A 121896-nucleotide genomic window follows, 5' to 3' on the forward strand; every position below is an offset into this window, starting at 1 on the left:
TTCCTTCTAAGCACGCTAGCAGCTGCTTTTTCAATCTAGTACCCAGTAATTTATGTTTTCTGATATGGGGTGAAGGGGAAGAGTCCTGGTTAAACTTATTATGTTGTCTAAGTGAGAATTAATCAATCTAATAACTAGTCATTTTACTCTGCTGGACAGCTGCTACAGAATTGACTGTCTTCAAAGGAAGGATGTGGTATACCATTTGCCTTTATGAAGGATTTAACACATAGGCCATGAGCAGAGGGAGAGGCACATATATTTTATATATATATATATATATATATATAGACACACACATATGCTGTTGTATATACAGTAAGACCTGCTCATGTAAAGGTCACATAAAAACTATCAGCTATACAAAATAACAAGTTGGCTATCAACTGTCCCTAGGGTCGACATTCTCCAAGACCCAATGAAATCAAGTTGGCAGGATGTGAAAGGTATGTTGTTGCTCCCACACGTCTCATGCAAAACTTCAGGAAATTGCATTCATGTTTCTTACACCAACACTTGCAAATGAGATTCACTTTTTCAGTGCAAGGACACTCAGAAAGACATATTAAAGAACTGCTATCCTCATCCACTCTGAAATTTCACTATAATAAGTACTGTCTGGAACAGCGAAAACAAGTATATTGGAAAAACACCAGGAAGATGAAGAAGAGGACAGAGCAATTTGTTTGCTGATGTTGAAAAAAATAGGAGAGAGGCAGCAGGTCAGCCTGTGCAGACAGGCTCAGCAGAAAAGCCCTGATGTTGCCCTGTGTCAGAAGACAGGGCTTCTCCAGGAAAAAGAAGGCAGAAGGAGAGCCAACAGGAGCATGGTCTGTGACCATTCTGTGTGTAAAAGCTGAGGGGAAGAAATATGAGATGTTAACATTCTAAACAGGCATCTACATTTCCTAGCATTGTTAGAGTGCTTAAATGTACTGTTGGCTTTGCTTTCTTTTTTTTTTTTCCTTTACAAAACCTCTTATCTAGCTCTACTAAGATTTAAAGGAAGAGCAAGTTGAACATTTCCCCTTCCCAGACTCCACAGATACCTCAGAGGAAGAGCACCCTGTGCAGAGGAGATTATGTAGAGTAGAAGAAAACTCAGGCAATCTGTTGTATGTCCCTCCATTCCTCAGGTCAGGAAATTGTTGATTTCATTAATTCCACAATCACAATTTAACAAATCCCCCTAATTCTGATGCTGCCTTTCTTATGTTTTTATTTTATTCTTTTAATCTAACCTCTTCAGGTAACTTTGATGATCCAGAGGGTAAGTTATGTCACTGAAAAGCACTGTCTGGAAATCATTAGTGGTATGATCCTGTTCAGCCTTGGTGGTTTTCTCTTTTGCACTGAAGCAGACACAGTTCTCATATTGCCAGTGATGTCAGACACAGAGTAGTAACAAACCAGTGAAGCTGAGAGATCAAGTTAATCTTCACTGATGATGCACATCCCGTTCCACTGCATGAAGGAGGGGTCTTTGCCATGTGAAGTTCCCTTACTACATGGTTAGCATATAACCCACTGAAATCGCTCCCTCAGTCCAAGGGCTACTTATACATGGGAGAAGTTTAAGTCTGGAACTATAATGTTTAAGGTTGTGACGGCACAGAGGCAGCAGCTGAGTGCTCCTTCCTCCTCTGCAGATGCCCATAAAGTGCTACAAAGTCCCAGCTACTTGAACACTCAAGTTCAGCTTCAGTGACAAGGTCCAACACAGAGTATAGGTGAAAACTGTGGCTTAGATGCCACATGAGATGATGATACTTGTTCCACTTACCTTCCAAAAATTTATTAACTGTAAAATGTTTGTGACCCTAGAAATGTTTTAGGAGATTGACTTGCCATGGAGACTCTGCCTTATGTACATGAGGTAACCTGTGTCTCTTGTTGCTGCCATATGTTGATAGCTCAGCTCAGCCTCTGTCCTAATGGAGCATGTGAGCTGGGACAGCCAGGCTCAGAAACTTTGTGTTCTGTGGCTGAGGTTTTGGGGTTTGGGGTTTTTAGGGATGCTAATTTGGAAAAAAAAAATCTTACTGATTGAAATACTAGGTTTCCAGTCTTGGGCAAGCACCTGAAGAGCAAGCTGAAAAAGCTGGTTTATAATTGTCATTTACTGATGCAAAGCTATGAAACAAAGTGACGGTGCTGGGTGTTCAGCCAACTGCTAACTACAGCCATGCTGAAAATAGGCTGAACCACAAGAGCCATGCTTAATTTGCACAGCGAAGGAGGCCACTGAGAATGGACTGGGGGAAAATTGAGAAAACAAAACACTATTATTTCCTTTCACAGCTTCATTGTAAAGAAACCGAAAAAGTCACTGCTAAAAGTCAGCTTTGCCTGGTGATTTTTCTCCTGTTGAACTGAGGATGATGTAGTATAGGGGCTAAGTGACAGGAAGAGGAAGATTTGTAAGGTGATTCACTAGTTTTCACAAGCAGAGGCGAGCACTTGGTAATTACGAGGAATATGAAATTAATACCTAGACAGCCTCATAGCTGCCTTTTAATAAAAGTAAGAGTACTTCCTCTGGTGGCATAACACTTTATGAATGAGTTGTCCTACAAGGAGACTCTGCATTTTCCTCAGCACTGGGAAAGACGCTGAATAGTCATCACATAGCAATATATACTCTGAGCTTCTGTGCTTCCTGCTCCTAACAGACATGAAAAGCAGCAATCAGCTAATTACAAGTTAGTAAAGAAGGGATTCCTGCCTTAAGGCCTCTGAGTGTTTAGCTCAAATATAATTAAAAACAAGAATTTAAAGGAAGAAAACCAGCCTTGCCCAGTAAGCAGAGCAATCATAAAATTATCCTGTTCATCTAGGTAGATAGAACCTTTCCAGAGTATCTGAATATGCTTAAAGTAAGCACCTAGCAGCCCTATACACACTTAAATATGCTTGGCCACTATCTCCAAGCAGTTCGTATTTCAGGAGAAAGGAGTCTGGGCTTCTTGTACATGTATGTGGAAAATTTTCACATGTATGTTGAAACAGTTAAAAATCACTGGAAGTCAGCACTCATCTTTTCAGGGTGACACCATGCCAGTGTTGACTCTTCTTTCAACTCATCTGATCTTAGTCACCACAGTAACAGGGAGGTCAACAGGCAACACCACAGATTTGCCTGATAACTTTTTCAGTTCTGCATGCTACAATGGTTCTGTATTTGCTGCCAGCCCTATCAGAGGCCAGTGGTGAGCACAGCTTTCTAAGCAGTGTGGCACCACTGATTCACAGCCAGAGTGCTACATGCTGTCCTCCTGCCATGCTAGGCACAACCCACACTCTGCATGGCAGCCCCATACAGCAGCCTACTGGTTGCCTGGGGAAGTTGTGGATGCCCCATCCCTGGAAGTGTTCAAGGCCAGGTTGGATAGGGCCCTGAGAAACCTGATCTAGTGGGTGGCATCCCTGATTATGGCAGGGGGTTGGAACTAAATGATGTTTAAGGACCCTTCCAACCCACAGCATTTCACTATTCCATGATTCTATGATTTACAGTAATGCTAGATGTGAAGGCCACATCTTCCAAAATTTTCAATTTGAAAGAAGTAGTTTCTGATCATGCATTAAATTTGTTCCCATATTCAATTAGCTGATAGGGGAAGGAAGACAGAGGCAACTCCTTAGATACCTGGAAACCCCCTTGCCTCAAACCAGTTGCAACAGGATGGATGCCATTATACAGGTGACAGCCTTTAGAAATGTTTTACCTATTCCTCAGATGCTTCTCATTGACTTCAACTGCTTGATGCCCACTGCTGGGTGCCAAGGAAGTGGCAGAACACTACAGAGAGGAACTGATCCTGCCCAGCCTGGTTGATTGATGCAGTCAGGTCATCAATATCTTATAAGCATCAAAAGCTATGTAATAGATGTGGCAGTACCTCTATTGAAAGTTGGGTCTCAAAGTTACTCTAGTCATCAGTTTTTCTCTGTTAGACTGTGATCTGGTAACAAAGAAGCCCACAAGACTCACTCTCTTTTGTTCACACACGTATGGGAATTCATAGAATCATGGAATGGTTTAGGCTTGAAAAGACTTTTAAGGGCTCTAAGTCCAAATAATAACTCAGCACTGCCAGATACCCCACTAAACCATGTCCCTAAGCATCACATCCACACATTTTTTGAACAGTTACATGGACAGCAATTCCACCACTTGCCTGGGAAGCCTGTTCCTATGCTTGACAACCTTTTCTGTGAAGAAATTTTTCCTCATATCCAATCTAAACCTGCTCTGGCACAATTTTAGGCCATTTCCTTTTGTCTTACTGCCTGTTATTTGGAGAAGAGACCAACCCCCACGTGGCTGCAGCCTCCTTTCAGGCAGCTGTAGAGGGCAATAAGGTCCCCCCTAAGCCTCCTTTTCTCCAGGCTAAACAATCCCAGCTCCTCAGCCACTCCTTATCAGACATGTGCTCCAGACCCTTCCCTATCTCCATTATTCTTCCCTGGACATGCTCCAATACCATATATGCCTTCTGCTTCCTGATTGAAAAAGTAATCCAGAGTTACCACCAATGAACCTGGTCATGATTTGTATAGTAAAAAGTGGCATAGTTTAGATAATCTGACCTCCTCTCTTATCTGGAGGAAACATGGCTTGACAGAGTTCACCCACCCATTGAAAGATGTTTTTCAATTTACAAAATGAACACTAGAGATTTTGTGTAAAGATTTTGTATGTAAAGATGCATCATTGTGATCTTGAATGAGTGTGTGTGCTCTGTCAGAGCCTTTGTCTACTATCACCAACATCTTGAGGTCCTTCCCAATATCATGGAGGGTTTGGTACAATACTGTGAATGCATTTGGTAGGGAAAAATCCTTTTCTTGTTCTTCCAAATTTCTTTCCAAGGGTCTGCCAAAAATTCTTGAGAATAATACATGGTGATATAGAAAGATTGTCAAATAGTGTTATCTGTGTTGTACCTACCTGTACTGGGCACGGACTAAATTTAAGTCTTTGGAGCTGTCAGCTTTAATCACTAGAAGATTATTTATAGAAATTGATGTACAAGGAGAAAACATTTGGAAGAAAGGAAGGAGAAAACATTTGAAAGAAAGGCCTGTTTCTTGAAGCTAATCAATCATTTGCTGGTGTCATTGTATGTGTGTATGTTCATTTCCTGTGATAACTGTGCACATTAAACAATTCGAAGTTACACACCTAAATGGTCATCTGCATGGCTGATCTCGCCTAATCAATACACTTTCAGACCTAATTTTTCTGCACATAAAAATGTTTCCTTCAGAATGTACCTTCCCAAATCACTTTAGATACCTCCATAGACAACCCATGGCATAGAAGTAATTTTTGTTATTTTTCATAATACTTAAACAGTAGTCGTGATGATAAGGGGTTTTAATGGCTGGTGTGCTTATTATATCTTCCCTTTTTAAATTAAAAAATCTTAATAAAAATGGTGTTTAAAAACCACCAGGGACTTTCCTTGTATGAGTATTGTAGCTTTTCTTACAAAGATGTTTCAGCAACCACATAAAAAACTATTTAGGGAAAAAAAGGAAACAGCATGTTTAAAGCAAGATTAAAATAAGAGTGTGATTGATCTGAACTTCTCTCTTTTTTTTTTTTTTTTTTTAATTCAAAGTTTGTTCTTCCCATATTGTTCAGGAAAATGTGCCCATGTGCAAAAGTATATGATGCCTAATTGGTTCTGAAAGTAGAGTTCATATGTAAATATGTGGTGTGAGAAGACAATGACAAATCTCCCCCATTACTCATCAGGACAGAGCTCTTGCTGATTGTCAGGGCAGTTTCCTGAGCTATCACAATTCTGTTGCTCGAAGCCATATTTCCAGAGTACCATGTATCTGTTTCAGTACTTAATTTAGTACAGAATATTTAGAGCTAGCAGCTGAGTTAAGTCTGAGAATGCATTTTCTCCTCTTGGCATTTAGGCTAGACCAGAAGAAGTGGGGGGAGGAAAGCATAAAAAAGAAACCTTAACCTTTTAATATTTAATTCTGTATTTTAAAAGCAAAACGAGGGAAACACAGCTAACAGAAATAACCAAGGGAATGTAACATTTAAAATGAACTAAATAAAGTGGATTTAGTAATATCTTTCAAAGACACTGTAAAGTCAACAGAGTTGAGTATGTATCTCAGTATTGCATTTTTTTAAAAATATTTTTAATAGGTTTTCTTATGGCTGAGTCTCTCTCATTTTTACCCAAATTTCCCAGGGAAGAGTCAGGGCAGTAGGGTGCTGACAGATAAAGATTAAACTCAAAAAGTATTAAGTTCTACTCAATCAAAAAATTGTGTTTGATCCAAACTCTTGTCTGTCTAAAGATACTTCTTGCATCCAAACACTTTCTCTCAAATCTCTCCTTAGTGGGATAACTTGGGGATGATATAGCTACCAACAGGTTGGTTTCTTTCCCTCTATACTTTTTTGAAATGTTCCATTTCATGTAAATTATGAACTATCACCAGTCTAGAAATTGAAGTAGAGGGAAGATAGCAGGGAGAGAGAAGACACTTTGCCTTTCTAGCCCACTAGTCAGGAAACACGGCAAAGTTCAGGGTTCAAAGACCTTCTCAAATAAGTATTTAAATATTGATATTAAGTGGAGCACCCCTCAGAAGAGAGGATGACAGATTCTTCCCATATTAGCCAGTAGACTGGTCACTCAGGCAGTCACCTAGAATACAAGAGACTAAGTATAAGTCCTAAGTTATGGCTAAATTAGAAAAACCTAGGTTAGAAGGTACCCTTGAGAAGTTCATCTGTTGGCTTATGTTAAGATGGATCTTGGTGTTTTCCTAAACTCTTGTTAACTAGGGAAATGTTACTTCGACAAATTGTTCAGTTCTAGAAACCCACATTTTAAGACACATATCTCATGAAATATATGCAACATTAAAAATCTTTAAAAGAATAAAAATCTTCTACTCTGAAAAAAATAAAGGTTCAATGGGTCAGACAATTTTCCTGCAACTGACAACTATTAATGCTGTTCTGGGTATTCCCCTGGCATGAGGAAGTAACTGTCATCTTGCCACTAAGGATGTATTCGTCATACTCACTGACCACAAGGAATGAGTGCAAGATACCACTTGGGTACCTATATGAGGAATCTTTATCTGGAAACAACCTGAGATAGATATATGCATATATATAGATATATCTATATAGATATATACATCCACTAAGAATTAGAAACTCACCAAAGTACTTCCATGCCATCATACTTAGCATATGCAGTAGGTGTAGATATTAATTCAGCCCACTACATGGAGATTTGAACCTGGGAATATTTATCAGGAAGGTCTGCTCACTGGTTGTGTCCTGCCAAATGCTGTTAAAACATTTTCTATACTGTATGTAAAGCAAAAAATTGGGGGATGTAATAAAGTTATGTTTAGATTCCAATACTGAAACAAATGACAGGTACAGAAGACTCCCACCTTTCCCCTCAATGTGTTTGAAATTTAAGGTTAATGTAAAGAATCAAATTGCTATTGGAAGAAGACAAGAAATATACATGTTTCAGCTGATCTACACTTCCACATAAGAAGAAAGATGAGCCAATGATAGGGAAGGGAATGAAGCTATTAGTGGATTGTCAAAGAAAACAAAGTGCAGGAGAAGAGGTTTTGGAATTAGGAGACTGATAAACATAAGTTCTGGTCAGAAAATCTAGAGGATAGATTTCCTGCTGGAAAACTGACATCTTTCAACAGAGGAGTAATAACTTCAAAACTGTGATCTATAAATGTGACTTCTGTATCTCATTTTGGGCCAGAAGTCACATCTGCCTGAGGAAGTCTCCCCATCATCCCCCACCTCCTATGGCACAGTACAGCTGTCCCCAGCATGAACATGGCTCCCCTGGCACTATGGGAGCTGAAGACAGGATGAGAAACTTGCTCATAGAACAGGGAAACCAAGTCACTGCACTACATTTTCCAAGAGGTACCACTGTGCCACATTCAAATGATTTTGTCTGGAATACACTGGCTGAAATATTGAATTCCCTTATGTTTTCAGGTATATTTCCTTATTTTTACAGGCATTCTCTACAGCCAGCACTTTCCATGGTAATAAACAAATATTGTTCTAAGGTCTACACTGCACATGCACAAAACCAAAACCTTAGTCTTCCACTGCAAATAGATTTTTTTAAAAATCAAGCAACAATCAGATTTAAAAACTACACTCAATAGTAAATATTTAAGCTCTTCAACTTTTGAAATAATTTCTAAAATTTTGGTTAAGGAGGTAGCAGTCTTCATGGGCAGTTGAATCAAGGACATTTCTTGTCTTTCTAAAAAGCTGCAATCTCCATGCTGGATCCTTAAGGTTAATCAGTGAAACCAACTTTCTCCCTGATTATCTATCTACCTGCCTGGCACTGACAGAGAGAAGACAAGCCAGAATGTGGCCTCTGAACATCTTCAGTAAATCATGTGCTTAACCCTTAGGCATCACTCTAGCTACTTTGGAAAAATCTTGAAAAAACAGTACAGAAAAGGCAAATCTACTTTTGTTCCATTGACTCAAGCACTTGTACATATGCTACCTCAGCACTGAATATTGTGAATTTGTCATTAAATCACTTCATCTGATACTTGTTTTTCATTGGTTGGAGCTGAAAGCCTCAGTAAGACAAAGCTTTCTAGCAGAGGTGAGCCCTGCCATTGGACCATCACATGCTGCACAGTGTGTTTTGCAAACATGTGGCTAATGCACAGGCGACAGGAAGCAGAAGAAAAGCTGATATTTGTTTCTTTAATTTCTTACCCAGTTCCATCAGAGAAGCCATCTTGCTCAAAGGTTTCTTCTGGTGTTAATCTCCTAACAGCGTGGTCTTCCCTCACCCACTGATTCATTGGTCCGATTTTCTTCAAATTTAAACAAAGAGAAAAAAGAAAAAAAATAGTGCTTCCCCATTTCCAATAGAATTCCCTATGCTAGTTCTCTGCCTTTTCCTGTCAGAGGCCTATGGGTTAATACTTGATAAAAGGAAAAAGGTAGGTATTTGTCTCCTGCCTGGACAGAAATTCTTTGCCTCTTTGCCAGGGAAAACATCTGATCCTGTTGCAATGATTTTTCTTTTAATTGGAATGCAAAGATCTTATCTTTTTATTACTCTTTTATTGTTGATAACCACTCCACTTGCTCACTCTCCACAAATGTCCAGCTTATATATACAACCAGGGAAGCAGTTCATTTTTCCTCCTTTTTAGCTTTAATCATTTGCCTAACAACTGAATTGTGCCAGAGTGGTTCATATATCCCTTCCTGCACCACCGTCTCTTTCTCAGATGCCTGGTCTGTGTCTGTCTCTCTCTAATTTTCAGGCACAGATTGGCCCAGTGACTGCCTCCTGCTCTATCAACTGCCTGAGGTGTGGGAGACCACTTTATGGGAATCCAGTCACACGGGCCAATGCAAAAATAGCAGTAAACGAGAAATTTGCAGTGAAAGGGAAACATTGCATGCAAGTCATACGCCTACTACTCTCCTAATTTAGTTTCTTTGTGGCTTTGCATCGCCATACGTTCTGTAATGTCAGATTAGTGCGTGGGGAAGCAGCGGCCTCATGGATGGAGCTGAGGCGCAGGAAATCTGGGGTTTATTCTCAGCTCTGCCCAGCTCCTGCAGAAGCACGGCTTGACCCGTCTGCTTGCCAGCACACAGAGGGGGAGCCCTGCTGCCAGCTGCCCACCTGCCCGGCTGAAGGCTGCTCTCAGACACATGCCCTAGGAGAGCAGCTGTGGGCACCTCCACAGCCTCAGGGTGTTCACAGCAGCTCCCACTGCATGCAGAGCTGGAGGCATTTGGGGACTTCTTGTAATCAGGACAGCCACAGATGTCGTAACCCTGCTTTTTCTGTGTAAGACAGTCCCTCTCCTCCTAATACCAATTTTCTGTCAATTCTGACATATGTGTGAACATGTGTTTGCGTACAAGCAATACTACTTCATCTGTTGCTCTCTGATGACTTGTTTTTTTAAGAACCTCTCCCACCATTGTAGGTTCTCAGCTGCTGCCTTAAGTGTCTTAATGCCCTCTGTGTTTCCTGCCCTCTTCCCTCTTTCTTCCTCCTTCTCATACTCCTCTTCCCTAAGCACATTTTCAGTTCTGGTTTTTACCATCTCCTCCCCTCTCCTGCCCCAAACTGCCCCTGCCCAAGGAATGTGTTCAGAGTGTGGCACTGCGAAGAGCACACGGATGAACACACCATTACAGGATCAGTGCTCCTGATAACTGTGCTGCTGCCATGCTACTGATCTGGTCTCGAAATATTGCAAACCCTCCTGAAGAAAAAATGTCTACTCTTACATGGTCTCATAGGACAATAAGCCTACTGGGACTCCCATCCCAGCAGCGATTACAGGGATGCTGTCCCTTCCTCTTCTGCCCCTAATCCCCCTAACACACAGCACGTCACACCAGCCCACAGCTCATACCAAAGCTGCAGCTGGACCTGCCCACTGCCTGCCATGGAAATAGACATCATCGCCATCCCTGTGCCACAGGGATTTGGCAAAGTTTCATTCCTTAATTAAGGAATGGGTGGGTGTGGGTGTGGGTGTGTGGGGGGGGGTGGGGTGTGTGTGTGTGTGTGACATGCTCAGGGTCTGTGCAGTTCTGAATTTGCAGTATCTCTGGTTTGGGATACTACATCTGGAAACATAGGAGAATATTAACCGAATATTAGCTGCAACGTTTGTTCTTGAAGAGTTACTGCAGTTGGACACACACATTTACTATGTATTACTGTTTTTATCTGTGCAAGAACAAAACCCAGATTATACGCCTGGAAAAGATGACAGAACTTTTGTATAGTTCTGAGTGAACAGGTAGATGTTTTTTCTCAGTTCAGTTTAGGGAATGTAGCTATATCTCATACTAAATAGGTGTTTCTGTCCATGTTTCAGTTAGCACTATATCACTAGAGCAGACAGAGAAAAAGATATGTTCTGAAAAAATTAAAAAAGAAGAATAATCTTCTCTTCAGATAAAATGGATATTTTCCTGAAGTTATACTGTAAAGAAAAATACTGGGTTTCAGAAATGTTATGGGTATAGGATGAAGTCTAACTCTCAGTGTCAGAGTAGCACTTCTCTCAGATATGGCTAAGAGTGCTGGGTGCTAACTATAGAAAATGCATTTTTTTCTCCATAAAATCTTCCAGTGCAGGCTGGTTCTGTATCAGAACATATTAGTCATCCCAGAAACCTTCTGAAACATAAAACTGCTCTTTATTGGGAAGGGGAGAAAACAGAACTGCTGTTCTGCTGCATTTATGTGGAGCCTTTATCACACCTCCAGCACCATTGCTGAACTCTACTTTTTGTTTATCTCTCAGTGGACAACTGGGACTACTAAACACAGGCACATAAGCTTTAAAAAAGTGGCATCCCTAACTGATAGATACCACCTGAAGAACCCTTTAGCTTTTGTTTATCAAACTCTCTCCAGCAAGAGCGACACTCTTTGTACAGATTTAGCCATGCAGACAGTGCAATGCACTAGCACAGAAATTACAAGTATCAGTAAGATGTTGAGAATAAGCGTGTGTGCGTGTATCAGCAGCAGTTCAAAGCAGGATGTGTTGTTTAAAACTTGAATTGCCTGCACCAGTGATATAGATCTGGTAAGACTTTACTGTATTGCATCCTGACAAAAATATCATGGAACAAGAAACATCATCAGCATCTCACTGTGAAGACCAAACCAGAAAATAGCACCAGTGATGGCAATCCAGTTGGAATCAACAGTCAGCAGAGCCCAGGCCTGAGAGTTTCTTCAACAATGTAAAACAGCTTGGGCATGAGGTGCCGCCAGAATGATGATCCTAGGCTCCTTGCTGCCTCCTCTTGCCCGTGCTGGCACCCAAGCTGCAAGCCAGACAGGGAACCTAATTAACAACTGTTTGGTTTTGTCAGGTACATTTTGAGATGAAACGATTCCTGATTTGACATGCAAAAAGAAAATGGGAAGGTGAAACTGGAGAGAGAGAAGGAAGGCTGAACTGACCTTCTGACAATTGCTTCTAGCTCAGTTGGCAGGACATGCTCTGGGACCACACCGGTAGGGTGTGCCTTAGCACACAGGCCAAAAGATGCAATATCAGGGCAAGAGCTCCCTAAAGTCAAAAGCCACTTAGAATACATCATGTAAACAATCTTTGCAATACAGATTTTATACTGAGGGAGGAGGTGTAAATTAATTAAATGCATAGTCAGCATACAAAGAAAGCTGAGGTCCATTTCTGAAATATGGCAGCATCTCACGTGCAGCAGCAGCATTGTTTTCTTATTGTTTCTGTGTTTTTACAATCCACTCTATTTCAAAGGAAACTAGTATATCTTTGTTTTCAAAATGGAAAAAAGCAGTGCTGGTTTTAATTTTCTGTCTAACTATGCTGTCACACGCACAAGGCACATACACATAAAATTGAAACAGCCTGACAATTAAAATCTTGCACTGCCATCCTGTGGTGAATGTCAGTAAAACATGAGGTTGTTCTGCTCATAGATACAGGGGTGATCCTCTCGGAGAGGCGGAGGCTATACAGCAGAGCCAGCAACAGCTCAAGCACCAAGAGTTAGCTCCGTGCTAACCTGGAAAGCAGAGTAGAATCTCCAATGACATTATTTCTCATCATTCCTCCAGCAATGCAGTATCTTCTAGAGACCTTTCAGAAGACACACAGTCCATCTCCAAGAACACAGTTTTTTTTTAAGGGAAAGTATTCTGGATTAGCAGTGAATAGCACCTACGACAGGCCAGGTGAGGTAAGCACAGATGGGCTGGAAGGGAAACATCAGAAGTCACTAAGAACTTGACAGGGCTTTAACAGGCAGCCTGGGGAGTACTTTGGGCTTGACTTTGACCTATGAAAAGTATAGTGAAGTTCACTTGTAAATAGGGCAGAAATTCCTGCTCACTGGCTAGATGAATTTTTTTCCAGTGAATCACTTCTAGGCTTAAGGAGAAAAAAAAAGGGGGGGACAAGCCAAAAGGGCACAAAGTCAGCCAACAAGGGAAAGAGAGAAAAGGAGATGTCATGCAAATAGTGTGCAAAGTATGCAGTTGAAAAGTAAAATGTTTACCAGATCTTGACCACAATTGAATTCTGTGTGAGGATAGTTCTGACTTGTGCTATTGCACCTGATGCTAGTTTTTCTACTAGACTATGATTTAGCTCCTATAAAAATGTGCATTTAGTATGCTGAAAGCTGCCCCAGATACATAACTTGTTTGCTTACTTTTCTAAGTCTAACACATATTTCTCCAAGAACCAGTGATGAAGTGGTTCATCAGTACAATATGGCTTCTTAGCTAACTATATCTCCATCAGAGGACTAACCTTGTAAACATTTCCATAGTCTAGGATTGTGCACAACAAGAGCTGTCCTCTCCGCCTGTGTGATGTAACAAAAGCCATAGAAAGATGGCACCTGGAGCAGAGAGGATCCTGACTGAGGATCGCTCCTAACAGTTTCCTCTGTTTTAAAAGTGCCCATCAGCAAGATCAAGGGGAGTCTAAACTTTGCCTTCCTGAGAATAGATTATAAAAACGTCTCCTGCAAAATATCCCTGAATGAGAAAAAAAAAACAACTCAGTACCATCAATACAGCAAGTTTTCAGATGAAGAAAAGGGGAAAAAAGGTTTAGCTCTCAGTTTGTGCAGACACCTACATTGCTTCTACATGTTTCAACATATGATTATGGGTTTATTAGTAATATGTATGGAACCCCACTTTTCCCACTTCAGAGGCTCACAATTAATGCTACTGCCATAATTTATGGCTTTTAAGATCAGCTTATGAAGCTGTCATGATTGTCTCTTACATGGTATATGCTATTTCTTCTTTGATCATTTATTGTCCTGTCTTCCCCTTTCTTCTTCAGATGTTCTTCTTTTCATCCCTGCTTTGAATTAAAAAAATGGTGCTTGCTTCATTCTCCTCACCTGGCAATGACTTCTGTCTCCAGAATGTCTTTCCTCAGTAAGCCACCAGACCAAATTACTTTTTTGTTGGCCTTTCTATCAGCAGCTCCAAGATGGATCATTCTGTTTATCTTCTTTGCAGTACTATGACTTTTTTCTTTGCCTAAAAATCACAATTGACAGTTTCTTTCTTCCCCCTCCCCCTACATAATGGGTTAGTTTTCTGAATTTTTCTTGACCCACAATAAGCAGGGAAGTATTACCTTCAATCTTCTTCTGAACTTTAAATTTATCTGTCCAATTTTGCCTGTGTGGAAGAAACAATATGATTTTTTCCCCAGTTTAGTAAGTTATTTTCCCCCATTGCTCTAAATAAACATTTTTTTCTTGATTAAGAGTTATCTTACTCAGTATTTTCAATATTTGTTTCTTCTTAAGAAACACCCTAGGGCACTCTGCTAGAACAAGACAGTGGAGAAAGCAAGTCCTGCTGGGCTGGGGGAGCACTTCAGCCCCACCACCTGCCAGAATAAGTGCAAAAATTCAGATCTGATAAAAACTTAACTCTTTTTCTTCTTCTTTTCTTTTCCTTTTCCTTTTCCTTTTCCTTTTCCTTTTCCTTTTCCTTTTCCTTTTCCTTTTCCTTTTCCTTTTCCTTTTCCTTTTCCTTTTCCTTTTCCTTTTCCTTTTCCTTTTCCTTTTCCTTTTCCTTTTCCTTTTTCTTTTTTTTTCTTTTTCTTTTTCTTTCTCTTTTTCTTTCTCTTTTTCTTTCTCTTTTTCTTTCTCTTTTTTTCTCTTTCTCTTTTTTTTTTCTCCCCCAGTTTTGGCCTTCCATAAAGGGAGGGGCAGGTGAAAGTTGAAAAATTTGGACTCAATAAACCTTTCATACAAGTCTGATAAGAAGAGCAGATGTTTCATTATGGCAGGGCTTTTTGGCTGGTTTTCATCTCTATACATTTTCCAGTGGATGTGAGGGGAAAAAAATTTCCCAGCTGTAGACTACTAGACAGCAAAGTGTCTTTCTTAATCACCATCCATGGAGTCAGCAGTCCCAAAAGCCTGCAGAGCACAGGCTGTAAATCACTGCTCTAACATTTTGCAGTCACAAACAGCCTAGGTTATAAAAATTCCCCATCCTGTCTGGTCGATGGCCCAGTCTAGCACTTGAATGAACTTCTGTTGTGATGGCACAGGAAACTCTGTCATCAGCTTCTCTTCTGAAATGAAAATGTTTAGACATGTCCCTCTTCTGCAGAGGAGGAAGGGATGTTAAGTTGTATGCATCCCTGCTAAAGAAAGAAAGAAGTGCTCATTCACGCTTCCGAGTCATGCACTTGAAAATTATGTGGGCTTCAAGCTGTGAAGCGTGACTGTGAAGGCATCGTGGGAGTAGCCCTAACCTAGTAAATAATGGTTTACTTTATGACTAAGGCAACAACCTGTAGGGTTTCCAAGGGCAGGACCAAAAGGATGTGTCTGTGCTGGGGTGTGTATGGGTAGACAGCCACATACCTGAAGATGTATATGCAGTAATTTCCTGTGCAGCTGATTTGGCATGAGCCACTCTTGATGCTGCTATACAGAAAAATGTCCATGCACAAGTATTTGCACTGCTGAAATGCACCTGTGCAGATCTATAAGTGCAATACTAACCCCACCCACAGAAAAGAAACTGCAGGGAAAATGTAACACTAACATTCACAAATGGTTATTTTTTTATATCTTTTTCTTTCAGGTTGCCCAAGAAAAAGAAAAACTGAGAAACTAAATTAGTCTCTGCTATATTTCCACTGAGGAGCACAGAGCTTTGCTGAAGATATTATCTGGGAAAAAAAGAGATCCTCTGTTAACTGAGTATGAAGATCACATTTTCAGACACTAAGAGACAGCTGACACGAAAGCTGGTGACAGTGCAATTTAAACTGCCTGCTAATTTATTATTGCAATGCTAAGAATTTGCATTCTTTTTTTGAAGGCAATTGACAACATTTCTGATAGTTCAGCGGGAGTGGGATCAAGCTGCAGATACACATTTTATTGTACTCTGTGTATTAAAGTCATTCCCTGGGTTGCTTCTGTAAAAGCCAGGAGAAACCCTGGCAGAAGGTCTTTGGCTAAGAAGTCAAGAATCTAGAGTCAGGAAAGGATTGCCACAATGGAAACTACCCAAACCTCTTTTACATGGGGTGCTCACATACAGCACAAGCTGCCTTAGTTTCTGATAGCAAGCCCTGCCAGCTTTTGAGGAGGGTAAAGCTTCCCTTCCTACTGGAATTGCTCAAAATACAGGATGAGGTTATTTAGCTTCCTCAACTGGAATCTGTCACTGGTTATCCCAGTGGATACAATGAGGTGTCTGGGCACAGAAGAGATGTGAGACCTTTTGAATGTCTCCATAATTTTTCATAATATTTAAATGTGATACCACCTTGCAGACTTCTTGTACTGAGGTACTATATATAAACAGCTATAAACTCCCTGCCGTAGGGACTGGCCAATCTGTGACTCCTGAACAACTTCTGCATCACTTCTGAGTAGTTCAGCAACAGCTCTCATAATAACATTACATCACATAATTGGCAATGGGGCTGTCTAGCACCAGGGTGGCTGGCCCATTCAAATCCCCAGCCACAGGGGAAGCCGTGAGTGACTTTGCCCAGACATCGTGCGCTACAGCTGCATGCCTGGGCTTCAGGCTGGAGCAGGGTCTGTGGGTCGCTGGTGAGCTGCTGTCACGCCCTGTCTGCAAACCACCCCACAGCTCTCCCGGGAGAAATGAGGTATGGAGTGAGAGCCTTGTGGCTCTCCCCCATTTGCAGATCTCTGTAAGCCACTCAGAGATTTTGGGAGGTTGACCACCTTGTGCTCTACACACTCCCAAGAATTACTATGGAACAGGTATTAGTGAGGATTAAGTATGCTGCGACAGGCTTACAGAATCAGTCATTAGTCTGAACAGGAAAATATTCAGCCAAGTCATCTTTAAGAGGCATTATATAACACATTTTGAATTTTCATTAAAGCTACAACACATAAAGCAGGATAACACATCTTTTATTTTAAAAGAAGTCTTAGCTAAGCATGTTTCAACCTTAAGTAACTGCGCCTCAGATTATCTTATTTATCTTCTTGGAAGGCAGCCATATTTTTTCAATGCATGTATTTTTTTTAAATCTATCATTTTCAAGAAGTGCTTTGCCACAAGGCTGTATCTACCACCCCAGTGCTTTCACCTAACAGTTCTATGAAGCTGATTTCTACACCATATGCTTTTGTTCATGCTATGTATTCAAATACAAAGGCGTGGTTAAATTCTGATGTCCTTTTTGAGGGAAAGACTGGGGAAAACATCTGCCTCTTGATGGAAGCCATCTGGTATAACCAGACATGAAGTCAAGCATCCTAATACGGTGTGTTCCTTAGGATTCTACTGCTTAATAGAATTATAGATTCTTCCCCTAATGCTCTCATCATATGCATCTCAGGGATTTTCCCTCGCACCTACCTAGGATTGATTGGTGCAATTATTTTGTAAACTTTTGTCTCAGTGCAATCAAAGTAACCAGAAACAATAATAATTATTATGTAGATTTCTGTTGTTATTCTCCCATCTGAGCTGTTCATCTGCACAATTACAGGTGCAGAGAAAATCACAAAATAGTTATTGTGGAAGGAGGGGCTGCAGGCTCAGGCTTCCTGAGGTCAGTAGTACTGCAGCATACCTTTAGTTTGTTCCAGAGATAAGAGTTAATGTATCAGAATTGGTAAGGGCAAGTGAGCTCTTCTCACTTCATCCCTCACTTAAAGTGTCAGACTTCTGTCACTCCATCATACCCACCGGTGAGGGATCAAATATTGTCTATCCTTACCCCTCCAAGGAGGTCTGGTATGACAGATACAACACTGAAACATAAAAGCTGTGTGATAGGCCAGCTTTCAAGAAAATGGCAGGTGTTAGTAAAGCTGCATGACCTTAAATGTGGGTTTTTGACTGAGGGGCATTAGCAGACAAAAGGAAAACAAAGCAACCATCAGCTTGAGATATGTGTAGGGCAAACAAAACCAGATTATTCTTGTGCCATGTTTCTGCTCTGCTGCCAAGATTATCTTCTCCACATACAATAATGGGACATTCAGCACCAACAGAGTTTGTTTACCTGAGCTAATCTTCAAACACACAAGGCAAGATTACACTCAGGGAATTTGGATAAAATTGACAGTCTTTCCTGGTTTTCTTAAAGAGGTCAGTACCCTGCCATGTGGCTGCCATGGGTAAGAAGCATGTCCATGGCAAATTTTGATGGAGACACACACATACCCTTAGGGACATCTCTGACCTCAGCTCCAGTCAGTTTTCCTCCTCCTTGCCCTGCCAGTGTACTGTGGTGTGGGGCCAGAGCCCAGGGAAGGTGGCTGCTCTGCCAGGCAAGGGTGCTCTCCTTTTCCACCTGCCCTCTGACCCAAGGGAGACCTGGAGAGTGCTGCAGAGCTTCCACAGGCTCCTCAGGGCCCAGGCCTTGGGCAGCACCAGCACAGAGCAAAGTGAGGTGACTGTCCAAATGTGCTCTGCAAAGGTACAGCCTCACCTTGTGTGCTGTGCACAGTTTTGGGCACCATAATATAAAATAAAGATATAAAGTTATTAGAGAGTGTCCAAAGGAGGGCCATGAGGATGGTAAAGGGTCTTGAGGGGAAGCTGTATGAGGAGCAGCTGAGGTCACTTGGGCTGTTCAGCTTGGATGAGACTAAGAGGAGACCTCATTGCAGTCCACAGCTTTCTCCCAACAGGAAGAGGAGGAGAAGCTACTGATCTCTTCTCTGTGGTGACCAGAGACAGGACCAAGGAAATGGCCAGAAACTTTGTCAGGGGAGATTTAGATTGGTATTCTGTTTTTTGCTACGGTAGAGTTAACTTTATTTACAGTTGCTGGTATGGGACTGTGTTTTAGATTTGTGCTGAGCACAGGCTTGATAATTTAGAGATATTTTTGTTATTGCTGAGCAGGACTTGCACAGAGCCAAGGCCCTTTCTGCTTTCCATATTGCCACGCTGGCAAGGAATGTGGGGAGTGCTTGGGAGGAGACCCAGCCTGGACAAGTGACCCCAAATGACCAAGGGATATTCCAGACTACAAGACATCATGTCAAATAAAGTGGGGAGAGGAAGGAGGAACATTTGGAGTGATGGTGTTTGTCTTCCCAACTTGTTACGTGTGATGGGGCCCTTTGTCCTGGGGATGGCTGAACACCTGCCTGCCCATGGGAAGCAGTGAATCAATACCTCGTTTTGCTTAAACTGTCTTCATTTCAACCCACGAGTTTTCCAGCTTATACCCTTCCAAATCTCTCCCAGTTCTGCTGGAGGAGGAGTGAGAAAGTGGCTGCATAGGGCGTGGTTGCTGGCTGTGGCTAAACCAACACAGCCGGTGAAACAGAGAAGGGCTCTTCACCCAGAGGATGGCTGAGCAATGGAATAGACTCCCGAGCGACGTGGTCACAGCACCAAGCCTGACGGAGTTCAAGAGAGTCTCGGACAACGCTCTTAGTCACATGATATGATTCTGGGGGCGTTCTGTGCAGGGCCAGAAGGCGGACTCGATGATCCCCGCGTGTCCCAACTCGGACTATTCTCCAAGTCCGGTTCTGTGACGCCACTGGGGCCGGAGGGCGGGGCCGCGGGGGTTGCCGGGAGCTGTAGTTCCTCCCCGCGCCGCCCCGCGGGCCGGGCCGCCTGTGCCTGTGCCTTTAAGCGCGGCAGGACGCGCAGCGCGGCGCCTGCGCGGAGCCGCCGTGACCCCGCTGCTGTCGGCGCCACCGGTGACTATCAGGGCGCCCCAAAACCCCCCCGGCGGCGGCAGCGGCAGGTTCGGCCCCACTGCCGGGCACCTCTGACCTACCCTCCGCCCCCGGCCGGGGCGATGGAGGAGCGGCCGGAGCGGGGCGGCGGGCCCGGCGTGGAGGCCCCGGCGTCGGAGATCCGCGCTCCCGGCCCGCGGCCGCTGCGTCTGCTGGAGTGGAAGGTGTCGGTGGGGGCGGCCGTGCAGATGGGGTCGGTGCTGGCGCCCTGCGCCCCGCTGCCGCCGCCGTCCGCTCCGCGCCCCGCCGGCCCCGCCGCCGCCCCGCTGCCGCCCGCGGCCAGCGGCGCCTCCGCCCGCCCGCAGCGCGGCGGCCCCGAGCGCAGGCTGCGCGCGGAGCGGCCCGGCGTGGTGCGCGAGCTCTGCGCGCGGCCCGGCCAGGTGATCGCGCCCGGGTGAGTGCGGGCCGGGGGCGGCGCGGGCGGCCTTGGCGGGACGCGGCTTTCGCGCCTCTTCCGAGGGGGCCGGGCCGGGCCCTGCTCACAAAGGCCCTTCCTCCGGAGCTCTGCGCTGGGAGGTTGCCGTGCGAGGGGAAGGAGGAGGAAGCGGCTGGGGAGGTGCCGAGGGATCGTGCTCCACTCCCGTGTTTCAGAGCTGAGCCCTTCGCTGTGAGCTCTGCCTCAGAGAGCTGAGCATCCCTCCTGCTGTGTCGGGGTTCTCCAAACGCTGCTCTTACTGGAAACACTACTTGGAAATCACAGAATGAGTTATGGTGAAAGGGATCACCATGGGTTATCTGGTCTAGCCTCGCTGCTCGTGTGAGGTGGCCCTACTGCGTGTTGAACGGGATTGCATCCAGACGGTGCTGGGGTATCTGCAGTGAGGGAGGCTCCACAGTGTGGGGAACCTCTTCCACTGCACAGTCGCCTGCACAATAAAGAAGTTTTTCCCCGTGTTCAGGTGGAACTACTGTGCATCAGTTTCTGCTACTGCCCCTTCTCCCAATGTACTCTTTCTAGTTAGGCGGTTAGGTTGGTGCCAAACTCAGGGAGCAAACCTAGAGAGAGCATTTTGTGCTCAATAGAAGGAATTTTAATGGGAAACAACAGTGCAGCAAGGCATTTTAAAATTACTGAGTACCTTACACGTAATATTGGCAGCCTAAATGTTTTCAATACTGTAGATCTTTTAATGTAGAAGGCTGCTGCACAAATATAACCAAGATGTTGTCATTTTAACTTTCAGGAGAGCAAGGGGCTAAAAGCTTTTTTTTTCTGTAGTTTAGCAATGGGATTGTCTTGATGTTCATCTTGGATGTTCATTGACTTTTAAATTCTTAAATGCCTGATGGATAGTGGGCCACTCAGATTTCTAGGTTAAATTGGGCGAATAACCTGCTACCCTGTACTTGAGGGAGATTTATTCTTTTTCAACAGGAAACTAGTTAAACAATCTACTTCCTCTGTTTCATGAGAGCAAGCTATTTTCTTTGATTGCAGTTCTCTTGATTTTTAGGTGGGAGCAGCCAGGCCTAAATTTTCTTGACTGAAATTCATTAGTATATGCAAAACATCTCTGTATGAGGGTGCTCTCAAAGATTCAAGAGAAAAAAACAGTCTGCAGTCTTGTGTATTAGTCAGTCATATAATGTCCTGTCGAGGAGGTGCAAGCTGTGTGTTCCTTGCTGTAGAAGTACCTCTTTCTGAGATAAGACGGTGGTTTTCCTTTTGTGCCCAATCAGCTTCTGCTGTTGCATCTGGTGCAGCATGGACAATTTTTAATACCTGATGTAGAACAAAGGTACTGTAAATGCTAGGTCAGACTAAAAAAGATCTTAAAAGTACAGACTGAAATTTTAAAACGCCGTATGCATGATGAAATTCATGTTGCTAGCACTGCATAGAAGGGGAAATAACTTTATCTGGTCTTATCATTGTGTTAGCTAAGCACTTGGAAGGAAAACTAAAAATATTGTAAGTGAAAAATGTAATCAATTTAAAGTAGTCTGGGTCTCCTGCTGATGTAGCAGCATTTTTGTTTTAGCTTTGCTCAGTGTTAATGGACTGGAGTGCACTGATTGCTTTGAATTAGTAAGTCCTTGCTTCGAGACAATTAGAAAATAAATGGTGTTCTTTATTACCATTGTTCTTGGCTTCTGGAATATTTGTATCTCACACAGCTGAAAGATTGTATTTGATATTGACCATTGCTAGGTGTTACACTACAGGAATTCTGACTTTTCAGTCAGGTTCCTCTGTTGCATGTTGCAGTGTATTTACTGGATGAGTGCAAGGGAGAAGTTCAAGTGAAGAGGTAGAATAAGCATGACCTAAGGGTAGTAGAATTGATCAGTAATTGAAGACAAAACTGCATTTTACTGGTCACTTAAAGGCTTTTTTTGGCAAGCATTTAATATCTTGCCTGTGGCTTCCCATTTTGTGGAATTGAAATAATAACATTTCACTAACTATCAACAATATCTCAATGTGTTAAGATTTTGCAATATTAAAACACAGTTGTGATTAAAGTGTGTAATATAGCTGAAGTTTATTCATCATCTGCAGAAGATGCCCTTTTTATAATCCAAAGTATCCAGAATGGTAGGTGCCATGCTGGCTTCAGAAAAATTAACTTGGCTGATTTAGCACAGAATTCTCTATGAACCAAAGATATTTACAAGTATTTTTCAGACCCTGAAACGCTGTAGAAGTACTGTTTCTATTCAAAATATTTTTACTTCTCGTTAGAACATGAGAAGATAAGCTGATCAAACCTTTTTATTTGAGGATAAACAATACGAGTGGCTAAATTTTCTTCTATGTCAGTTAGGTCATGATAATTGTGGAAATAAAGCCATTGTTTAGCAAAAGTCTATCCCAATTAAGAAGGCACATTTTTAACTTCTGATTATTTTTATTTCATATCAAGCATGAAATTCTTTTGCTGCATGATAGTAATCTTGCACATTTATAGCACTTAATTTTTTTGTAGTGTTATTACACGCTTTTTAGCATTGACAGGGATGCAAACTTTCCCCAGGAGACAGCTCAAGGCAGGCAGGCATTAGGTAGCTTTTGCTTATTCTTGTAGAGGTAGGCTTGCATCACATGTCAGTCTGGAACTTGAGAGAGAAAGGTGTCTTAACCTTTTAGGTCTGTAAATAACAGGGATTGCAGGAAGCAGTTAATGAAAGCCTTTGATGTTAATGAAGCGTCATTTTGATGGGTAGCAGGAGCAACAAATGAAATGCCAAAAATCCTGCATGGTCTGTGTATCATTAGTGCCAATTATCCATCAAAGTTAATCATTCTGAAGGTGCTCCAGGTATGGCAGGATTCTGGGTTGGGTCAGTATTAATGCTTTATGCAAATATTTACATAAGTGTTTCTGATATAAAATTATTTCCCTACTGATGGGACAGACTATTGCAAGGGTATTGTTTGGTTCACTTTAGAAGAGTCTTCTGAGATATTTATTACCTGCATATTTAACCTGGGTATCTTTGTGTCTTACCATATACCTTTAATACCAAAAATTCACATTCTTCTATAGAGTATATTTGTGTTGTAATAAAAGTCTTGTTTAAACTATCTGCATCCTAGTGAAGCAAAACTTCTCATTTTTGGAGAAGATATCAGGAAAGAGGTAGGGATGTGTTCTCTGAAACTGTAGATTTTTGTGTCATGGCTTGATATTTTTTTTTGTGCCAGAAACTTGATTATATATTTTTAAAAGAATATCTTCTTTTGGTTATCTAATGTCACATAGGCTCAGGGCCTAGTTTACTGTCCACTTAACCTCAGGCCCCAGTACCATGCATTTTACAGTCTTCCAAGGGGAATAAAATGCTAATAAATTGCAGTTTATTTTAAAGTGGTGACGCTTTTAACAAACTACAGGAAAAACACCTTGCTGTTTGTTAGACACAAATGTTTTCATAATAGCCTGGCAAATATTTAATGAAGTTATGAGTCTAAAAAAACCCCTCAATGCCAAACACTGAGGATTGTTGAATAATACTTAACAATCCCAACTTATTTTATCTCTTGTCTAATTCCTTTTTATGGAATTCATCCCATTATTTTTTAATAAGTTTTGGTTTGCATGTTTTTGACTTGTGTCTCTTTTTTAAAAAAATCTATCCCTCTCCTTTCTGCCATATACTGTGATACCAAGAAACATTAAAAGAAGACTCTCTCTTGTGTTTTGTTGAATTGAATAGTGAAAAAGATGCAAGTTCTATATGAGGGGTTTTGTCTTTCATTGCCTTTTCTTTCTCCTATTCCTAGGCACCTAACAAGTTGGAAGCTCGTAAGATATAGCTCATAGTACTGAATGGTAGAGGACAAAGTTCCTTTTCTTTACCTGGCCATGTTTTCACAAAACTTGTAGGAGCTTCTTTATCTAAGAGCTTAATGGGTTTGGTTGGAAATGGGCATCAGCCTTAGAGTTTAGCAGTAGTATGGTTGTGGCAGCCTCGTGTATGCAGGTTTTGTCAGTGTGGTTTTCTTAGACTGAGGTTTCCTGATTGCTTCATGCTACTGTGAGAGTTGGCTGGAAGGGTTGCTCAAACTTGAGTGCCTTCAGCTTGCATTGAGTAGGGTGTTGGAAATCATGTGGTTAAAGATGGCTTGGTTTCTCATCCTTTTTTCTTTCTCTCCTTCCCACCCAATCTCCTGGAAAATGGTCTGTAGTAATCTGTTCCCTCATTTTGTTCAGTTCCTTCAATAGGAGTGTGGTGTAGGGAAAGGGGGAGTAATTTATCCTTTCAGCAGTAGCCCATAGATGGGTCAGAGCAAGTGATTGTGTAGATGTCAGTAGAGTCATCAAGGGAATAAATGGCATGTCAACACAGGAGAATAACATTTTTGAGGTTGTGTATGTTCCATTTGGCATTTCATATGATAGTCTTTAGTAACATCCTTATCTTTACAAGATTTCTCCCAAACCAGGGCATTTTTGTCTCTCTTAATTTGTACTGTGAGTTGCTCATCTTACTTGAGCTCTAGGACTTTTTGCTGTGTGAGTGTATGGGCCAGCAGACAGAATGAGATAGCTTGCAGTACTGTTGTGTGCATCCCATTGTAGAACTACAAGCAGGTTGTAGCAGGTTTTAAAAAATGTTGGTTTGTAGATGTCTGTGGTGGAAATAGATTGTATTTTTACCCAAATGGTAATGGATTTTCTTTTTTCGTTATTGCTGTTTATTTTCTTTAGGGTATTTTTGAGCTTTACTTTAATACTTGAGTTGTTTAGAAAACCAGACTTTTTCAAAGGCAAATGTGCATGTTGTTTCTTCTCAGCAACTGCCACATGGTTTTCTGTAATTGTTTTCTTCTGAAGACAAAACGTACGGACAAAAGTTCTCATGGGGGGACTGCAATGAGACTTTTAATTTTTATGTTGCACAATACATAGGCATTTGTCCTGGGAGGGATTGGAAAAGTTTGAGGAGGGAAGAGAGCAACAAAACTTCAGGTTTGAATTGTTCTGAAAGTTTGTCTTGACCCAAAGAGGTTTTTTTCTCTTGAGCAATCTCAGTACCACAACTTGCATGCCTACTTGGACCTTTCTGACTTGATGACTGTGTTTGGTGTTAACTTAAGGGTTTGCCCTAGCAGGGATTGCAGCTGTTTGGATTTTCAAGGTCAGATTTACCTAATGGAAAACTCCCCTTAGGTGAATGGCTAATGAAACATTCATACTTGCTAAATAAAAGTGAATATGGGGTGATGGTACTGAAAATTATTAAAAATCATTAAGAATATAGAAAAATATTTGCAAATGGGACATACTATCCTCAAGGTTCAGTAAAGAGCTGCCAACCTTTAATTTTTGGGACTTCTTTTGGAAAATGATAATAGACAATTCACTGTAAATTGTCAGTTTAAAAATATTCTTATGGATATCTCTTCTGTGTAGTTAAAAAATTAAAGGTTAATTTAAGGTCTTCTACCATATACAAATCATATACAAATAGCTGAATTGGCAGTAGTTGCCTTTTATAAAGCATTTAGGGTAGCATGAAATTACTTCCTGGAGAGCAGGTAATGCATTACAGGTTACAATTTAAAGATCTTGATTATACATCTTGTCTAGGTTTGGCTATGCTGAAGTTAGACCTACAGAATTGGATGGAAATAGGGGAAGGATAGAACTGTCACCAACAGGAGAAACTACTCGTCTTAAAGGGGCTTTGGAGGATGGAAAGGTTCCCCCAGTTTTCTTTAACAATGCGTTGCTGTGTTAAAGGAAATGCTTCTTTTTTTTAAGGCAAGAGTTGGGATATTGCCAGGTCACTATTGCACTAATATCTTAAAAAAATAAACAAAATGGCTTTTCTACAACTGTTCTAAGAAAAAGTGTGGCATAAGGTAGTGATGTTGACACAGTAGAATTGAATAATGCCTATTTGTTTGCTTTCTAGTGCTTCCTAGTTTAAAAATTACATCTAAGACTTTGCAGTATTTGAAAAGGTGTGAAAGGCAAATGGTCTTGGTCTGAGCTTAGTGGAGTGAATGCTGTGGATTCTCATTCACAGAAGGGCCGGGGGTTGGAGCGGGGGTGGAGGGGAAGTGGCCCTAGCAAAGGAAAGCATTCCTTAAGAGAAACTTCATTAACTTTACCCCTATTTATTGTTGCTAGAGGACACAAAATGATTCACATGAACACCTCTCCGTGTCAGAACAGATAAAACAGTGCCTTTATTCTCTGACTCCAGTATTTATAGATTCTTGACAACGACCAGGGGTTGGATAATTACCACCTTCCCAAGCACACTGGTCATGAGAAACATCTGTCAAGACATTTCTTAGAAGGAATGTGATAAACAACTTGTGTTTATGGAACTTTCATGGGAAAGTAACTAAAACTATGAAAACATTATCAGAAAGCTTCAATTTCCAGGGCAATAATTTATCACCCTTTTCTCTTAATAGCTGAGCAGCTTTCTAAGCTGTTGTCCTCTGCTCTCAGAGTGTGTTGGGTTTCTGGGCTCACGTGATGCTTTTGCTGTCATATGGTTGTTGTCAAATGTGGAGCTGCTGCACCTCGTTTGAACACTGTGGTGTAACTTAGGACAGTTTGGCTCATAATTGCTATTGAGGGTGTTAAGAGTCGTTAATTTTTCCTATGTAAGCGTGTTCATTTGGTTTAACAGCAAGTCCCAGAGGAGAGCAGGCAGGATGTAATGTCCAGAGAAGTTTGCCACAGTATCCATAAAGGGAAAGGATGAGAGGAAGCTGTTAGACTTGAGGATTGTGCATCCTGCAGTAAGCCTCTTCCGGTTCTATTTGTTTTTTGGAAGTAACAGACAAAGGCACTGTGATTGCCTAAGTGGTTTCAGTGAGAAAGGTGATTAAATGTTTATAGAAGATACAATATTCTGTTAATAGATGCAGCTTTCCAAGGCAAAGGGGGAGATCTGGGATCCTCCCAGATTTCTTTGCACAGGAAGAAAAAAAGTCCATGTTTATAGCTTTGATGTCAGTTCTGCGTGTGTGTGTGTGTGTGTTTGAAATTGTGTCTTTTTCAGTCACCTTTCTCTGACCTGGTGTCCAGGCTGTTTTGGTGTTCATTTGTTGCTGTTTCTCTAGATGAGCACCTGCAGTTGCAGGAGGCAAACCAGATTTGTTCCAGTAATTACAGGTGATCTTGACTGTGCTGTAGGAGGAATACAGTGGCAAATTGGTCTGACATAAGAGGAAATTAGGTGCCTTTATCTGAAGGAGAGGTGTATGCCTGAAAAAAACAAAAATTAGCTGTTGGCTGCATTTGCAGCAGTTCATCTGTGAGTACCATTCTTTAGTACCTGATGTGAAAGTTCAAGTGTCGTTTGAGAAAACTGGAGGTTTAGGTTAATTCTTGTTCTGTCAATTGGAAGGCTATATAGTCACTCGTCAGTCACTTCAAAATTTTGAGTAAGTGCTACTTAGATTGCCAGGGTTCATTGTATAGTTTTGAATTGCTATGATCCTGCTGTCAGATGGATGTTCCTCAACTCCCAGGGAGAGTTTTGCAGCAGGTATTTGAGAACTGCCTCATGACTGCTAGCACTGCATTCAGAGAGAAGTGGCAATAGAAGAGCAAATGCATAAAAGTAATGTTAGCAGTTGACAACAATAATGGGGGGAGTGGGCTGCAGAACTGTTTATTGCTTAAATGAATTACTGGGATATGACAGCCTGTTTTCTTCTGTGATTATTAGAAGTATTTACTGCTAAAGAATAGCAATAAGTTATATAAATAAGTTATATAAATAAGAGTTACAGGCTTGATCTTTCCACTTCTAAATTTATTCAGCTTCATTGTTTTGAAGGGGTTCCATGTAAAAGCAGTGAGAACTATTTTTTTACCTTTTCCCTTTAAAAAAAATCAGTCTTAAATTCTCCTAAATAATAATACTTCTGGTTTAAAATGTTCTAAATAAAAAATGCATTGTAAGTAATATTTTAAAGATTTACTAAAACTTACGCAAAAGGAACTGCAAGCCCATTTTGGGGTGTTTTTTGTACCTTTTTATTATATGTTGTTAACTCTTAGCAGTGGCTTTTTGAAACATGTAAGAATCTGATCACAGATGTCTGCATATAAGGTGAAAGAGGGTTACCTCCTTGCTTGTAATGCAAACTCTTCACTAGAAGTAAATGGAAATACTTAAAGCCTTGCAAATCGTGGAAATAGACTTACTTCAAGCTTAAAATGTTTTTTTTGGATTATAAATAAAATACTGAAACTCTGTGTTTCTCTTAGTGTTTATGACCTTAGTCTAAACCCGAATAGGTATTTTGCCTAAAAGTAGAAGAAGGAAGTTCACAACACTTCAACTCGTAGTTGTGAATACTGTGTATTTAACAGAGTAAAATTAGTAAAATAAAGACCGGTAATTTCCCCATTAGCTTTGGAGAACTGAGATGATGCCTTGCAGTGGGAACTGTGCTTTCTGTGAGCTACTGCTCGCAGCAGTTATTACCTAGTTGGCTAGGTTAGGTATGGGGGTTTTGTTTGAGTTTGGGGGGGATTTTATCAAAAGGCCTGACTTGTTTGGGTGAAGCCTTTGGGGTTCATGCATATTTGAAATGCAGCTGTCTGTGCTTGCTGTCCTTGAGTGTAAGTCAAGTAGCTGTAGTGGACATTTCCTCCAACAGCTTAAAGAGGCTCAACACATGTAGTCCATGTGTTGCCTGTAGCAACAAGGGCCATGTGATACTGTGAATCCTTGGTGTTTTTAATCAGTTTTTCAGGGACTCTCTCTGCTTCCTCAAAGATATTAATGAAGGTTAAATAAATAAATCCAGTGGTTAAATACTCTTACACGGTGAGACTAAGGTGATTCAGGCTTTGAAAATACCTTGCTACAAAACTGGAGTCCTGTGTAACAAAGGCTGTGGTTTGATGTAAGTTGGTCGTAAGGACTCTTAGTAGGGGATTTAAATGCTGCAGATACACCGCAAAATACTGTTCCCATATAAGCAAACAAAAATGTCAGAAATCTGACTAACGAAACTGTAGAAGCAGGCTTTAGGTTGATTCTGACTTTATCTAACAACTAAAGGATTTTGTGCTCATATTTGTTCTAGATCGGTTGGTTGATTCAGTAGTAGCTGGTATTAATAATAATTGATCTGAAGATGTGTTCATTTGGTATTTTTACCCCTTGACAGTTCGCCAGTAACATCCCCTTGAGCATTCTGCTGAACCAGGGCAGCGACTTCTGTTCAACTTCTGTTCACTTACACACCAGTATCTCCTTTTTCTGCATTAGTATACTTAGACATCTTCTAATGCAAATCAGAAGGGCATATGGCATCAGATTAAGGACAGCAGCTTTAAGCTGTCACAGTGACAACTCAGTCTGTGTGTTTCTTGTGGTATTTGAGGTCTCTCTTTGTACCAAATAGATCTGAGGAAACCCAGCAATGGCTTGGCTGCCAGCACTCGCATGAGATACAAGTCAGTGCAGGGCAGTAGCTTCATGTAAATTTGCACTATATTGCACTGTATTTTCAATGCCAGTGCAGGGTACCTTGGAGCAGATTTTAAGGTAATAAATAAAACTATTGTTTCCATGACTTGGACTTGTCCAAACTAGTCCTTACAGATAGGAAAGATAAATACTAGTGAAGTGGCCTGGTTACTGTGGAGAGAAAATGTGAGTTTCTCGACCTGTGTCTGTCTTAGCCCTGTTTGTGAAACATTTGCAGCTTTGATCAGTCACCCTTGCTGGACTGCTCTTACTAGCTGCTTGACTCTAAAACCAGCAGAAAACTTGGTTAAGACTGGAGAGTTCAGCCTTGCAGGGTTCTGGAAGGTTCATCTGGAAGTGCCTGAGGAGGGGCCAGGCTTTCAGAGGAACACGAGAGTGGGGAGTAATTGCCTTTCTCTGACAGCGTGACTATGGAGCTGTTGCCTCTGGAAGTGAAGCCAAGCTGTAATAGAAGGCCATGTAATAGGCTGTAATAGAAGGCCATAATGTAGAGTCAGGTTAGACTTGTTCTGAGTAACAGAGGGAACCTCTCTATTTCTGTGTCATGCTGAGTATCCTTCAGATACAGAGGTTTACGAAGACAACTACAAAGAGATCTCATGGCCATTGTACTCATGTGCTGCAGCTGGCCAGCCCCTCCTGTAGTTGACTTATTATGGAAAAAAACATCTCAAGAAGTTCTTGCTACTGTTCTCCTGTAACTGCTGCACTTGCTGCTGGAAGTATTAGATGATGCTTTAAAAAACAACTGAACAACAAAACAAAATTTAAGCAATAAAAAACATTTAGGGGAGTGCTTTTTGTTTGCAATGGGTTCTCTTCAGTGAGAACAACTACAACTGAGGTGTAGCACGGATACGAGAACTCTGTTGTGGCTTTCCAACTTAATTCAGTTACCAGGAACCAGTGCCATGGTATATGCTTGATACAAAGTTCTTCCATTTGAAGTCAACAATAGTGACCAGGCTTTAGGATTAGCACAGGCATTGACTTCCTCTGTTAAAAAATGTTCGTGTTGGATTTCATGAAAGCTTTCCCCCTTTTTTTTTTTTTCTTTACTATGCTGCTGAATTAAAGCAGACATTATTAAAATACTTGGTTTAGAAACAGGATGTAAGTGTGGAAGTACTGGGAGAGCAGTGATGAGCTTATGGTCACCTACATCCTCAGGCTGTTGGTAGATATCTGTTCCTATTCATGACTGTGACCACAAAAAATAAAACTTTACCTTAATGGCACACCTAATTTCTGTGTTGTTTACAAGTACCTCTGGAAGGAATATGAGTAAGGGCTCAGAGTGGGTTGTCTTATTTACTAGTTCAAGTTTCATTGTACCAAAGAAACCATGTGGGTAGTTTGTGGTTCTGTTGCAGTCATTTAGCTTTCAGGCTGGGTATTGGAGTGATCTGCCACCTCCACAGTTGCTCAGAAAAAAAGTTTATTTGTCACAGCATAGTGGTTCTTACCCAGTTGCTTTGCCTGTCCTATCTGCACAGTTGGGACAGTTTGTAAAACTAGGAAAAGATTTTGCATCTTTTGTGGCAGTTTCCTTGGAATGCTATTGTTGAAGTAGCCAATTAGCTCTGCTTATCATCGTGTGGATCCTGAAGAAGATACTGTTATTGTTGCCAGCAGTAATGTGCTGTAGTTCCTCATATTTGTAGGGGGTGGGAGGGAGAATAGAATCAGTTCATTCTTTGTAGAAATGAAGTCGGGAAAGGCTCTGTTCTTCTAAGTGGGTTTCACTTATGACGCAGAGAAGAGAACAGGCAGAAACCTGAACCTGTATTTGGTATATGCAGCCATTTAAAACCAGACATGCACACTTAGATTCAGCTCACTTTTGTCTGATAATTTGCTTTGATCTTGGCCATTACATTTTGAAAATCCCACACTTCAACAGTAAAAGGAGAGCTTCCAGGTGTGAAATCAAAAAAAAGTCATTCTTACTGAGGTCTGTTTGGTTTTTTTTAGTAATTAAAACACGTGTGCTAAAATTTAAATATGCCTAGGCCTTAGTAGAGTTCAGGCTTTCTTCCTGCAGCACTAAGTATTTTTGGGATATTCCCTGGGAGAAGTCTGCCTAAGATCCTGACAGTTGTAATTGAAACTTGACACTTTGGTTGTATGTTGCTCAGAAGTTTATCAGGGCTCTGGAGTTCTTCCTCTGTCCTTTGGGTTAAGCATCACAGACAACAGTATGACGGAGGACTTTGTATCATGTACTTTTTATTTTATGTCTAGCACATCTAATATGGCCAGGAGTTCTGGTTATGTTTAGATTTTGCAGGGGCAAAGCTGCTATTTAGTGGTCATGCTTGGTATAAGGTACAGAGGTGCTGTTTAGGAACAGTATCAATGAATGATTTAGAACTCTAACTTTCTTATAAAAATCTTTGCTCCTTCATGTCAATTTTTGATTTGGATCTCAGCCCAGGACTATGCCAGCTTCTCCTGTTGCATACCTGGAGTGTGAGGTTACCTTGACTGCAAAGTAGAGAATGTCTAGAGATGCTGTGGCTTCTAAGCTGGCATTGAAAGGCTTTTTTCTTCTTAACTATTGAAAACAAATTAATCTGGGGTATAATCTTCACGGTAATCTTTTAAGCATATTTCTGTAGCTTGTACCATGGGGCGGGTTTTTGGCCTTTTAGGTGTGTCTGTAATTTCTGATTCGTACACTGAACACATGGTGAGAATGAAAAATTCTGACATGGTCATTAGTGTGCATTGTTAGCCTAAAAAGGAGCTTAGCAGTGAATCAAGGTAAAAGACAGCAAGTTAGCATATTGTCACAGCATATTGTCAAAGGGAGTGGGGAGAGAGTCAAATTAAATAGTGCAAACATAGAGGGGTGAGAGGAGACCTAAATTCTGTGAAATCCGTTAAATAATCACACAGTGAATTGCCACTAGTGAAGGGCCACTAAAATACTTTATATTGTACAGTTCTTTTAAAAAGCCAAGACTGATAATTTGTTTACTGTGAAATAAATACCATGTTTAAAAAATGGGAGATGTAAGATGCCTACACAGGAAGAGGAGGTGTAATTTCCAAGCAGATGATGACTGCCAGTGAGAAGGGCATAGATCTGCACTTTTGTAAATGGGAATACTGGTAGTATGATGGCTTGAGAAGACTTACTTTGAAACAAACCTGACTGGAATCCAGTTTTTGCTCTCAAAGAGGAAAATAATCTTCATTGCAGGCATGAACTGCAGTTTTGTTAGTAGAGTCATCATTTTTCTGGTTGTTGAAGAACAAGTCACACTGTAAGTAAGCAGTTGCAAGTATTATTTAGAAACTGGATTTCTGCTTGGAATTCCCAAATGCTTAGTAGTCAGATACATGAATGAGATATTTGGGCATGCAGAATTTTCTTCATGGTGCAGTCTGCTTATTGCAGTACGGGTTTGAAGCCACGCTTAAAACACTACAGCCAGTTTATGAAAGAGCTTGGGTTATGTTGGTTTTTTGCTTTTTGGTTGGGGATTTTTTTTTAGCTGCTTGACTTTTTATTTTATCTTTTTTTTAAAAATAGGGAGATGATGTAGTTCGTTGTAACAGAGTTGGTGAAATTTTGTAGTGGCTGAAGTGTATGTAGTTATTAGAATTTTTTTAAAATAAAAAGTCTGAAAGATCAATGTCTCCATCTGTAATGAAGAAAACGAGTCTCTTAGTGTGACTGAAGTGCTTGAGAGAAAATAAATAATGATATTTTCAAGACCTGGAATTTTGATAACTGGATGAGGAATACTTTAGTTAGACTATTCAGCTGAAAAGTAGAGTTTGTCTTCTAAGGAGTTTGGAATAGTGAATGTCACACTTCTGTTTCCAGCTCTAATTTCTGGTTTGGTTTAGCCACTGTTTAAAAGAAAGAATAAAATATCAGTTCCTATGTCTTTATTTTAAGATGTGGTGAGTCAAGACTTAAAGATCAGAAATTAAAATATTTTTATGAGACGATTGAAGCAATAGAGATCTGCCATGAAAATAATAAACTAAGATGAAGTTGGTATAGAACTTGTCTGCCCCTGTGTTTGGCACTGGTGAGGCTACACCTCAAATACTGGGTTAAATTTTGGACTTCTCAGTACAAAAAGGACATTGACTTCCTGGAACATGTCCATAGAAGGGGAAGGAAGCTGGTGAAGGGTCTGGAGCACATGTCTGATGAGGAGCAGCTGTGGGAGCTGGGGGTGTTTAGTCTGGAGAAAAGGAGGTTCAGGGGGGACCTTAGCACTCTCTACAACTGTCTGGAAGGATGCTGTAGCCAGGTGAGAGTTGCTTCTTCCAAGTATCAGGCAATAGGAGGAGAGGAAATTACCTCAAGTTGTGCTAGGGATGGTTTATACTGGATATGAGGAGAAATTTCTTCATGGGAAGTATTGTCAAGCAATGGAATGGGCTGCCCATGGAAGGGATCTAGACACCATCCCTGAATGAATTTAAGACATGGTGGTGTGGTGCTTAGGGATATGGTTTAGTGATGGGCTTGGCTGTGTTAGGTTAACCATTGAACTCAGTGATTTTAAAAGAAGAAAACCTGAGCTGTTCTGTAACGTTGAGGTTTCCACATTTGTTTTTCATTACTGTGTAGCTCAGTGTAGGGTATTAATGGGGAGTTGTATCCAAGTGAATGTAAACTGTTTCTGGACTAACAGTACTCATTCTCATCAAACTTCCTTGCTAAACTGTGGTTAGAAACTGACCTCAGTCAGTTTCTTAGTCAGTTCAGTGACTTCTAAAGTTTTGAAAATTTAGATGGTTGTCTTTTTTTACCATGTTGTGACAAAAGCATGTATCTTAAGGGCTTGACTCTCAAGTTATAACCAGAATTTATTCTTTGAATTCATTCAGTCTGTGAGTTACTAATCTACGTGTCTGTAATCTGCCTTCTGTAATTGGAATGCCTGTGTCTTTTTCAGAACTGTCCTGGTGAGACTGGAAGGATGCAGCCATCCTGTTGTTATGAAAGGCTTGTGTGCAGAATGTGGCCAGGATTTAACTCAGTAAGTACTGTCAGCTCTTTTATCCAACTTCTACTTGCTTCTGATTAGGCATTCAAGCTCTTCCTTCTCTCATCTAATAGATCCATAAAATATCCTGGGCTGGAAGGGACTTGGAGATCATCTAGTTACAATTCTCTTGCCATGAGGAAGGATACCTTCCACTCAACAAAGTTGCCCAGGATCCCATCCAGTCTGGCCTTAAACACTTTCAGGGATGGAGCATCCACAGCTTCTCTGGGCAAGCTGTTGCTGTGCCTCATCACCCTCACAGAAAACAATTTCATTCTTATATCTGATTAAACCTTCCCTTTTTGTTTAAAGCTATTCCCCCTTGGCCTGTCTCTACTCATCCTGGTAAATAGCTCCTCTCCAGGTATCTTTTAGGCCCTTCAGGTTGCTAAAGGTTGTAAAGAGAAGGCTTTAGCTCTGAGATCTGCACTCATTTAAGATTTAAGAACTGTGCGTGCTCTTTATTCATGGAGGTAATGTAGGGTAACTTAAATAGAAAATATAAGAGGCATGTGTAGAGAGGTAAATTCTCATCACACTTCCTTTCCATGTATTCACCACTGAGAGTTGCATGGTGTGTCAGCAACAGCTTGCTTAGTAAACCTGAGAGCTTCATCTGTGCAGCTGCAAGTAGCTGAGAGGTAATAGCAGTCTCATTCAAATGACCTTGCTTCATTTGCACTGTGTCTGAATGGGAGCTAGCTTGTCTCCAGTGCTTTCAATTTAAGGCTTCTTAACTGTTTTCAATTTCTTGTGAAATATTCTGCCATGGAACTAAAGGAATTTAGGCCTTAGGCAAAGAAGAAAGCAAATTCAAAAGATGATTGTATTTCTCCTTTGCTGTGTCTCATTGCTTGGTAAAGAGAATGTTTCTTATGCATATCAAATTACTAATTCAACAGCTGTTCCAAAACAAGCTGTATAGTTGCCTGGATTTTATAGATTAATGTCACATACTCATTTCATTTGGCTGGAAATACCTTGGTTTCATTTTAATACATGCTCATTGTTAAGAATTGTTTTATGAACATTATCCCGCAAACCAGTGCAAGTGAACTGAATATTGAGAGTGCTACACAAGAAGTAGCCTGGTTAATATTTGGATATAATTTTTTATTTTAAGTTAAATGTTAATATTTTGTAAACAAGTATTATTTGGCAAACCTAGCAAAGTTAGGATAATCATGAATAGGGCTTTGTCTGTCCTGAATGAATACTTGATTTGAGGTTTGAATATAGTCACCTCTAAATATTGCTCTACTGCTGTCATTTCATATGAGAAATACAGACAAGTCCAAGGTATCTAATAAATTGAGGTTTTTTCACTTAATACTTCTTACTATGTCTTATATCTGTGTCTTCATTTTATATAAAATGGCTTATACATCTGAAATACTGTGTTATGACTGCTGAGCCTACATCAGAAGACAAGTCAAAAACATTGATGCTTTTCTTGCTTGGAGAAAATCAAGTACAGCATTCTTAGTAGTCATACAACTAATGGTCTGAAAACGGTTAATAATTTTTAAATGCTCATTTAAAATGCTACTCAGTGTTATAGATTAAGTTTTCTGAACTCTGACGCAAAGGATGTAAGGTGCTAAAACGTACTTGTAAACTTTAGACCTAGTAAATACTTCTATTACTGGACATCAGTGCTGCAATACACTGTGGTACAGGGAAAAAGTTACCTGTCTGTGGTTGTGTCTGCCTCAACTCAGCTCAGCACACTTGTTCCTCAGCAGTTTGCTTGTCACAAAGTGAAATCTGGTTTAACTCGTGTTGTAGATCTGATACCAAATCCTGTCCTTGATAGGACTGGTACATGGGAGAATTAAAAGATATGCGTGTGTCACCTAGGACAAAATCTGTATGCTAATATTTTTTAATATTGGTGACTCATCAGTTGGATGGCAGAATTCCCAATAAATTGATTGATGTAAGGTAGTGAAAGGGATCTTATACAGGGTTACTTGATCCGTTTTCAAGCAATTTTGTACTCGTGTGTGTACACACACACTGTCTCACATACGTGTACATGCACAAGGGTGACACCTATTCTGTGTTGATACCTGTATATACATACATCTGTATGCCAGTAAGACTGTGTGTATCATTATACACATGAAAAAATAGACACAAGCATACAGAGTTCCTCACTCTGTTTTCTGCCAATGGGAAGAGCATGTAAGGAGATTTTTTTTGTATGGTATTTTTGAAGCAGCAGTCACCTGTAAGTAACTCTGTGTGCATTTACTGCAGTTACTTTGCCTATCCTTTGCTTATGTTTTTCATACTCTGGCTTGTAAAACAAGTAAGCTGAGGGATTGCAAAAAAAAAAAAAAAGAAACTGAGTAGTTTTACATGTGAGTGGTCTGGTAGTTATATCTAGTTTATAGCTTGTTTTTTGATGCAAATCAATACATAGATGTGTTTCATCTTAGTGTCATGTGTCACAAAATAATTGTATTGAAGTATAACTTGCTACAGTGACTTTTTGCAGGGTTTTTTCTGGTGAGTTTCTTTGCCCTCTATCCATTTTGTGTAGCAACTTGGATTAGCAAGAATTTAAAAGAGTGTGTTAGTTAAAATATCACTTTTTAACCATTTTTTTGGTGGTGATTAGTTTGAGGCCACATATTTTAGTCTGTTTAACATTTCACTAAACTATTATTCTCTCATGTGATCCTTCTTTTCCCCTATGTGATTAGGATACGAAGCAAGAACGGAAAACAGAGTGTGCCATTATCCACAGCAACTGTATCAATGGTTCACAGTGTCCCAGAGCTGAAAGTCAGCTCTGAGGTAAGTACCGTCATGCTTTCTCTTTGTTCATGCCTTTCACAGTAGCTCCACAGTTGAGAAACTTAATTGCAGTAGTTTTGTAAATGTTCTATGTACTTGATACAGGATTTTTGGCTTCCCTTTGAAGGGGAATTTGGGGTTAAACTTCAGTAGCCCTGGGGTTTTGTGAGTTTGTCTCATTGTATATTGATTTTTCTCATGGTTTATACTGGGGTTTTTTAGAGCGGTATACTGAAAACATGTCACTTTGACAGCTGCCTGTAAACCTAATAGTTGAACATTTTTGTCACTAAGAGTGAACAGTTAGTGAAAAGTTCCTTTAGCTGAAATCTGTTCAAAGCTTCAATGTCTGAAACCTGGCTTTGACCTTCACCTTGAAATTGACCCATTTGATATAGTGAAGCTAGTTTGCTGCAACTTACCTGTATGGTAAAATTATTTCATTATTTTTCAAATACTCCAAGTATTCTGAATTCATGAATATTTCAAATATTCATCTGAGTTACCAAAATATGTTTTTTTATCCCTCAGTTGGTGTAGGGGGAAGGAGCATGTTTTATTTTGAAGATGAACATTCTGTTTCTCTTCTTTATCAACCTGATCTCCTTTTACTTTTTTTATGTTGCTACTTGGTTGTTTTTTTTCTGATAGTTCTTCAGAGAATGTCAGTGAGGGGCATTGTGAAGATGTAAGCAGCTAGAGGTGCCCCCATCACAGAGGACTGTTTCAAAGGGCAGTTTGCACTTGATCCTTGCTGCTTTATAGTGCTCTAACTTTACTTTTAAGTTCAGTTGTCTGGAGGGTAACACTACAACTTGCTATCAGAACTGAACCAAGTGAGCACAGAGCTTCACATGGTACTTGGAAAGTTTGTAAATATGCACAGGAGTTTGCAGGTATCATTTCTATCACCAGCAGCTTCAATTCTGTACTTAATGTGGGGTTTTCTGACATATTATACTTTATGATGCAAAATTGCTGGACATAGCAGTCCAAAGTTCTCAGATCTTCAGATGAATTTTCCTTTGTGTTCAAAGCTACTGCTGTTTCCTGTCAGGAGACTGGGTCTTAAATTAAATCAGCAGTTGTTATTTGTTACATTGGAAAGTTTTGTGTTGAGTTTTTGAATTTTAAGAGTCACAGTAGTGTCACAAAGATCTGAGAGTAGACTTTGAGAGCATTTTCTTTTCCTGTAAAAAAAAAATGCTCCACAGTTGCCATTGCTACAGTTAATGTTGAGGCATCATTTCTTGTGCAGTTAGTTTGTAGCAGAAGGGCTTCTCACATGTAAGGTACACAAAAGGCAATAAATCTAATTTATTTATATAAAGCTAAGCTTATCAGTGAATATTTCTGTTACAGCAAGCTGAGCAGCTGGGAAGAGAAGATCAACAGCGACTACATCGAAATAGAAAACTGGTGCTCATGGTAGATTTGGACCAGACATTGATCCATACTACAGAACAGCACTGCCAGCAAATGTCCAATAAGGTATTTGGGGTTATCTTTCATTCCAATGTAACAACAGAAATGTTTCTAACAATATTTAAATGATGATTCTTTAAAAGAACATTCTGTGGTTAGGTAAAATTGTAGTCAAAGGATAAAAGAAAATGAGAAACAAGCCTTCTGTAATATGTTCCTTTTTCTCTACATTCAGATTGACATTTCTTTCTTCCATTCATGCTTTCCTGCACTTTTCCTTTCTAATCATTTTGAGAGATGTTTTCAGGTAGCTTTTTTTAATCTCTGCTTTTCTTCCTCTGCAATTCAAAAGCTGAGTCTCAGTAATGAGACTATTTTCCCTCCAAGTCTGAGGCAGATACAGTGAATTACTGTTCAGAGTCCCTTTTTGAGCAATCCTGTGTGTTTCTATGTCAGTTATTCCATGAGTATGTGTAGGGATTTTTTTAAAATCTCTTTTAGAGGGGAGAGGCTGTGTGTTGTGCTTTAATTTCTTCATGGTTATTATTGAACTGACAAGGAGTGTATTGGCTTGTAACATTTCTAATTTGGAAGCTCTAAAACAAGAAACATGTTGAAATGTGTACAGTGTCTGGAACAAGAAGATGCAAACTCAAACATCAATATCATGCAAACTGATTACTTAATTTTTTTCTTTCCTCTTGCCATTCTTGCATGTCCAGTAGGCTCAGCATATGTTCACAATTGCTAGGAAAAAGCAAGCTAGAAGTGTACATTGCATTTAACAGGAAAGGGGACCATGAATATTCACCTTAAGGATTAAAAAATCCTGTGTGTCTGAAAGGCTATGCCTCTATCAGTCTGAATTCATTGTTTGAAGAAAAATAATTCAAAAAATATTTTGAGGTTTTTAACTGGGATCTTTATCTGCAAGCTTCCTTCCTGGTTTGCTCTCTGATGCTATGTTTCCATAGACAGACTTTCTTGGACGAAGAAAATACTTTCTCTGAGCTCAGTGCATGCTGAAATAAGTCTGTCAGAAGTTTATTGAGACGTATTGATTGTAGTGAGATCCTGAGCTTCTCTGAAACAAGCAGGTTGAGAAATTTCTCAGATTGGTTTGCCATAAGTAAAGATTTGAATGAAAGCCACCTGCATCATAAATTTTTCAACAGTACAGCTTCCTGCATTTGAAAGCCTTATTGTTGGACAGCCCGGCATAGAGTAAAAATATGCTTCGAATTTTATTTATCCACATAATCTTGTGGCCAAAACTTGCTTTGATTTAGTAGGACCAAATAAATTTGAAGTGAGGAAAGAGGATAGCTCTGCAATGCTGGTATTTTTGTTTGCCTATTTTGATAATGTTCAACATGGTTTTTCTTCTAGGGAATATTTCATTTCCAGTTAGGTCGAGGTGAGCCTATGTTGCACACACGTTTGCGTCCTCATTGCAAGGAGTTCCTGGAAAAAATTGCCAAGCTCTATGAATTACATGTTTTTACTTTTGGCAGCAGACTGTATGCACATACAATTGCAGGTGAGTAGTATGTTACATTTAACAGTATTTAACTACCCTGCCTTCATACTCATATGATTAATTTTCTTTATGCAGTTGTTTTCAAGTATTTGTTCTTTGTTTTCTGCAAAGCCACCTCCTAAACAGTCCTGTAAGCAGAATTCTTAGCTTGTTTACAAGGCCGTGCCTCTATGGCCTGTAATTTTGGAAATAATCCTTTTTTTCCCCATCAGATGTGCTTTGCTCTGTTGATGGACCCTAACAATAATCTGCAACTTCACTTCTCTTACAAATCTAATGTGACTGTTCCATAAAATTCCGACAACGTGACATCATCTCGTCATGTGGGGAATGCCACCCCCCCTATGGTTTCCTTTCACCAAAGAAAGTTCTGCTGCTATAAATCAATTTACAGCAGTTCTGTTTGTGCCATGGAGCTGAGGTACACTTACTTCATGAAGAACAGAAATAGCAGTTATTTTCACATATTTTTCTCAAGAATTTAAAAATGTTTTCTACGACTGAGTGAAAACTTGTATTTGAATTATAACAGTAGTAGTCTATTGTGTGGGTCACTGGCTGAAATGTTTTCTTTTTTCTGAGAAACAAAAAGAAATCTGCCCTGTTTATGCAAGTGTATGGGTCTGAATCATGTTTTAAGATGGACACCATGTGTTTAAACTATCAAGATGGGGTAAAAGCCAATTTTAGTCTTCCCTGTCAGAAGAGCATTTTCTCCTCAAACTTCCCTTCATCAAATCTGTTGGTCTAAGACAATATGTTAATATAATTAACAGTACTTTAGATTATGACTCTGTCAAACTGTTCCATGTTCCATCATGCTGTTCCATGTCTCCTAGCTTTTTATTAAGTTGTCTTTCACATTTGCTTTTTTTTGTGTCATATTGCCTGGAGTGTTTTGAACAACCGTGTCCCAGTAATCCCACTTCTTGGCAAGAAAGGGAGATTCCAAAATAGTTTGAGAGCTAGCTATCCTAGTTAGCTCTAAAACACTTTAGAAAAAATATATAATCAAACAATTCTTTGTGCATGTTAAATGCTGTAGAACAGGCTTGTAATGACAATTATAGGAGACTTCTGGATGACAACATACAATATTTCTGTATTCATAATGTGATGCTTATTTGTGGTGTCCAGCTGATACTCCTTGAAAGGTTTGAGGCATGTCCTATCCTGCCAATCCAAGTGAATGTTTCTATGTCACTCAGTCTTTGAGCATAGTTTGAAGAATCTTCCTAAAGCTTTGTCAGTCTTCCTGTTGGATTAAGTGTTGTATGCTGCTAATGCATGAATAATTCTGTACCTTTCTGTCCTTAGAATGTATTTTTATCTTCTGTGGCAAAAGAGGAATAGTTTTCTCAAGCACTAGGTTTAAATACATGGTAGTCAGAAATTGAGAAGGCAGTCTTCCTCACCTGGATCTGTGTGCCTTGATGTGGCCTAAGGTCAGAAGCTTTATGCCAAATGGCCTTCAGAACCAGGGAGAAGTTGCAGAGGTAAACTCACAATGTCTGACTGCTTTCCCTGTCTTCTCTCAATGTGTGATTTGGTTCTCTGCCCATTTTAGTCTCTGAGCCCTAGTGTGGATTACCCTGCAGTCCCAGTGCTGCCATAGGCTGACACTTACTGAGGTCGTCATACTCAAACTACCCCATTTATTCCATAGTAGGAATAGCCACCAAATTAGCAAATTAGGGTATTGCTGCTTCCTGTCACCTGCAGACTTCAGGATTTCTGCCTGAAGCTTTTTAACCTCATCAAAATCATTCAAACTGCAGGTGGGTTATTTGTGCCGTGCTGGAGATCTTTTCAGCTGAAATCTGTGGAGAAACACAGGATACAGCCTTTGGTCCACCCGTGCAGCCAAGATGCAGTTCTAGAGAAATACATAGCTGATACATATAGAGAACACTTGATGGCAGTATTGGTTAAAAGGTTTCTCACAGAGCTGTCAGTTTGATACTTTGTTATTCCTATGTTACATAAAGAAAGAACTTGTAATAAATGTTGGGGATCTTTTTTATGAGAAAAAGGTTGTTTGCTTAGGTCCTCTGTAGACATCCTATATATCTTTGTGAATTCTGAACTCTGAGCTGTTCCTTTCATGTCCTAGAAAATGTCCTTGAAAAGAGATGACATCTTGTCAGTTCTTTCATCTCAGCTGACTCTTGCCATCTGTTAAGTGGGATTAGCTGATATTTGTAAACACCATTTATATCTGCTGAAATAATTTATCCTAAACTCTTTTTTAGTTTGACATGTTTACAAAGTGATATCTGGTAGTATGTTTATGAAGATGAGATTTGGATTTTATCATCTAGAGCTCCCTGGAGTATTTCTCTACTAAATAATTCTTTTCAGCAATTGTTGCTTAATTTCTTTTTCTGCTCTCTATAAGAGAAGTTTGGTATATTTAAAGCCGATGATAGCTTAAAAGCTAGTTGTAAAGTGCTACAGAGAATTTTGAGTTCAGAAGCTATTAAACAATAGTAAAGCAATGTGAAATCACTCCAGATTTACAATGAAATTTAGAAAGTTGGACCAAGTTGAGAGCATGCATATATATGGTTTGTTACAGCAAGTATATTACAGAATGTGTACAGTGTGTGTGTATAATCACCAGTGTCTGAAGTTGTTCCAACTTTTAAAGATTGGGTCAACAGCTCTTTCTGGGTTGTAAAGTAGAATCTCAACTAGAACTGAAGGTAACCTGATTCTTCAGAAATTCAGTTTTAGTTTTATTCATAAAACAACTTACTCAAATTAATGTTGGTTCCAACTGTTACATAACTTCTCCTGGGAACTGCTATTTAACTCATTCTTTCTTTAACATTTGAGACATCCCCAGAATGAGTTAATTTTTCAGCATTGTATCTTCTGATGATTTTAACTTAGTCTTTACTTATTTACGACTTTTCTTTTTCAAGAGAGGAGCAGGCAATACAGTTTAGTAAGTGTATGTGCAAAGAGCCAGTCTGAGATAATGGGAAACAACTGGGTGAGTCTACTGGATAGTCCTTCGTAATATGGTGAAGGATAATAATAGTGTCTTCAGTTTGTTCAAGAAACTTAGGGGCATACCTAGCACAGTGCCTAATTTATGATACTAAGTGGGAGCTCAATTTGTCAGCTCAGTTTGTCCCAGTCTCTTGGTCCCTATCTCAACCCATAATATTCATAATATTTTCTTCATAATATTTTCTGTCCCCTGTCCAGCAGCAGAGAAGAGTGAGAGAGTGGCTTTGGTGGATGCCTGGTGTGTTGAAGAAAACAGATGGTGTATGATGAATGAAACGTTACCCACCTTTTCCCTGAGATGTGAAAACGTCAAATTGTTTGTTATATTGATTTAGTTGACTAGGGAACATCTAAAAGAAACCAAACAGTTTGACCTGGAAAGAATTTTCTAAAAAGAGACCAGTGCTGTTTTCTGTGCTGTTACTCAGGTAGCTTAGCTTCAGATTCTCCTAAGGTGGGCTTGTATCTTTGCAGATGGATTTTTTGATGAGCTCTGTCCTCAGTGTGTTATTAGTTTAGCAAATTCATTCATTACTGTGAGGCTTTGGAATGCTACCTTACCTGTAATCCCTGGCAGCCAGGCTTTCTGCATTTGGACTTTTTTAGTTCAACTTCATTTTTCTTACAGTTTCAGCTTGGCAACATTGCAACTGAGTGCCTCATTGAAGTTTTGCCATGTAATCCGTACGCTTCTGTCTAATTCAATGTAGAGAGTTCCTGTGTATTCAGACAGTTAGCAGAAGAGAATTTTGTTGGGGAGAACAGCAACTTGTATGACGGCTTTTGTAGTTTGGCAAAGTTATCTGTGTGTACAGCAATAAATCTGTGTAGCTAATTCTCTCAATTCATTATGCCTAGGTACTGCAAGGGTCTCACTACAGGGGATGATTCTACGAGTTTGCAGCAATTCTTAAGCATAGTCGGGTGAGTTAAGGTTGAACCTCTGTCCTTAACTCAGAATTTTCTTGCTTTTATGGGTTTTAAGTTATTCCAATTACACATCAGTATTAACTACATGCAGGATCAACTTTCAGAAGTGATGACTGATTTTTTTAGTTTTTTTAAAGCTTTGTTTTCCCAACTTAAGGTACTCTTGGGAGCTGGACTGTTAAAAGGACTTGAACATAAGTTCTGTGCAAATGTGAGCTCCTTGAAAGAAAATTAAACTTGTTCCATGGAGTTTGTAGTCATTTTGGATTCTGTTTCTGATTATAATATGGCCATCATTTAAAGTAAAAGGCAGTAAAACTTGAAAAGATGGTTCCCAAGTAAGTATTGACTGCTTTGTATTATTCATAAGAATAATGAGAAGTTGATACTAGCTTCAGTACAAATTCAGTAAAACAAAAAATACAGGTTAGCATGTAGTATGCCAGTTTCTTTCTAAGCAATTAATGTGGCTGTGATCTGTTCATGAAGGTAAACTTCATTATTGGAGACTAGGTTCAGAAGCATGTGCATGTGTGTTTGTACACCCAAGTCATCATTTTCCTAAATAATAGCACTTTATCTTGCTTTAAGATCAGCTGGCACAGCTTCTGTTTCGGTTTTGGGGGTTTTGTTTATTTGTTTGTTTGTTTTAAAGAGCACAGTCAGAACCGTTACTTCTACTGGGCCTCAGTATTTCCAGAAGTCCCAGGATATATTCACTGTGTGTAAAGTATTGAAGCAGTTGTTAGAGGTACAACTTAAAACCTACAAATGCAAGAGCTCCGGCTGGAACTGTCCCTTAACTTCCTACTGTGCTTAAATATTGCAGCACATTGCCGACTCTTGTGAGACTTGTCTGCAGTCCCTAGGCATAATGAGCTAAGGAGAGCATTTAGCTTTAAAGTCCCAACTATAGAGAGATAAATGTAAGTTGCAAAAATCATGTATCTGTCACCTGCTGTATCTCTTTCAGCCTTATTAATTTGGCTGTCACAAATTCAGTTTTGTTGCCATCTTGAAAGAAAATTAGATGGAATTTTTAAATTAATCTCACTGAATTAGCTACAAATACTTGATCCACTGTACTTTCTCCCATCTGATCTCATGCCTTAAAATTGTCTGTTAAACTGCTGTTGCACAAATTAAAGTAGCAGAAGTATATAAAACATAAGCAAGGAACAAACATCTTGAACATAACTTTTTAATTTCTTCTTCCAAAAGGATTTTTGGACCCTGAAAAGAAGCTTTTTTCCCATCGGATATTGTCAAGGGATGAATGTATCGATCCATTTTCTAAAACTGGGAATCTTAGGTATGTATATGTGTTTTAGGCATTATACAAAACAGAACAGCAGAGGAAAAGATGCTAAATAAAATAAAAATTACTCCCTCTGCACTTAATGTGTTTATTTCCTTCTTTGTGTGCCTCTTAAATATCAACACCATCTCAGTAAAACTGGTGTGTTGGGCATTGCAGCATTCCTTCTACTTAAGGGGTTCTGTGGTAGCAGAACAGTAAGTGTGATGCCATGGCATCATGTTTCCACTTCTTATTCTTGTAATAACAGCCATATTTTCACTTTATCTTGTGATCTTGTATAATGACTTTTATATTGTGGGGTTTTTTAATTAAACCAAAATTCTCAGAGTTTAATTCATAATTGAATACCTAGTATTCTGGCTTTCAAATGTGCTAAAAGCACCTTCTGTTCCTAGTGTTTATTGAAATTAGGTCATCTAGAGCCTTGAATTCATATTCTAGTCTAAATTCACATTCTGATCTTTTTCAGAGCATGAACCCAAGATTTTTTCTAAGACAGATATGTTTAATGCAACTTCATGAAATACTAAGTTACTCCCCCTCCACACCTGACTGTAGCAAATGAGAAGCTTTTTTCTTTTCTTGCTCTTTTTTTTTTTTAATGTGCATCTAAAGTACTCCACCTCCTCTTCCTCCTAGGTGATGGGTGATATCAGTACTTCTATTTCCTTTATCTTGGACTGAATGAATTTACTCTTTAAAAACTCTTCTTGTGTCTTTTACCTATCTATATGTAGGTAGTGTATTTACCTTGTGAAAGTTGACTTTGGGCTATTGGTTGACAAAAACCAGTGAAAACTAGACTGAAATGTTGTAATTGTTCTCGCAGAGGTTTCTTGTTTTCTACCTTTAGCCTTTGGGATGCAGATTTTAAAACAGCTGTTTCCTTTTTTTCCACTAACTGTAATTTGTTCAAAGCTTGTATTTTAAATTCCATAATTTTAATATTGCTGACTTTTTGCAAGTTTTTTTTGTAAGTTCCATGTTCTGCAGACATGTTCTTAATAAACTGGAGCATCAATAGAAATTGCTTTCATTGCTATATAAATTTCTAAAACTGGCTTAATTTATCACCTGTTTTGTCTCTTAGAGATCTCTTCCCTTGTGGAGATTCCATGGTTTGCATCATTGATGATAGAGAGGATGTTTGGAAGTTTGCACCCAATTTGATAACTGTGAAGAAATATGTATACTTTCAGGGGATAGGAGATATTAATGCACCTCCTGGATCAAGAGAAATGCAAATGAAGAAGAAAGGTGATAGATTGTTTTTAAACTATGTTTATAACTTTGTCCACTTTTCAAACATGGCTGATGTAAGTCACTGAGATGGTCTTAGTAATATTGCAGTGGTGCTCAGATGGGCAATCTCAGACTATTGAAGTTGACAGCACAAATGTGAGTAGCTTGGTAAAACTAGATTGTTTTTACTGTGAGAGTTTCTTTCAACCAGAGCAGAAGTGAAGGAGTAATAAATGTGGCTCAGAGCTGACTTGGCAATGCACCAAACTGTTCAAGAATATGTAGAGGGGGACAGTTTCTCCATCACACCCCCATGTACAACATGCTGACTTTTCTTCTCTATAGGTTTCACCTCTTCAGTCCCCTTCCTTGCCCTTGGGACTTGGAGGAATGGGTAATAAACTCTGTCCTCAACACACTGCTGGAAATTAATGTTGAAATCTGCTTGCTTCCCAGTCTGAATTGTGCTAATACAATTAGTGTGAATTTTTACCACCGAGTGAACATGGTGTTCTGGCATTTGACACAAGAACCTTATGTTCAGCAGGCTCAGCAGTGAACGCACAATGAATTTAGAAAGTACACATTACTAGATTGGGAATTATTTGGGGGAAAAATGTATTTGCAACACAAAGTCATAAGAAAGAATTGTCAGGCTTTTTCCGGTTTAGCCAGGGGTTTGGATTTTTTTTAATTTAATACTTGTGACTCTACTCTACTCTTGATTTCTCTCTTTCCCTTGTTGAAATAGAAGTGACCAAAACAACAACAGAAATAGTATAATCAACCTGAATTGGGCCACTGTGATGTGGGACCATTACACTTGACTCCTGTTGTTACTTGCTGGGCAGGAACATGCACACAAAAGGAAGACAAAGTAGCATGATTTCACACAGCCTTCCAGTGAATGTTTGTGTGCAAAGTTTTGGAAGTCTGTGGTTTCTTTAATTGTCTCTCTACTTCTGCAGACACATCCTAAAACTATTCTGCTGCTTTTGAGTATTACCCTTTTATTTGCATTCCAGTAGTCTTAAATTGAGCTTGAATGGCATCTTTGTGTTGCTAAAATACATGTATCTTTTCAAGGACTAAAATTGAGTTATTTTGTTATGAAAATTAGGTAACATGAAAGATACACCTGTTAATTTATAAAGTTCTTATACTGTAGTTCTGGATTAGGACCTTATGAAGCAAATTCTGCCTGTGTACCCCCATTTGTTTATTTTCATTGCTCTAAGTTGTAAAACTTACACTACAAGATAAATCTTTCAATGCTTGCAGAGTTAACAAATAATTACTTATGACCTGTGATATATAAGCAGCTTATTTTTTTTCTTTACAACTTCCTTACAAAAGTAATGTTTGTTAGGTTTGACAGTCCTTTCTAGCAATCATTGACACCTAGAGAATTTTAATAACTATCAAAAGCCTAGTGATCACTTCTAAGCATAATGAAATCTAAGTCCATGTGTTAACTCAGTGTTTAAGGTAAATGAAAATAAAATCTTGGTTAATATTAAAAAAAGACAAAAAAGGGAAAATATGTGTATGTTTTCTTTCTTGTCCATGTCTTAGCAAACAACTCTACAAAATCTGAGGCATTGGATTCAGCAGTGATTTCAGCAAAAGATGTTGAAGAAATAAAGAATGTTATTTGTGTCGAAGAGCACAGTAACGGTCTCAAGAAAACTGCAAAGGACACTTGCACTGCAAATGGGAGTACTTCTGTAAGGAGTGAAACATCTGATGGGGATGTGAACTCTCATGATGAAGTTAATGCCCAGAACTCCTTAAATGATAGTGCTGGTCACAAAATGGACAGTGAGGTCACTGATGATTTGGCGAATACAAAAGATGCTCAGATTTTTTCAGAGCAAGTTGATACAACAGTTACAGAGAAGCAGCAAACCCAAGAAAAGACAAATGACTTGGACTTTGAACTGTCTAGTGACAGTGAAAGTGACGATGGATTGGATACCAAAAAGTCATCCACTTCTGTATCAGATAGTGAGAATGAGGAAAAGAGAAGTTGGAAGAAATCCAAACAACCTCCACAGGATGAAAATTTGCAGCAGGAGAGTTGCACTGATGTGAGTGCGAAAAAGGATGGTCTGGTGAACCATTCTGAAAACACACAGTCTTTACCTAGTGAAAATATCCAGGACAAAATTGATCTTGAAGCACAAGAGGAAAGTGAACAGGAAAGCCTTTGTGATTTAGGAAATGGGTCTGGAGACAAGAAAGAAGCTGAAACAGAATCTCAGATTAGTGAACAGTCTGGAATTACAATGGGTGAGTCCTTAGACCAGAGCATGGAGGAAGAAGAGGAGGAAGATGATACAGATGACGATGACCATTTAATATACCTAGAGGAGATACTTGTGCGAGTTCACACTGATTATTACACAAAGTATGATAAATACCTGAAAAAAGAGATTGAAGAAATTCCAGACATCAGAAAAATAGTACCAGAACTAAAAAGTAAAGTCTTGGCAGATGTAACCATAATATTTAGTGGACTTTACCCGACAAACTTCCCTATTGAAAAGACACGGGAACACTATCATGCCACAGCACTTGGAGCTAAAATTGTGAAGAATCTCGTACTGAGTGCTGATGATCCTGATAAGGCAACACATCTTATTGCTGCAAGGACAGGTAGGTATTTGAGCAGCTTTTAGTCTGTTAGAGTTCATGCATTGAGCTCTTTTATATAGTCTACAGACTTTAATGTAGCTGAGATTAGAACTGAAATCAAAGGAAAGATTCTTCCTAAAAAAATTTAGCAGCCTTTTTAAAAAGATTGTTCTCTTATTTTTGCTCAAATGTGACTTTTAATTGTTAAAAGTAGAACCCACTAAATATCCTCTGATGTAATGTGTCATGTCAAAAATTTTTTTGTTAAGAATTGGCGATACTAATAGTCAAAGACTCAAAGTTGTTGAATATAAATTTTTAATATTTGTGTCAAAGAAAAGTTTAAGGTTGTCTTGCTATAAAGGTATAGCAGTCCTCTCTCAGTTTTTCAGATTCACCTCTTGTGGTTCAGTTTCACTTGGTATGGAATTCAAACAAATTATTTTAAGAGACTGCTAATACCCTGCCACTGCACTGTGCTTAGCCTGTATTGTTTTGTCAAAAGAAATGTAAGAGTTTTGCGTAACTTCTAGGTTGTGTTCGACAAAGCTGTTTTTTCATAGCTGTAATGGATAGGAATGTACCATTGGTATCTGCCATAGAGGAGCTACCAGTCAGCAGCTCTGGCTTCTAGCACACTTTTTTTTTTTTTTTGTACACCCTGAAGGTTGGTTCCTTCGTTGCTGACTTTTTGAAATTACATGGAATATAAATACCTGATAGTCAAACCCATGAAATCCAAAAGTAAAACTGCATGTTTTAAATTATCTGAAACTTAGAGGGACTTTTAGAACATGCCTAAGCATGTCATAAACATACATGCATGTTCATGTCATAAACAAAGAAATACATTATCTGCCACCTACTGGATGTTTTCTTTTTTGACTGCTGTTCATGTGGAGTTTTAGTACATCAGAAGCAGCTTGGTTTCATTGGCTTGCATTTTAAAGAGAGGGTACTTTCCTCAAAAGTGTGTGTATTGAGAGGCCTTTAAGTTGTAAAAACATATGATATAAATGAAGATAGACATTTTAGTAGTAAAAACAACCTAAAGCTCAGGAGATGGAATTAGATGCATTGAAATTAGCTGGGATTCTGGGTTGTGAATATGTGATAATTGCAACAGTGAATGTGAAGTTTTGAAATCAATGGGTGCATCAGTTTGGGACTCCATTGTTTTACCACAGTTGCTGAACAGCTGTTAAAAACTTCATAAATAGTAATACTTACTTCAGCAAGAAATTATGCAAGTTCATCATACTTCATTGGAGACATAATAGCCATCAATATAAGAGATGTTTTTCCAATTTCAAATCTTAAAATGCTTCATTTCAAAGTTGCTTTGTTTGTCTTAAACTAGATGACTTCTGAATATAGTCATACATCAGATGCAACTATTGTGTGATGGGGTAAAATTGATAGGATAAATGTAAATGAGACCCTCCTAAAAATACATATATTTCTCTAGAGTGAAAAGTGTTGAAGAACACATTAAGGTACACATCATGTGATAATGAGAAGCAGTGGACTTTTTATTTGGGTTTTTTGGAATGTCCCATTTGAGGGTTCTGTGTTTATGTAAATGCATCTATGCATCCTTATGTTCTATTTCTGTAAGTAAATTATTTGCCACTTTCACATTCTTAGTGAATCATACTAAAGTACATCTGAATATGAAAAACTATTTTGTTTTTTTATTAAATTGCATATTGCACTAATTCTAGATGAGGTAAATTGGAAGTAATTTCTGCCTAATGAGCAATGCCATTGTCATCTTTCATCATCACTTAATAATTATTTCTGTAACAATGACAATGAAATAGAAGGATTAAGAGTGAATAAATCTGTATTCTTCAATAACCCTTTGTAAGACCCTTGGATTGACTGTTTTTGTGATGGGGTTTTGGGTTTTTTTCAACTTGAGGCTATTATTCTCGCCTCTGGAAGGTGGGAGTAGTTGTGCTGCATTGTTCCAATTTCATGAAGGAAACTTCTTAATCAGAGATTTTAAGGATATAAATTTTGTCCTGTCACAGCTGCATTTGTGCTAATTCATCTGTCAATGTGATTTTCATAGTGATTCTTTATGGTTAGAGAGGAAATTTTTACAAGCCTCCTCCTGACAATAAGCCATACAAACATTGCATCTTTGGCTCCCGTGGCAAAAATCTGAAACAGTGCTTGATGTCTAATTGCTGGTGAAAAGGGGGAGCAAAAGCATGTCCCTTCTTGAGTTATATTCAGAAGTCAGTGACATGAGACCAGGCAATGTTATTATCTGTACTTTTACCTTTTTTTTCTTTTTTTAATGTTTGTGAAAAGTGATTCTAAAGCACCTTTTAGTTCAAAGTCTTTCTGGGTGACACCATTAACAGTGGCAGACTTGGGACTCTGACGAGCAGCTGAATGTGTATGTTTACTTTGCGCTAGCTGAGATGTAAGGAAAGCCACATACTTGATCTGCAGCAGTGCTTGGGGGTAAATCCTATTAGCTTTATCATTTTGAAGTCAAAGGAAGAATTTGGCAGAGGAAGTAAAAGGGAAGAAGTCAGTGTGAAACAAGAGTTACCCCTTAGGTGTGGAAGTGATGGGGTTTCCCCTGCAAAGTGACATCATCATAGCTTGGTGCACTGAAATGAGCAGCTACTGAGGAACATTTTAGGTTGTTTTTACAGCATTCTTCCCAACCTGTTAGAGTAAATAATTTAAATTTCTTTTATTCTTTATATATACTTGTCTCTTTCTCTGCAGATAGGCTGTTTCCCTGTAGATACAGGTACTCTGAATTCTGAAATTAAATAAATCCTTGTTCTTGAAAAAAAGTAGGACTTTTTTCATTATGTAGGGCAGAAAATACTGTCTGCCTGAATTACTGTAAAATACTGGATCTTTACATCATCTAATCAGCTTTCATAAATCTGAGTGACTGAGAAAAGGCTATCCTATAGTCCTTTCCACTTGTCCATGGGCTACATAAATCTTGTTTCAGTTTTTGAAACATCTGCTGTTTGCTTTAACCATCAGTAAACTGCACTATAGGATGAGTTTTTATAGCTATGTACACACTTGGCTAAACAGTTATCACACTGTTTCATAAATCTTATTTTCCTTCCTAAACAGATGAAAGACACTGTAGTTAATTCTTGTATTGAGTTTTTGCTGGTGGAGCAGATAGAGCTATTCAGATCTCTCAAAAATTACTGTCGTGTATTAGGAATGGAAATACATCCATTTAGGCCCCAGATTTTTCTTTTATTTTTCAAAATATGCTTGAGTCCATGCCATTTCCTATGCCTGTGGTGTGTCAACAGAGCTTTTTCCCTGAAAAGTATGTTCAAGGGCTGTGTCTTTTTTTAAAAGTTGGGTTAAGCATTGCTCTAAACTTGGCCACTGAGCAGGGTAAGCCTGTTGCTTTTGTTGGTAAAGCACAGTGCAGAGTTAAATCTGAACTTTAGGCATAGCTTCAGAGCAGCACATCTGTCACTTGTTTTAGGTTGGTATTTTTGTAGAAGAGCTTCAGGATTTGATTATAAATCAAGACCTGTATATAAAGATTATCTGAAGAGAAAGAAACTTTTAGTGGTCGTATTTCCCAAGCAATGTCTGGCAGCCTGGTTGCAAACTGCCATAAGGATATGTTGATTTTGGTGTGTTGGAATCAGGAGAGAGTTCTGCAAGCTCTACTGGTGATTTCTCCCCATCGTGTGCTTTGATTAGTCCTGGCACAGCCTTGAGCACTTGCACAGAGTTCCTCATGGGTGAGATTGAATCAGAGGCTACAGTTGGCTGAGCACTGTTCTCAGCAAGTTCAGAAGTAGAATTGATGAGCACCTTCCCCAGCTTTGAAAATAACATTTTCCGATACTATCTGCTTCAGACTGTATCCATCAGAGTAGATGTGATTAATTTGGCCCCAGTTTCTTCATGTGGAAAACCTTCTCTACCTTTTAAACTTTTTGGAACAGCCTTAGAATTTGAAGTAGGGAAAGGTGATTAGATGACAATAATGCAAAAAAGGTAGTCTGGAAAATCAGTTTTTCTCTAAGTGATTTTCAGCTCAGCTGAGTAATTCAGATGTTTTTAGCTGTGACAGAAGTACTGTTGCTTGGATGGATTAAAATATTTTTGCTGTTTTGTCTTAACAAGCATAATTCAAAAAGGAGAAGTTACTGGGGAAAGGGAGAGGAGACAGCAAACATTATCACAGTGCTATTTCTCCTCCCAGTTAAATTTGGTGTTTCACCAAATGTTGCTTTAAGTACATTATACATGTGAAATCTTCATTCGTGAAGATGTCAGCTAGAAATAGGAAGCCGCCCTCCCCAAGAGGACGTAGTTGTGTTCCCTCATGCAGTTTTCAGTATGCTGGAGTGTGCAGTAGGCTGCTGCACTTTAGAAATGTGTAGGAGGCAGAAAGCCTTGATGTCATGGAGGTGAGAAAGGTAAGACTTTTGACTCTTGGGAGGTGAGTTTGGTTACACACAAGTCTGTGTTACCAACTTTCACAGAATCTTAGAACATGTAGGTTGTTAGGGACCTTAAAGGCCATCTAGTTTCAGTAGCAATTTCATACAAAATTGGGCTATTTTGGCTTTCATGTTTAAGTTTTCTGTCACAATCCTGCCAGCTAGAAGAATTTACATAGCTCCTCAGTATACATCCAGCATGAAACCAATCACATATGTGTGAATGCACAATGTGAGGGTGGGGAGGAAGGAGTAGCAAGATGAACCACCTGATATCAATGCAGAAACATGAGTTTAAAAAACAGTTGGAGAAGCCCATCTCCTCATGTAACTTCACAGATTTAACATGAGGTGAAGGTGTAGTTTTACAGTTTTGTCAGTGTTTCCCTGATGAAGTCCAAAAGGAGCAGCGTAGTCCCATCTATCCAACAGCATCACCAGCTCTGATTAACTGTTGTGTGTGCTCACTGGTGAAACCAGTGCTGTTGTGTATGGTATTGAGTCAGCTCCAGAGCTGTTATGTGCAGGACAGTATTGCTATCTGTGTCTGATATTTAATTCAGTATCTAATACCTGGCTCAGGTACCTAAACTTCTACCAGACTTCTTGCTCTTGTTGCTTTTTTTTGCTCTATGCTTATGAACCTGATTTTAGCATCCTCTTTGTAACAGCAGTCTTCTTACTGGTTTGTTTTTCTGATATTGTCATTCCTTTTCTCCTTTATTCTCAAAAGAAAGCAATGTCCAAGCTAAGCCTTAAACTCCTTCAATCTTTTTTTTCCCAGATCTCTTAAACTGATTCTCTTTCAGAACCTTTGCTTTATTTCCTCTGAAATATACCATGTTTATAAATTAACTACAGCTTTATATATAACTGTTTCTGACTGCAGGTATTTCTACAATTCCTATTGAGGTTAATTAAATATTAATAATACCTCCAGTCAAAGCTCCTTCTGGCATTGTAAACTGGCTCATTTCCAGAAAATGTTGCATTAAATTTCTCTCAGTTGCTTTTGTAAGTGATAATTAATGGGAAAACAGATTTCTTAAATCAGGGCATGTATGATTTTGGGGAGTTCCTTTACCTCCCTCCCTTCTTAAGGTTTTATGTTTTAGCCAGTTAAAACCTCTTGAACTGCAAAGGTGTGCTAGGTTTAGCGCAGTTTCAGTTCTAAAATTATTTTCACTTTAAATTAACTTTTTTTTTTCCAATGATACTAGTGTGGAGTAAAGCTTTATATGTATAGTTCTTACATCCCAAACTGTGCAATTGGTTGCATTTACAGCTGAGAGAAGAAGAAATGTATTTGTGCACACAACATTTTTTGTCTGTTAATCTAAATCCAAGAAAAAATATATGTGTATCTAGAGAAAAATGTAGCCCTGCTCCTGTATGCCATTGGGTTTGGGGGGATGAAGGGTAGGGAAACAGAGGCTTCCAGGAGTTTGATAAAGGACAATTATCTCCTGCCCTTTCTGTTTATTTAGTCTTTTTATCTTACAGATGTCTTAAACTGAGCTGTCTAACCAGCTGGTTAGGTCAATCCTCAAGTGCATTTCAGTTCATCTGTCTACCCCAGTTGATTGTAGTTCAGGTTGTACAAAGGGTATTAAATATTTGAGATTAGCTGCTTCATCTCATCTTCAAATTATGTGGAGAAGTATGGGTACAAGATTTTCATTTAAACTGAAACAAGTAAAATCAGATTGTTAAATCACAGTCATGAAGATGAAACTCCAGGGAGCTGTGATGAAAACATCAAATTAATTTACTGTTCTTGCTTCCTTGTCAGAATTGTTCTGAAACTTGATTTTTTTTTTTTTCTGGAGGCTTCATTGCTTCATTGTTCCCACATGTGTGAAAACAGACAAGGGCTTATATTTTTAGTATTATTATATTTTACTTTGTTTCATTAGCTGTTGTTAACTCACTAGTGTTAATGTTTTTTCCCTGATTCACCTTCCCATCCCATTGGGGTGGTTGGAGGGGTCAACGAGTGGCTGGGATTAAACCACAGCACTGATTTTGGTGCTTTTCGGCAGATTTATAGCAACTTTACTGAGTTTCTCTCCTGTTCTGGTATCCTGAGAGGGTAGAATTCGAGATCACCTGTTACTTGCAAGCTGTACTGTTGATGGTTTCACATCAGGCATGTCAGCCTGCCATGTTTAACTTCACATTCTTTGTTCCTGTTTCAGTACAAGGGAATTCCTGCTGCTTTGCCTCCACTTCTGGTATATGGAGGTTGAGTGGGTGACAGCCGGTTACAAAGTAACATGTTATATGAACAGGGACCACGTGTAAAAAAGTTAATATGATAAGTTAGTCAGGCTTCAACAGCATTGAAAAGCTGCTTCTTCTTGGACTACTAACAAATATAAGTGAAGGAGACGTTATACAAAAGTGCACTTGTTGCTTGTTGGGCTAACATGCAGAGAAGATGCAGAGACTTTCTGTTTAAAACTAAGTGGTCTCCTTTCGTGGTGCCAATTCTTCAGAAAGTTACCTTCACCTAGCTTGAGTCTGAGGAACTGCATCTCATTGAGATTCTCACTTTTATTAGCTGAGATTGTTTTGTTGCATTGGGGAGGAGTGTTTTGGTTTTTTGTTTGTTTTTTTTTTTACAATTGATGACAAAGTGTTCTTAGTTTTAACTACACATTGGTTTATCTTTTGTGTTTGTGGGAACACTGTTATTTTTGATTCTGTAATAGGCACAGAAAAAGTACGGCAAGCTCAGGACTGCAAGGATCTCCATGTTGTAAACCCTGATTGGCTGTGGAGCTGCCTGGAGCGCTGGGACAAGGTTGAGGAACAGCTCTTTCCCTTAAAGGATGACTACATCAAAACACACAGGTAAGTGCTATTCCTTGAGGCAGTAGGGGCCATGAAAACAGATTATTCGTATAGTAATGCTGATTTATTAATAAATTGGTTTCTGAGAAGTTCAGAATAGACATGCAATGCTTATGGATTCTATGGAAGAGCTCCCTGGTTTTGTCCAGTTTTTTTTTGCTTAAACTGAGTACTATCAAGGGATCAGAAGGCAGTTTAGTAACTAGTACAGTCAGGAGAAAGCTGACTGTAACAGTTGCAATAACATTAGTTTCTTGAGCAGTTACAGTTGTTACTCTTTTAATTTGGAGAAGTTGCCCTTTTCAGTTCATCCCTACGATAACATAGGGAATGCCACCAAGGCATGGGATCATTCATGTTGCCAAAAAAATTTACATACTTAGACTACATGAAGAACTAGTAAAGTATGGCATTTTTTGGTGAAATTTGGTAGTGATGAGAAAGACAGAAACAGAAAAATGCCATAGGAAATTCTAAGAAGAATTGGAAGGCATGAAGATAGGAGCAAAAACTGGAAGAAAGGAAGTAGTGAGAGGTGGTTTTGGGATGACAAGAAAGTGCTGAAAGAGAAAAGGTAAAAAATAATCAGTGCATTAGGGTGACAGTAAATAGAAGAGGCAGGCAAAAACATTATCAGCAAAGAGGAAGTTGGACAGCTATCAGTCAACAGTCCCCTGCAGGATAGTGGCATGGCTAAAGTAACTCAAGACAAGGTACTGCCAAGCCAGCTTGACACATCTTGCAAGCCCAACAGAGGATCTTCCCTTCCACGTTTAGACTGGAAGGAGCACAGCATAATGGGGTTTCTGTATTAAACTGATACTGGTGGGATTGACTGTGATAGAGATTTACTTTCTACATACAAGATGCCCTTTGAAGATACCAAAAGAGGGAAATGTGTGCAAGTGAGGGCATTCATCAAATGCGATACTAGGTTGAGGCATAGGATTCCTATAAGTTAGGAAAAGACATGTAGCCTGCTTATGGCTTGACTAGGATATTTAGTCTTTAAAAAGTACTATCAGATGGTTTTTAATCAAACTTTGGAATATATTTGCACGGGATGCTTAATTTGTCTCAGAGACCTGGCACTGCTAAGTTTGCAGTAGAAACCTGGCTTGTGAACATTGTTTTTTGATGTCTAGATGAATGTTAATCTTCCTCCCTCTATTAATTTACTCTTCAATTTTACTGAAACATGGTAATTTTTCCTACTTCTGTGTTTCAAATACAGTATATCTTAACTTCATATTTTCCACCACCCAAGCTTTAGTTGGCAAGATATCTATCTTAATGCAAATACTTTAACACAAAACGTGCAAAAGTTTCCAAACTTTGGAAGAGATTTTCTCCTTAATGAAGCTGCTTGAAATAGTGATTACAGGTCCAAAGCACTTACAAACTGGGGGAGGGAAGAAGTCTGAGAAAACATTTGCATGTAAAATAAACTTAAGATAGCAAGAAAAGAATAGGTAAACTTGAATTTGTTTACTGTGTAACTGCTACAAAACTACTTCAGAAACATCCATAAAAGCATCTGGTAAAAACTCCAGTTTTGTGTTGCTTCTAATATTTGTTACAAATTAATTTAATCTTTTTTTAACATATTATGGCTTTCATGGAGCATAACATGCTGTTATATTCGATGATTTTTATTTTTTTTTAAAAGTATTTGCTTGCCTTTTTTTTTGTGGCACTTCATCATAATTGGATATATCATAATGCCATAATTGTTATTCCTGCAGACTGATTTCTGAATCTTTCTGCTGACACCTCTAAAGTTATGTTTTTATAATGCAGCAGGGTGATCATAGGCAGTTCAGTGTTTTAAAAAATCAGTTAGGATGATTTGCGAGTTAATACTATGTGTTTAATTTCTGTCAGAGCAAATTTGGAGAGCAAATAGAAAGATTGATATAACAGCCTACTTTTCTCTTTATTGCATATATGCAGATTATCATCTTGCTATGCTAATTTTGCTGTTGTTACTACCTGGAAGCCATTTCAGTAACTTAGTGTTTAGACAATTTTTAAGACGCACTTATTAATATTTTAGTAATTTAAACATGACATTATCTTGTATTTGCAGTTTTCAGTTTTAAATTCAGTGAGACTTTAATGAGGTGGAGGAAAAGAAATGTTTCTTTAGAGATTTTACAAACCATTTCCCTCTTCTGCTTTAGAAGAAAAGAAAATGCTCATTTTTTACATTCTGGTTAGATAGCTCATTTAAATTTCTAATGCAGTTTTTTTTCTGAACTCTGTCTAACAGAGAAAATAGCCCTGCAACATTTCCTGATACACCCAGCACATTTCAGACAGCTCTGTTTCACCCAACACCCATCCATCCGAAGTCTCAACCTGGTCCTGAAGTTCGGATTTATGATCCTAACACTGGAAAGCTGATCAGGAAGGGCGCACAGACATCTGGACAGCCAATGTACATCCAGTCTCCAGCTCCTCCCATCACCTTGCCAGTCCACGGTGAACACTCGTCCTTCAGGTACCTAAAACATAGCTAAGAGTGATGTCTTCATTTTTAGATTCTGTAGTAAATCATACTCTCGTTATCCTTTCGTTTGATCAAATTGGCATTTTTGCTTTACTTTGTTTGCTTTCTCAAGAGCCAAGAAAACGAGCAAAAGTGAATAATCAGCTGAAGTGAAGTCAAAGTGCTACCATTCCAGGTGCTTTTTGTGCCTTACTGAAGCGGAACTGGAAACCTCAAACCAAATGAATTCAGCGTGTAGTTTTGTGTAGTCTAAAGAATGTTACAGTAGCTGATCTCTGAAGTGAGGCAGCTTGATGTTTCTTAATGGGTCTTAGAATACTGGATTGGTTTTTATTAATAAAATATACCTGATAGCATTTGGTTCTTGTTTATAAAATTTTCCTCTTCACCTAATTCCGTCAAATGGGGCATTAACTTTGAGGAATATCTGAAGTGATGGAAGAGGTGTGTAGCTGACTGAGCATTGTGAAGTAAGGCCATATGGCTGAGTGCTTGTTACTAATCCTTAGACCACCAAGTCAAGACACAAATTCTGGAGGAGGGAGAGGCAGTCTGCTTTTTGAAGTACAAAGGCTAGTATCTATCTGGACTTTTGTCACAATTTGTGTTAAGCCTCAAAAACACCCCTTGTCTCTTAAGGATGTGTAAAATATCTAGAATTCATCCCCGTTATCTAAATAAAAGAGCTGACTTTCTGGAATTCTAACAAGCTTAGCAAGGCTTGTTCATTCCAATGGTAAAGTATCCAGTTAAAGGCAAAGCTTTTCTTTGTGAAGTGTGATCAACATTCCGTTGCACAATGTGATCAGAGTACAGCAGTTGTTACAAAGCAGTTCAGTTTTCAAAAAATATAAATCACAGCTATAAATGCAGGTTTTTTACCTTTCTTCTCCCTTCCCTGCCACTTCAGCAGTGTTATCACTTGTAAAGATATAGTATAGTAGTGTAGCCTTTTACATTTCCACTCTTTCTGTTGTTAAAAATTTCAGCCTGTTTTCCTCTAGTTGTTATCTGTTTGTAGCCTTTTTCTTATTTCAACTTTCCTGTTGTCAACAGAGGTTTTTTGTGTCTCTCTTGTTTGTGAAGATGTCCTGTTTTCGCTTCCTTTTTAACTGCGTCTTTTAAAGTCTGGATTGGTTTAAAGTCTGGTTTAGTTTACTATGACATGGTAAATGAGCATTAGAAACTTTAAATAATCAAGAGACAGCATGTATCTGGAGAGGAGCTGAAAAGTTTTTGGGTTTTTTGGTTAGTTATTGTGGAAAGGGACTTTTCTAGAAATAAAACTGTTTTACCTGTGTAAATTGTCATGACACTTGTAAGGTGCTTCAGTATGATGAGTTTTGTTGATATTAATACATCATTGAATGCTTTCAGAATAATAGGTTTTAATGGTTTCCCTGCCTTTGTCAACAGCTTGATAAAGAGTTTTTCCACACCTAAGCCTATTTTTCCTTAATGCTGAAGTGCTTCTTAATTTGAGTTTTCTTATTAAAAAGGAGAGAAATATACTTCAGCTGTTCTCTGAGTTTCATAGAGCTTCAGACAGATTTTGAGGGTGAAGTGAGGCTGTCTCTCCTTTCTACTCTCCCTACTCTTATTTCAATTCAGTGGGGTTTTTTTGTGACTGTCAGTGCTCAGAATTGACATATTTTAATCTGACTGTGAATCCAATTACTCAGTGCTGCAACTTTTCTCCACAACGAAACAGCTGTAAGAAAAGAGATAAGCATAAGGTCTATGCTGAGAAAAAATATTTTTATTCTCATTTTCTGTTGATTTGGTTCTAATGGTGAAGTTTGTGACCTGTAAACTCTAATCTCTTAATTGGGACATATCTCTATTCCTCAGAGCAGTTCCACCTTCTTGAGTTAGGATCCTGAAGAGTGTTTTGGCAAAGTCCAGGAGAAAAGTAAAATGTGTTTAAATACCACAGTGCAGACAGAGCAGGAAGGCTGTGAAGAAGAAACAAAAAGCCAAATAGAAACAGCTTTGCTGTGTCTTGGCTGAGGAAGAGCTGAGGCAGTACTATGAGCTTTATCTTAATGCATGCATCAGTGATTGCTTTTTGAAAAAGCTTCACATCCACTTTAAATTTTTATATAATACTTGTCTTAAGAGAAAACTACATTAGTGCAGCAATTTATGGGTAGAGAACAATGTATTTTGTGGCTTGACAGACTTCATGTGCTCCCTGGTTCACATTCTGCAGAAAGAGGTGAATATTTGTAACTAAACCATGGTTTTTAAGCAGAGTTCAAGTTGTTGGCACTCACAACTGCTCCTCTTGTGGGTGGATGTAGTCAAAGCCTCCAATAATTTTCTTTGTTTCTCAAATCTTCATACAATTCTGACTTTCAGATAGTGGGAAACAGAATTGCGCTGCTGTGAGTGGAAGCTCTTGGGGTCATGGTAGCTGCATGTTGCATAGCAATGGTTCTTGGTGTCTTATGGACCGCCTTGTGCTTAGGAGAGAACCTCTTCCTTGCAGGGCTCTTGATTGCAAAGGGCTTCAAGTTACCTGAATACCATTTCATAAGAACTATTTCAGTTCTCACTGTGTTGGATTTCAGCAGTTTTAGTTTCTTTCTGGGATTCAACTTGAAACATAATTTAAAATTTAAAAAATTATTTAAAAATTTAAATTTAATATTAAAAAAAACCCAAAGTTTAAATTTGTACATCCAATTTGCAGTGAAACTGTCACCAGTGAATTACAGATGGTTCAGTTAATATAGTCAACATTTCAAGCAACAGGTCTTGCCATTGTGCTCAGTCTGATACTTGAGCATCTGCTTTTTTATCATGGCTGTTGCAGCTCATGCGGAGTAGTGAAAAAAGTTTGCAGCTGTAGTAGAAGGAAACTAAATGCAATGCTGCTTGGGGGCTGCTGGGGGCCAGCAGCACTTCTTTGTCTGAGAACAGGAAGGAGTCCTCTCTAAAAATAACCTGCATGTCACAGCTTTGACATGCCTTATGCATCTCAACAATTTGCATTTTCATACAGAAACAGTATTCTACAAACATTGCAGTAAACACTAAAGTTGTAACAGGCCATGAGATGTGTTACAGTATGTAGTCTTCAAAGTAATGCAAAATCTAATGGCAGCTTGGACTAGAATAAAAAAAAAGTTACTCTGCAAGTTATATTTTAGTGAACACTAGTAATTTGCTAACAGATGAGGCAAAGCTTAAAATACGGGTGTCATTTACATACAAGAAGTTAAAAGTGGCACCCTGTTTTAAAATAATGCTAAGATGCACTGAAGGCTTGGTTTGAAGAGGTGTGTCAAGCAGATCTTGGTGGATTAAGCCATACTTGAAGATTTGTATACATTAATTTCACTTAAACTTTTTTGTCTGAATTTAGATGCTCATCGTTACTATTTTTCCTACTTAATGTTATCAGTGTTATTATGACAGCAAAAGTACGAAGTGCGTAATTGAACACGTGACTGGAATTTAAATATTTTTAACGCTTCCATGATGATAATGTTATTTTAGGCTTTACCCTGATGTATCAAGGAAAGTGCTTGTTACTTCCATAAATGTTGAACCCACCCTGCATATATTTGTCCTTGTGCATGTAAGACTGGTAAGCACCAACCAGCCTCTGCAGGGTTGAATATGTTTATTCATTAATTCAGGCATGAATTACGGTTATTTTTTAAAAAATACTTAGGAATCTAATTTAACTAGAAATAAATGTAAATTCCTGCATTTTTATGTCTTTATTTTTAAATATATATTTATATATTTAAATATAATATATTTATTATATATTTATTAATTTTGATTTGACTTTACAGGCAACTGAAAATGCAAAAGCCTAAAAAATGTTTTTGAAAAAATAAAAGATGTCTTACTGACCTTTAAGATTTCATTTTGCATTGATTTTGGAGTGCTTTTATGAGAAGGCCCAGCATTTCTTATCTAGCAGAAGTGGGAAAATACTGGGAAAAAGATCTGACAGAAGACTTTAGAAGCTATTAATACAGTTATTTTACAGTTAATATTTGTAATGTAGTCAAGTATGATCACACTCTGTATTCTACAAAAGGAGAAGTTCTCATCAACTGTATGACAATGTGTTATTAAAAAATATGCTAGATTTATTTTGATTTTTCTAGTCTAAGAGAATCTACTTGGCTGTCATGCTACATATAACTTCTCTGTAATTCTTGGAATGGTCAAGCTTGTCATATTTTTAGTAGAGTTGTGTGAGATGCCTGTAGATTTTGTTTGGTCATTCTCTGTTTTGCTAAGAATGTAAATGGCATCACCACCTTTCCTGCCTAGGTTACATATCAAAAAGGCAAGGAAATCATACTTTAAAAGAACCTTTTGGAAAACATAGTGGAATGCCATATTGTTTTCGTCATCTGCCTATGAAGATTACTGTCTGAGAGCAATTTAATAGCAAAAGAAAACTATGATCTTTAAGAGGAAACATAGTAGAGGGGAGAAAAAACCACCCAACCCAAAAACTGTTAGTGGTGAGAAACTCTAGCAAAAAAGCAGTTTGGTTAGTTCATTTTCACAGCATCCAAATTGTTTAAGCTTCACAAGAAATTCCACTGTACAGGAATACACAGGAATTTCCACTGCAAAGGGGCACATGTCTGCTGTGCTGCTGAGTTACGCTGCACTGCTGGGGGTCCTCTGCAACATATTGTGCAGGTCTGGGTAGCATGACAGTGGCTCAGCTCTTTTTCCTCACAACCTCCCATTCAAAACAAGATTCCAAATTTCCTGCACCCATCCATGGGATCGGAGAAGAGAGATGTGTATTTATGAAATATGAGCTGTCAAAATGAGCAAAATTGACAGCTTTGTATGGCTTTCAGATTTCATACATTCTGAAATTTAAGTACTGAAGTAAAAAACCCCTTGATATTTAGGTAACCTTCTTAAGAAGCTGTCAATTCACAAAAGGAGAAATAATTTTGTAGGACCTTACCTATGGTAGACTGGATTTGCATAAGCTAGTAATGACTTTTTTTGTAGGGGACTGTTGGTCTAAAGCTGATTCTTGTAAATCCTGACTTGATGAGAATTAGCCATTCTACATCAAAACTCTTGTCCGCAGAGACTACACTGTACCCTTTTTCAGACACAGTCACCCTCAGAAACAGGTTGATGGTCTCTCACCTGGTAGTTGCAGCTTGAAACTACTTGTGATTTCAAGTACAGTCACTTTTATACCTGCTTTTGGTAGTCATTCTCCAAATACACAGTCTTCTGGCTAACATGAATCTTTTGTGACTCATGAGCTTTATGACCTTGAATTGGATTCTGGGTGGTGCTGAGCTGCTGTAATTTGTTTCAGGAGGCTAATGTGGCAGACCAGTACTGGTAGTTAATCTGTATTGTATAGTAATTTAAGCTTCTAGAAATCTTTAGTACTTAAGTAATAGTCACAGAAAAACTTACCCAAGGAAAGTAAAAGTCTCCTGCTGTTGGTGAACATGTAGTCTATCTTTTCATTACTATCGTAAAACAATTCCCATGAATCTGTGATTGTTTTATCTGTTTTAATGAAGATTTTGATATTCCTTTTTGTATCTGCATGTTTGAATTAAGTACAGTAATTAACAATGTAATAGAATACAGACTGAAAGAAAAAGCTACCATATTTCAATGCACTGGCCAAAAAGAAATATTGGCTGTTTTGCATCTTATCCAGGCTTAGCAGGTGGGAAATGTCTGAAGATCAACACTGCAGAAGTGTTCTTTCTGCATGCAGAACTCTTGTCTGTAAGGTTGGGAAATAGAAGGATATACTTAGAGACTGAAAAGCCTAGCATAGATCAGGAAAAAATACATTAGAACGTAGGCATTGCTTCTGGAAAAATAAATTTGTCAAGTGATGGAGAAACTCCACTTGTGCAGGAATATTAATGTATTTTAAGGGCAATGCATGTGCAACTACTGAAGCTCTTGGCAGCAAGAAAGGTTTGGTAGTTACTTAAAAGAGCAATGCAGAGGCAGGAGAGACCTTGTCAAAGGTAGAATAAAAACTTTATCTGTCAGACTGAAAATAAAAGCATTAATCAGGAGACTTGACTGACCTGTTGATGAACACAGAGCTTTATTAAGTGAAGTTGTAGGTACGTGGCAGTTATAAATTTTTTACAGAATTTTATTTGTAGCTCTAAACCAAGTAAACCTTTCTTATGTGAGGCCCCTGAATTTTTTCAGAGTTGTTCAGCCACATCAACAGCAGATGTTTGAAGAAGACGACCTACCAGCAAGTGAAAATGAAGAGCAGCCTGGTCCATCTAAGAGGAAACGCCAGCCAAGTATGTCTGAAACAATGCCCCTGTACACTCTATGTAAAGAGGATTTAGAGAGTATGGATAAAGAGGTGAGCTTAACTAATTCTGACAGATTTCTAACGTGACGTAAGTTCTAACTTCTGTTAAATTATGCATGTCTGTGAACTGACCTTGTACGCCACTACAGTAACTTTAAATAAAAGCCACAGCAGACAAAAGTAAGGCTCAGGCTAAAATGCAGTTATGTTCTGCAAAGCAGAACAGAATACTGTGGTGTGTAAGTAGACCTTTAAAGCTGAACTTCATTTACTTTAAAGTAGAGCTTCATTTAGGAAAAGCTTTTTTACATTAAACATGTTAGCAAATTAGCTCTGTGGATAGCTTTGCCATGTGTCGCTTTAGAGTTGTTTTGCTTTGCTTTTTTTCATAGTAAATCTTAATCTGGACAAAATAAGTGGTGGGATGGGAGAAAAGAGGTCTGCAGATGTAAAAGGCACAGACTGTATGGAAGATTGGGGAGACAAATGAGAGCATGAGGCCTCATTATCCAGACATGTAACTGCAGTGTTAAGTCATAGCTGTAATTGTTTTCCAGGTGGAGGGAGCTTTCTCTTGCAGAGTGAACTACATATCTTTCATATAAAAGCACATTATTTGCAATTCATTGTGAACCTCTCACTTTTCACTTACCATTCTATGCACTTTTTTCAAATGAGCCACAATCTTACATAATATTAAATGATACATAGAAGAAAAATTACCCATCATCATACTCATTTATCCTCTGTGTGACTTTACTATAAAATCTAGTGACCCTGGAGCTTGAATTCTTCTTCAAGCTTAGATAGTTCATTGGGGTAGGGACAGGAGCATATAACTTGCCATGTTCTTGGCAGTAAGTTCATTCCAAGGTTCTAGCTATAACAGGCTTTGAGTTATCTTCAGAAAATGAAGTATGAGAAGAGAAACAACAAAAGAAAGAGACTGCAAATGTACAGTACAGGGTAAATTTGAGAACTTAACCTGGTATTCTGGGGAAATGTCCCATACCTTTGAACTGCTGTGATGATCTCCTTTGAATTTCAGGTGACTTCAGGCTTTTAACTTTACCTGGTGACTCTTGGAGTTGACAGCTTTTGATTTATTTTGCTTTTTGTTCTGAAGTATTTTGCCCATTTGATCTCAAACTTTCCCATAAACAGTATTTCTTCTTGTCATGGTAGCAGTCCCTGAATCCACCTGCGCCTTCCATCTGTATTATCAGTGTTACTAAAAGACAGTTGATACTATGAGTTGCCTTAATGATTTTATGTACTAATGTTTTTTTTCTAATCATGTGGCTTTTGAAAAATATTAATGAATTGCTGATGCAGTGTGCACTGAGTCAAAAGGAAGTGTGCATGTTTTTCAGACTCACTGCATAAACTATTTATTGTTCTGTTTTTAAAGATACTGTTTAGGAACCTTGTAAAAAGCCTGAATCTTTTGGCACCATTTGTTTTGTGATTGATTGCTCTCTGCTGCTACATTTATGACTAAAGAAATTTAAGTTTTTCTACTTCTCCTACAACTATAAACATCTTAAATTACAATGATTTTTTTTAAATTGTGCTTTTGCTTAAGCAGCATATTGTGCTTGGCAACTAGACTACATGAACTTCAGAAAAAATGTAGCCCAAATTCCAATGACTTTTTTTTTTTGTAGAAGGTAGGCTTAGCTTTGATTCCAGGAGTATGATTTGAGGTAAAAGTTGCTGCCAAAAGTTTTCTCTTCCACTAAATCTCTGTTCCTTGGGTAGCTGAACCAGTAGAGGGGGGTATGTTTGGGGTTTAGTGCAGAAGCAGGGTGGGATTTTTCTAGTATTTTAGCTTCCCAATATGATTTTATCAAGGATCAAATATTAGCACTGAGACATGAAGGAAGGGTGCCCACAGAACATATGTCAGGGAGGTTGAACTGTACGTGGTAGTGCCAGCAGGTCATTATCTCCTGGAAGCTGACTATAAGAGACAGGGAAGTAAAACTTGGGGCTGCTAGCATCACCTTAATAAACGTATTGTGTTCATGTAGAAGAATTACAATGCAAGTAATTAAGCAGGATTTTATGGCATTGTGTGGGAGTACTCTTAGGAAACAGATGATGTTGATAACGTAGTCTGTAAAATATAAAAGTTTAGTGGAGTGTACACAGGAGAATCTTCTATCAGGAATATTATCAAATAAAGTGAAAATAAGCTTCATTAGCCTTTCTGGTTGGGACTCAGTTCGCTTTGGTCACACTGTGACTACTTTAACGTCCAGAGAAAAGGTGTTTGACCCTACTTCATTCTTTATCAAAACACATTAAAGGTTAAGAACATTTCTGGAATCAGTTTGTCTCTAAGAGATGAGAAATTTCTGCTTTTTCCACAGAAAGGCTTTTGCATCATTTGTATATGTTCAAGTAAGCTATGGCAGCCTCAAGAACTGCAGCTGACTGCAGACTACCTGGGAAGAGTGAGGGAGTGTGTTCCAGTCACAGCAGTGATTTCTTGCTCCACTTCTTGGGTGCTCATGCTGAGGCCGATTTGATTAGGAGTATATGGTCCAAGGAGGGTGGAAATGCAAGTTCCAGCAGGGCTTTGCTGCAGTGTAAGCCAGGCTCAACTGCTGTGCCTCTGCCCTAAGCCACTTTTGGTAATCATGGGACCCAAAGGCAAGTCAGCTTAGGGAGGTGGTTAGGACAAAAAAGATTGTTTCCTGATTAGTCTTCATAATTTCCAGGTTCCTGAAATAGCCCACCATTGCTGCTGCATGAGTGCTAGTGCCAGGAGCAGGCAGAAGATGGGAAGAGCTGGGAATAAGAGTGAAGGCAGAACTGTATTTTAAACTTTAAAACTGCATCCTCAGTATTTCTACTGAATTCCTCACAAATTCAGATAAGATCAAAAGGAGTCTTTCAGTTTTAGGCACTGGGATTTTTTCAATGAAGTTAGACAGGAAATGCAAGCATTCATATATACTGTTTCTATGGGTATAGCTAGCGATAAATAACTCCTTTGCAGTTAACGTCTAAAGAAAATCTTGCTCTTTCTTTGCAAAAATATGTGAAAGGCCACACAGCCCCAGGTAATACAGAATTTGCATGTAGTTTATATGTGGGAGAGTTTTGTTAGAAGTATCAAAATGGAAGATGATAAAGAGAATTTAATTATTATATATTCCCAGATTAAATCCCTTTCCTTCCTTAACCTATTTGAAAGTGTGTTTACCACTTCTCCTAGTAAAAAACTGTAGCTCTTCTACTGTTCCATTGGGAAGAGCTACTGTGGATAAGCATCTCTCTTAAAATTTGATCTTATGTAGATTCTTTTATCTTCTCATATTTTTTTCAGTTGTAGTTGTGCTATGCATACCAAGTAAATCAAAGGAAATTAATAGCATTTTAGCTATTGGGTTGCAGTTTAAGGTCACTTAGCCTTTTGTATCTTTTTCAGCGCCAAAGATCTGAGAGATCAGATCCAGTGGTAGCTTCCCTTCCCTCTGACATGAAGGACTGTTAGAATTTTAGAGAAGTGGAAGCACAAGAGTGTTCAGTGTAATAGAATTGCTGTTCAAAGGGCAATTGCCAAGTCACAGTGAGTGCATAGGGAATGTGTCTGTACTTGGGAAATATGCAGCCTCCTGGTGCTGCTGCCTCACAGTCGAGAAAATATTTTCCCCTTTTTCTGTACTGGCCTGACACAGGTGCTTCCCAACTAATTATTGCTGTTTGTCTCCATTATGGGATGGTAAAGGGCAGCAGAATTAAATGCTGCCAGTCAAATTAGTGTTTATAGTCATTTCTACAGGACTGGATATTTTTTTTTACTTCTAAATAGCTGGTTATCTGCTACATAACCTGCAAAAGATCAACCCATAAAAATGCTATTTATATAGAATTGTATCTAGTATGCTCTAATCTTCACCACAGAAAAATCTCTAAAGAAATGGTTTCCAATCAATTAAATGCAATCAATAACTAACTAGAAACCTATTGTCCCTAATAGCTGCTCCAGGATGGCTTTTGTTTTCTCTGGATCAGTTCTATCACTTTACAGGGAAGTTATCTACTTTTGCTTTCAGCGTCTGTGTTGGAAAATAGCTGTTGCAGAAGCCTGTCCTGTAGGGAGAAGAAGCCAGGCTGTCTGCAGCTCTTCTTTTTCCCCATTTCAGCAGGGATGGACTTGTTCACCTGCAGGAGCCTTTGTGTGGGACTGTGTGGTATTGTCTTCCTTTGCCAGGGATAAGTGGAAGTTCCTGACCTACCAGTCACTACAATGTTGTGTGGATCTGCTGTAGTTTACTGAGAAAAAACAAAGTCGAATCCAAGCTTGAAATGACTTACTTGTTTCTAGAAATAAGATCTATTAGCTAAAGTAAGTTGCACAGAGGAAGGGAGTGACCTGCAAACCATGTGAGGACATACACGTGTCTTTCCATTCAAAACTGATTATCTCAGTACAGGATGCCATGTAGTTCTTGTTCCCAGAAGTTACTTGTGGATCATCTTGCGAGCCTGTTTCTTCAGAACGGATTGCTAGTTCCTTTTTATTAGGGATCATTTTCTTCTAAATTTGCATTCCTAAATTGTACTGGGAGAGAACCTTACAACTGGGATGTGGTTACTAGTCAAGTTGATCTAATTCTAAAAGTGTTGTGTCCTATGTGTTATAAATAAGCTGTTTGTTTTTATACTAATTGCTTCCAGATGGACCTTGACTTTGCTATTCTGTAAAATGTATTCTTTCTTCATGGGTATTTGTTGCAGACACTGAAGGTGATTTTTAGCCTTGTGCATTGTGCTAGCTTCTTTTAAAAATTGAGTCAGCTTTATATAATCTTATTTTCCCTTTTTTAATAAGTGTCCCTTTCATAATTAGGTTTACGTTCTTGTGTATTATAAATGACTTGACCATGAAATAAGTAAACAAGGTCAAGAGTTTTCATTTCTGTCTTCCTTTTGGCTACAAATTATTCTCATCTGTTCGTTTTAGAGCTATGGCTGTCAGTACAGTTCCCTTATGTTATTTTTCAGGCGTTTTCTAATCCACCAGTCCATGTAAATAGTAGAAATGCATAGCAAGAATCTAAAATGCTGCCTTTATAAAATGTCAGTGATATAGGAAAAAGAAATTACCCTGAGCTGAGCTCAAGATTGTGCTCTCAATTGCTCATATCTCAGCTGCTGCTACATCCATGGTAACAGTAGAAGGCAGACAGCCATAGGACCTCATATGTCTCAGTGCTTTCAGGACCAGTCCTCGACAGATGCCAGTATGGGTTTCACTGATGGGGGAAGGAAGCTGAAAAAGAACTTCCAGTAAGGCAGTAAGATTAAATAAGTTCAGTTAGGCAGGAAGATTTCTGTTTGTTCTGCAGTACCTTCTCATCTAGGATGGCCTGGGATTACTAACATCCTGGAACAGCTGTGCACACATAGTTTACTAGCTGTATGATGTTTAGGATTTTGTATTTGTTACTGTGGTTTGGTCACAGTGTTTGAGAGTAGCATCTGTGTCTTGTCAAGTGTCGCCATCTAAGGTAAAATATTTTGCTGGTTTCAATTCTTCTCAGTTTGGGACTTGGGACAGGGGAAGAAAGAAAGTGAATATGATACCAGTCCGACCTCTAGCTTTCCCATCTCTTACTTCAGTTAGTGTAGCTGCAGAGATTCCTACCATCTGGTTGGGATATGTGGTCAGCAGCTGCAGAGTGACCACATCGCAAAGGTATGTTCTGTGCACGAGTGCATTTAAGTATACAGATTTTTCTTGAGTGGGAATTGCCTAATGAACTACTTTTGCATCAACATGTTTCTGTTGATTTGGGACGTATTCTGCGCATTCTTTTCCTTTAACTAAGTCGTAATTTATATGCCATATACAAAGACTGAAATTACAACATTCTACTCTTATATAAGACCACTTATGCGCTTACGTTTTGTCACTCTGCATTTTGCTTTTATCTAAGCAAATTTATCCCTTAATTCCTGGTTTTTATTTCAAGTTAGTGACTGTACCATGCAGTGAATTAGGAGGGAGTGTTTTTCCCCTTCAAATTGTTGAAAACTATTATCTCTGTAAGTGGTTAGCCTCTTGGTTAGTTAAAAAGTACTAATTTAATGTGGAGGATGTGGTCTCTAGAGCAAATAATAGCTGCCTGTGCTCCCTTGGACAATTATCTTGCATATTAACAGTTCTTTGAATTTCCACAACTGCATTTCTCATACAAATATTCTTTTTTGACACCTTAGGATGTACTATGTACAGATGCTAAATTTGGTTAGCTTCTTATAAATTGTATGGTTTTTTGAAGTAAAAAGAATAAACTTACGTGTACATTTGCTGTTGTTAGTGATTGTCATCCAGGCCTTTTGCAAGTGATGAGGTCTTGGCTTTGCAGTTGTCAGACAGTTTTCTCTCAAACTGGGTTGTAAAAACAATTTGAAGTAACTTAGTGAAAGTACACCTACTGAGAGGTAAGAAAGGTAAACATGCTGCTCTTCATCGAGACAGTAAGAGACTGTTATGAAAAGGATTTGCCAAAGCATATTCTGATATAAGCAGACCAGAGGGGACTCAGATTGGCTGGTCTTGGTACATTGGTGCTTCCTGGTACTGTTTCCTTACTGACAGCCATATTGTCACCTTTCTTCACATGCTGACTCTCACATCCCCTCTGGCCCCCATGCTCTGGACAGCTTTTTGTTTTCACTGTGCAGTTCTTATTCACCGAATGGCTTTACCCAGCAAGACTACATGTGTTGCTTGTTTGCTTTCACTGGGAGATGAGTTTTCTGGAGAGAAATGGTGAGGGTGCAATGCTAGGAATCAGGTTGCTGTTTTGTCTTCATGAGCAAATGATGGCTGGCTGATGCACAAAGAAATGCAATGTGTTTTTTTTAAAAGAGCATAGTTTGAAACAGTTGTATAAGAAGGAAAGTATATTTACTGCTTCTCCCCTGTTCTACAATTTTGACATTCACCCTTCTCTAATATGGTTAAATAACACAGAAGTAATTGAGCATTAATGTATTATAATGTTAAAGCAATTATTTCACCCATATCTCATCTGATTAGTAGAGATAACTGAATAAAGTTTTCCAATACTATTTTTAATAGTTTGGCAGTGAGATTCAGCAGGGTAGAATTAAGATGCTGGTACAGTGCATTGGAGAGAAGAAAGATGAGCACTTAAAAGAAACTAGCCATCATCTGCCTTTGTTTGTTTTGCTTTGAAGAATCCACTTTCAACTGGAAAATGGAAACGGCTCTAAAAAGCAGCTATGCTTTTCTCTTTTGTTTTTCAGTTTCAGAACACATAATCATATTTTTTTTAAAAGTTGGTATTGGTTGTGCTTAAATTGCAAATCATCCTCACCAGAAACTTTGACACTCTGATTGTTATTCACCTTATAGAAAGAACACCAAAATACATGTAGTGATATTTCTCTGCAGGCCATTATTTTATGCATTAATTGCATAGAGCTGATTGTCTGATAGTTTTGTTTTAGAAGGCATCGTGGTTCAAGCTTGCTTAGCACTTTATAGAAGTGTTTGGAAGGAGGCTTTTTTATGTAACACCATGTTTTACAAGGAGACAACTCATTACCGAAGTAGGAAAAGGATTTTTGTTGAAGTTGATATTATCTCAAGTAGGCAATCAGTTGTGGATCACTTCTGTTTTTCTGCACAGGTTGCCTAGAAAATCCTGTTTAAACACAGATTTTTGGGGTACTTGGATGTCTTACTTTCATTTTAGAGTTATTTTTTTTTTAATTCGTATGTCATGAGAAAATATGAGAAACGTACTGTAACCTTTTGGCATTCAGATGACACACAGTATAAATATCTGCATTTTGTAGATAAAAATGGAGACTACCTATATATGTAATAATCAGTTTAATGGCAGTCATGACAAGTTGTTAATTAAAATATGATATAAGACTTTTGAGCAAAATGAACATGATCAATCTAGTTCTTGGCTGGTCAGGGCGTTAAGGAGAAAATAAAAGCAAATGTTTCACAGAACAAGCCGAGTGGGAAGGACCCACAACGATCACTGAGTCCAGCTCCTGGCCCTGCACAGCACCATCCCCAAGAGTCACACCATGTACTCAAGAGCATTGTCCAAACACTGCTTGAACTCTGTCAGGCTTGGTGCTGTGACCACTTCCCTGGGGAGACTATTCCAGTGCCCAACCACCCTCTGGGTGAAGAACCTTTTTCTAGGATCTAACCCGACCTCCCTTGACATGACTTCAGGCCATTCTCTCTTTTTTATTGAGACCTCACTTCTATTATGCTTGCTTTATTCACAAGCTAAGTACAAATACTTGTGCTACAATAGATACTAGTAATGGACTGCACCAAGTGGACATCAACTAAATAAGTAGCCGTGCTTGCTTCAGCATTAACTTCTTTTTGGGGGGTCTGATAAAATCAAAGTAATCAGATTGATAGATTGTCCAAGGAAAAAAGGGAAATCCAGGCAAAACTTAATTAGTCCAAGATTGGTTTGATTTACTTTTCAGCAAAGATGCTTATGACATCTTTCATAGTCTTAATACTTTCCTGATTCAATAAACAGTTGATTCAGATCTTGTGCCATTCTCCCAAAGATGTTCACAAAACTGTTTCATTGTAAGCTTGGGTTTTTAGGAGAGTAGCTTCTTTTTCCATGTTGCTATCATTCTGTTAAGCACAGAGTAAAAATCATGCAAGTAAGGATAAATCTTGAGCTCTGTGATACTGCAGATCTGAACAACTTCTGGCTTTAAAACTATACCTGATTTTATAGCAAATGTGTTATTCTGTTACTCCATATGAAATGGAAGGTTGTTCTGTGAAGCTTCTACCTCTAGACTGTATATCCAAGGTGTTGGTTATTCTATAAGAAAGAAGGCTTTTCCATACATTCTGTGAAGGTTTTTCAGCTGACTCTGGTAGCACATTATGTCTCTGCCTGGCCTTAAGGAGAAGCTGAAAGCCTTTCTCAGTTGTTTGTTTACCCAACAAAATGGGGCAAAACTTCTTTAAATAGAGTTCAATAACCTTATTTTAACATATATGTCTACCTCCATATGCTAAATGAATTGCAGCTAGGCTGTCAACACTAATTGGCCACAGTTAAAAATGAGTTGCATGAGCCATGTTAAACAATTTGTAAGCTGATCCCTGTCATAATTCTGAGCAGCTGCATACAGGGCCTGATTGAGCCGCATCACGAGTCTAACATGTTTTTACATTTACATTTGAGCTGTTACTCTCCATGATTGATATTTAAAGGTGTCTGCTCAAGTCCCAGTCTAAGTCTGAACTGTTCTTTTATAACTGAGTTTTTTTGTTGTTTTATCAAGATCTTCTGATACTTGTATTTCAACATACAAAGAAATATAGATATGCAATATAGCATAATGTAAGCTAAGTGCTGCGAAGAATCTTTGCAAACATTTTCATAATGCTAGTCTGCTAGCAAACTTAATTTGTGGTTGGAATTCTGGGGCAATAAAAATACAAGTCCCTTTTGGATGCACTAAGTCTGGGTTATTTCTACATACAGCATTGAATGACAGTTTAGTTTGTACTATTAATCAGCTGATCTTGATCGTAAGGTGACTTACTGTTAAATTTAACTTATGCATAATTGCAATTGCTTGCTTCAGAAACATTTTCAAGGGAAAACATCTCTGCTTTGATAGTCTTTGTTCTTTCAGCTTTGGGCACACTGAATACAGCCACTCTGTGTCCTTCAAGTGTTCTAGCTCTTGTGTTAGCACCACTATTTCCATTCCATGTACAACTTTAACAGAGGTCAGGAAAAGCTGCAGAACTAGAGCCCCCTACTGATGTACAAAATTCTCTGCAGCGATTAGTTGCAAAATGACTAATTACCCGAATGACTGTGCTGCATTAACTTTTTCATGTCTACAGTAGTGGCATTAATTTTAGATCTTGAGAGAACACCACTGTTACTCTGTATTGTTACAGGGTTTGTATATGAGCTTGCACTTTCTAATTGCCAGGGGTCATAGTCAGCTCTGGACAATATTCCTGTCAATCCCTGTAGCAAATATGATGATACTGCTTTCTCTGGGATTAACACAGACAGCTGCCTATCCCAGATATTTCAATGCTCCAACATCAAACTTGCTTCATCCCAGAGGTATTGAGGACTGAATATAGCTGCCATACCATGATAGAGAGATCATATCAGAACTTGCATGGTATTCAATCACCTTAATATTGAGCTTGTTGTAGAAACAGACCACTCTTCAGCTGCTGGGCTTATCTTTCACTGTATTATGGATTGCTTCTTTTCCTTAACTTACTCCGTGCCTAATTGTGGCTATTGAGTAGGCTAGTTACACAGGATGCTTCCATATACACAGTGCTCATATTTTAGCTCTACTTCCCTTAAAATCTACATGCTTGTCTGTACAGAGTCAAGCAGTCCCATTACCCAGTTCAGCAGAAACTGTTTCAAAACTGCTCTGTCTTCACTGTCATCCTTAAATTTCTCATAAAACCAGAAATAGTTTTCTCCAATGCTTATTATTTGAGGTGGTTATGTTAGCTTGAGCATATTGATAGCTATCTCTTACTTCTTGTAATAATAAAACCAAGCTAATCAGGCCTATTGAAGAGGGAAGTTCACTGACAAATAATGCTTCATTAAGCCAGCTGATGTCTGCCAATGCTAAGTTAAAATAAGCAAATCAAGGCAGATCCAAGTTGGCTTACCCATCTTAGGGGTGGGTTTGTTCATAGTATGTGTGAATAAATCTATACTGAACACGGCATATCAGTGTTTTTACAGCAGTGGTTTTAAGCTAGTAAGCCTTACTGTATCCCAGTTGCTCTAGAAAGCAATTGTTTAAGTTTCTTTGCAGCTGTGTGATAATTGCAGAAAGCTTGTGCATGCAGGTAAATTGAAGCAGTTTTTTGCCTGTCTTTTGTTCTCACCATAATGTTTTCCATTTTACTTTGACTGTGACTTCTGAACAGCTTTATATCCTGCTAAACAAGAAGTAGAGGAGTTCAACCTCTGAAAAGGAAAAAAACCCGTATTTTTCTCTGAAATATGAATGTAGTGATGAATATTCAGTCCCTCTAAGCAAAAGCTATGCTTTCAGTTAACCTTGTGCTGGTGAAACCCAGCGCTATGCTAAGAGAGAATCTTGTTAAAACGTGATAACAACTCATTGAAAGCTTTGAAAGCTGAGATGCAAAAAAGAGGAGGGTGGTGTGCATATTGTATCAGCAACTCTTTTTATGCTTTTATGTATCTTCTTTTTAGGGTGAGGATTGCTTGGGTTCTTATATCTTCTGAAGTCTATAATTATGGCTGTTCTGCAACATTTTCTGATCATGTTAAAGCAATAAGACTGCATTTCTGACTGTGCAATAAGACTGCATTTCTGGTTGCAGCATTTCAGAAGTTTAGTGTTTGTGCCTCTGAGCTGAAGCACATTAGAGCCTCAAAGGTAGTTTAAATAATCTGCAATTCAGGTTGAAGTGTTTGGAAATTAGTTCAAATCAAGTTCAGTTCCCTCCCACTCTTGGTTTTCTCATTGTAATGAAATAACCAAATGGGTTAAGCCCTGAATGCTTCTCAGCAGTTTTTAAGGATAATGTGCTGACTATACTTGCAGGTTGGCTACACTATTAACTAATACCTTTGGGGATGACTTAAAAAAAAAAATGTGTAGATTACTTACGTAGTGCTTCTTTCCTAAAAGCTGAGATTTTCTGTTCAGAAATGCAAGCTGCAAAAACCTGGATCATATCCCATATTAGGAAAAAAAGTACTGTTTCAAACTCTATCCACCAGTTCAGCAGGTATTTCTAGATAAAATAGTGAGTATGTGTTGAGAAGTATCCCATTCTCTTTTAAAAACCATTTGGGCTATTAAGCTGCATTGATGAAGCAAACCTGTCCATTCCTTTTCAGAGCTGCCTCCCTGCATCAGCTGGGCCAGAGGGCGGGTTTTAGCAGTAGATGACACTTCACCCTAGCTGTCTGCCTAGGAATCCCATTGCTTATTAGGTTTGGGCCATCAGTATGCTATCCTCTACAAAATGCTCTTGGAGGAGAACACTACAGTAGGTGTGTTCAGCATCCATAGATTCTTTTGTGCTTTAAAGTGAAACTACATGAGAGCAGATACCATCAAGAGGTCACTTGACTTGATATTCAAAAAATAGCTCTAAAATTAAGTTTATGTCCAAAAAAAGGCTTGCTCTGGGGGTTTGATTAGAAGCAGTACAAGTGGACTAAGTATTTTTTGTGATAAATTATTTTTACCCAAATGTCTATGTCTTTATATAACCTAAATAGTATAAAACCAGGTTAGGAGCTCAGAAATTGTATAATTCCTTGACAGTAACATACTGCTATCATGCTGCCCTCAGCACTTCATTAGCAGAGACTACTGATGTCTACCCTTGGCAGTGAAGTGTCAGAAAAGATCACTCAGAGCCTAGACTTTGTGCCCTCTTTAATTGCAATGTGTCATTTTTAATAGAATGTTAGGATTTCTAACTTAATATGTCAGCGGTATTTTGTGACAGTATTTAAACAACTTGTGCAAGTGTTTTTTCATTAGCAAATTAGATTAATTTATTTTTAAAGAAATTTAGATTGTGCATGTCTCTTGCTAAATCTCTAGAAGTAAGAAGAAAGTTATTAAAACCTCTGGCAAAACTGTGCTTCATTTAATAGCCATACTGACAGTTCTTGGAGTCTTGCAGAATTATAAGACAAAGCTGTTCTTTGCAGTGTATCAGCAAGGCATACTTTCTACTTTAAAGGAGGGGTAGCTTTGGGAACAAAAAGTGATACTGTCTTTTTAAAACAAGCAAGCAATAAAGATGTAGGCTGCTACAGCTTTTTAACCTGTTACTATAAAGTTTTGCAAGAGCTGTAGCGACGCATACAGCGAGCTGAAATCCCTGAAATGTCCACCTGTGTTAAAGAAAAAGGGAACAGGTATGGGCACTTCTAGTCTTTACCAGGCCTTTTTTGTTGGCTGTGAAAAGACTACAGTGATATTAGTCTTTGCTCATCTTGCACACTTGATAGTTTCTGTGAATTAAAGAACACCAAAGATGTATTTTTAAAAGAATTTTCTCCTTGTTCCTTTCTCATCCATCTAGGATTTTATATACATTACTATTCTGTTTGTATAGCATCAACAGACACTCCTAGGTATTCCAGTCTCTGGATATTGAGTTAGTCTTTTGCTCTCCAATTCTTTTAGAGTCTTTTTGTAGAAATAAGTGCTACCACCTGGGGACTCACTCAACTGCCTCATTTCTTTAAGGTGAAGGTTTGCCTAAAGTGAAATCAGAAAACTTAGTAAGGTGTGTCACTTGAACTTGAGCATGCAGCTTGAATTCCTGTTCTGTTGCAGGTTTGTTTTGGCGTTTTTTTTAGGACATGCAGGTAGAGGTAAACTGGAAAGATGGACCAGTGACACAAATTTTACTCTTCAGAAGAGAATTTGCTGATAGTACCAATAGGCTGCATGGTTTGGTTCATCAGATTATGAAATTCTGTACTGGTCACAAAAGAGCATACAGTAGTACTTTTAACATAACTTTTCCAAACCATTTATCTGTTACAGTCTTCTGCTGCTCCAGTTGTGGCTACAGATTTAATAGAGATGCTCCTCCAGAGTCTTTTTAAAGCTGCTTATTCCTGCTGTGGTGTACTGTTACTGCTTGTGTGGTAGTGTAGAGGTAAAATGAAGTGGGACAGGGAAGCAGTGTAGCTAAGCAGTAACCTACCTTAAAAAAGCAGTTGAAGGTCACTAAGCTGCTTCTGTCTGAGATGTCCTCACACAATGAGCAAGGGGATAGTTTTGTTGCATCACTCTACAGCAGGACACTTCAAGTGTCAGTCCCTTCTGCCTTCTTGCTTCTGCTCCTCTTGCAAGACCATGAGATCTTGAAACCCTGTGGTTGAATTTAAATGTACCATCTATTTGTTGAAGGTGAACTCACTTGTGTTTCTGCTCGATGATTGGTAGTGTTACACAGGGAGGGGAAAAAACTTCGGATAAATCTAAATTCATTTTCCTTTTTCATGCTCAGTTCTTGTCCTGTAATTTCAGAGTTCTTACCCTGGTTCTCTGAGAAAAAGGAAATTATGAGTTTTGAATTTATATTAAAAAAGCTAAACTCTAGCATGCTCTGTAATGGTGTTATTTCCATTATTATTAAAGTATCAACCCTTCAGAGATCAGAAATGAATGCTTAAGGTTTAATGGTTGATTGCCTGTCCTAGTAGAAAAAGGCTTGCTGTATTAAACCTCTTGCCTAGAGCTCCCCCAAGATCCAAACTAGCAGGTTTTCTTTAGAAACTGTGTACCCTTTTAAACTCATAGCAACTCATTAAATGACAATGATGAGAGTTCAGCAGCTGTCAATAACAGCATGAGAGTTTAAAAAAGACAAAGGAGAACAATTCCCAAAGATGTGCAGTGATGGGGCAGGAAACAGCAGACACTAATTGCAACAAGGATTACTTTGACTCTTAATAATGAAAAACCTTAACTCAAGGGTGATCAAATTTTGAAAGAAGTTTCCAGGAGTGGTCCTAGATCTTCATATTTGAAGATATTTAAAATGCTCCTGTACAAAGCTTGGAGGGACATTATAGAGCTGGTCTGACTTCAAGCAGGGAGCAGGATAAGCTGACCATCAGAAATCCATTCCAACTTAAATTATTCTGTGATTGTAGGTGTTTACAGACTAACAGACTCAGATTTCCCATAAGATGTTTTTCACGTAAAGGATGGGCTAATTGAGATAGGAAAAGCAAGATTGATATTTTGTGTAGTGGAAATGCTGAGCACTCAAATGGTTTCCATTTCCTTCAAGTTTGCAAGTATTAAACATGTTTACTAGTCAGTCCCTGTGGTTTTTCAGTGGTGGAACTGATACTGAAGAGCATGCAAGTTCATAATTGAGTATATAAATGTATAGCCTTTTCTGACCAGCTTTGGTTCCAGCAGAATGCATTTTAATTTACATGTAGTCATACAGGACATACAAGTCAATCTCTAAATTAATTATATGTGAACGAAATCTCATGAAAGCTTTTTTCAAAGGTTTGGTAATATTCCTTAAACTATTTAGAACAATTGTTTTCAATTTGCCAAAGTAGTTATAATAACACTGCCAGATTTGATATTCTAACCTGAAGCATGCCTTTATGAAAATCAAGATAGGACAAAGGTAGTTTTCAGTGTATGGAGATGTAAATAGAGGAAGAGTACTTCTTCTGTTTAATTATGAACAAGACTAATAATTTCTGATATTTCTGATTCATTACCTTCTCTGATGAGCCAGTGGTAATTGTGGTAGAGTACAGTGAAATATGCACTTGAAGTGTTTGAGACACTTGCATAAATGCATTGGGTGACACTAAAAATTGAGTCAGAAATTTGAAAGGGGAAAAAAGCACTCTAATGCTAAAGCAAAAAAACCAGATGAGACAGAATGTGAAAGACAAGTTCTTCTGAGGTTACTCAGAAGAAATGGGACTGAGTTACATCACACATTATCCCTTAAATTTTATGTACTGAGGGACAATTTAACCTAATTCAGACAGCTTGTCCTTCCAGTGACATCTTTGTATAAGAAAATCTTTTGTTTCAAAGTGACTTAAATTCAGCCCAAATCTCTTAATACAGACTGTGTCTATTGTAGGAAAGTTTAATTGTTCACATGCATTATGCCCTAATATAACCTCTCAAAATTTCATGCTGAAATACTGGCTAGCTTTTTTGAAGACATGGGTGGTAATATCTTGCTCCTCAGTTAACTGTACGTAAACATTCATCTGACAGGAATAAACATAAAAAAAGTTTTTCAGTTCATTGAGGAAAAGAGTGAAATGAAAAGTTTTCATATACAGAAGAAAAAATTAAGGTCAAAGCTAAACTAAAAGTTATTAGATATTTCCATATTTGGAAAAAGATTTGTGGTGTCAAACTAAGTGCATTCTTTTCTGTGCAGTAAGGTCATGGTGCAAGCCACAGTTGCTTATAGCTATGATAGTGACCTGAAAAGTCATTTGCTGCGGAGGAGACAGTGTTCTGTTCACCATGTCAGCAGAGGATTGCTTCCCTGCAAAGAACCCCAGGGCAAAACTCTTCCAACTATTTGCTTCTTTGCCTTACCTAAGGCCAGAACTTTTCATAAATAATGGTCAGCAACAGACTAAAAACACATTCTTTCTTTGAAGGGTGGCTGTAGATCATGCTCTTACTCACTGGCCCTTAACTTACGTTGTTGGAGCCTTTTTTGGAATTTTGGCATAGATATTTTCAGCAGTCTAAATTGAAGAATCATTGCATTTAGCAGTCACAGAGCTCTTATGTATGCTAGGGTGTCACTGTTTCAGAAATGCTGCAACCAAAGGAGCAGAGGGCTCCACACTTGCTGCCTCCAGCGGGCTCAGGCTGTCTCTCCTCTCCCAGCCATAAGCTGATGGGCAGGGAAGGTGGAGTTGAAATGCTGTTCTTGTTTTCAAGTGGTTCACATCAAGTCTATCCTCCTGGATAGGTGAACAACTGTATTCTGGCCACAGCTACTGTGGTAATTTTTTTATCTTAGACTTCACCCTTCAAAAAAAATTACAGAGAAGATTTACACGCCTATTGCTATTTAACGATCTTTTGGCAGAGGATTTTTTTTGAAAACAGAATAAAGGAAAAGAAGATTAGAGTTATGGATGGCTTTATAATCAGAAAAAGCCATAGCTTGCAGGCTCCAGTGATGTCCCTGACTCAGGAAGGCTTTAGAGAAATGATCATATTATCTCCCTTGAGACATTTTCTTTATAGAGAATTAAAAAATTGTTGTGAATATTAAAATAAGTAACTTCTAGTCTGTGTGATCTTAATTTAAATTTCACAAATTAGTAGTTAGGAATGGGACTTTTCCTCTTTACAGCATCAGTGAAGTGTTACAAATGTAATGAAAGAAAGCAATTTTCATTATACTAATAATCAGAGAATCATATAACAGTTTGGATTGGAAGGAACTTAGGTCATCTTGTTCCAGCCCCCCTGCCACGGCACTTAGATCATCTTGTTCCAACTTCCCTGCCTTGGCCAGGAACAGCTTTCACTAGATCAGGTTGTGCTGAGCCCCATCCAACCTGGCCTTGAACACTTTCAGGGGTATGGCATCCACAGCTTCTCTGGGCTGTTCAGAGATTCACCATCCTCACAGGGAAGAATTCCTCCTGATACCTAATCTAAATCTGTCCTCTTTCAACTGAAAGCCATTCCCCCTTGTTCCATAATAAAATGTATGTTTCAGAAGGACTTCTGAATCATTAAGTCAGCACTTGACACACCCTAATTATCAAGGAAGGATTGCACCTTGTTTCTTTTAGCAGTTTCACATATTTGCTCTAGGCATCTTAAGAATGTTTATGAGGTTTCCACTCAAATCTAGACATGGCTCTCCAGCTGGGAAATTCAAAGTTTTAAATGGCATTCTTTGAAGAATCAATCCCATTCAATCATAAACAAGGACACAGGACAGTAATTGGTGTTGCTTTTTAATAATAATATTGGTATGCAGTCTGTAAGTGACATTTTATTTCATTCTAGTCAAAGTATTAACTGCAGTAGTAAAGCCCAAATATATAGTGCAGCTGTAGTTGCAGTTACCTTACCTTTTCATTTGCAGAGGTTAAGTGGTCAGATTATCAGAGGCAGTGGGTTTCGTTTTTTTCCCTTCAGATCCACCTCTGAGGAGCACAGTCAATTGCCCAGGGCTGCAATTAAAACTTGTGATGGCATTGTAGCCAGTGCTGTCAGCAACATTGGAGCTCCAGCTATTTGGGCTGCACTGCTGCTTCATTTCCCATCAGGGTCCCAGTGCAGCCTCCAGGGATTGAGGTGGGGCTCCTTGTGAGTAACGTCAACATGGTGTTTTTAAATTGCTGGTTTTCAAATTTGAGTATAGCAGCTATGCTCAGCATTGAGCCAAGGCTTTTTCTTTTCACGTAATTGCTTTTCATCCTGAAACTGAAAGGTTATTACCAGGAGCTGCTAGTATTTCTATATGCAGTTTGATAACTGCACATAGATAACTGTATACTGATAACAGTAGGTGAAAATAATTCTAGATCACGAGTGCCAGGGAGCACAAGTTACAGATTTGGTTTTGCTCTCATTCTAAAGACCTGACTTTGAATAGAACTCAGAAATCTGTTTACTGCATAAACTAAAAAATGTTACCCATGGTTAATGCCCCTTCACAGAAGAAAAAGGCAATCACCTCCCACTCAAAAATATACCATAAAGTCTTTAGAAAAGCAAAATGTATTTTAAATTATACTTTTTGAGCATGGAAATCTCTTATTCTGGGACTTCAGCTACCAAGGAACAAAGCAGCAATGTCTTTATTTCATTAATACTTGTCTATTACACATAGACAGTAAAATGTTGTCATGTTTCTTTAATTGCAGATGAAGAAACTACTGGTAAATATCATTGGGGGTGTCTTTTTGTTGAAAGGTAGAGACAAAAAGTGTTTATGAATATAAATATAGTAAGTGATAAAGATTACAAAGAAAAACACATTCCTTTATTTTGAAACTATTTGGATATTCTGAAAGCTTGTCATAAGACCACTTTACACCATTAAAACCAGATCCTTTGTTGAATTAATTCACAGAGTAAATAACTGCTCATCTGTGATCATTAACACAAATTCACTTGAATTCAGGTATATTTTCTTATTCTAGGAAAGGTTTGTTTTGTTTTGGAATTTCAGTTGAACTCTGTCTTTACTACTATAATTCTTTACACTTTGATTTTGCTTTTTTGCTGTTCGGCTTCACTAGAAATCAAGAATATTTTATAAGTATGTTGTTGATCTCAGCCCTTTTTATCAGGGGAGCAATGCAACACATATATGTATAAACTAGATTAATGCTGTATTCAGTAGAGGATCCCATTCAAATAGGCAGCTATCATAGAAACTTTACTCTGACATATAAAGTAGCATAATTAGCACCTGATCTTGCTTAAGTTTGACATATGGGCAACATCTGTATCATGCTGTTTAGCACAGAACCCAGTGGGGTTTGAAATTAAGAGGGCTGCCCATGAAAGTTAAGTGACCCAGCACTTTCTGCCTCCTGCTCCTGCAGGGGCTTTGTCACTCCTGTCATGGCCTCTCACTCTTCTTAGCCAAACTACGCTTCTTTTATGTCGAGCAGTGAAATTTTCCAAGTCAGTTGCACAAACATCAGTTCTTCTGTCCCTCTCTTGATAAACCTTTCCTTGCTCTACCAAATGCCTGGTGTATGCTTAGAGGAGCTTGAGGAAAGAGGACAAGCATTTGTGATTGTGCCACAGAAATGATTTGTCAAGTGATTGTGTGCTCTGTGTAGAGAGCACTGTTGGGTGACCCCTTGTAAGCTGGGTTATGGAAATAAAACTGCACCTGCTTTAGAGTTATCAGTGCTGTATTAATTCCTGCAAATTACTTTCTAGTGTGGAGTTAATAAACTTTTACAGTATTGTTTACATTTATTTTGCCACAGACAGAGCAGTTTTATTTTCACACCTCTGCCCTGGAAGGTTTGAAAGTTCAGTGTTCGGCTCCAGAAGGATGGAGCCACCACTCTCTTTAGTTTGGTTTGCAATCCAATACCACCATTCACTGTTAATTTCACATGCTCACAAGTGCTGGTTAGTTTGTAGTTTTCATCTACCTCCTCTTGGTCTTCTCATTTTGCTACTCTTTTAAAGTTTCTAAAATAGTTGGCTGATTTCTGTAATGTACTAAAAAGTAATAGTTTGGGACAAAGCAGAAGGGAATGTTGGAAGGGGAACCTAGGATAAAGATTTCAATATCCTCTTAGAGTTATTCTTTGACTTTATACCACAGAAGTGGGGCGGGGGGGAATGTAAGGTACATATTGAAACCTTTTGACACATTCAGATGGCAGACTATATTAGTTTTTGGAAGTTCTTCGTAAAATAAAATGCTTTCAACACAATCTCAAGAAAATGGTCAGGACACACAGGTTTTATGCTGAAATGGAGTTGGATTTTAGCTGTACTTACTGCCAATACAAATTGCTTGCATTTTTTACAATGAACAGCCGTTTTTGTGGCAGTAGAAATAGACCTAAAGAACTCCTTGTAAATACTTGGTGGTTTTTTCTGTTTCTCCCTTAACTTACACAATCAGCTGGAGCAAAACTCTTTTTGGAAAGACTAATGGGGAGGGGCAGAAACGTGTATCGTTTGTGCAGTACTGGAGCACAAAGTTTACTGCTGTTTATGAAACCTATTTGTTGAATTTTTTCTGTAATTCCAGTAAAGAGGTGTTTCAGAAAATTGTACCGCTTTTAAGAGATCTTTTAAGCAGTTGCAAGTGTTGTCCTGTTGGCTGTCTAAGGTAGCTTCTCAGTTCTATTAAAGCTTGAATTCTAAAGTACTTGCTAGTTGAAAAACAAGAATTAAAGTTTATTTACAGCTCCTTTTTGTTCTTAAATATATAGTTTGTATTACTGTGTATATAGTAGTTATTTCCAAAAACTGTATCATCATAGCTTTCCATCATATCCATAAAGCTGTATCAGAACATTGCCTGTAACTTAACTTCAGGAAAAATTTTACTCATAGCAGTTTCTTTTTTGGTGCATTTCTTGGAGTCTTGATTAATTTTGAATGCATAAACTCAACTTCTGGAGTAAAAACTTTCAGCTGATCTGGTTAGTTAGTACTGCGGAAGGCTTTGACTCATCAAAGCTTTAGGTACTTTTCAGCTCTTAATTGGAGAATGAGACTAAAAATCTCATTGTTCTTTGGTCTTTATACTTTGCATGAGTGTATGCTCTGCTCCTCCTAAATGAAAAAGAAAATAGCTTTGTCACATAAGGACCTTTACTGGCTTTTATAATTGAGTGTTTGAAAGAGTTGTCAGGCTTTTGATTCTATTGCTGAATTGAACAACTTTGTCATTTTCAAGGGATGAATAATTTTTATTTTTCAATGTTAATCATTGTTGCTGTGTTATAAAAGTCTATTTCAAAGGCAGCTGCTATGCATGTTAAAGCAGTAAGCATCCCTTCACTGGATCTTATCAGTAAGATTTGGTGTTAGCTGCATTTTCTTCTGAAGTGTTACATGTTCCATTTATATTAATCATATAAATCAAATCACATAAGCTGAAGCTATAGTTGGTACTTGGTACATCTGTATCTCTCATGTTCTGAATCAGTTTGAAAGTTTCCTCTGTTCTTTGAACTTTCTTATTTATTCAAAGTTAGTGATAGGTATAGATATATATTTGGTGTGTAGATATTAATGAAGTTGTTTTGCCTATTAACTTGTTCAAGTGACATGGGCTGAAATCTCACTGCCTCAATGAAAATATGGCTTGTTTTCCGTTTCTTCTGAGAATTGTGGAAGATGAAGATGTAATACATTTTTCAGCACATTTGCAATTTAGCCAATAATTACCAGGAATCAATGTTTTGGGGGCCTTTCTAGTTAGAGATTTGTAGGCACCGTCACACATAGTTTTCATAGGAAATTATTTTTGAAATTTTATATATTTCTATGATTTATACATGAATTTAAGATGGCCTTTCAGAGAAATGGCATATATATGTGTACAACAAATTCTGCTAATGGTAATATGAAATGTCATTTCAGACTTCAAACAAATAATGTTATCGTTGTACAGGATGAGAGAAAAACAGACATGGCAATAACTAGACTACTAGTCTGTCAAAACTGTTCACACAAAGTAGATTTTAAATTACTATCAAACTTCAGATTGAGAGAGGTATCTGTAATACTGAATGTCTATTAGCCTAACTTTATCCTTTTAAAACCTTAACATATTTTGTAGTGAGAACGTAGTTTTAAACATAAGACTTTCTGGAAAAGTATTGCTTTGGAATGAAGGACTGTAATTTTAAATGATGTGCAGGAAAGGAGTTGTTAGAGCTGTGGATCTGTGCTGTCAGTCACTGGCCGTGTCAGCTACCTGGTATGTCTTCTACCAAAGTTATGCAGGCAGGGTCTTCCTGCCATACCATCCCAAACTGTAACACTTAAAACAGTTGAGACTTTGACTGCGTTCTGTACATACAGAAAAATCCCCATCCTGTGTGCTTCACATTCTTCTCCTTGGTTCACTGTTGGCTGATCTCTAGCAGTGCTTTTAGTCTTCCTGACCTTTAATTGCATCCCATGATTCTTATTTGCCATGCATATGACAACTTCTGCTCACAGGAAAAACATTTTTGGACTAATGTAATTTGATTTGACACAGCAATTCCTACAGTTTTTACCTGAAACTGCCATCTGGATTTAGATGTGCTAAACTGGTTTGCAGTTCCTTTTAATGAGCTGAAGAAATTAAAGGTCCACTAATGAATGACCAGATATAACTGACTTTCTTACAGCTTTCTTTTCATTTTTGGATTTATTCATGTAAAAGCAGAAGATAAACAACCATTTAGTCCATTTTCATGTGCAGATATTTTTCTTCTTGATAAAGCAGATGTGGATTAGTGAAAACAAAGAGTAGTAGTGAAGCATATTTAAATTCATGTTGAGATAAGCTGCTTCTATGAAAAATTCTTAAATATCAGTAAAGAAATACTCACGCATTACTTATTTCCATGTTTTCTGCCAGTCACAAAAATTGAGAGACAGGGTGGGATCTTCACCTGTGTTTTCTTATGTTTTCATCTCTTTCTGAAGGTTGAATACTAACTCAAAGAGAATATAACCTTTTGAAGCTCATTAGGGTGACTTAATGAGTGTGATTTGCTTTTAATGATGGTTTCAACAGATCCAGACCTGTCACAGCAAATTCATAGATTTTTAGAAGATTGTCAGATCCTATGGTAACTTTTCAAAAGTAAAGGACAAACAGTTATTTAACAAAATATGTAAGCTTTTGATAGATTTGTCCTTAATAATTAGCACAATCAGACAGTTGGGTTAAAATGGGGTTTGTACATTCTGTTTCATTCATACTGTATTATTTAGAAATAGACTTCTTTACAGTTATATATGTGCCAAGGAATACCCGTAAATATAAGAATTCTTACCAGAGATTTTAATATGCCTTTCCCAAGTGATTCTCTATGTTATAATAATATAAAATGTATCTAGTAGAAAGTATGCATCAGTAAGTTATGATAGTAAAAATCATCTATCCCTTTAATTTCAGAAGACAGCACTCTTTTTATAATAGTTTCTTGTGTGACTGTCATGTATGTGAGTATATGTATATCTGCCTTAAGCTAAGCATAGAATAAATAAACTTTATTTGAATAAAATGTTGCTAGAGTTGTTATAGAAGCTGTGTTGAAGACATTGGGGTTTAATTTAAATTTTGACAGAGAAGGCCAAGGAAACTTGAAGCATATTCTTAATGATTATTGAAGAATTATCCAATAATTGTGAAATATTAATGCATAATTAATCTGTTGGAAGATAAACTGACTCCTCCACTCTTTGGCAGGTGGATGACATCTTAGGAGAAGGCAGTGATGAAAGTGATACTGAAAAAAAAAAGCCAGAAGACAAAGGTGAAAAACCTCAGACTAGTGCAACAGATAATCTAGGGAGGAAGGGTGATCAGAGACCTGGATCATCATCGTCGTCATCAAGTGAAAGAAGTTTAACAGGCAGTGTACCCAGGTATGAATTTTTCAAATGTAAGAAGTGTTAATGATGTTTCATTATGTTTGTTCATGCTTTCTTACAATCTGGTATTTGCAATCTGACGCTAAACTATGTGTAAGCAACTTTTTCTTGTAGGTCTGTGAAGTTGTCATGCTTATCTCTGCAATGTTTTGGGATTTATTTATGGAAGGGGTCTTAGTAAGCGTCTTACTGAGAACAGGTTCTGAAAGAACTGAAGGCAACTGAACTGCACTACTTCTAAAGTTGTCTCGGTTCTGTGTCAGATATAGAACCATGTCCTCTTCAGCGTTAATTGAAGTAAAACAAAGCATGGTTTGGAAAGCTATGCCTTTTTTGTCCTGAATTTTTGAGATTTATGTCAGTCATTCATAACAATGAGGTTGTTGGGATGCTTTTCTATTTAGAAAGAAATTTAAATGTGCTAGTCTCATCTTCAAAATTGATTTTAGTGTCCCAGCATTGACTGTTGGATAATGGCTATAAACTAAGTTTCTAGTATGCTAGAACTTAATAAACTAAGTGCTTATGTTAAATATGTTAATGAATGGTTCTCAATTTGCAGCCTGTTATTAGTTTTTAAGCTTAACAATTCAGAGCAAGCAATATAAGATTTTAATTAAGAATTGCAGGGGTCATTATTCTGTACTACAGGGTGCTGAAAGTGCAAACATGACTCAGTGTCATGACTACTGTGTGTTGTAGTTCCTTTCTGCTCTCCAGACAAACTGTTCCCAGCCATAAGACTTTGGCCTCTAAAACTTTTACCTTAATGAGGATTATATAAGTAGTAGGTCTTAAGCAGCTGGTTTACATTATTTTAACTTTTCTGAGCTTTGTTCTAGCACACAAAGAGGATATGAGAGAAGCTGCAAAAACTGCCACAGAATGTGATATATTAATGTTTATGGAGACATTCTGATTAGGGTAATAATGTTGCTGTGTGTTGGGTTTATTGGAGAAAGAGCTACAGGGGAAGCTTGCATGGCCTTTTCATTTATCATGGGTATTTCTAATCATTGAACTTCTTCAGAAGAAAAGTCTGAAAGTTATGAGAATTTGATTTGTCTCAAGGGATAGAAGAAAAATTTTCTCCTAGATAAAGTTTGGAAGAGGAAAAGCAAACAAATGATTAATGTTTTAGAACACAGCTTGAAGCAGCAAGGCATGGTGGTGGCATGTAACTTTTAAGGCATCCTGATACTGTGATGTTTTATTGTGTGGAAGACATACCAGTTTCTGGAAACCTAAAGGAATAAAGAGTCACATTAAGGAATGTTGCTAAATATTATTCCCCAAGTATGATGTAAAAAGATAGAGCAAGTGCATTTGTAATTAAGTTTTATTCTATATACAGGAAGGTTTTTAAGTAAGCTTGGCAATACTTCTTCACTAAGAAACTGTATAGACATAGAAGTGTTCTTGCTGGAATAAAGTCTTTAAGCAGCTTCTTAAGTAACTTTTCTATTTTCAACCTCTCCACCTCTTCAGAGTTTCCTTGTCAGTTTGCTAAATTGCATTCAGGACTGAGTTTGAATGGCATGCTGGAAAACATACTCATAAAGTGCTGGTTCAGATGCTGACCCAGTGTCTACTAGGCAGGAAATTCTGCTTGATAAGAAAGGAGCCCATCATTCCAATTACATTGTAAGTTTGGAGCTTTAACTTGATGTTTTCCCGTTCAGTGTTTTATGTGCTGAAAAGATACCACATAAAAGGGATATATGGTAATGATATAAAATATATGATATAAAGTATATGATATAAAAGGGTAAGAACAGTCTCTGAAATACAGAAAATGAACATGAAACAGTCCAGATATGATCCAGTACTCCTGTGATCTGGCTCAGCTCATTCCTATTTGAGATGAGGCCTACAGAGACAATAAGTTTCTGCTGCTCCTCTACACTTTTCCAGCAGTTACTGATACTGGAACCACAGTGCTTACATTTAATGTTAGGTTTCAGTCTTGAAACTTACAGAATACCTTGATCATTTCTCTGATTGGTGCCACTTCTGAAATTCTCAGGCATGGAGAAAAAAAATAATCTTTGAGAAATCTGATAGCTCCTACTGGAAGGGAAATGCAGCCTTTCTCCTAGTTTCATTGCTAATTCATAATCAAGGAAAATTGAGCTCAGAGCCTCAGAAATCCCTCAACTATCCTTTCTGTGCCCATTTACTTTTAAATGGAAGAATTTTAAAAGGAACGGTGATATTTTGATTCCTAAGTGTTTTCTTTCATACATAATAGTACTTCCTTACAACAGCCATTCTTCTAGAAGACAGAAAATATAGTTTTCCTTTCTTTTTTACTGACAGAAAAGACTGCTGCAAACTCCAGTGCAAAATTTTGTTCATGACATCTTTTATCCCAGTTGAACAAGTATATTCATTGTCACTGTAACTTTATTCCAGTTCCCAGTCTTGAGACATTCTACTTTGAGAATCTGGGGGCCTAAGTATTTTGCAGCTCAGTGCTTCCCAAGCTGTCAGACTCAGATTTGTTATAGTCTGGGATATTTTTCAAAAACAATTTCAGTGACAAACCATTCAAAACATATTAAGGAACTCTCTGGTATGTGGTCAAAATCTTCTTGAAAGTACCCTTAATAGCCAACAGCACATCTCAAATATGGCTGACAGAATGATCGTAGAAATTCAACCATTTTGCCAAAGAATGATGGTTCCTCTTGATTTCTTACCCAGGCAACTCATTGCATTGTTTCACTAGTAAAGTTGTAATGTTACTGCACTGAAGTCTTCCAGAATCCCTTTCTAGATGATGTGAGTGCTGTTGATTTGATTTTTACAGTATAGAAAAGCTTAAGATCTAAATTTAGAATTACTGGTGATTTAAAGTCATAATTTCCTGCCTCCTGGATCATTTGTTGCATTAGCATAGCTCACTTAATCATCAAGCAATCTGTCTGTTAAAGAGCTTCTGTGTAAGGTCATCCTAGAAAAAAATATATTGCGTGAAGTTAATTTTAAGAACTAAATCTTTCATTATCTCCTTTCCCTTGGAATAGATTTTGTTTAAGGGGACACTCAGTGATGTCTAACTGCAAAAGGAAAGGGGATCAAAATTTCTGTATGTGATCAGTGCTTGGATGTTCAAGAAAACATTAACCTTAAGTCCAGAATGAACAAATTTTAAAGTAAACAGTTGCTTGTAGGTAATTGGAAACTGTTGTTTGAAGAAAATTCAAATTAATTTTGCTCTCATTGATAGAGCTTCTCCCACATAATTGTTTCAAACTTGTAATCTGAATTCTGTGATGTGTGGTTATTCTAAACTACTTACGTTTCTCAAGCCATTAGTGTTTTGCCATGCATAATAGTTAGGTGCTTGTGAAAATCTCTTGTTCAGACTCCCTCAGTAAGAACCGGAGTTCATTATTGGAATTGGCCAGAACTAGAGGATCAGGTTGGTTCATTTCTAAAACTGCACTGTGGTTTTGGCTGTGGGCCTGCTGTGTCAGTGGCCATGGGATTACAGAGGAACATGGCTCATTTTAAAGACTGTTCCCTCAAAGATTATTCCCTCTATCTTCGTGTTGCACTTCAGTTAAGTGTTGGTGAATGAGGATGAATCTTGCAGCTTTTTCAGGGGCTTTACGATCTGCATAGAATTGAGATTGTTGGAAAACTACAGAAAGCAAAAGCAGCCCATTTATTGATTTTGGTAATGTGATAATGAATCCCAAATCAATCAAAGTATGTTTGATAGGAGAAGCAGCTCATTGTTGTTCCTTGATGTAATTCAGTAAATAAATGCAGTTTTCCTACTTGAATGCATTTAATGCATTTTAATAAGTGTCTCACTCTATTTTAGAGAGATCCAATATGTCTCCTTAACAAAGCAGGAAACCCACTCAGCCTTTAAGGAGAATGTATAATCATTGAGTAGGGGATAAACCAGACCTAAACCCTGCAAAATTAGAAATCCTTGACGTGCAACCACCTCCTCTCCCAGTTGTGGAAAAGACTGATTTGTTTTAAGAATTTGCAGTGATAGGTGACATTTGTCAGTTTGAAGATGCTTCCCTGGAAATGCTTTTCTTAAGTTGAAGCAAGTTAAGGAAGCTCAATGCAGATTATGTGATGGCTCAGATTTTACAGATTATTACACTTACAACATTTCAAATTGTTTGAGTCTGTTTCAGAGAAGAGCCTAAATTTGTCTCCCATTATTTTTTCCTGTAAGTTCAGTTTCATTCAGCATTCTAAATTAAACATCTGGGAGAAGAGAATACCCTTCAGGTAATAAGACAGCGTGATGAATATTTTTTAACGTAACCAGATTCTGACTGATTTTTTGCAAGGTTGCTCCAAGTACTTTTTTCTTGGGTTTAAAACTTAACTTATATGGGTAATACAACACCTGTATTGGCCAGCATGTTCCAAGTCTGTACAGTACTCTTGTGATGAGGTTAAATGGCTACTCAGAGGGGCGTTTTGAAGCGCTAAGAGCTCAAACTTTCACCAATCTCATTCTTCCCAAAACTATTGATTGCATTCAACCGCCAATGTAGAAGTTTTTCTTGATTCCTTCTGGTACATTTTTTTCCTTGGCATAACAATTGTTCTCATAGTTACTGCAAGCTGAGAGTATGTTTAAATGACTGAACTTCCTTAGATTTCTAACATTTTGGAAGTAAACAGACTCCTTGATGAAGTCCACTAAGCAATTAAAAAATTACTGCAGTTTCAGTGAAGTTTTTTTTTCTCAGAAGCAATGGTGAAACACTCCTGACTGAAATCCAGGATCAGCTTCTAAAGAGAAGTACTTCTGTTGGCAGCACATCTTGCTGTTTTCACATGAGCCGGCTGTTCTGCAAAATTTTAATGTCATTCCTGTTTGGAAGTGATTTTGATGAAGACTCTAAAATGGAAGAGGATTCTGGGCATGCAAAGCGTAATTTGCTTCTATACTTATATATTAAAAACAAGTTTTCATATAGGAATGTTTTTATTTTAAGATCTCTTGTTACCCAAAATTTCCAAATGAGAAAATCAATACTGAGGTAATAACAGCTTTTTGAAGCCATTTTAATTAACTTTTTTTTTCCTCCAAGGGTAATTTTTCTTTTTCAAGTATGTGTAGTCCCAAGTACTCTACCCTCTGCTACATTGAATCAACAACTTCTTTTCATTTTGCCAGCTAGGAAACTGTAGATCCAGGTTCTAAAGTATTAAGTAGATGGAGGCAAATGCTGGATCTCAGCTGATAGTTTTATGTATCAAGGGTGTGCCTTTTTCAGATCCTCTTGAAAATTATCCAAATGTCCTGAAAACCAGGAGTCCTTCAGCTATTATTTTTATCTGATAAGGTTAGGATCTGATTAGTGGCCACCTTCAAAACTTCATTAGGGTTGCTTTTGGCACATGAGGTGCATCCCATCTCCATTTAAGCAAATTCTTTAGGTTATTAAGATGTTGTTTTTTTGACAGTTGGTATTTTTATTTTTGGTGTTCTGTTTAAGTTGATTCTCAGCTTTTTGTCTTTGTCTCACATATTTGTGGTAAAATTGACGTTTCCTAATTTTTATGTCTGAGCCAGTTTTTCTATCCCCTCTTCTTCTCAGAGAAGAGGTAGTTTGGAGAGATATTGACTTGAACTTTCTTCATCTGTCAAATCCCACCCTTTGGTCCTTGTCTTAGTTGTAAAGCACAAAAAAGATGGTTTTAAGAGTGAGCTGTGCCAAGGACATTTGTACTTGGAAAATGTAGTTACAGACCATGCTTTGTTTCATTTGAGTAGCTTTTTTTCACAAAGACTAGATTTGATTGAAGTGAAAGAGTGTCCAAGTTCTTAAGTGATTCCTTCCTTATAGCAATCTTTTTCATAAACCTTCAGTAAATACTGGGGAGTTATTCTGAGTTTGTCTTTACTCCTTGATCTGCGGAGCTTTTGCTGAAACCTGAAAATTAAGGGTTTTTTAAATCAGAAGAGCTCAACAGTATTAGAATGTAATTCCATATGTCTAGAGAAGTCACTGACAAACTCAACTGTTCCAGTATCATATTGGATACATTTTATAATTATCAGTGGAGAATTAAAAAATGCAGTAGGAGGAATTGGGTACTGGAAATGTTACTATTCCAACTGCATCTACATGCCAACATGTGTTTGTTTATCACTTCAGTTATTATCTTTAGATCCCTTTTTTTAAAAGGTGCCAGTCATATAATTTCACTGTAAACATACTTTTAAAAAAATCATTCTTATACTATGGCCTCACAAATATTCTATATAATGAGTAGTGCTTCATTAGCAAGTGGAGCAACATAGCTTGCTATGCTTTCTTTTGAAGGAGTATTTGAAGGCTTTTACAATAGAGAACAAGCATTCAGATGGCTATGCAGTGCAAGTCCTGTAACAGCGCCACTAGAAGACAGATTTTTCTTCTCGCTAATGAGGTTAAGCATCATTAGGTTTTCTTATAAAATGCTGAGTTACTCTGTAATTAATTTAAAATTATTACAGAATAGTTTTTAAGCTCTCTGATAAGAGAAACTGACTGGCTTTTTTTTTCCTTCTTGTTAGAGCAGGATGGGGGATCCAGCATGACTTCTGCCCTGAGGAAGCTGCTAGCAGTGCTTATCTATGTGTTTTCTCAGACAGAAGGACAGGGAAAAGTTGGGTTTTTTCCACTATGTGAAATAATTTTTTAAGAGGAAAACTACTTTTTATGTCTGCAGCAACCTAAACAACTGTGAGGCTTATTTGTTACTCATGACTCAAAAAGCAATTACCATGCTGGCCACTTGCTGCTCTTTGGTGTCTTCTCATATGAGAAAGTTACCAGCCATCTTATGTTAAAGAGAATTGTTGTGGGAAGTCACTTAGTCAAGTGAGGGGAAAGGAGTGCTTCCTGTGATGAGGAAATGCAGAATTCTACTTTTCTTTTTCAGCTTAATATGCCAGTGTTTTTCCACTGGGGAGAAACCTGCCTTCTAAAACAGCTATGAAACAGTTTATTTGGATCTTAATAATTTGCTCTTCAGTGAGGTTTGCCAGGCTCACTCAACAGGGTTAACAGTATGAAGGATCCCTAGTTCCTTAGGTGCCTTCCAGCTGGTCAGATAGTATTTATGGAGAATTATTCACTTCTGTTTAAAGTCTGCTTTTGTTCTGGAGGTTTTTCTTCTCTGAGAAGGAGTACAAGGAACACACAGATTTGGTCAAAGTCACAAGGGATTCTCTCTTAAGGTCTACATTTCAGGTCATTTAAGGTTTTAAATATGTTCCATTCTGTTTCAAAGCTACTTCACTAATTGTCTTTCCATAACATTTCAAGGAATCTTTTTGAATTTAAGATTGAATCATCTGACTCTTTTATACATAATATTTGAAATTATGGCATTTGCAAAATGACGGTAATATTCTACTCATTTACTGTGTCTGAACTGGCTAATACGTCTTTGTTGGATGCATTGCAGGGGTTTGTTCAGATGGATGTTGTTGGATGCTTCTTAAATAGCTTTTCACAAAGGATTCAAAGTTCCATTGTCATAAAAGGATTATACCAAATTTGCTCTGCTTTTTTCTGTATAATCTTCCTAGAAAGTATTAACTAATGGAAAGGTCTCTGTAGGTTTTCCAGTGTTAAAAATGTGATTTTCAAGGTTTTTTTTCTCAATATTAAATTCAGTTAAGCCTGCATTCTGCTATAATGAATATAATATAAAACCAAAGCTATGAGGTGTATCTATGGCATGTTAAGCCTGGAAGACTAACTTTAAATCATATGGAAATAATTGGGTTGAAAAAGGCATGTATGAGAGTTATTTCATGGTTCTGTGGCATTGGTGTCAGGAGAAGATGAAAATGTAGAGGGATGTTCTGCACCCTTGTAAATCTACAGTAGGGTAGAAAGATGCAGGTAGTACTGGTAGGTAGGTGTGTTCTAAAGAGTATAAATGTGTGGTGCTATTTTCAATACATTATTTTGTTTGATAGTAGGACAAAAATATCTGACATGCCTAACTAAATTGATTGTTTAGGGGAATATTACATTTATATTTAAAAACAAAGGAAAAATAATTAATTTCTACAAATAAAAGGGTATCTGGGAGATCTGTCACAAGAGGGAGCACTGTTAGAAAGGGAAGTTGGAACTACTTTTTATTAAAATTGAATGGAATTCTCAAATACAAGTAAAAAACCTCAGAGTTGGTGAAAAATATTTTTCTTCTTCATTTGATATTCTGTGTTATCTGATAGAGTGGACTGTTTCCATGGACGGGGGTTTGAGATAAAATCTGTATCAGTTTGTTAAGTTTTTAAAGAGAAAATATCTTTCCATTAATATCTTCCACATCTGGTCTGTGTGCCCTTCACTTTTAGATTTTGTGTTTAGTTTGCTGCTGCTGTTGTGGTAGAGAAACTTTTTTTTTTAATACTTTATTTAAACAAATTAAGCTTTATGATCTCCTATAGAAAAATTCATGTGGACAAGTCTAAAAGCTTGTAAATCAAGTATAATTTGAAGTACTTCAGCTGTTCAGGAAACAATCAGTAAAAACATAAAATAAATGGATATATTATTTATTTCAGATTTCCTCAAAGGTGAATTAGAGAGGAAACTACAGGACATTAAGTGGCAGATGTTTGAAAGCAGTTGTGAGAAATTAAGGAGTTTTATACTCATGCACCATGTACTCAGCCAAGAAGCAAATGGTAGCAGTGAGGGTGCCTTTGGTACTTGGAGGTTGTACCTCCGTTAGTGTTTTAGCCCAGGTGAGCAGTGTGCCTTTGAAGCAATGCTTTGGTGTGGCTCCCAAAGGGATCTCAGAGTTCATCCTTTCTTTTAGGTCAATGTAAGCTGGGGTTTCACTCCAAGAGCTTGCTGGCCAGCCATTAATGCCCCTTGCATTCAGAGAACGAGCTGAGAGCTTGTCCAGAGTAAAACCTTATTTCTGCCTTAATCAGCTCTAATGCCCACGTGCATGAACACCAAGTGTATTGTCTCAGTGCATACAGTGTCAAGAGGATAAAAGTAAAATAGTCACTGGCATTACTCTGTTTAAACTTTCATACACTTACAGAGTTGGATTCCTTTTTTTATCTCTTGATATTCATATATTTATACAGTGAATGCAATTTTGCAGTTATTTCTTGATCATTTAAATGTTGGAACATCGCAATACGCTATTTTAAAATTTCAAGTGGTTAAATTACTTAAATTATAAGCAAGACACTGATAAATGGTAAAAACAGCTGTATAAGCAAATGAATGTATGGCTCAGTTTCTTTATGAAAGCACTTAAGTAGATGAGTCATTCATATCTTCAAGCTTGTTAATGATTTTAATGGCCTAAAGTTTCAAGCTGTTACTGAAAATATACCTACTACAGCTTCAGTTAAGTTGCAGACTTAAATTACAGTTGTGTTTCCGGCTGCTGATTAGTCTTGTTGGTAAACAGTGTGCATCCAGTTGTCAAGAAAGCTAAGAAAAATACTTGAGAAAAGGAATCTGAATGTTCAGTATGTAGGGAAAGAAGTTGTTACAATTTGCCTTTGGTTTTTTTCAGAGAAGTCTCCTCTGCAATTTTAGTTGGCTTTACTCCTCTAATGTTGTCTGTAACACTCTACTGTCAGTTAGTTACACTGAAAAATTACAATTTATATTGGAAAGTCTTCTCTTGGCTACGTATATAAATTCCATTTGCAACCTGCAAGACTTAGAAGTGAAAGGCTGCAATAATTAAAAGTCCTTTATTCTGCTTAGAATGCTTACCTAGGAAAGCAAGCAGCGAAACAGCTTAATCATCTGTAATGTGTACAAACATTGTCTTACACACTCAGGGAAGAGTCTAATGGGCAGTATGTACCATTTTCAGCTTTAGATACATGAGTTGCCACTGTAGTGAGAAAATCATAAAATTCTATGTGATTCATGTATTCACTCTGTTATCAGTAGAGTTTTGGTCATTAATTACCATAATCTCAGTGTTTTCAATGGTCATGTGGTGTTTTCTTGCTTGAAATTGTTTTTTATCCACATACAGAAATATAGGCACAAAACCAGACACATTCAGATGAACTGAAGGAAGTTGTAGAAAGCAAGCCTCTGGGATTCTATAGAGTTTTTTTCCAGAAACCTTGAGAAGCCCCTGAGAAGTTTTTGCTTTTGCAGAATTTTGCAAAGAACCGTCTTCCCAAATTCATAACTAGACAGATGACGCTCCAGAAACTCTTCCAGCCAGCTGTTCGTATTTTCTGGTTTTTCCACTTTTTTCTGGTATTCTGAGTTGTCTAGGGAGAAGGAATTCAAATTTTCAGCAGATTTGCAGAGATAGATCACTTAATATCTTGTCTTTATGATGTATAGCCTGGGTTTGTTTGGCTGTGGTCCTTTTTGCTCTGAGAGCTAATGCATCAGTATGTAAAATACTAGAGTATGCAGTGATTGATTATGACCATCACAGCCACACCTGGGAAGCAGTGGATTGGGTTTGAGGAAACAGAGAACAAAATGATAGGAAAAGTAGATCTCATTATAGCAAGTCTGCCCATCTCTATGTTCTGGTGCTGTGGTGGTGGAGGCAGGACCAGCATGCTGCTGGGTTTTTTCTAAAAGTTTTGGAATATATTTGGTGAAAGGTGGGAAGAACAGGCAAGAGTAATGGAGTGCTACATGTGTCTCCTCAAGTTCTTCTGGGCCTCAGATGCCCAGGTGCTCAGCATTGGAAGCAGCTCCCATAACAGAGAAGATGAATAATTTCATATCTCTGCAAGCCTAATCTAGCATTTGTTCTTGCATCAGGTTCTTCATGTGATTGTAAAGTTTCTGGTGTTTGAGAAGCATGAAATACTTGTGTAGGACATGAGTTTTTAAAAGAGCTAGAGAGGCAAGGTGATAGTGCTGCAGGTTTTAGTATCTCCAAGGCCAAAGCCTCAACAACCTCTCTGGATAACCTGTGCAGTGCTTAAGCACCATCACAGTGAGAAATTGTTCCCTGATGTTTAGAGGGAACTTCTGTATTTCAGTTTGTGCCTATTGTCTCTTGTCCTGTCATGGGACTCCACTGAGAAGAACCTGGGTCTATTTTCTTTACACTATCCATTCAGGATTTTGTACATGTTCATTAGATCCACACTCCTCTCCTACATCAAGAGTGTCTGAGGATCTTGAGACACAGAACCAAAGGCTTTAGTGAAATACCCTCTGCTTTTCCCTCATTTACCAAGCCAATCATTTCACTGTAGAAGTGTGTCAGGTTGGTCAGTCAGTTTCCCCTTGATGAACCTATGCTCAACACGACTGATCACCTTGCGCTTCATGTGACTAGAAATGGTTTCCTGGCTCTGTTGCTCTTTCACCTTCCCAGGCACTGAGGTGAGGCTGACTTTCCCTTGGTCCAGCTCCTTTTAAAGGTAGGAGTGACACTTGCATTCCTCCAGTCATCAGGCACATCTCTCAACCACCATAATCTCTTAAAGACTGAGAGTGGCCTCACAATGGCATCACCCACCTTCCTTGTCACTCATGGGTGCATCTCATTAAGGGCCATGGTGTCAGGTACGACCCATTTGCTTAAGAGTCCTTCCCTGTGCTGATCCTCTTCCACCAAGGGTACCTCTTCCTTGCTGGAGTCTTTCACCATCTTCTCTGGTCCCTGAAGATTTATCTTGCTAGTAAAGAAAGACTGATGCTAAGGAAGCACTATTACCTCAGCCTTTTCCATGTCTGTGTCACTGGCTCCCATGCCCCATTCAGCAGCAGGTACACATTTTCCCATTTCCACCTTTTTCCATTTCATACTTACGGTACAAGACCTTCCTGTTGTCTTTGACAACATCAGCATCTCATGGTCCTTGCAGCTAAGGCCGTCTTCAGCCTTCCCGCCCCCAAGCCTCTCCCTCGTTTATGCCCACGATCCAGAAGAGCAGCTATCCTCACTGGCTTCTCTGTTGCTTGGGATCAGCACTGTGCAGTGCTGTGACAGGAAGGCTGAGGCCATACTGGGCACTGAAGGAGTGGAGAACATGGAGTAAATATCTGAGCAATGTAACTAAGAGCTGGATACATACTGATGGACGCTGAAATGCTGGAGCTGAGCTTGTACTAATTCATGTCCAGCACCTCCAAACAGCACAACTTCCAGGCCAGCAGCTTCTTTTGTATAGCTTATAAACCCTCCAGAACTGACTACAAATAGGATGCATCCAGTGGGCTATCTCTGAAGTGCTGAGTGTGAAGCTTTCCATTATTCTACTGCTTTTGCACCCATCTGGGAACATTCTGTGGAGCTCAGTACATAAATCTGGGTCTTGCAGTGCCCTAGCTTCTATCAGTGGGTCTAAATTTTGTTTGCAGTCTCTTGCAATGTTCTCATGTTGCACCTGATAATACTCAAATAAGATGAGTTTTCTGTTGTTAAGAATAATCCAGCTTATCCTGTGATACTGATCTGATCTTTGTATATCTTGCTGGGAAGAAAGGGAGGGAAATTATCCTCCCCACAAAGTCTTGTTGCCTGTTCTGTACGGGTGTAAAAACTAAGCCAGTTATTAAAAGCTGTTCCAAATAAAAACAGCTTTCTCTAGATACTATTGACACATTGCATCAAACTGTGGAAGAAAGAAGCAGAAATGCCATGTTCTCTTCAGCAGAAAGGCTCATCTTCCAAAAGAACACAACAGTGACATAAACTTCTATAAGCCTTGAAAGTTTTCCTTCACTGTACCAATTAAAATGGCTTTGATAATTGCTGTCACCTCCTGCAGAGTTTTAGCATTGCTAAATCTCTTTACATTAAAAATAACCCCTCAAACTGTTCCCATTGCCTGTGTTCATGAAGTTCTTCCAGCTCTTCATGGATTTAACTGCCTTCACTGTTCATAAAGGAAAATAAATGAGCTTTAAGGTGATACTTTATAGCAGAAGCTTAGAGCACAAGTATAAGATGAATATTCGAGTGTAATAGCTGTGACATCTATATTGCTTATCCAAGGAATATCTTTTTTCCCTTTGCAAAACACTTTGCAGTTCTTTTGAGTCAGAGAACCCTTCTCCATTTCATCACTTTTCAATTTTTGCATGGTTGCATGTCTTGGTAAAAAGGCAGGTTTTTCTTGTAAGGATGAGGGAGAATTTGAATTAAGGAAGGTAGAAATTTTAGGGAAACTAAGAAAAGGTGTAAAATGTCAGGGATGATACCTTGACATAAGGGACTGGATAGTTCTGGGGGATCAGAGGAAAGACAACCCAGCAAAATCAAATCCTAAGGACAATAGAGAGGAAAATATGTTCTTGTAAATCAAAATTAGGTGCTTTGGGTGTAAAGCACCACGTACCTCGCATGGCAAAGTCATCATTGGTGTTTCTTGCTGCTGTGGTGTACCTTTCTGGGAATGGTACAACCCTTTCAGGTATAATGGGATGATTGCATTTTCTTTTAGACATGTGTTTCAGTGGCTCCCAGTCTGGAGGAAGAGAAGTTTCTGAATCACACTATTTGAATGTCTTAAGAGTTTGGGTACAGGAGTGCCTGTCTGAGATATTCTGTCAGTTACTCCTGCTGGTAATGTTTTACAGCTCTGTAATTGGTTAGACTTCCCATTATCTGAAGCCACTCTTCTAAATGAATATGCCATAGTATCTTTCTATAAATAAAAATGTGAATGAATAATTCCCATGGGCTGGCTGAGACTTTTATACTCCCTGAATTCCTAAATGCTTATTCAACATCATCTCTCTTCTCTCATCATTCTCTTCAACATCATCTGTCTTCTTTTTTTCCTTAGACTTCAGAAAGTTGTCATCTGTTTCCATTACATAAGAGCTTTTAAATAATCTTAAGATTTCTGAAAGGACAATTGATAAAACCCTATCTTGATTTTAAAAGGAGACTGTCAAGTCTATTATGTCCTTCAGATGACTTCCTTTTAGAAACCAAAGTTCTTACTGCATATGTTTACACTCATGTATGTCCCAATTGTCATTCCTGTCTGGGGATCATAAAATACAATAAAATTTATATAAATTATAATATATATATAATAAATAAATAATAAATAATTTCTTAGGCAGCAGGGACAAAAAGCTGTGTTCCACTAACAAAAAAATTCACATTACAATCTCTATAGGAAGAAATTTTAGGTGATTGCTGTCTCATATATGTGTTGAAGATAAAGCCTTTTAAAATCAATAGTTATTATATTGGAAGTTACAGATACTGATATAAAGATATCAGCTTTTGATATAAATACTCATAGCTTCTCTTTCTCTTAGACAGTTATTTATAAAAGTTGAAAAGGGGATGGAAATGGGAAACTCTCCCCAAAAGCTAGGCATCAGTTCTGAGGGATAAGCCTGTGTGCAATGGAAAGAAATCTGCAGTTCAATGTGGGCAGCTTTGCCCTGAAGACTTATCAATGAATCTTGTAGGAAAATGACTGTGTATTCTTACTGAAATATATTTAATTTGCTTATCTGGAATACAGTGTTGTATATTTTTTTTTTTAGGGTCTATCTAATGCTTTAGAAAAATATTATGAATATTATTAGTCAGGAGATTTAATAAAGGTATGCTATGTGGTTAAGCAAGCTTTGTAATTCCAGTTCCATTTGGGAATTATTCATTGCTTTAGTTTTCTCTACTCTCATTCTTGATGGTGACATTTAAGAGATTAAACAACAATGTTGACAGCCTGTAGCCTTAGGTTTCTTTAGAAATCGTCTGATTCTGTGAGGGAAATTAAAGCTATAAGAAATGCTTCATAAATGCCTTATAGAATACTTAGAAGATGCTATGTTCCCCTACTTCACATTTGTGCCTACTGAAGTATAACATCATGTTTCAGATTAAGTTACTTAGAACTTATTTGACAAATGGGAGAAATGTGTAGATTTCACTAATCTTCAAAAGCAAAGGAGGAAAAAGAATATTGGTCACTAGGGAGGAGCCAATGTGAGGAAGCACTCATCAATTCAAAGTATACTTTATTTTTTTCCCCTTGAAGGTATCCCAGATTTTTCCAGTTTTCAAGGAAGAAATAAAATGTTTTTAAATGAAAATAAGGTGATGTTGCAGATAAAAAAACAACTACAACACACACGGGGCTAACTACTACTTGTATTTGTACATTTTTCTCCTTCATGGTCTTAATCCTGTGGAAAGCAGGAAACTTGTAAACTATTTTTCAGAGAGATAAAACCCTCAGAACTGCATAGTACGTTTTCTCTCCAATCCCCTTTTGTTTTAAAAAAAATGTTTTTGTAGTTATAGAACATACATAATAGTGTTTCCAGAGGGAAGGCATGGAAAAAGTACTAGCCTAGCTTTAAAAGTATTTTAGTGTGATGAGCAGATGAAAATGAGCTGCTTTTGCTGTCCAGAGTTTGCAGTAAGAAACTTAAGTTCTGTTTTGCAGGACTCTGAGGATTCCAACACGAAGGTTGTGGTAGGTAGAACTTACGGGGGAACAACATCTTCCTCTTCTTCTAGTATCAGTTACTTCAGTTAGTTGAGACTTGGGGTCGAGACTTCAACAAAGATGTGTTTGAAAAGGAGTTCTTCAGTAAAGCTTTTCAGATGTGATATAATTCCCTGAAAATCCAGTTTTCCAGTTACTGCACTAGGCTTACAATTCCTGTCAAAAGGGAAAGACAATTTTAATTCTACTATATATTTGTATCTGTATCTCTTCTTGCTATATTCTTACATGAAATGCTCTTTCTTCTTTCTATTTGCCAGAGATGTATCCTGAATTTTTTTCTTGATAAAATACTTTCCTATGTTGAAATTATTAATGTGCAAAGAATGGAGAAAGGGATTGCATTGTGCGTGGGAATGTTTAGATACTCAACTGGTTCAATCTTCATTTACTGCAAAATCAAAATTCAAAATCACTGGAAGATTGCTGAGAAAATACAGGTCTTACTAGGTGTGTTGCATGTTCAGAGATGCATAAAATGCATAAGGGAACAAAGCCATACTGATTCAACTACTGAAGAGGAAGGTCCTTGTTCTAGGACTCCTGGCAAAAGTACGTCATTAATACACTAAGCACAAGTGTTAGATGCAAAGTTTGCTTCAGGAAAAATCACAGAAGGACATTGTTCACTTCATTGCTGTTCTGACAGGTTCTGAAATACTTGGAGTTACTGCAAAGGTCTAATATAATATCTGTTAAAAAGGAACAGACATTTTGGAAAGCCTCAGATCATTAACTGGATAAGGAAAAAAAAATCACATAGGAGAACTGAGAGTGTGAACTTTCACACATCTAGACTATTAACTGCAGCTAAAATTAACCAAAGTGATGGTTCACATTTCGATCATGAGACTTCAGTCTTGGTCTCGTATTCCTCTATATTTCCTACAAGGAGCAAATGCACAGCTTGTGCATGTTTGCTCAAAGTGTCAAGCTGCTAAATTTCCATTGCAGTTTTTTTTTTCCTTTTTTAAAATGGAGATTCTTATTCTCCTAAAGGCTTTTTGAAAGTGAACTGCACAGTCAAAAAGTTCTCAGGTCCAACCAAGCAAATGTTGGCACAGAATTAATGTGCACTCTGAGAGCCTGGGTTGATCTCAAGGCATCTCTTTAAAGTATACCTGGGCCTTTCCCGCAATCCTAAAATGACCAGAGTGGTAGGTATGCCTATTATGTCCATATCAGCTGTCCTAAGAGGACTGACTCTGCTCACAGCTGCAGCAGCAGAATGGAATAATACATCCAGTGTGCTGCTGACTTGTTGCCTGGTCAGTGGTGCTGATCTTGTCCTTGTAAACAGCAATATTATCAAATACCTGGGGGTTTTTCATAAGTCTTACAAAGCAGGTGCCATAGCTGAAGTTCAGTAGGGCTGAATGACTTTTGCTGATTTCTCCTAGGATGAGTCTTTTTTGTAAAGAATATGTGAGCTATTTTTCTTGTACGGTGTTTCTAAACAACTTGAATAAATGGTTTCTCAGTAACATTTATATCCACAAAACATAAGGGTTTTTTCACATCAAGTCTATCAAATATAAACAGCAGTTGAATTTTTAACCTTCTTTCCGTTTTTAAGAGATTTTTTCCAGAGCCTTTCTCTGTAGATATGATGTTGCTTCTTTTGGCAAGTTTCTTTAGCATTTGGTGGTATGAGGTGTTCACCACTTAAACTGTTAAGTTCAACCTAAATCTATTAAGTTTTATGTTAAGAATAATGTAAGTTGTTTTAGTTCTAAAAAGATTTTTTTCATTGTTCACCATAAAGCTGACCAGTAGTGCTTTGAACTTGTGCAAGATACTGTGTGCAGTTATTACGTGGCTTATGCTAATATTATGGTTATACCTGCTAGTTAATATGGCAATTATGCATTTGAGATCAGGAAAAGGAGTGTCTTTGGAAAAGTGAAAAATAGCATAAAGTTCTCTGATACTGCTTTCAGTATTGTATTTGAAAGCTAGCTTGTCTTAGTGTGTTTTTGATCAAATTCTCTATATACTAAGTTATCAATACCATTTATTGGTCATGGGTTTTCCTATTTCAATACTATGTCAATTAAACGTGCGAGTCTGCATGACGCCAAGTTCTATTAGTTCTAGTACTTCAGGGGAAGGATACACAAGCAATTAAGTCTGTAAGTTACTAGTATGTTACGAGAATTAGGAAAATGCAGTTAAAATAGATCCTTACTTTTCTCAATTCACTTTAAGACTAAATAGGTTTCACTTGTGCTTTTCAATAGAAGAGTGATGGTATCTGTAAAATGAACTGGGGAGTCCAAGTTGCTGTTTTTTCCAGGGGCAAAAATTTGAAACCATAATATAGGTCATCAAGCAGGAAAGTATTTGCCTTGTTCTCCTTGTTTCCTTAAATGTGCTAATAAATGCTAATGTATGTGCAGGAATTGCTGTTATTCTTACATTTCTCTGTTCTAACTTTTGCTGTCTATAATGATTCAATGACTCTGTCTATAACTTAAGAGTTCTGAGTGAAGTAATGTAATTGATTTCTCACTAATGCGTCAATGTATTTGAAATAGAAGTCTTTCTGCAGTCATTGCCTTTTATCATTGCAGAGCCATTAACTAATAGCTTCCATCCTGGGACGATGGAGTGACTAGAGCCTGAGGGAAAATAATTTTCTATAATATATCTGCAAGAAGCACCAGTCTACAAGAGCTGGATTTTTGTAGAAGCAGACTTTAGAAATCAATTGTTAAAATCATTTTGGGAATAGTGAGGGCTGAAAAATGATGAGATGCATTCACATAATCAGAAAGAACAGAGAAAAGAGATGTGCTTTCTAGCAGAGAATTCTTGTTTAACTGTGAAGCTAGCTAAAGAAGAAAGTACAAAGCAATGAAAAACAACACTTCAGCTTGGAGAAGAAGCCATATGTGGCAGGATGATCCTGGCACCCTTCCAGTACCCCAAACCTAGTCTTAAGCAATGATCAAGACTATCATGAGAAGAAATTAGGTCAACATGTTTATCTTTTCATTTAGCTCTGTTTTCCTTGTCTTTGTGGAGTAGCGATGAGTTTGTCTCAGAATCAAGAATGAGTGTTTTGTTTGCATTAATTAGTATATCATAGTTAAGTGATCTGTAAAATCCATGTTGCTGAGATTGAAGTTGAAAGAAAGTGCATGAATTAATTGCCTGGGAGTAGGAATAGCCCTGAGCAAGTCCTGGGAGCCTACAGCAGAGTAGGTGCTTGTGGTGAAGAAGGAAGAGAACTTGTGTTAGTGAGATTCCAGTCTAACCCTAATCCAGGGTACTAGGAGCTCTCTGACCCTGTATGAGAAGCTTCCATACAGGGAGAACTCTTGATAATGTAATGCTACCCCTTGAGCTTCTAGGTTGTGGGAGTGAAGAGTTTTTCAGAACGATGCATGAAGGGCAGTTATCTGATGCTGGTTACTCCAGCCCATCTGGGAGAGATGCTATTGTGTGAAACATTTCATTTAGGTGTTTGTAGATCCAGAAAATGCCAAAATCACAATTAAAGTTTGAAGAAATGAAGGCTGCAAGAAACTAGGATAACGGGAAAAGAATTTGAGAGTTATTGACTTAGTCTGCTTAATGGTCTGCCACCTTGAAGAATGAGCAGCCCCAGCTTGGTTTATGTGATTGCCAAGGCAAGAGGGCGAGAACTAGAACCCTGAGTGAATTTAAAAACCTGAACTCTTAGTGTTCACTCACAAAGGGAGGAGTAGGAAAACTATTTCATTCTGTTTTCAGCTTCAGAGCACTTGTGACACAGAGGGTCAGTTCCTTTCTCTGATGGAATCTAAATTCTGGTAAGAAACTGGAGCATCAGATTGTTTTGGATGTATTTCTGTTCCTGCATAGGAGTAATTAACACCAGGTTCCAGTATCCTGCTTCCACTCACATAACAGTTCTCCCAGCACTGTGTGAGTATTTATGCACTTAAGACCACCAGCTCCACTAGCCCATTCCAGCAGTCTGTAGATATTAATGTTGTTTGGTATCTGTGGCTAATGGTGTGGGATAAGAAAGATGCAAAGCAGAAGTTCAGGGTGAGGCAAGCCGTAACATACTGCTTTGGTTTGCGTGTTGGTGAGAGAGCTGCACTGGGAGCTGTAGAATAGCAGGGGGTTGCCCCTCAGGTAATTTAGGCAGCATTTTTTCCTTTAGTCTGGCTGAATGCTTCAGTGCAATTTATGAGCTATTAAACAATTTATGTTTTTCCTTAGTAAGATATGTGGATATCTAAATATCTCTTGAGGATAAGGAAACCAAGAAGTACATTAAGAACTGTCAGTGAAGGTTTTTAATCCTTCATTGTGTTGAGACCTAGGACATTAGCGGGATACTGTAAGGCAACATTGTTCCGATCAAGAAAAATAGCTCTAGTTTCCCTAATGAATTCTAAAAGTACTTTAAATTCCACATAATAACTAATGTGCATTAATCTTGATCACTGCAAGTCTTTAATGGCTGCTAAACAGCAGTGTATATCTTCAGTTAAAATGCCAGCTTGAAGCATGTGCTAAAAATGCTGGTAGAAGAGAAGCAGTGCTGCTTCTTAAGGAAGGGAAGGAAATCTAGGAATCAAAATGGGTAGATAGTCCCATTTCCAACCAGTTTATTAGTCACTTGAACTCCTAATAGGTTCTTCTATTGGGAAGAACAAAATCAGATATTTTAGAAAACTTGAACTTCAAAGTTCAAAGGCTACAAAGGACTGTTGTATTAAGCCAGTCGTGGAGATCTATCCCTGCATTGTTGTCAGCCATGCACATGGAAAGCAGAATTTGGATGTTTTAATTCTCCACACCACAATAGATGTCACAGCAGCAAACATGTCCTTTACTGTGTGACCCAAGCATATCGCCACTGCATTGCACAGAAGAGGTCCCTATTTGCTGTGGGAAATGTCTCCGGTTCAGAGCCTCCTTTTGCTGTTTCTCAGACTACCACTGTGGCTTGAGTGCATCTTTAACTATCCCAGTAAATATTTACTGGAAAACACAATTGAATACATGACAGTATATGCAAGTTGCAATGAAATAACCCAGCAGACAAGCCCATCAAATTGAAAGTTCTTGCAAAGTATGTTCCTGCTAGGTAGAGAACCTGTAAAGCTTGCAGATTAACAGAGAAAAGGTATGTCTCAGGTGATGTTGCTGTTTGCTTCAGACCACTGAATGGCAATACCAGAAGGCTTTTAGTGTCCCAGGTGTTAGCAAGGGTGGATAAACAGCATCTGAGCAGTGGGGCCAGAACTGCCTGCAAGGTTTTGGTACGTGGCTGGGCTTCCCCTCTCTGCCAGGGCTGCACACATGTGCTGCCCCTCACCCCTGAGGGTCACCTGTGCAGGCTGAGAAGGAGATGGGGGTATCTGAGTGAGGTTAGCTGTGAAATGTGTTCGGGCAGTCTGGGAGAGGGCCTGTAAAGTGGTTTTATTCCTAAGGTCAGAGAAGTGTCTGGTCCCCTGCCTGGCATTTCACACCTTGCTCTTGTCACAGTGTGGCTATCTCATTCTCAGATAGCAATTAGAAAGAGAACAACTTGTTGCAGTCTCAGTTTTTGTTACGTTTGAAGTGCTGTGTCTGTCTAGTCGTTTGGCACACAGAGAAACACCTTTTCACATTGCCCTCTTGTGCACATCCATGTATCCAGGCGAATTGATAATTGTACTTTGTAGGGAGTCTATGGCCAGTACCATTACATGGATAATGTCATGGTTTAACTCCAGACACTAAGAACCACACAGCCACTCACTTGCTTCCCCCTGCCCTGTGCGGCAGAGAACCAGGGAAAAAAATTAAACCTATGGCTTGAGATAAGAACAGTTTAATAATTGGAACAAAATAAAATATTTTAATAGCATCATAATAATTGTAATGAGAAGGAGATAGGTTTAATTTCTCTAAGGGAAACAAGTGACACACGATACAGCCACTCGCCACCTTTCTGTTTCTATCTCAGTAGCAGTCAGTCTCTCTTGTCCAACTATCCCGTTTATGTGCTGGACAGGATGTTCTGTGGTCTGGAATATCCCTTTGGCCAGTTTGGGTCAGCTGTCCTGGCCATGCTCCCTCCCTTGTGCAGCTCCTCACTGGCAGAGCACAGGAAGCTGAAAAGCCCCTGGCTCAGGAGAAGCACTGCTGAGCAATGACTAAGCCATCGGTGTGTTACCAGCATCAATCTCATACTAAATTCAAAACATCACACTGTACTGGCTTGTGGAAAGAAAATTAACTCTCCAGGACACAGGCTCAGTAGCTGCCTTTTACTCTGGACTAATAAAAGATAATGAGCTGCTTCTTCTTCAGAGGCCTTCTTCATTAGTGGTATAGGGGAGACTACAGCTGAATAATCACTTGAATCTGGGTTTTGGACAGCACCATCAGAAAAATTGCAACTTTGCATCAGAAAGTACAGATCAAGTATAAACTGTCTTTGCTAGTTCAGGTTCATTCCAGAAATATCAACAGAAAAATTGTAGAGCAGACTGTAGAGGGGATCAAGACTGTGAGCCAGGAGAGCTGTGATCTCCTGCACTGGGTCGTTTATCACATCAGAGCTGGTGTGAAAACAACAGGTATGGGGAATTCTCAGCGGTGTGATTCCATTTGACACATAGGCTGGGGGTTGGCACATGCCTTTTCATCCAGATTGAATTTGTGATGCTCACTGACCCAGTATTGTAGAGATCCAAATTTAATGAATGCAGACCCACTTTTTGGGGAGTTTGTTGGGATTGCACACTAAAAGAAAGATGGGTGGCATTCTGTTTCAAATGTACTGCATGTATTTTTATGCTGTATATATCATTTATGCTAACCTTATAAAACTGATGTAAAGTCATGTGATTCTGGCATATATTCTTAAAACCTCAATTCAGATTTTTCTTGCTTGTAAACCAAACCTTGACACTATGTTTCTAATGGAAACCTAGCAGTTTCTAGACCAAATTTCTAACATATATTTGAAAGTTTCTTGTACTGAGAAGTAACTTCCTGCCTTGATGTCATTTCATTTTGTAATTTACTAGCTTTCCCAGAACATCCTGTAGCAAAATGGACTGTCTGAAGTTAACTTTTTAATGCTGATAAATTATTTTGTAGGTTCTCTATAGCTTTGTATTATAATGCAGTTGTGTCTCCAAAACAGTCTTCCAAAACATGTTTTAGTGCATGAAAGAATTATTTATTGTGTACCATTTCAACAAATAAATAAAGAAAAATCTAAGTTGTCAGGGCTTCAGGAAGAAGCAAGGAGTGCCAAGATATCACGTCTTGCCATTGGAATAAATAAAGAAGTAGTAGAGAAATGTAATATTGCAGGAAGATGTATGATACAGAGAACAAATCCCGCAGCCCATTGCTAGATGGAGCAATCTCAGTCCCAGGTGTCACGGTGTAACCCACAGCCCCACAACAGCTCCAGTTCCCCAGCTGTTGTGCAGGAAGGACTCACTGGAAGCTGACTATGGCGATGGTGGACAACTGGCTTACTAGACTGTGAGGCAGGCAACAGAGTCAATAAACAGGGGGATTATCCAGTTAAATCACATGTCAGTGTGAGGAGGATGAAGGTCTGACCGTTTTTGGCAGGACTGAGCTAGTGCATTTAATGAAAGACTATACCTCTGTGGTAGGGGGGTGTATATTTTGGTCCATAGACCACAACATTTTAAAGGAATTTGAGTCTGGTTTTTGTGCCTCAGTGGAGATGACAGTACTACCAGTATCCGTATAGAGTCAATGATGTGTTTTGTCTTATTTTCAATATTTTGTGTGATGAAACAGAGATGTTCTTAGTTAATAATCTTGTGAGCAAAGCAGTGAATTAACATCCTAGAAGGATGTTTAGTTTAGTTATTTTCAATTTAATCTCATTTATTTATTGAAAACAAGGACAAAGTAGGAGAAAAGTTAGTAAAAATCAGAATTGAAGGCTTTGACAAAATCATCTTTCAGTATAACTTGGTGTAGTCCATAACACACAGATTAAGATTGTCTATGGATATCTAATTTTAAAAGCCACCATATACCAAATTCTACTTTCAGCCTCCTTGGTTAGCACAGTCAGTGTGTTACCAGCTAAATATCATCTTAACAATTTAAGAAGACAAATAATGCATGTTGAAGAGTGCTCTCAGTGCTTGTAAGAGATGGTGGCAAATCCAATCAGGATTCCAAGCATTACTTTGCAGTGCTGGGGGGGCAGTCTTCAAATTGGAGTTGGTTCTCCATTATATTGGCACAGGGGTACTTCCAGATACACATTTTTGTTCCTGTGAGAAAAATGAAGGCAATTGGACTTTTCTCAGATAAATCAGATTATTACAACTTCAGTTGGAAAACCAGTTGGAATACCAGTTGGAAACCATCAGTTTCTATTCTAGCTTCCTGTTTTGAATTTTCTAAATTGCCCATACATCTTAGGTTTTTTGCCCACTTTTCATCTTATATTTTTACTGCATACAACCATTCTTTAAAACAATGAATCATATTTAGATCTCTAATGAGGACATTATTCTTCATCACTATCTGAGACTATCGCCTTCCTATAAAAGAAATTAGTTTGAGGGACTAGTCCATTTTCAAAAAACTTTTTTCAAACCAAATCCCCGGAGAGCTGCTGTACAATGCCCAACCAGGCACTGGGAAGGAAGGCTTAAAACTTCCTTTGCTCAGTGCTGAGCCTTGGTATATCCTATTACAGCTTCCCAGAGTTACCCAGAATCTCTACAGAGCTATACAACTACTGCCTGATTTTTGTTGTTAGAATAAGTAATATTTGTAAACCAGAAGAAGCTAGAAAGATAATTGATGCAAACAACAAAGGCCTGGTTTAGCTTTCAAACAGGATTAAGAAGTGATATGCCAGAGTGCATCTATGCATTTTCCCTTATGAAAGTATCAGGTAACAATCTGGCGTTCCACACTGTGAAAAGTATATTTAATTTTCTGTTGTCTTCTACATGTCAGTGACAAGATTATTTGTTGTGTGATATAAAACTGTCACTGTCACCTTTGCCTTTTGAAGAAATTGTCATACTGCATGTTGTAAATGTCTTATAACTACATGGATTATTTTTAAAACATCTTGAAGTTTATAACAAGTAATATTTTAGGGACACAGTTTATATTTCTGTGATTTAATTATGAAGCAAAGTTGTAGGTTCAACTTTTCAGTTTTCCATTATCCAATTTAATTGTTATCTGTACCTAAATTAGTTCAGCTCAGAGAAAATCACACAGCGTTTAATTTGAAAGTTTTATTGCTACACTGTTTAGTTTTGGAATACCCCAATGTTTAACTATAAAGAAATCACCATTTTCTTAAAGAAAACATTAATGTTGTTAAGAAACCATTCTGGGGTGATGTTCTTGTTATTAAACTTTCCCCTTGATCTGAATACTAAGAAAACACAGGCTCATCAATGGGACAATTTTAGCAAAATTTGCAAACTATCCTTGTTAAATCCAGAAATTGCTGCAGTGTGTTATTTTAAATTTTCTGTGATTTCCTGATTTAAAATACTCTTAATGTAGATATACATTGAGTGTTTAGTTCAGAGAACTACCTATAGAGCTGCTGTAGGTTGGTTTTCAGTTTCCAGAAGTTTCTCACCATTGGAATTGTGCACAGGTGTGCTAAATTTTACAGGAGAAAGGCACTGAGGCTGTGCAGAATTTAATTAGCTCTCACTTTAGTGTTGTGTTAGTTAAAGTACTCTTTGAAGATGTCAGTTGGAATCGGTGGGTGCCTAGAAGAGGTTTTTCTGAGGAGCATTGAAAACACACTGTTCCTCCTACTACAGGGGCTCTCTCTGCACCCCGAGGCTGTGCAAGGAACATTCTCAGTACATTTTCCTGCATATTAGATTTCTGATCATCCTGTAATCCTGCAGACAGCATTGGATGAGTTCTTGAGGAAATATATGAGGTGTCTGGCATTTGTTCCTGCAGCACTAAATAGTGTCCTGTTTATCCCAGCACGAGCATAAAGTGGAAGCACACTGCAGCTTGCCAGTAGTGCTGGGGTGGTGCTGTTTGTTGCTCCCACGGCTGTGTGCCTGGCAGCGTGCTGTGCTAGTGCCAGGGAGCAGCAGCACTGGGACAGAAAATCCAGTGTTCCTGCACAGATGTACGAGGGAAATTGCCAGAGGATAGACACCTGAGTTACAGGCAGGCTATGGACAATTGCTCACTCTTGTATCAAGTGTACATAAAAGAGCATAGAATCAGAGTGGTTTGGCTTGGAAGGGACCTTAAAGATATTGCCATGTATCCCATGTTAAAAAAACATAACTGCAAAACTTCGAACATCTCTCTGAAAAATTAACAGTCTTGTCTGTCTTTCTCATGTAACATATTAATGCTCACAACATTAATTTTCAGTTTGTGCGTTCTCAGAGCTCAAGGCATTGAAGCTTGTTAGCCAAGTACTGGGCTGGCATCTTCAGAATGGGTTGGAGAAGAGTTTTACTGGATAACCAGCCCTGATTCTTCATAACTGAAGAATATTGCCAGAGAAGTAGTTTATCTGAATACGTTGTTCCCATGGTCAAATTCCTGCGGAAGTCAAATTCTAGTTACATTACCACATGCTTCATCACCTTCTTTCCATTTTGGAAGGAGTTTATAGAAAGATGTGGTCTAGGTGTGTATGGAAACCAGGACAGACCTTCCACATGGAGCTTCGTGGAGCTTCAGAGGCGTGCCAGAGGCAGTGTAGGTTGTGTTGCGGGGTTGTGATGATGTTGGAAGGCAGCATGCAGTTTCAAAATGCCTTTTCCAAGCCCTTGCCTTCCAAACTACTTAACGGTCTGTGTGAGTGTTCTCATTAGAGAGAAACTTGGCTGTATTTGGTAGCAAATTGAAGTCCTAATTTATAATGTCAATGCTGTAAGCTGATTGCTTGTAAAAGACTAAACACATTTAGTCTGCAGACTCTACTTTGTTATTGTACTGGTTTTAGGAGCTATTGAAAAAAGTCAGGTCAACTTGTAAAAAATTAGAGGTTTACTCATTATCAGAATAATGATGGGGATTGTGGGTATTTGAAGTTAAAGGATATGCGAATGTGTATTTAAGTACTTTCTGTAGTTTTCATTTACAAGTTTAAAATAAGGTTTGGAAAAGATTTGTTTTGTTTAAAGCAAGGGTTATGTTGCCCTTTGAGTTCCTTTGCTAATTAGATGTTTCTATTTTAATGTAGCACTGTATTTCTTAAAGGGGTGCCATTGGGATGCAAAACAAACCAGAGACAATCTGCTTTTCAGTTAAGGAGAGTGATTTTTCAACATTATTTTCAGCCAATAAACTACAGCCTTAAAATAATAGAAACAAGTAATACTTGATTTATTTTACTTCGTTCCTTATGGCTCTCTTAGTGAATTAAATTTAAAGTGAATTTATAAGAATACAGTTTTCATTCGACCTGTACATTGTAATCAGATTTTAGTGGTCATTTTAACTGATCAAGAGCTAAATAAGTTTTCATTTTCAGAAAATTTTTCTGTGCTATTTTTGTAGGCATATGCCTTGTGCTGTTGCAACTTTGTAAACCTGTCTCTTCATTTGGAATATCACTATTTCTCATTAGCATTCTGTAGATGAAATTTTCCTAAAAACTACTTTTATATGTATTTAATTACAAATGATTTTTTCTTTTCATTTTTAATATTGTGAATTGCATTTGTAGTTTATTTAAATCTCTTGACAATTCACTTAAATATATGAGAGTTTTTGAATTGTAGTTCTCTTTTGAAAGGATTTTTCCAGCAAAATGAACGGGTGGGCCTGCTAGTACTGAGTATTACAAAGGAAAAATACTTAATGCAAAGGAAATCTAGAGTGTAGTTGTTTTTTTCATAGAGTTGTCAGATACTTAAAAGTTCTGCATTCAGTGTTTTGGCAGTTGTTCATATGTGAGGTGAAAGATACTCAGTTATTATCGACGTGTTTGGCTTTTAATAGCAGTCAAGCAAAATTCGTTATAAAAATGCAAATTAGGCTAATGGAAGCCTGCAACGCTGCTGAATCATTTTCTCTAAATAGTAAGAAGGAATCCTGTATGAGCTTAACTTTTCCACTCAAAAGTGCTATGAATTGTGGCTCTGAAACTGGAAATTACAAAGAATGGGCACAAAACAGTGAGGAAAATACACATTTTAAATCATTTGTTATGTTAAGAGATGTGCTGCCACGGCAATGTACTGCTTTTTCTCTGAAGGCAGAAATTTTTAACAGAATGTTATCTCTCTTTTCGGAATTTGCAAAGGAAAAATGCAGCTCTGTGTTCCCTGATGTCTTTCCTCCATACTTCTGTCAGGGTTAGCTTTTTATTTGATATTATAAGACTCATTCAAATGTTTTTTGAATACCTGTGAAGCTGCAGTTTACAGTACACAAATACTGAAAGATTTTTATATCGTAATTTAAAAAATGCTAGCATTTAGGATAGATTTTTTTTTTTTTTTTTTTGCTTTTTCTATAGAGAACTAGTACTTACCTCTGTTTTCTTTTGGGGTTTTTTTCCATGTTTTTTTCCTCCTCATGAGTGACTAATATTTCATCTCAAGATTGAACAGAGCTGTCATTCTAGCCTTGCTAAAATAACAAGAACTGACAAAATAGATAATGGTCAGGCTTTTGGATTTCTAAAGATACTGTTTAATACAGCTGAATGAGGGATGAAATATGGGAGAGGCATCCATTAAGGTTTCTGGAAAGTCTTTTTGTAGGCTGAAACTTTGTTCTTTAATTAATTAGTCACACTGAGTATTTCAGATCCCTGTATTGTGTTGATTGTCTTCACTGAAATCTAGTTGCTGTGAAGTACATTGAAATTTTAAAAGTTACTTTCTTGCATGAATTAATAATTTTGCTGGTATTTGCTGTAAATATTTAGTAAATTAACTGTTCTGCATTTTCAAGAAATAATGAACCTGGAAGTGATGTATTATTTTAGTGAGCTGTTATTTTTTCATAGATCTTTTTTTTTCTTCTCTATGAGATCTGTGCTATTGATTTATGTCCCAGTAAACTTACAGTATTTGGGCTGGCTCTAAAAGCCTGCTTGTCCTGACACATCCTTTAATAAAGTATCTGCAGTTGTGTGTACATGTTTCATATGTGTAAATGACAGCTGTCAGCTTGCTAATTTCATTTTTCAGTGGGTAATACCATCAGATTCCACGGATGCAGCCTTACAAACAGATGAATACAAGTGTTTTCAGCTGTGAGCATTGTGGTATAGATTCCCTTTGTGACTTTAATTCTCAGTTAGCACTGCCTGTGTACTTCTTATCCACTACTGGTTAAAGAACACACTAGTCGTTTCTTTTGCTGAGTAAGACTGTTTGAGGTTTCTTTAATTCCCAATTAGCTTTTCTTCTCTAATGGTGTCATTAATGCTTGAAATAGCACTGTATCTGTAAAGACTGAATTCATCGCAAGGTCAGCAAGTGTTGATAAGGCTCCACACATTTGTATAGCTTTTAATGAAGATGTGCTGAGATTTCTTCCAATTGGGCATTTTAAGCACAGGAGCTTCCTTGTCCAAACTGCATGCTAATAGAGGCTGTGTGGAAATAATCACTGTTATGCCTGAGAAACTGCTTTTTATTGCGAATTAGGCTACATTTAGTGCCCTGAAACTCCCTCAGCATGCCACATTTGAGTTTCAGTAGCAAAGTATTCGGGTAACACTTTTACTTCATCCCATTTTTCCTTGTTAGGGATTTAGAGCCCAGTGTATCCCGGGGTTTCAGCCTTGCGTCCCAGGAATATTACTTCTACCACCCTATGCTGAACTGCAAAACCCACCTGACATCAGTGGGAGGATGTGCTCTGTAAAGCAGCAGCAGTGTCTCTTTGTCCCACAGCTCCAGCAGCAAAGGAAGATGGAACACAGTAATGCTCACTTCCCATTTTGATTTGGACTCCCCTTCTGAATTCCCCCACACCTTGTCCATCTCCCTGAAAAACTGAGAAAGGGCAAGTCAGGTGTCAGTCAACCAGCCCACAAACCAAGCAGTCTGGGCGAATAAGTATTCCTCTTTCTTGGAAAACAGCAATAAAAGTGTCATATAAATAAAAATTGCTTTGTATTTCAGCATTGCTTACAAGCTCACAAGTTTGACTGATAATCTTTGCCTTTATTTCTTTTGGATATGTATAATCCATGCCAGTATTTATCAAAGGTCTTTCTTTCTTGCTGTCTTCTCCATGCTCTCAGAAGTAACAGGATTATTGTTAAATTACTGCTTTTAGCTAAAATGGGTAGATGATTTTATTAGTTTTTCATGACTGCAAGTGGATGCATTCTCTTCTTAATGAAACCCCACCCAGCAAGGGAAGTTACTTGAGAGATGCCTGCCCATCTGCATGTATTTTTCTGCTTAAAATTCGAACAAATTAACTAGAAGGATTTTGAAGGTGTTTCTACATCTCATTATGAATTCTGTGCAATGCAAAAATCTCAACTTTATTTTTGTCTCAGAAGTACATGTCTGATATAAAATTCCCTTTGGCAAGGAAGAGATTTTAGGATTCCACAAATCCAAATTCTTTATATTCTTATGGCTGCGTCCCAGTTGAAGCGTTAGATTTTCCTTGGAGATCTTTCAGAGCCAGAAACATGATTCTTTCAGCAGGGTATGGTGCACATCAGTTTCCTGTTTAAACTGGTTCATTCTCCAGAGATGTGAAGAAATGTGTTGTTCAACCTGGCAGTACTAATCCAAAGAGACGTAAAAGGGAAGGATGGGACCCCAAAGTTTGGAAGCATGAAAGTGTAGATGCTGGTGCAGTGAGATTTGGTTAATCAGTTACGGTTTTATTTTTATAAAAAAAGCAGAAACTTGAATATTTCAAGATCATATTAAAACATTCCTATTTTGGTGATATCTCTTTCACACAATGGCTTTCTTCTTTTGGGATGCAAGAGAAACATAAATCATTATTTTCAAACAGTCTCATACTTTCTTTAGAAGAATGGAAGAAACAAATTAACACTTCTTTGTTCTTTACACCTACGGCTGACAGTACATAACAGCAATTAAAAAATGAATTGTGTGAACTGGCTACTGTTAGTTCATGTAAAAACAAGTGCTGTACTTTTTGTCTAGGCCTGAAAAAAGATGAGTCCTTTAGCCTCAGTTTTTCTCACGTTGAATATGAATCTCTCAGTAAGCACTGAGACACCTCCATTCATGGGCCTTGTCTCTGTCTGTCCTTCCAGGGGTCACAAGCGCAAACTGGATGAAGATGATGCTGCCAGTGAATCCAGTAAAGAATCCAGCAATGAAGATGAGGAAGGAAGCAGTTCTGAAGCAGATGAAATGGCAGCAGCACTTGAAGCTGAGCTGAACGACTTCATGTGAGATTCATGCAGAACACAGAATTCGTAATTTTATTTTACTTCTCATAAGCAGATTGGACTTCAGATGAGCCCCTTATGTCAGTACTCAATGTTTTTCCAAAATGTGTGTGTATATTTTGCAAAGCAACTCAAGAGGTGATACATTATTTTACAAAATCAGAAATAGATGTTTTTAAGTTGTTTTACTAAAGGAATATATACTTTTTTAAGCAAAAAAAAAATAAAAGTATTAAATGGGACATGGTGTGCTATGCCAAAGACATGTTAGGAGCTCTGCAGAGCTTTCATGTATGGGACAGTGGTACAAAGATTTGTGATTAAACATACATTGGTTTCTAAAAATACTGTAGGCTGTGGTTTATGGGTTACAATCTTCAAAAAAAGGAGGAGATAAAGGAGATGGAATTGTCTGGGTAGTACAGCAGGAATCTGACAAACTGGTCATCCTCTTCCACAAATAAAGGTATCAAATATAAAAGGATTTTTGAAATAAAAAATGACTATTTATATTTGTATAGAAACAGAGAATGTGATATGCAAGCTTTGTGATTTCTGCACTTGACCCACTTGTCATTTGCTTATAAGAGAATACATAGTGGTCAACGTTCATGGTTTTAGGTTACTTTGTTGAATAGTTGGGTTTTTTAGAGACATCGTTTAGATTTTTAACTTTTCTTCTCTGTAACCAGAAATTTAGCACAGCAGACTATGTGGTCCTGTACTGCCACAAGATGCATATTCATTCACCCATTAGTGTTGTCTTGGAAAGAGCAAGTGCTACTTCAGTCTAATAGAATTTAATTTCTTTGACAAGAAATCTGATGTAAAGTTTTTGTATATTCTATTTCGTATTTGACCCACAAAACAGATTTTCTTTCATTTAATAAAGGTTCATTTTGTATGCTTTGTTTCTCTTTCCTTCCATCAAACATAAGGCAGTTTTCTTTATTATCTTTCCTTTATTCTGCATGAAAATTATGAAAAACATTGAAAGCAGGTGCAAATTTGTAGATTCAGGAAGGTAGATGAAGGATAGAAGAGAAACACTGGCCCAGAAGATTCATGGACTCTAACATCTCATTTTTCTCAGGTCTCTTTGATTGGCCTCTGAAATTACCATAAGAGTTGTTGCTCTGGTTTTGAATTTCTGTGGCTAGGACTATGGTTTATCCTCAATTGTTAGCACCTGAAGATTGAATCCTTTTAACAATATCTTTACAAAAGAAGACTCATTAGTTTGTATGTCATGGTTAAAAGGAAGTACATTCTGGTGCAGAAATACTTAATTTTTCACTTAGCAGTAAAACAAAACAGTTCAGTAGAATCTCAGCTATTTTACAAATAGCACTCTATTTTTAAAGTTTCATAATGACAATAAAAAGAAGACTGAGAAAATACAAGAGCCTTTTCAGATTAATACTGCTTTTCCACTTCAGAATGCAAAGTCAGCATCCACAGACAAAAATATTGGATTCTGTGGGAAAATGCTCCATTTCCTAGACTTTTACACAGGTTCCACACAGCTGGATGCTACAGTGCCCTGTCT

The 121896-nt window shown here is 38.2% G+C and overlaps 1 protein-coding gene across 2 annotated transcripts; it reads left to right on the top strand.

The window, feature by feature from the left end:
• The first annotated feature begins 19800 nt into the window (after positions 1–19800).
• CTDP1 (CTD phosphatase 1) lies at positions 19801–121253 on the top strand. Of its 2 annotated transcripts, XM_005525238.3 has the most exons (13): positions 19806–20210; positions 34669–34752; positions 37473–37566; positions 38929–39057; positions 40381–40531; positions 45701–45791; positions 46891–47057; positions 48618–49700; positions 56860–57001; positions 59274–59504; positions 65715–65880; positions 89345–89523; positions 120210–121253. In XM_005525238.3, the coding sequence occupies exons 1-13, from the start codon at positions 19879–19881 to the stop codon at positions 120349–120351; spliced, it is 2991 nt and encodes a 996-aa protein (XP_005525295.2). In that variant the 5' UTR covers positions 19806–19878; the 3' UTR covers positions 120352–121253. The 2 variants fall into 2 exon arrangements, with proteins under 2 accessions (XP_087920168.1, XP_005525295.2); XM_088064042.1 differs by lacking the exons at positions 65715–65880; positions 89345–89523; positions 120210–121253 and adding an exon at positions 59626–59756 and having other exon boundaries at positions 19801–20210.
• The last annotated feature ends 643 nt before the right edge of the window (positions 121254–121896 follow it).

The sequence above is a fragment of the Pseudopodoces humilis genome, chromosome 1 (assembly GCF_049639895.1).
Source record: "Pseudopodoces humilis isolate 2021_Gansu_Grassland_sample_001 chromosome 1, ASM4963989v1, whole genome shotgun sequence".
Lineage (NCBI taxonomy): Eukaryota > Metazoa > Chordata > Aves > Passeriformes > Paridae > Pseudopodoces > Pseudopodoces humilis.

What these genes read in the sequence shown, in the direction of transcription:
- CTDP1 (XM_005525238.3), top strand. Translation starts at nt 19,879, where the DNA reads ATGGAGGAGCGGCCGGAGCGGGGCGGCGGGCCCGGCGTGGAGGCCCCG. An exon ending in TCTTATTGCTGCAAGGACAG is followed by an intron (nt 49,701 to 56,859) that starts GTAGGTATTTGA and finishes ATTCTGTAATAG; the next exon opens with GCACAGAAAAAGTACGGCAA. An exon ending in TAGAGAGTATGGATAAAGAG is followed by an intron (nt 65,881 to 89,344) that starts GTGAGCTTAACT and finishes ACTCTTTGGCAG; the next exon opens with GTGGATGACATCTTAGGAGA.